Here is a 141,296-nt window from a genome sequence, read left to right as displayed (position 1 = left end):
TTTCAGGTGTATCAACACTAGCACCCAAAAACTCGGCCACCCAAAACCACTAGTCATTGTTGAAAGGGGTGGCTCACCATGTTTTTGTGTGTGGCATCTGTGTGAGCAGTGATTTGTTAACACAAACATTAACAGAAAAACAATTTTCATCCAATAGCAAAAAATCATTTCATACTTAAATGAAAGTTGGTTGAGGTGGAAGCAGAATTAGATTTTCAATCAGTGTATCTCAGAAAAGACAGTGGAGTGTTTACAGCCAGTCGCCCCAGCAGGCATCTGCCAAATTGTATTGATAAAGCTATGCTGGGGGTGCCCAGATCAGCACCCACCCCCGGCATCTGCAATGAACCTTTTTTTGTGTCACCACTCCCCCCTCAACTATTACCTCTCTCAGCCTTCTGGGATTTAATGTCTGTAGGACAAAAAAGCACATATATTGGTGCAATATTGCCAAATGTCTTTGTTTTTCCAGCCTAATTGTATGTTAATATAGAAAAAGGCTGGAACTGATATGGTAGTAAATAGAATGACTCATTTATTTCTATTACTTTAAAATCTGTACTGCAGTGCCCCCTGGAGGAATAAGGATTCTCTTGATAAAGCTAAGCTAACTGTAAAAGCAGCAGAATCCTGTGGCACCTTATAGACTAACAGACGTTTTGGAGCATGAGCTTTCGTGGGTGAATACCCACTTCGTTGGATGCATGGCTAAGCTAACTGTGATTTTTGCTATTATTTCATGTGGATCAATGACTAATGTGACAGAGGGAATTATATTCAGGTACATAGTAGGCATCGTTTAATCAATAAAACTGAGGAGGGGGAAATACCAGATTCTCATAGTCATTGAAATCACAGAAATTAAAGCTGGAAAAGACTTCCAGGATTATGTTATTGTTCTGGTCAGTCAAAGAACATCATCATCAGGCTATCTGGACATTCACTTAGGCCCAGGTCTTCAAATGTATTTAGGCTCCTAACTTCCACTGATTTCAGTAGAATATAGGAGCCTAAACACCTTTGAGGATCAGGGCCTCAGTGTTGATGCAGTAAAGTTTCCTTCCTCTCCTGGCAGCTAAATAAGAACACTATTTATTTATCCAAGTTTTTATACTGTACCCGTGATCTTAGTGTTATGCAGGAGGTCAGATTAGATGATCATATGGTCCATGGTGGTTTTAAAAAGCTGTTAAATTATATCTGAGCACCTATTAAGGTACAAACTAAGGACAGTTCTTAAAAAGGTATTAAATAAACAACAGAAGACTCACTAATAGACCTGGGATATCTGTCCCCAAGGTACCATCAGAGCCAAATAATGCTCTGCTAGGGAGTCCTGGAGGACAATGCTGTTGGATCTTAGGAAAAAGGAATTCAGGTGGAACAGAGATGCACAGCAATCATCAGCCATTGATAACACTGATGCCAAAGTCATCGAACGTGATATGTTAAGACTGAAAGGAGAATCAGCTCTGATACGCCCATCACTTAACCTGAAGTACACTGCAATACAGGTGTTGGGGAGGAAAGTAGTGCTACTTTTCCCATAGCTTGACACACTTGAGTTGCCAAAATGAGCTGCTGCTCACAGTAGATTTTGCAGATATTCAAAATATGCACATGTTGCACTGGGCTCCCCCTCACTGGGCTTTGAACATGCTCCGGGGCTTTTGCGCTCCTGGGGTTTGGCTCTTTCTTGACTGGGGGAAAAATATAAATAGAATCATAGAATATCAGGGTTAGAAAGGACCTCAGGAGGTCATCTAGTCCAACCCCCTGCTCAAAGCAGGACCAACACCAACTAAATCATCCCAGCCAGGGCTTTGTCAAGCCTGACCTTAAAAACCTCTAAGGAAGGAGATTCCACCACCTCCCTAGGTAACCCATTCCAGTGCTTCACCACCCTACTAGTGAAAAAGTTTTTCCTAATATCCAACCTAAACCTCCCCCACTGCAACTTGAGACCATTGTTCTTTGATCTGTCATCTGGTACCACTGATCCATCCTCTTTGGAACCTCCATTCAGGTAGTTGCAAGCAACTATCAAATCCCCCCTCATTCTTCTCTTCTGCAGACTAAACAATCCCAGTTCCTTCAGCCTCTCCTCATAAGTCATGTGCTCCAGCCCCCTAATCATTTTTGTTGCCCTCCGCTGGACTCTTTCCAATTTTTCCACATCCTTCTTGTAGTGTGGGGCCCAAAACTGGACACAGTACTCCAAATGAGGCCTCACCAGTGCTGAATAGAGGGGAATGATCACGTCCCTCGATCTGCTGGCAATGCCCCAACTTATACAACCCAAAATGCCATTAGCCTTCTTGTCAACAAGGGCACACGGTTGACTCATATCCAGCTTCTCGTCCACCGTAACCCCTAGGTCCTTTTCTGCAGAACTGCTTCCTAGCCATTCGGTCCCTAGTCTGTAACAGTGCATGGGATTCTTCTGTCCTAAGTGCAAGACTCTGCACTTGTCCTTGTTGAACCTCATCAGGTTTCTCTTGGCCCAGTCCTCTAATTTGTCTAGGTCCCTCTGTATACTATCCCTACCCTCCAACGTATCTACCACTCCTCCCAGTTTAGTGTCATCTGCAAACTTGCTGAGGGTGCAGTCCATGCCATCCTCTGCATCATTAATGAAGATATTGAACAAAACTGGCCCCAGGACCGACCCTTGGGGCACTCTGCTTGATACCGGCTGCCAACTAGACATGGAGCCATTGATCACTACCCGTTGAGCCCGACCATCTAGCCAGTTTTCTATCCACCTTACCGTCCATTCATCCAGCCCATACTTCTTTAACTTGCTGGTAGCTCCCACATGTTGCTACCCTGTGGCACCAAACTGGGGCACTGCTCACAGTGACCTGTGTGGATCTGAGCGCCAGCCTCTCTTTTCTTACAGGAAGGATGAAATAATTAATGTGTACGTCATTGGGCATCTGTCTTGGCTGCTCACTCAGCTGAATGGGGCAGTTTGCACTCTCTGAGCTATTGTTCCATCTATTGTTCTGAGCTACTGTTCTCATCTCTGCATTGGTTACACGCATTCAGATTGCAGAGGTTTTCTTCACACCAGTAACAACTAGTGATATATTTTTTCTTTTTAAATGCAAGCCAATAATAAGATGGTAGCTTCAGAATGGTGCTGGGACAGTGTATGGGCACATACCAGCTGTTTCTGCGCCCTAGTGCAATAGTTATGAGATGAGAGGGAGCTGATGTTCCCCATCATTCAATTACTCTGCTTTTCCTTCCACAGTATGGGTCATTCCACTACTTTACTCATCTAGACGCCTGCTGGTTTACAGGTCCTGCAGATTTTAAAAAGGATTCAGTTCAATTAAGCTGTTTGTCCCCTGGCCTAACTCCATGGTGCTTGCCCAAGCCAGAGTCATGCCAAATGGGGCCACGTCTATTTACAGGTGCTTGCACATAACCACAGGGTCTCCTGAACCAGAACTAGGACTAGGGGCCAAGCAGAACTTTGAACTAAGCAAGAGGTGGGCTTCCTTGGACAATGGGATGGACTTATTACAAAGTAATAATATAACAGTTCCTGTTCACTGGGGGACTCCGAGATGGCAGTAATATAAAGCACTAGACCTCTGCCTGCCAGAATTAGGCAGAGACATAAGCAAGGAGAAAATGATTCCCACCCACCCCCACACCACACTCACAGCGGGATCAGCTCTGTCTCTGAGGAATGAAGTGAAAATAGAGTTGCTGAGCTAACCTACCTGGTCACATGGGCTAGATCCAACCAATCAGAGACCCTGGCTGGAGAGATTCCATGTGGCTTCCCACCATTGACTTTGTCCGATCATATGAGCTGTCACAGCAAACCCAACCTGATCTCAAAGACACACTTCAAAAAGTTCCTGCCTATCTCTGATGGGGGCAGGGGCGGCTCTAGGATTTGCGCTGCCCTAAGCAGGGCAGCACGCCGCGGGGGGCGCTCTGGCGGTCGCCGGTCCCGCGGCTCCCGTGGACCTCCTGCAGACGTGCCTGCGGAGGGTTCGCCGGTCCCGCGGCTCCCGTGGACCTCCTGCAGACGTGCCTGCGGAGGGTCCGCTGGTCCCGCGGCTCCAGTGCCTCCCGCAGGCATGCCTGCGGATGCTCCACCGGTCCCGCGGGACCAGCGGCCCCTCCACAGGCACGTCTGTGGGAGGTCCACCGGAACCGCCTGCCGCCCTCCCGCGGGACGTCGCCCCAAGCGCGCGCTTGGCGTGCTGGGATCTGGAGCTGGCCCTGGATGGGGAGGATGGATAGCTCAGTGGTTTGAGCATTGGCCTGCTAAACCCAGGGTTGTGAGCTCAATCCTTGAGGGGGCCATTTAGGGATCTGGGGCAAAAATCTGTCTAGGGATTGGTCCTGCTTTGAGCGGGAGGTTGGACTAGATACCTCCTGAGATCCCTTCCAACCCTGATATTCTATGATCTCAGTAAACAGAAATGTTAGGTGTGGGGCACCCACTCTAAGGCACAGCTCACTTCCTTCTCATGGGCAGGCGTTTGCTGCTCACAACACCTGTGTGGACCAGCAAGTACGGGCTGGAGCCTAAGGTCTGCCCATTCCCTACGCACATGCTCTGGGTTGACAGCAAGCATGCAGCACCTAATTACTAGAGTGCACCTGGACTGAATATCCACCTCGCCCTCCCACCCCCTGCCCAAAGAGAAATGGGAGCAGGTGTTCTTAGTCCTCCTTACTCCCTTCTCTCTTTTCTCACCCACACATTCATACACAGACTAGCCCAGGACTGTAAAATCTGCCTTCCACACGCTTTTTTAAATAAAATACATTTTCCTCTTGCAAATGTGCAGCACACACCACTTAAAGTTGAAAGAGAATTCAGTCTCTCTAGACTGCAGCCAAACGGAGAACAAAGCACAGCGTTACTGCCCTCACTAAAGGTATCATTAGCTTTTATTTCCCCCAAATTTATGATGAAATTTTTGTCTCGTGCTGTATGTAACACATTTTAATGCACATCGTAAACCTTTGGTCACACACAGAAACTGACATTAAACAACTGCTGAAGCTTGACACAGGCTGATGAAAGCCAGTAAATGTATGTTTAATGGGGCATTGTTCAGACCATATGGCCTCCAATACTGAAACAAATGCAGTCCATTAAAACCCAGTTATGATGGGGGGTGTCAAGGGCTGGCTGGGTCACAGCTGTGCTCTGCTTAAGAAGGGCTGCCTGGCTCAGCTGAGTGGGTCTGAAATGGGCACTGCGGTTCAGATTGTGCCCCTCCCCTGTAGCTCACTGAAAGGATGTCGCGCGCTTGAGTCCCAGAAGCCCAGCCCCTGAGAGGTGTAGAAGCGTAGAATTCCCATTGAAATCAATGGGCGCTAGGCAGCTATGTCCTTTTGGGCTTCTGGGCCAAAGTGCCCACTGCTCCACACAAACTTGGTGTCCCTGTTTTTACTGAATAATGATTCTTTATTTTTGCTGTCAATAGAGGCTAGATTAAGGGGAGTTGCTTACACGGGGGGGGGGGGGGGGTGGAAAACCCACAGCATTTTAACCTCCCTGTGAGACAAAAATGGGACTTTTCTGTATCAATGGGTTGTTCAGGATTAGCTCGAACCAACCCATCTCAGTGGCGGATCCAGAAAGCCAATGGGGCCACAAACCAGACGTCAAGAATTGTAACATTCAAAACCCAGTCGGAGACACTTCAACCTCCCTGGACACTCAATTCCAGACCCAATTCTTCAACAAAACTTCAAAAACAGACTCCAATGAGAAACTGCAGAACTGGAATTAATTTGCAAACTGGACACCATTAAACTGGGCTTGAATAAAGACGGAGTAGATGGGTCATTACACAAAGTAAAACCTCTTTCCCCATGCTAATTTCCCCTACTGTTACTCACACTTTCTTGTCAACTGTTGGGAATGGGCCATCCTGATTATCACTACAAAAGTTTTTTTGTCCTGCTGATAATAGCCCACCTTAACTGATTAGTCTCGTTAGAGTTGGTATGGCAACCCCCATTTTTTCATGTTCCCTATGTGTGTATATATCTTTCTAATATATTTTCCACTGCATGCATCTGATGAAGTGGGTTTTAGCCCACGAAAGCTTATGCTCAGATAAATGTGTTAGTCTCTAAGGTGCCACAAGGACTCCTCATTCTTTTTCCTGATACAGACTAACACGGCTTCCACTCTGAAACCTGACAGCGGGACGCTCCAGCAGGCAGAGCATGTGAACTCAGCAAGGCTGTGCAGCACAAAAGGGTGGCTGGCAGGTGTCTATGTTAAGAGCTGAGCTCACAGAGAACAGGAAGCTCTCACCTGAGACTGACAAGGGGACAGAGCCAGAAAACCAAGCTGGTTCCCACAGTGCCTTGGCTTATGGGAGACCAGGCACTGGCCAGTAGGGACTATGTCTTAACTTTGCTTCTCTCTGTTAACTTAAGGCCTTCCCGGAGCTGTATTCCAATTGACTCAGAAATCCTGCTCTGACTTGAGGAAACTGGCTGGTGTCACTGCAAATACTCGCTGAGGTGTGTGGATCTCTGGAGAGGGGGAAACCCTTTGAATAGGAGTCAGTCTCAGTGGGGCTCACCAGGAAGAGCTCGTGTGAGAAGCAGGAATGCTGAAGCTTGGGAGGCATGGAGATTGTGTGGCCTGTCCTTGGGGCAAAGTGCAACCCTTTGGCAGGTCGGGTACCTCCATAGGACTGTTTAAAAGCTGGGGCATAGCACAAAGCCTGTGCGTCTGTGACAGTCCTTGCATGAGAGACCTTCAGGTGTCCTTAACTTGGGGTCTGTGTGGGATGGGTTGGGTCACAGAGACCCCCTTGGGACTGTCTCCTGATGGGCTGGGACTACCTCTGAGCCCGTTTTCCCTGCCAGCTTGGGACGCCAGAACCCTGCCTTGTTGAGCCAGACACTCTAGCCCAGGGGTCCCCAATGCGGTGCCTGTGGGCGACATGGCGTCCGCGGGGGCATCTAAATGCGCCCGCGTCCTGGCCGGCAGTGGAGCATCCGCCGAAATGCCGCCAAATTTCTGCAGCGTTTTGGCGGTGACACTTCTCAATGACGTCACTTGTCAGCGGCAAGTGACGTCCTCGAGAGGCGTTGCCGCCAAAATGCTGCAGAAATTAGGCGGCGATGCCTCTCGATGACGCCACTTGCCGCCAACAAGCGACGTCCTCGAGAGGCGTCGCCGCCGAAATGCTGCAGAAATTCGGCAGCATTTTGGCGGGTGCTGCACCGCCGTCACGGTCCTTCGTCTGGCGCCCGCCAGACGAAAAGGTTGGGGACCACTGCTCTAGCCTGCTGCAACACAGACCCAGGGTCTGAACCACATCCCCAAAGCTGCAGACTTAACTGAAAACAGCTTAGCAAATACTCCTGTCTCCAGCACCCAGTTCCCAATGGGATCCAAACCCCAAATAAAACCGTTTTGCTCTGTATAAAGCTTATACAGGGTAAACTCATAAATTGTCCACCCTCTATAACACTGGCAGAGAGCTATGCACGCCTGTTTGCTCCCCCAGTATTAATACTTACTCTGGGTTAATTAATAAACAAAAGTGATTTTTTTAAGTATTAAAAGTAGGATTTAAGGGGTTCCACGTAATAACAGACAGAACAAAGTAAACTACCAAGCAAAATAAAACAACACACACAAGTCTAAGCCTAATGCATGAAGAAACTGGTTACAGGTAAATCTCACCCTCAGAGATGTGCCAATAAGCTTCGTTCACAGACTAGACTCCTTCCCACTCTGGGCCCAATCCTGTCCCTGGTATGGACCTTGTTAGTTCCAGCAGCATCTTGGGTGAAAAGCAGGGGATTCCACATGACTGCACCCCCCTTTGTTCTCTTGCCCCCCCTGTTATAGCTTTGGCCCAAGGCGGGAATCCTTTGTCTCCCTCTTCGTTCCCACCCCTCCTTCTCAAAGGAAAAGCACCACGTTTGATGGATTCCAGTATCATGTGACATGGTCACATGTCCTGTGAGACCCCTAGTCTCCATTCTTCCAAGATTGGCCAGCACATATGCAGTGGAGGCTTGCAGTAAACAGCCATCTACGTCAATTGTCCTAGTCAATGGGAGCCATCAAGGTTCTAAACCACCATTAACAGCCCACACGTTGTATTATTACAATAGACCCTCAGAGCAATACTTCATATTTCTAGTTTTAGATACAAGAATGATACATACATACAAATGGGATGAACACACTCAGTAGATCATAAGCTTTGTAATGATACCTTACAGGAGACTTTTAGCATAAAGCATATTCCAGTTACATCATGGTCACACTTATAAACATATTTTTATAAAGCATATGGAATGCAACATCACACTGTCACACACTGTGTCCCAAATCTGGGCCTTGGCAAGTCTCAGAATATTTTCAACTGTGCTGTTGTAAAGTCATTCAGCTCCAAAAGGGAGCCCCTTCATTGCTTCAGTATTAAAGATCTTGCTTGTTTGTGGTCTGAGCTCAGGCCTGACAGCCCGGTACTTTGGCAGTTCCGTCCCCTGTCCTGCTATTTGTGTAGTAAGAAAGTAGGCAAACAAAAGTATACACAAAATGGGCACACAGGTCACCCTGCATGGTCGCAGAAAGTTTGGTGTTACCAGTGGGTAAATTCACTGTCTGGACACTATTGTAGTTACATACCATTTGGTGTACAGAATTGGTGCATTATTGTTATATCCAGGGAGACCCATGTGGCACAATTATAATAATTACAGTAGCACCTGCAAGCCTCAACTTAGACTGGGGTTCCACTGTGGTAGGCACAGTTACAAAGCCCCTGCCTCAAACAGCTTACAAATTAAATAGACAAGACAGACAACGGGTGGGAGGAGAAACAGAGGTGAAGTGATGTGCCTGAGGTCACGTGGCAGGTCTGCGGCAGAGCTGGGAACAGAAGCCTGCTCACCTGATCCCGGTTCAGTACCTTATTCTTTAGACCACGCTGACTTCTTACAGCTGGAGAAGTCAAGCAAAACATGTGCTATGAATATGCCTTTGCATTTATAAATGACTTTGCTTCACCCATTATCCTTTTGTACATGTTTCCATGTACTTTTCAAGATTTTGATTCAGCATTTGGATCTAAAGTGGAGCCAAACTGCCTTCAGGGATCACCTATAAACCAGAATGCCTCATTTTTAAATCAGACAGGACCCGTATTTGATTTGGCTCCAAACCCCTCCCCCTGGGTCCATTTAGAGTGGGCAGCTGAGTCATAACAGATCTCAATATGGTATTTAATATATGGCAAAAACACAGGTCAGGCGTCTTGTAACACTTAGCTGAACTTGGTAATTAGCATGTATGAATGTGAAAAACTGCTCCATCATTAAATACTGCAAACATTCATAGAACATTGGTCTCCTATTATTATTATTATCATCATAATGTAGGGGCTGACAGACTGTTATTTAACCAGCATGAGGTGGAGGATAATATGCATGCAGACACAAATGTGTGTGTGTGCATGGATATACATAAACACAGAGAAATAAATGGTAAACAATGAGTGGTGCAAACTTGCTATCTTTCTCTCTATTCCATTATAATTCACATACTGATTAAGTAGTAGCATGCATAAATCACTGTGCACAGAATTTTAAATATATGTAAATAAACAGTATTGAAATTATATTAATTGCTTTAATCTTTTTAATAATCAGACCCCACTTTGCCTCTGATTCATGTTTGAATAGGGCAGCTTGAGGGGAGGAACGATTAATTCATAGAATCAAAGAATATCAGGGACCTCAGGAGGTCATCTAGTCCAACCCCCTGCTCAAAGCAGGACCAATCCCAACTAAATCATCCCAGCCAGGGCTTTGTCAAGCCTGACCTTAAAAACCTCTAAGGAAGGAGATTTCACCACCTCCCTAGGTAACCCATTCCAGTGCTTCACCACCCTCCTAGTGAAAAAGTTTTTTCCTAATATCCAACCTAGATCTCCCCCACTGCAACTTGAGACCATTACTCCTTGTTCTGTCATCTGCTACCACTGAAAACAATCTAGATCCATCCTCTTTGGATTCCCCTTTCAGGTAGTTGAAAGCAGCTATCAAATCCCCACTCTCTTCTCGTCTGCAGATGAACAATCCCAGTTCCCTCAGCCTCTCCTCCTAAGTCATGTGCTCCAGCCTCCTAATCATTTTTGTTGCCCTCAGCTGGACTCTTTCCAATTTTTCCACATCCTTCTTGTAGTGTGGGGCCCAAAACTGGACACAGTACTCCAGATGAGGCCTCAGCAATGCAGATTAGAGGGGAATGATCACGTCCCTCGATCTGCTGGAAATGCCCCTAATTATACAGCCCAAAATGCCATTAGCCTTCTTGGCAACAAGGGCACACTGTTGACTCAGATCCAGCTTCTCGTCCGCTGTAACCCCTAGGTCCTTTTCTGCAGAACTGCTGCCTAGCCATTCGGTCCCTAGTCTGTAGCAGTGCATGGGATTCTTCCATCCTAAGTGCAGGACTCTGCACTTGTCTTTGTTGAATCTCATCAGGTTTCTTTTGGCCCAATCCTCTATTTTGTCTAGGTTCCTCTGTATCCTATCCCTACCCTCCAGCGTATCAACCACTCCTCCCAGTTTACTTGCTGAGGGTCTAGTCCACACCATCCTCCAGATCATAAATGAAGATATTGAACAAAACCGGCCGCAGGACTGACCCTTGGGGCACTCCGCTTGAAACCAGCTGCCAACTAGACATGGAGCCATTGATCACTGCCCATTGAGCCCGATGATCTAGCCAGCTTTCTATCCACCTTATAGTCCATTCATCCAGCCCAGACTTCTTTAACTTGCTGGTAAGAATACTGTGGGAGACCATATCAAAAGCTTTGCTAAAGTCAAGGAATAACACATCCACTGCTTTCCCCTCATCCACAGACCCAGTTATCTCATCATAGAAGGCAATTAGGTTAGTCAGGCATGATTTGCCCTTGGTGAATCTATGCTGACTGTTCCTGATCACTTTCCTCTCCTCTTAGTGCTTCAGAATTGATTCCTTGAGGACCTGCTCCATGATTTTTCCAGGGACTGAGGTGAGGCTGACTGGCCTGTAATTCCCTGGATCCTCCTTCTTCCCTTTTTCAGTGGTTCTCAAACTATTTATCATTGTTGGCCGCACCCAATACTACCTGTATGGCCCTGAGAATGTCACATGGGCTGCAGCTGTGTGCTGACTGGGCCACAGGTTGAAAGCCACTGCATTAATTGTATGCTTTACTACTGTTTTAATACATTGGGTCAAAATCCTGAGGTCCTCAGGGTGGGCTCCATTCCCCTCCCACTCCTAGATCCACACATGGAGGAAAACCCTCTCCAAGCTCCGTGGCGGATGTTCTGCAGATCCATGGGCCACGTGGGTAGAGGGGACTTGAAGGGCCAATGGGAGGAAGGAGGATGCATCTTGTTCTCCTCTGTCCCCAGGGAGCTCAGGCCTGGGCCTTTATTATTTTTTCCATTGAGATCACTTCTCCCAGCAGATTCCAGGAGCTGCTGCTGCTGCCAGGAGGAGATAGGCTGTCCCGGACTGAGGGAAACACAAAGGGCAAAGGCACTGCAGAGGCACAGGCCCTCCATCTAGCCTTGGCTTCCCCGGAATCTCTGGAAACATACGGGACTTGTGAGGGCAGGGCCCACAGCCTGTTCATGAGGTCAGGGAACACACCCCACCTTCTGGAGGAACAAACTCGGTGTCCTCATGGACAATTCCTTCTTCAGAGCCCCAAGCCATAGGATTTTTGTGGGAGGGGTTTGTCCAGCAGCACTTCTCATCCAGGCCTTGCATTAACTTTATAGCTGAGCTGGCCTGAAAACAAAACTAAAGGGGCGGGGGAGAGATCTGACATTTCTGACAGAAGAATTTTCATTTAACTTCATAGCTCTGGTTAAATATTTCAACTTCTCTGCAGGAACCATGCCACCGTGTTGTATTTGCCACAGTATTGTTCCCAAAATGTTGGAGTGTTGTTATTTCCTATTTGTATTATCATCGCCATTAGAAGCCTCAACCAAGCTCAGGGTCCCATTGTGCTCGGTGCTGTACATACATACAGCAGGAGACAGTTCCTGCCCTGGACACTAAGGGTCAAATTCAGACGAGCACTTACGTACATAGGTATATCATCCAGCTTCAGGCCAGCACTCAAGTACACGCTTAGAGCTTGGAGTTTACCGATAAAACTCCCCCAATTAAAAAAAAGGGTGTTTATTCAACAAATACTGGGAAAACACCCAAAATGGTTACTTGTGTGTATGAGCTCGTCAGTGATGTGGTGGGGGGGGGGGTGAGTTCTAATGTGCTGCGTGTTAATTGGTCTGTGTAATCCCTGCTGGTGCACATGCACTTTAGCTAATGTTGGTTATACCAGTACTATGTTAAAGGGCACGGCCCAAGGAGATTACTCATTACTGTACACACTACTGGAACGAGTCATGTATGGACTATACATTATTTATGACAGTGTGTACAAAGCGAAAGCACCGAAAGAGCCCCAGATTTTGGACATCTACATAAAACTCAAAAACAAGTCCCCCCAAATTAATACACCCCCGAACCAGAAGCCCTACACACGCTTTACTTACGTGTCTGCTTAAGGTCAGTGGATTTCAATGGGACTTACGCATACACCTAAAGCTCAGCACGTGCTGAAGTGGTGTCCTGAGTAGGGAGCCTTTCTGAATCGGGGCCTCAGTAGATCAGAGACAGAACGGGAAGGAGAAACAAAGTATGGCAGCCCCGTTTTACAGCTGGGGACTGTGTGAAAGGCCTAACTCTGACCCAACAGCAGCCAATGGCTCCCATGATTTCAGTGGCAAGTGCTTTAGCAAATCCCACCATCTGTGACTTGCTCAAGGTCCAACAGAAAAACCTTTGGCCAGGCTGGCAATCACGCGCAGATCTCCTGTATCTCAGGCTAATGGCTTAATCCTAAAACCACCACCCTGCTTCTCCTGCTAAGGGTAAACTGTAGGTGCAAGACATCCTTTCACTAGGGCATGGAGAGTCCTCCATATGCTTCCTACCCACACTGGAAAGATGCCTTGATTTATTTGAGCAGCAAAGAGTCCTGTGGCACCTTATAGACTAATAGACGACGAAGTGGGTATTCACCCACAAAAGCTCATGCTCCAAAACGTCTGTTAGTCTATAAGGTGCCACAGGACTCTGCTGCTTTTACAGATCCAGACTAACACGGCTCCCCCTCTGAAACCTATTCATAGAGGCTGCTTCTTCCTAACCCCCAACAATCAGTCTGGCTTGTAACACAAAGCATGAAAGTTTACATCCCGGTCATATTTCTATGGGGCTTGGGGGTATTTTTTATAAACAAATCTAATGTAACTGTGGATGTCTTGTTATCTATATGAATGGCCAGTGCATATATGAATCTTACTAAATTCTTGGCCTTGATATCTTGTGGCAGTGAGTCCCACAGGTTAATTATGTAGTGTGAGAGGCAGAGGGTGTATTTGTAGCAATTGTAAATTCAGTGCCTCCTAGCCCCCTACTGTAACAACTCAATCACACTTACTCCCCTTAAAAGTTCTTTAAGGAGGATAAAATACAGGGTACTAAAGGGCTTTTCAGTATAGCAGCAAAGCATAACAAGCACACATGGCTGACGGCTAACGTCAGACACGTTCAGATTAGAAATAAGATACACATTTTTAATGTGGAGGGTGATTAACCATTGAAACAAACTACTAAGGGAAGTTGTGGATTCTCCATCCCTTGAGGTCTTCAAATCAAGACTAGATACCTTTCAGGAAGAGATGCTTTAGTCAAACACAAGTTACTGGGCTCAGTACCAGGGAAACTTTTGTGATAGACAGAAGGTCAGACTAGAGGATCTAATGGTTCCTCCGGCCTTAACATTTATGAAGCTATAACAAGAGGATCCATGTTAATTGCACATAAGCTCCCTCACCCCGAATGCTAAATCTATGGCCTTGCATAGACTGTATACAGACACTACAGCTTTTCTACCTACCTGGCACCACTTACGCTGCATTTCCTTGGAGGACACAAACAGGAGAAGCTGAATGTCCAGGCCTCAGGCCAGTCTGTGTGCTCGTGCGGGTCTCGGGTGTTGGAAATCGTTACAGTCGGCTTACACATAGCACATAAAACCACTGCTGTCCAGTCGAGGCACCCAACCTTAGATGGAAAGGTAGGACGTGTTTTAAGTTACCCTTTGGCAGCTCTGTGCTACAAAGCAAGTGTTTAAAAACATTACCAGCCTCAGAAGAATTTATTTGGGGTGAACTCTCAGCAATAACATAATGGAACGAAAAAAATATTTAAGTAGAGCTGACGTCCCTTTGCCCCTCAAATTAAATCAAACCCAGGAAGATGGTTATTGAGTTTTCCAGATGTGGTCAGTGGCATGTGGTTTGACCTTTTGGGGCCAAAATATCTGCAGGTGTAAATGTGCACAACTCCACTAACATCAATGGAGTTTCATGTATTTGCACCAACAGGGAATTTGGCCCGTTGACATCGTTTTTGCTTTTCACTGCACCAGCACTTCATTTGCTTGCGATCTCCACACTAGGAAATAAGCAGCTTTCCCTTCTCTGTAGCTTCTCAGCAATCCCTAATCTAGCTTAACTTCAAATTGGCGGCAAACACAGGGCTGGTTAACCTTTCGTGGGCCTGGCGCCAAACGTATTTGTGGGCCCCCATGGGTGCAAAGGAGCCTGGCGCGGGGAGGTCGGTCCCCAGAGCGAGGGGCCAGCCAGGGCATTGGGGCGGAGCATGGCGGGGCTGGCTCTGCTCCTCCCAACCCAGGGCAGGGCACTGTATACAAACCGGCAGTTGCCAGACACACACTGGCCCACCCAGCCCTGTGCTGCCAGCATGTCCCTTCCCCTCGGGGGTGGGCCCATGTCCTGCCACACAGCCCCTGACTCCCTATGCCCAGCGTCCCCCGGAACTGCTATGCCCAGCAGCCCCCCCCAAACTCTCCACCACAAATGCACAGCAGCCTGCACCCCCCCCAGTCCCTGCCCAGCACCCCTCATGCAGCCCCACCACTACTGCCCAATGCACTTCCCCACAGCCCAGCACAACTACGCAGCACCTCACTCAGACCCCCCACTGTGCAGCATCCCAACACACAGCCCTCCCCCAAGAGACCCCCCACTGGCCAGTGCCCCCCCCCCCCACACCTCCAGAGACCCACTCCCTCGCACCCTGCCCCCTGACCACACTCACCAGCCCTGCTGGGAGGTGACTGCGTCTGCCAGGTGGAGCTGGGAGGGGCGCTATCAGCCAGGCCAGGGTCTGCACCTGCCCTGGCCTGGCTCCCTCAGGGCCCACCTGCCTGGAGATAGGGGGACCATACGTCCCCGTTTGGCCAGGACAGGTCTTTTTTTAAGCTCTGTCCCGGCCGTCCCAACTTTTTTGACAAAAACAGGCATTTAGCCCATTTGCTCTTGCCAGCTGATCAGTTTGCAAGAGGAAATGAACAACTGCCCAGTTTAGCAAAATATCCGGTGCACCCCCGTAGTGGGGCATGGAAGAACGTGTGAAGGAGGGTGGCAACACAAGGTGTCAGGCAGCAGGTAGAATGGAGCTCGGGGGGGTTAGGGGCCAGCCCCAGCTCCTGGCAGTGGTGTGGGGAGCTGGGGCGGGAGAGGGGTCAGCCCCGGTCCTTGTAGCGGCATGCAGAGCTCGAGGGGAAGGGTCAGCCCCTGGCTGTGACTTGGGGAGCTATGGGGGAGGGGTCAACCCCTGGCCGCAGCATCGGGAGCTTGGGGAGAGGAGGAGGGGTCAGCCCTGGCAGTGTTATTAACAGTTATTAACAGCCCCGGTGCTTGTGACCAAACATGTTCCTGCTCAGCAGCATTTGCGATGGCCAGTAATAATGGCAACGTGCACCAGGTGGCTTTTTAGCCCACTGTGGAAAGCAGCTTATTGGCCGCAGACTAGCATTGCGTTCCTTCCTTACTCATTCGGCTTGCTACCACTGATCAAGGAAAGATGGGCATCACAGCCAGAAGCAGCACACTGCTGAACTAAAATACTTGCCTTCTCTCCTGGCTGGTGGGGAAGCTTGTTTGCTGGGGTTCCTTAACCAAAGCCCATTCTGAAACATGCCTGAAAAGATATGCTAAATAAAATCAGCAATACATTTTAAAAGGAGGTAAGAATGGTCATGTGGTTGAGCATCCAGGAGATGAGAGTTCATTTCCTGACTTTGCTGTGACACCTCAGGCAAGTCACTTAATCTCTCTGGACCTCAATTCCCCATCTGCATAACGGGAACCACCATACTTCCTTTCTCCCACCCTTTGTCTGTCTTGTGCGTTTGCATTGTAAGCTCTTGGAGGCTGAGACTCTCTCTCACTGTGTGTTTGTACAGCACCTAGCACAGTGCCCTAATCTTGGCTGAGCCTCTAGATGCTGCTATCATAGAAATAATAATAGTAGCAATGTGCTAATTCTGAGTGCAGTGACTGCATCTAGCTGACCTGATTCTAATGTCTCTATTTAGAGACATAAGAACATTCAGATTAACAGTAATGCATTTTATTCTGGGAACTGGGATAAGCTGGTGTTAGATTTACAGACAGCATGTGAAAGATGCAACATTTAATTGCCTTCCAGCTTTTGGATTGTCACAGAAGCAAGATTCAAGCTATCATCCCTGAGACTAACCTGCCAGACATTCTTCAGATAACACCCCCCCGTTTCTAGCTTTAGCAAACATTTGCAGAACACAGTAGAAATGCCCTCATATTGTTTCCAAATCTGATTTATTGCTTGAGTGTGTGAAATGGTGCTTTGAACATTGCAAATTAATAGGTAAAGGTGTCGTACCAAAGCAATGGCAAAATATTTTGAGTGTGAGAGAACAAATTGACAGAGAAGCAAATCTCAAGCTAATGTATCAGATAACAATACACAGGCCATAATAGACCCTTTATATACTGCATCATCAAGGCCAAGAGCTTAGCAGGGTTTTTAAAAAGTCAGATAATGAGAACGTCCAGAGTTATAATAGGAAGGATTCCAAAATATTCTGAGTTTTGGAAGAGCGATGTAGCGGGGTGGTGACCCGCTCCAGCCCTGACAGGGTTAAAACCAGCCCTGGGAGAGGGCTGGAGGGCTGGGAGAACAGCCCAGGCTGAGTGGGAAGCAGGATAAGCTGGGGCCACGCCCCAATCAGGGCCCAGCTGGCCCTATAAAGGCTTGAGCCAGGAACTCAAGCAAACAGTCTCTCTCTGGCTGTAGAGGGAGCAGGGCCTGGCTGCAGGGAGCTGGACACAGGGTACCTGAGTGAAGCAGGGCTGGGGAAAGGCTGAGGAGCTGGGGAGCTCCAGCCTGGAAAGCCCCAGGCTGTGGCCTAGCAGTGGGCTAACAGGTCCTGGGGGTTGCAGGGGGCAGCCCAGGGGTAGGCCAAGGTAGCAGGTCCAAACCCTCCTTGCCAGTGATGAGTGGCTGATACTGCAGCCTGCCCCAGGGCGTGGGGCTAAATGGAGACTGGGCAGTAGCCAAGACTGAGGCGAAGTGGGGATAGTGGGGGGGGTTCCCTTGGGAGGGGGAGACCCAGAGCTGTGGGGTACTGCCAGGGGGCAGCACCCAGTTAAAGAGGCACCGGGGTCCTGGGAGGGCGCTCCAAGGCTGGAAACAGAGGGTGCTCCAAGGCTGGAAATGAGCTAATTCCCAGAAGAGACCAGCGGGAGGCGCTGCAGGGGTGGGACCACTCACTTACAGGCTATAAACCCTTGTGCATCAAGGAATCAGACATTTTCCCTGGGAGCAGGTTATCCAATCACTGCCTGCTGCAGGGGTTCTTGTATCTTCCTCTGAAGCAACTGGCACTGCCCTCTTTTGGAGGCAGGATGCGGGACAATACAGACCCCTGCTCTGCCCTAGTCTGACAATTCCTGTGTATACCACATGCCTACCGCTATGGTCTGAGAGATGCTAGGGGCCAGAGACTTGATGGAGAAAGTCATATTACCACCATATCATAACTGTCACTTCATAAACAGTTTCAAACAGCAAGTTAGTAACAGGCTTGAGAACAGAAAACACTCAGGTCTCCTAATGCCTCATCTCTTCCCTAACTATAGAAGATGTTGCTGATCTGTGGTTTTATGCATGAGAGCAGATTCTTACTTTCAGTCACACGAGTGTATCCATACTTACAGTGGTGTAACTGAGAAGAAACTAGTCTCCCCCTAGAATAAGAATATTTCCATCATAAAAATCATCTTCCATGGTAAGCATCCCAAGTAAGAGATCCCTTCTGATGTCTGCGCGTTACACCACAGTCTCAGGTAAGTGACTTGGCGTTTGAACACCTAGCAGGAGCGCTCCTGTCTCAGCCCTGGCATAATTCCAACACTGCTGTCACAGTGTGAGTAAAGGTGTGGAGTGTTTACTGAATAACTAACTTTCAGAGTAATCCTTGAATTTAAATTACACCAACTGTATGCTGTAGTAGTAGTATTTATCCTGAGGTAACACACAAGCCCCAGTAATGGACCTCCATCGGTGCTGTACAAACAGAACATATGGTCCCTGCTCCAAAGAGCTCACTACATATATTTTTTCTGTACAGCAGAACTTGTTTCAATGAAGGCTGGAAACGTTGGTTCAGGTTATGGTTTCACCTATTTCAATTGTGCATATTGAGAAGAGGCTCCACATACTTTAACCTATTTTGTGATATGTGAGAGGTTTAATATGTTGGTTATCATAGGTATTTCTAAGGCACCAATTACCGTAAGCCAACGTTTTCAAAGACGAGTGAGCCCCTGATTAAGGCAGTTCCTATTTGCAGCAGCGACTAATAATCAATTGATAATTTCTTCAGAATTGTGATTATTCTCAAGATTTTGACATTGCCAGGGGCTTAGCTGAAATTTAAGGCTGGGATTTCGCAAAGCACTCAGTGTTGGCCTAACTCTGCTCCCACTCAAGACAATGGTAAAGCGCCCATCGAGACGTCAACGTGAGTAGTGCGGGGCCAGTAATAAGCACGTTTGAAAAAAACCCATCTAAAAGATTATCTACACCAGAGAGAAGCAGAACAAAGACGATAACAGAAGCAGCAGCATACATGAGGTTGGAGCTTTAGATCAGGGACTCATCCATGAACAGAACAGTCTCTTCTGACCGTGAATCGACCCATCTGTGAATGATTCAACTTGAATGCTATGTTGGGATCAGATCTGATACACGGGTCCACGTTCTCCTTTCAGATACACTGATGTAACTCCATTGAAGTCAATGGGAGAGCACCAACATTGTGAGAGAAGAGCTTGGTGCATCCTTAAACTAAAGGCTAGATTCTGATCTCAGCTGAAGATTAGAAGTCATAGACGTTTCTCCAGAATTATACCAGTATAACTGAATTGGGTCTAGGCCTTGAACTGTTCCCTTAAATAATATTATTTATTATTGTAGCACCTAGAAATCCCAGGCGGGGACCAGGACCCCCTTGTGCTACGCACTGTACAAACACAAAACAAAGAGACAGCTCCTGCCCCAAACAGCTTCCAGACTAAGTCTTTGAATTACTTGGGTCTATGTGTCTGTTTCCCAATGTATTCTTGACTGCAGGAAATATTGCTAGTAAGGAATTCTGTAGACAGCGTTATCTTACATTATGCATAATCTTCCCTCTGTAGTTTGTCTTATTCTGTGCATGGTACTTACATATAGTAGGGGATGAGTGACATTTAACTATTTTTATTCCATTTTAGAAGGAAAATGTGAATACTAGTCTGAGAAGAAACAGAAAATAATAGTAATCAACATTTTTACCATATGCATTCAAAATCTGCATTTCCAAGGCTGCTTTAAAACCTGGTGGCATCTGCAGTGTCTAGGCAGCACAAACTAACACAACGGTGAGAACCTCCTGCAATTCTTCATAATTATGTGCTGATTCTTCAACTTTATCCTAAAATTACCCACACTACCCTGCAAGCCATCCCCAGGACCCAGAGTGGAGCACTTCCAAGCTGTGGAATGTTTAAGTGATGATCTTAAAAAAGGAGGAACTCCCTTTCACAGAAGTGGAACAACCAAGGAACACGCTTAAGGAACAGCTGATGGTGTATCTGAATGAATCCCCTTCATTGGAATCTCCCACTGTGCTGCTGGATTAACAGAGGGACTAGCTTTAGTAGTTGATTCGAGGACACTTGCAACAGAAGGGATATCCTGGCAGAAGGGTATGTGTGTCTGCAAGGGATTTACAAACATTTTCTACTCATGGCAGGATTTTCAGACAGCCAGCATGTGAAGAAGTGCTGTGTCATTCGCTGTGCATTTGAGATTCAGACTCCAATACCCAAGTAACAGGTGTTTTCTCTCAGTGCCTGGTAGTTTCCACCGCTTACAACTGTTCAGCATAATTAAGATCTTTGTAGCAGGGTCTGAGCTATTGGAAAATTCACAGCAGGCCTAGGGAAATAAGAAATAAATTAAAGCCCTCCCCCCCCCCAACAAAAAAACCTCTAATGCCAAAATTTCAGTGATTTTCTCCATATTTATTGAAATAAAAGTTACAAAACAAAACCCAGAAATTACAGTCACAATGAGAATGAATCGCGGGTACAAAAGGAAGCCACCCAAACCCTCCCACCCCAGACTCTATCCTGAAAACTAGAAGGCCAATACAGTATCTTAGGCCCCCGTGTTACACCCCATTCTGCCAAATTAATTTGTTTTTTCTCCACCATTGCCAGCAATCAATAACTGCACAAATAGCATCAACTAGAGTTTCAGGTTTCTTGTTGTGTGCTGGAACCAGGCCAAGCAGTGGCACTGCCAGAGGTAGTATAAAACCACTCCATTAACAACTGCCAAAGTCTCAAAACATAACAAAAATAAATGGCAAACGTTTGTCCTTCCTTAGGGAGGCAGATGATGAGTCCTCTGGTGTCTGCCAAAGTCAATTGTCCATAGGTCTCACCACGTAACAGTAATAAGAGCAATAAAAAGTGTTTCATAGTATCGTCTGATTCAGAGCAGGTTTCTTGGGGACAGCCTTTATCTACTCTATGCTTCCTTTACAGGTTACCTCCAACATACAGTTTACCATGAAATACTCACCACCGTCTACCTCTGTACTTAAAGGAAATTCTGTGATGTCTATGGTACAGCAATGCCCCAATGAGACAATCTTCTGAGCAATTCAGTACTGCTAAAGGGTGTTCTGAAAAATATTCCTTAAGCACCCTCTGGTGACGCGCTCTCAAACTGTGAGCCACCTTGCCGGACTGCTGCTGTTTGAATTTGCCCCTGGGAAATGCAATGTAAAGCAAGTTGTATGCAAGCAGGAGATGCTAGGCCGTCGGAGGGAAAAAAAATACCTTTTTAGGGGTTACATTCCCACCAGTTACTCCATTTTTCCCCTGTGATATTTCCCAGTAATATTGGGAAATGACTGGCCATCCCCTGCCCCAAGCTGTGCAAACACTATGAAAATTAAAAACAAAACCATCACCATTAGAATCGCTCCCAAGCATGCCAGCCCTAAAGCCCCTTCATTAACCGGCATAGAGACTATGATTCTCTTCACAAGGTTACATTTAATGCCCCAGAGCCCCTGAAAAAATAACCCTGTCACTTTGACCAATAGTTTTCCAGGGCAATGATACTCCTTTGCATTATGTGGCAAGTGTAACAGGAATGTTTTAATTGACACCACGTTTCTGCCAACATCAGGGTCCATCTCTTCCGCCTCATGACCTTAATCTGACAGGAGGCAAACTGCTTCTCCCAGTTCAGCTCGGCTACTGAATCACCGCCAAAGGTGAGTCCCAACAGACTCTAACCCCGGGGGGCGGGGGCACATTAGAATCCGCATCTCTTCTGGAAGAGCAAAAGAGCGCCCCCAAAGGACCCACCCACAAAGCCTTGATCTTCATGTTAATTACGGCTCTGGCTGCAGCTGAATAATTAAACAAATACGTCCCTATCCTCTGTGCAGCCCAGAAATCACACGCCTGGGTGAAAACCTTCACTGACAACGTGAAATTCCCCTGCAAGCCCCTGTTACCCTACACTAACCACAGTAAAGGGTCCAAAGGAAAACAATACAGCAATGGACTCCAGGGAAAACTCTGTCTTACCCCAGAATGCATCTGTACAGCCTCTCCCCTCCACTCATTTATTAGAGGAATGAATACTGAATGAACGTACAAAAGCTGCAGCCAGCTAATGAACTCTGGAGAAATACCATACTGAGACAAGACCAACCATAAGTAAAGCAGGTTCATTCTATCAAAAGTTTGGGCCTGGTCCAATGCTACAACATAACCCTCCCGATTTGCCCCATTGCAAATATTTCCTGCAAACTACACAAAGTGTCTGTCCTTTAAATGCATTAGATTGACTGGGACGCAATCATTTCCCTGTTATTTTCTCCAATCTCTTGGCTAAAATGGAAGCCAACATTTGTAATCTGTGTTCCAAAGGGCAATTCACCTCCAACTCCTGATAGCTTACAAATCCTCCACTAGTCAAAGCATCATTGAAAGAACATGAGAGCCCCACAGAGACAGGATCTACCAACCTCTAATAAAATGCTGCTGTCAAGCCACCTGCCCCCAGGGAAGTTCCCTCCTTCAGTGATAAGATAGTTCAGGGGTTGGCACCTTTCAGGAATGCTGGGCCGAGTCTTCATTTATTCACTCTCAAATAAGGTTTCACGTGCCAGTAATAGGTTTTAATGTTTTTAGAAGGTCTCTTTCTATAAGTCTATAATATACAACTAAACTATTGTTGTATGTAAAGTAAATAGGGTTTATAAAATGTTTAAGAAGTTTCATTTAAAATTAAATTAAAACACAGAGCCCCCCCAGACTGGTGGCCAGGATCCGGGCAGTGTGAGTGCCATTGAAAATCAGCTTGTGTGCCGCCCTCAGGGGTGGGCCCATGCCGTGCCATACCTGAGATAGTTGCACAAACCTCCATCTCTTCTATTGACCTCATCACAACCAACTCCTGTCTGTGCTGGAAAACCTGCAGTACTACCCAAAAACTGCAGCTGCTGCTGGAAAGGAAGAATGATTTGTCCCTTAAAGCACTCACTATAATATTCCTGAACTATCCTCAACCTACCAGCAAGGTCCCTGTGGACCAGGCCTGTGTTAGGATCCCATAATCCCACTGCAGTGTCTTTTCCTTACATCTTGCAAATATATCAGAGGCAGCTGTCCCACCTTTTGTCTTAAAGTCCATTGCAAATGTAGCTGTTTCCAGCTTTCCCTTTTGGTGCTGAACCATTTGCTTCTTAACATCTTCTAAGGCCTGGTCTACACTAGGACTTTAATTCGAATTTAGCAGCGTTAATTCGAATTAACCGTGCACCCGTCCACACCAGGAAGCCATTTAATTCGACATAGAGGGCTCTTTAGTTCGAATTCTGTACTCCTCCCCGACGAGGGGAGTAGCGCTAAATTCGGCATGGCTATGTCGAATTAGGCTAGGTGTGGACGGAAATCGACCTTAGTAGCTCCGGGAGCTATCCCACAGTGCACCACTCTGTTGACGCTCTGGACAGCAGTCCGAGCTTGGATGCTCTGACCAGCCACACAGGAATTGCCCCATGAGGGAGAACCTCTCCCAGCACCAGCGCTCACACAGCGAACGGGAGGACAGGTGGCGGCAGGAGGACCAGCAGGCGACTCAAACGCTGCTTGGACTAATGAGGGAGCAAACGGACACGCTCCGGCGCCTTGTGGATGTTCTGCAGGACCTCAGGCAGGAGGACAGAGCCCCCCTGCAGTGTATCTGCAACCGCCCTCCCCCGCCACAAAGTCCCAAACCCCCCTCACCCAAAATAACCAGAAGGAGGGGCGACAGGGACCGTGAAAACTGTCACTGCACCCCAGCAGAGTGCTCAATTACCCGAAAGCTCTCATTCCCTAAATGTTGAGAAGTCCTTCCCTTCCTGGCTCACCCAAGCCCCAATCCCAGTTTCATCCCCTAACTGTGTAGTTGATTATTAAAAAGAGTTTGCTGTTAATTACTGTTTCCGTCATGTTTTTTTAAAGAAGACTTTGTGTGAAGGGGTGGGGGGAAGGGGGTTGGTAATTGCATAGGACAGTCACCATTACCAGGGCACAGACACGGGGGCAGGATCAACAGCAGGTCTCACACACAGTGCAGTCAGTTAGGCACCCTGGTCGGTCAGGGAGGTGTTTTCCATGTTCTGTGTGGGTGGGGGGTACGTGCCTTTGTGGCATGGGAGGGCGGTTACAGAACTTATGCAGCGGTCCTTGTCCCGGACCACAGAGCCACGCAGCAGGGGAATCTGTAACCGTCCTTCCCCGCCACAAGGTCATGTAGCCCCCGCACACAGAGTCCCGAAAAGGAGGGGTGGCAGGCTCCATTGAAACAACCAGTCCGGCACTGCAGACCGCTCTAGGAGCAGGAGCCTGTCATTCCTCGAGTGTAGAAGCGGTGTTAACATCACTGCACACCCTACCCACCACAGTCTGCGTCCCTGTTTCAACCCTTTAACGCGAAGTCATTAATAAGGAAAACGTTGTTCATTAACAATGTTCCATGTATTTTATTTTTAAACGTGTGTTGGAAGGGGGGAAACGTGGTGAACGGGGTATGTAACCGCAGAAGAAAGTCAACAGTAACTGAAGCAGGGGCAGGTTCAGCTTCTCTGTAAAGAAACTGAACAGTCACAGGTTTCCCTGCTCCCTGAGGAACCTAGCTTTCAAAGCCTCCCGGATGCACAGCGCTTCCCGCTGGGCTCTTCTAATCGCACGGGTGTCTGGCTGAGCGTAATCAGCAGCCAGGTGATTTGCCTCAACCTCCCATCCCGCCATAAAGGTCTCCCCCTTGCTCTCACAGAGATTGTGGAGCACACAGCAAGCTGCAATAACAATGGGGATATTGGTTTCGCTGAGATCCGAGCGAGTCAGTAAGCTCCTCCATCTCCCCTTGAGACGTCCGAAAGCACGTTGAATGACAGTTACCCAAGACCACCCTCAACACATTTCCCCCCCCCAGCATGCATTGTGGGGAAATCCCAGAATTCAAATGGGCAGCGGGGACTGCGGGAACTGTGGGATAGCTTCCCACAGTGCACCGCTTCCAATGTCGACGCTTGCCCCGTTAGTGTGGACTCACAAAGTCGAATTAGTGTCCTTAGTGTGGACACACAAATTCGACTTTGTAAGGTCGATTTCAAAAATTCGAATGAACTTAAATCGAACTAATCTGGTAGTGTAGACATACCCTAAGACCCTTATTTCTCTATGTCCCCCAGTTTGCAGTCGACCGTAAAGCTCTCTCAAACAGCTCTGCAATGCTATAGAACACTTTTAATCAGATGTATACAGACGTCCTGAAAAGGTACATAAAGCAGCCACCAAACTCCTCTTTTTCGGTTCTCTCCATTCCATCTGGGATGCATAAAACTCCAGAAGTGTTTCTCATGCCATAAACATGCCTTTAAACTTTCTAATTGCTACTGCATTATTAAGTGAACGAGTATTTAATTTCCAATAACTGCAGCCAAAGGTCACTGTTCCATACTCCCCACGCTAAACTGAGCAATGGTCAGAAAACTGCAGGCAGCACTCCATATATCGGCCAATCACTGATGTAGCTCTCATACACACCCTGTCCCAACAACTATCCAATTCCCCTCCAAAAACAGAACAGCAAACATCTCCTCCTTCCTTAAATCAGGATGGCCAAAAATATCTTTTAACCCAGGAGCATCACGCACTGCTTGTAAGTTTCATCAGCTCATAACCATTGAGGTTTCTTTGCTCTGTCATCCCTCAACTACACAATTAAAATCCCCCATAGAAAACAACTGCAATAAAAAAGGAGCAATCTCCATAAAAAAAACCTTTTCTTGGCTTCTTGAGGCTTTGAGCCATAGCTGGTGACAAAACAATACCTCACCACCAAATAACAGATATCAGCCAACAAACCCCTTCCTGACTGCAGTTCTGCCACCCTCCGCACTGATACCACACAAGTATGAACCGTACCCCCATAAACACCAGGCCCCCTCTGTCAGTCCCTCACTGTCACGCCTAGAACCTAGTCCTGTTTCCTGGATTCCTGCTAGATCCAAATCCCGCCTTAAACGAAGAGACCCTCTGCCTCCAGCACATGCTCAGGGTGGAACGCACGTTCCACGCTGCAGTGTGTAGAACCTTCTAGACAAAGACTCAGGCCCACACAGGAACTAACGAACACCATCTGGTTACCTGCTTTGTCGCTATGGCTAAACTGATTGACTTATCCTGCTCTCCATTTTTCCTTTTCTTTAGCCACTTTTTCTGTGTTGATTGGTTCATTACTCACAGCTGGGGGCCACCTGAGTCCTCAGCTCCCAATCCCAACTCTCATCGCTCTCTCTGAAGTTGTTCCAGCCCGCTAACCCCTGTGCCTCTTTCCCCAAAGAACATGCTTCTAACCATCCAAAGGGTCCTCCCTCTGCTCTCCCTTGTCTGCCACAGCTCCTAACACGGAAAACCTATTACCATTTGAACTGTGAAAATGCTGTGTGCTTCGGAGAGCGACTCTACCCTCAGTTGTTATAACCCCAGCAGGCTTCTTGGCTCCTCTCTTCCTCTGTCCAATCTCAAGAAACATTTCTCCTCTTATCAGAGGGGTAGCCGTGTTAGTCTGGTCCTGTAGAAGCAGCAAAGAATCCTGTGGCACCTTATAGACTAACAGACGTTTTGCAGCATGAGCTTTCGTGGGTGAATACCCACTTCTTCAGATGCAAATACCCACTTCTTCAGATGCAAGTGCACTTGCATCTGAAGAAGTGGGTATTCACCCACGAAAGCTCATGCTGCAAAACGTCTGTTAGTCTATAAGGTGCCACAGGATTCTTTGCTATTTCTCCTCTTGGGGTTAAACAAACCAAAACCTGCTCCCCCATGACAGGGTCTGCCATAACCCAGCCTGCCAATTCCAAGCTGATGATTGGGATTCCTGCATAACTAAGTGTGCTTGCAGATGTTCCTTCCCCAGTTTCTCTTTTCCCTCCTCCCCATCTCCGATAGTCTCCCCCACATTACCAGAGATCACGTCCCTATCTGCATCATCCTCGCTCTCATTGGTTCCCACTCCCTCCCCCTGACACCTTCCCAATCCTGTATCAGTTAAGGCCAAGCTCTGTCCTTCCCTCGGAAGGAGAGAGGCCCTACCACTCAAAATGTGGCTTCCATCAATCCTTGCATGGCTGCTTGGAATTACCCGGCCCACTGGCTCTCAGCAAGAGAAAGGGTTCCGGCGAGGCTGGGAATGATGTCCTTCCCTACTGTGCCGCTGCCTATAATAAATATGTCACTTTCCCCACACGTTGTGCCAATGAACTCCCTGCAGTCCTCAGGCTTGTGAGCATTTGTACTTCCTCACACCACAGCGCACAGTAAAATGTTCTTGAGTCACAGATAAAACAAGTGTGTGGCTGGCCAGGCTACCTACAATAACCCCACGCAGAACCTAAATACAATATATTGGGGAGATGTTACACCGCATTATTTACCTGGAAGAGTTCACTGGTGCCTTTGAAGTCACCATTCCAAACCCTAAATCGATCACAAACTTTAACTGGAGGCTGCGACACTTTAGCGTAACGTGAAACCCAACACAGAACATCCACTTCGGGTATGTTTTCATTGCGGAAGGAAATAGCCAGATGGAGTAAAGAAATGGCTACTCCCCAATCACTAGTCCCCTTCCTAAATCCCAACCACTGCCAGAAAAATTCCACTTCACCATGAAAGCTGACACTGAACTCCCTGCTGCCTGGCAGATGCATCACAGCTTCCAGCTGAGCAGGAGAGAATCCTAAAGATTTTAACAGAAGAGTCCCAACAACATAACCCCTAGTGCAGTGGGACATTTGTTCATGTCCCCTGGGCCATGCAGTCGAATCACATCTCTCTGCTGAGGCATCCTAAGGCAATGCTTCCATTGTGGGGAGACTTGCCCAGCAGCCTGATCCTGACCAGCTGTGGCTGCTACTAGGATTTCTTCTTAGGCAGCTCCTCAGGAGACCCATGGCTGGAAACAGACACCTCAGGGCAGTGGTCCCCAACCTTTTTGTGGCCAGTAGCACATTCATGTTTTCAGAAGAGTGTGGCGGGTGCCAACAATTACTCGCATACAGGGCTGGCTCCAGGCACCAGTGGAGCAAGCACGTGCCTGGGGCAGCACAGGCTATGGGGCGGCATTCCGTCCATTCTGCAGAGTTGGAGCGTTTTTGTTTTTGGCGCCAGTTCTGGGCAGTGCGGAGAGAAGCCGGGAGGACAGAGAACGCAGGTGTCCACAGCCTGCAGCCCTGGAGTTCTCTGTCCCCGGCAGGCGCGGGGCCGCGGCTTCTCTCCCCTGCTGGGCACTAGGCGGGCACCATGGCGCCCACGGGCACCACGTTGGGGACCACTGCCTCAGGGCCTTCCTTATTGCCACTGTTCCTCAGCTGCTCACTCATGACAGCCCTTTGTGCTCCCTCCACAGCACTGGGTCAGTCGTCCCTTTGTGCTGCTGGGATCCTCAGGGGCAAAAGAATCAAAAGACCCCACTTTGGATTCTAAAAAATGCCTCTTTGGGGCCACTTCTCCTTCTGGTCAAATCCTGCCCTGAGGGGAGTCCCTTAAAGTGACTGGAGCCCCTGCCACAGAGGAGAGCCCAGTACTACCACAGGGCTGGCTGCTAACCTGCCCTTTCCCCCTACCTTATTGAGCACCACAGTGGTCCTGCCCCTCCTTGAGGCTCCATGCTAAGCCTGAACCGGGGGACAGGCCCTGCAAAGCATTTCCCAGTGTGAGGGGGCCTAGCTCCATGCCCTCCACACCAGGGGCTCCCTCTGGCACAGGGGTGGGCGAACTTTTTGGCCCAAGGGCCACATCGGGGTTGCGCAACTGTATGGCAGGCCGGGTAGGGAAGGCTGTGCCTCCCCAAACAGCCCTATCTGCCCCCGACTGCCCCCCTCAGAACCCACAACCCATCCAACCCCCCTGCTCCCTGTCCCCTGACCGATCCCTCACAGGACCCCCTGCCCCCTATCCACCCTCCCTGCTCCTTGTCCCCTGACTGCCCTCCCAACCCCATCCACATCCTCACCCCCTGACAGGCCCCCTGGGACTCCCACTCCCAATCCTCCCTGTTCCCCATCCCCTGACCGCCCCCCCAGAACCTCCACCCCCTCCTCCCTGATTACCCCCCCAGAACTCCCCGCCCCCTTACCAGCAGCAGGAGCTTGCAGCCGTGACACCTGGCCAGAGCCAGCTGCGCTCCCCACAGGAGAGGAGGGGCCAGGGACTGGGCTCCTCAGGGAGCTCAGGGGCTGGGCAGGATGGTCCCGTGGGCCAGATGTGGCCTGCAGGCCGTAGTTTGCCCACGTCTGCTCCAGCAGCTGCCGGAGGGAAAGGAAACTCTTTTTCCTTTCCTTTGCTTTCTCCTTTCCTCTCGGCCTATCCCTTCCCCCCAAATCCACCCCCCATCTCCAGTAGAGTTCCCAAGTCACTTCCCCACAGGTGCCTTTTTCTCCAACCCACCACAGGAATAAGGCTCATCAACTCAGTGGACAGTGCCACAGGATCTACCAGCCCGTGCACCATTCACCAAACAAACAGACTCTTCCACCGTCACATCCAAAGACCTTACTGGAGGGAAAAGCTTCCCTCAGCCCCACCATCTGAGGGTGCAGCCAGCGTGGCAGAAAGGGGAAGTGAGAACAAAATAATTCAGTTAAATTTGGGCTTTATGTGGAATAACTGTCTCTAACCCCTTCCTAAATCCCAAAACCAGCCCTGAGCACAGTTGTGTGACAATGTTGCAAAGCAATTGGCTAGGAGGTGGGAAAGGATTTGCCAGCTGATCCCAGATAGCTCAGGCCAGCCTAGCTGTAGACATAAAGGTACCACATCATGGAGCAGTCAAGCAGTGGTCCTCGTGGAATATTGCATTCAATCCTGGAACCTGCACAACCAGAAAACACATCCCGTTTAGAGAAGAACGAGAACGGCACAGGGGCTAGAGCACTGGCCTGGGATTTCAAAGATTTTTAAGGCCAGAAGGGACCAATGTGATCATCTAGTCTGACTTCCTGAACAACACAAGCCACAGAACTTCCCCAAAATAATTCCTGGATTTACTCACTCAGAGCCAGATTTGTACAGGGATTTAGGTACCTAAAGATGCAGACAGGTGCCTAGATTCTTTTGAAAAATCCAATAGCATTAGTTTCTAAGGACTTGTCTACACTGGTGGCATGTAGGAGGGTACTGCAATGAAAAGCAGGCTGCATCCACATTGTAGAGTGTAGCTACACATAGCAGTGAGAAGCTCTGGCCGGGGGCAGGCGGTGAGGAAAGGCTCTGGCAGTGGGGAGGAAGGCAGGACACTACACTGTTAACCGGGGAGGCACTGCTGAGGAGTGTAGATACACCCCTAAGTGTTCATTCACGTCTTTACTCACCTATGTAGTGCCTCACCACCTACACTGCTATTTGTACCTGTGCTGCGGGGGAGAGGTGCTACATGCACTCTAAGTGTAGGCACAGCCTAAGAAGCAAAAGACCAAGAGGCTGATCCAACTTCCACTAAAGTCAATGGAAAGAGTCCTGTTGACTTTACTGGGAGCTGGATCAAACCAAGAGCTCAGATGTTTAGTCTGGCTAAGCAACAAATGAGGCAGATGTAAATCCATGAACATATTGGGAGGTGTTAGCACCACGAATAAAGAGGGATTATTTGGGGTGGTAAATGTGTGTGGGGGGGGGTGGGGGTGGGGGGGGAGGTGTATTAACTATAATAGGATGAATACTAACAATGGGAAATTATAGACTGAAGAAAAAAACATCCTTACAATGAAACGTATTAATGTGTGTCTTAGTCTCCCATAGGAAGTCACAGAACCCTCATCTATTTTATGGCTTTCTACAGAGCCGATTGCTGTAGAATCTAAGAGCTGAAAAGGTAAAATCGGTTACTAACCTTTCACAACTGTTCTTCGAGATGTGTTGCATAGAAAAGATGGCCAATCCAAGGTAGGAGAAAGGTGTCTGTGAGCGACCTTGAGCTATGACCCAGGAAGGAGCAAAACAGGAGACACTTCCTGTCGTGCTTCATCACGAACGGATCTACCTGGGGAGTCCTGCACTTCTGGAAAATGCCTTTCATGATATCAGGATGGATGGACCATTCATGGTGGATGCAGAAGGATCTGCTGAGATGATCCTCTAGCTTGTTCTGTGACCCCAGGAGATAGGAGGCTTTGAGGTGGATTGAGTAGGCTTTGTAGAATTCACACAAGAGAAGTACTTCCTGGCACTCCAGGTACCTCCAGCGTGCTCCACCCTGCCTGTTACAGAACTTCGCTGTTGTGTTGTCTATGAGAACTGACATGCACTTACCCACCACATGGGGTTGGAACAGCCCAGGTGAACTGCCCTGACCTCCTTGATGTTGATGTGTAGCAAGAGACCTTCCGGATACCAAAGGCTCTGAGTTCTGAGAGATCCCAGGTGAGCTCCCCAGCCCATTGCAGAAGAATCTGTGATAAGACACGCTGATGGTTGGGGTCTTGAAAAATGGGACTCCTGCACACACCAGCAGTGGGTCCAACCACCAAAGAAGGGAGATCACTGATGGGGGAAGTGTGATAACCATATCTAAGTGGTGTTGGCCTGGTGCGTAGAGACTCCTGCAACACCTGAAGAGATCTGAGCCATAGCCACTGCAAAATGTAGGTGGTTGTAGGGGGTCCAGGAGCTTTAGGCAGTTTCTTGCCGTTGTGATGGGGTGATTTCTGAGGCTCTCTCTAAGCATCCCTATTGCTTGGAACTGAGCTTCCCGGAGGAAGGCTCTGGCTTGGACCGAGTCGAGGACTGCCCCGATGAATTCTATCCTTTAAACCGAGGAGAGGGTAGACTTCTGCATATTTATTAGCAGACCCATGTCCTGGAAAGTTGATGGTATTAAATTTATATCAGACTCCACTTGGGCCTTGGTCCGACTGCTGATCAGCCAGTCATCGAGGTACGGTAGACCTGAACCCCTTGTATCCTCAGGAAAGCTGCGACGACTGCCGTGCATTTTGTGAACACGCGAGGCACCGCTGATGGGCCAAATGGGAGCACTGCGAATTGGTAGTGCGCATGGTTCATGATGAATCTGAGGAACCTTCTGCGTCCCTGAAATATGAAAGTAAGCATCCTTCAAATAGAGCGCAGCATACCAGTCCCCTGGATCCAGGGAGGGGATGATGAAGGCCAAGGAGACCATGCAGAATTTCAGCTTCTTCATGAATCTGTTGAGGTTTTGCAGGTCCAGAATCGGTCTGAGACCACCACTGGCTTTCGGGGTTAGGAAATAATGGGAGTAGAACTCCTGACCCCTTAAATCCTGTGGAATCTGCTCCCAACCCTTAGGAGCGACTGCACCTCTCGGGCTAGCAGTTGCTCGTGAGAAGGGTCTCTGAAGAGGGATGGGGAGGAGGGGAACAATTGAACTAAAGGGTGTATCCCAGTGCTATTGTGCGTAGCACTCAGCGATCTGAGGTAATCTGTCCCCGAGTGTCCCATCAAAATGCCTGCTCAGACCCTGCCAAGTGTCTGGAGGGCAGGCCTGGACACAAATGTGGATTGGGGCAGAGGTCTTCTCCTGTAGCCCCTGCTCCTCCTTTTACTATAGTCTTGCTGGGCAGGTGCCGGGAAGAAACGAGTAGCTGGTTGGGGCTTGAAGTGTTTCTTAGAAGGCCTAGGGACTTCAGGGCGGCTCTCGAGTCCTTCAGGCTGTGCAATTCGGAGTCTGCTCTGAAAAGAGCACTGTACCCTCAAAAGGGAGGCCCTGCAATGTCTGCTGCACCTTGTGAGGTAGGCATGAGGAGTGATGTCAGGAGCTTCTCTGCATTGCCACTGCTGAGACCATGGAGTTGGCTGCAGAGTCCATGCTTCCAAGGCTGCCAGCAGGGATGCCCTGACCACAGATTATCCCTTCTCTACGGGGGCTGCAAATCCACATCTGGACTCCTGTGACAATAATTCATTACATTTTACCACAGTGTCCCAGGAATTAAAATCCTAGCAGCTCAGGAGAGCTTGCTGATTTGCGCTCCTGAGCTAGAGGCCACCAGGTGAATAGATGTTTCTGCCAAAAAAGTCTAGTTTTTTGGCATCCTTGGCTTTGGGGGCTGGACCATGCAGACCTGTCGCTCCCACTCTTTGGGTGCTGATACTACCAATGAGCCCAGTGGTAGATGGGTGTACAAAAATTCAAAACCTTTAGCTGGAACAAAGTACTTTTTCTTCATCCTTTTTGCTGTTGGCTGAAGGGACGCTGGGGTCTGCCATAAGGCCTTGATGGAGTCCATAATAGCCTCATTTAAGGGCAAAGCCACTCTTGAAGGGCCACGCAGCAGCATATCCATCAGGATGTGGAAGGACGAAGAGCTGCTCCACGAGGAGGAACCTAAGCCTGGTGTCCTTGTTTTTTTGGTGCAGGGCCTGAAGTCTCGCAGAGTTTGCAGCGCTCCTGCATGTGAGCTTCCCCCACTAAAAGGAGCTGGAATGGGGGTCGTTGACAGGCATAGGCTTGTGGCACGAAGCACAAGGCTTAAAGCCCACAGACCGAGGCATGTCCTGGTGCCAGGAGAATAACTCTGTTGAGGGGGGTCGCTAATCTAAGTAACTTAACTAAAACTTCACTACTACAAATGAAGAGAACGATGTACAATTAAAGAATCAAAGTCCATTGAGAGGAGTACTTGCAGAAAACACAAGGACGAGCTGATGTTCTAGCGACCATCACAGGCAATAAGAAGGGAGCTGCAGGTCGTTGGAAACCTTTATTCCAGCACTATGAGCACACTGCTCCAGGGGGCACCGGAGCTGAGCCAACAGATACCACTGAGGGGAAAACTTTCCAGCGGCAGTGTCAGGGGTGAGCACACACCTGCTTTGGAATGGACACGGGCAAGCCCTTGAAGAAGCAATTAAATTACTTGGACTTTTAAATGGAGACTATACAAAGTGCTAGGCAACATACTGGAGAGAACAATCCTACACTAGCAGCAAGATAGCCCGGATGAACTGTGTCTTTTCCAGCTCAAATATCTATGACTTATGACTGGCTGGAAGGACACATTGTCCTGAAGATGCAGCCAAAAACTATTAACTCCAACCATTCCTTAATCCTCAGGAAATGCCCCATACGAAAGTCTATTACAAACTGAAAAAAAAGGATGTTTATTAGCGGATGATGCAATTTTACACTTGGAAGATGCAGGTCATGTCTGGTGAATTAAAGCCTTTTTTTTTTTTTTTTTTTTTTTTAAGTAGGCACCTGAAATTACAGGCTACGACTCCAATCCAGCAAACAGGCTCCTGCTTAATGTTGCATAGGTGAGTAACCCCTTTGAAGTCAGTAGGCCTACTCACATGCACAAAGTTAAGCACACGTTGGTAACACATGTTGGTAGGATCAAGGCCCTAATTTGAAGATGCAGTTATCATAATTACACACACAAAGCAACTAACTGCAGAGACAAATGACCACTTACATATTTAACTGGTCCATTTGCATGCATAATTACCCCTATTTGCATGTGCAATCACTGTAATTCCATGTGAAAATTAGCCACATAATGTGCATACCTAATTTTTAAAACCAGGCCTATAATGCCTTGTATTTACCCAAGTAGATGCTTTAATGTTTTAATTCTCTGTGCTGATCTGATGCCACAAAATTCAAGTGAAGGTTTCAGAGCTAGAGCCTCAGCTGGTAAGAAATCAGTGGAGTTATGTCCATTTACACCAGTTGAGGGTTGAGCTGGGCTCTTTCAATGACCTTCACTGGCCTGTCATGAAAGGAAAATTAGTGGCTCCATACATACATGAGCGATCCACTCTGAGTCTCATTTACACTAAGGCCCCTTTACATCACTCAGAAAACATAAAGGTGCCTTAAACATGTACAGTATCAGGACTCTTTACATGCTCACAGTGGGGTAAAGGGATCATAATGTAAATGAGAAGCTGGCTCCACTGTCTGAAGTGTTTGCACTAAGCAGGAAGCTAAGTGCACCCTGAGCAGCGGAATCTCCAAAGTCTTTTTGCCTTTCTGTTTATTTTTCTCATGTTCTGAGGAGAATCTGGAAAAAATCAAGAGTGTCTGGAATGCTTGCAGCATCCAGCATTCCATTGTGAAGAATATTGGAACAGATGTAACAGAGATTTTATAGTCTGCTAAGAAAAGCTCTGGAAAAGTGAATGTGAGATCTGGAAAAATGAAAAAAATTAATTACACTACCCAGGTCTTTCCATGCTTTCTCTTGGAAGGCACTGGATCGCTTTAGCAAACACTTTAAAAAATACATTTAAAATGTAAAGCTTTTAAAATATTTGGATGGCAGACTGGGAGCTCTCTCTCAGGTACACATTGCCAGCATGTCTCATTAGTGCCTACCTGGCAGAAAGATAGGTCTGAGCAGGTCAGCTTGTGGGGATCAGTTAATTGTTGAAATACTAACAAACAGTAAGCGATGGAAATGGATTCAGTTCTCAGCCAGAGGGCTGGTGAGTTATGTTTGTTTTTAAGTCATAGCACCCAGCTATTTCTACACCTTGACACTTTATTTCAGCTAATACTTGCATCTTATCAATTCAGTGAGAAAGAGGCTACCAGGGCTAGTCCGGTATCCTGTCTGCAGCATGTGTCAGAGGAAGGTGTAAGAACCACACAGTAGCCAGTTGTAGGATAATCTGCCTGAGCCAGTAACACTCTAACTACGCCCTTTCCATAACCATTGTTATCATTACTTAGGTTGTGAGCTCTCAGGGCAGGGACTGGCTTCTCGTCCTGGGTTTGTGCAGTGCCTAGCACAATCGACTGCTGGTCCATGACTAGGTACTATGGTAATACAAAGAATAAAAAATAAATGAAGTAAGAACAACTCTGGATATTCTTGATATGCCTATGCAGGGATGTGTGACGGACCCCAGCTCCAGCGACTCAGGATTAGACATGCTTCGGGGTGAATTGCAAAGGCATAAATGGCAGGTAGGTGTCCAATTGCCACTGAAAGCAATGGGAGCTGGGCCCCTTAACTGTGTTAGTGCCTTTGAAAATCTCCCCCTTATTCTTTTAGAAAGAGTCTGAGCGGGGCCAGCGCAGCTGCCCCAGGAGCAGCACTGGGAAAGAATTAGAACTGTGACACACCAGGGCACAATCTAGCCCTTGTGAATGAATTCTTACTCCAGCAAGCATTCCCGCAGGAGGGGAAGGGGTGTTTCTTGCTAGAGCCTTAAGTAAACCCAATAGCACCCTAAACTAATGGTCAGGGACACTGTCCTAATATTAGAGTAAGCAGTAGTGTTTGGGTCCATTACTATAGCACAGAAAAGTATTTTGAAATGAGCTAATAAGGTAAACTGATAGAAATCAACAATTTATTCTTACACATCTCAGACTTTTTCTTAGGGTACAACTTAACCAAGAGATTGTCTCCTGGGCACCTCATTCATGGAACCTCCCCTCTCATTCATGAGCATATTACATCCATGGAGCAACTTCAGCAATTGTTGGAAATGGGCCATCCTAATTATCACTACTAAAGTTTTTTTTCTCCTGCTGATAATAGCCCACCTTAATTGATTACTCTCGTTATAGTTAGTATGGCAACACTCATTGTTTCATGGGGGGTGGGGTGGGGTGTGTGTGTGTGTGTTCCTATTGTATTTTCCATTGCATGCAGCCTTGAAGTGGGTTTTAGCCCATGAAAGCTTATGCTCAAATAAATGTATTGGTCTCTAAGGTGCCACAAGTACTCCTGTTCTTTTTACAGCAATTACGTAGGTGGAAAAGCAGTATTGGGTCTCCAAAGACCTAGGTTCAATCCCTGCTTCTGCAACTGGCTCGCTGAGTGACCTTGAGCAAGTCACTTCTTGCCCCTGCCCGTTTCCCCAAAATCTGTTAACCAGAGATAATACACCGACCTTCTTTGTAAAGTGCTTGGGCCCAGATCCTCAAGAACTGCCACTGATTTCAATGGCAAGTACCTTTGAGCATCTGGGCCTTTGGGACTGGCTGATGAAAAGTGCTATAAGAGCTAGGAAAGGAGCTAATGCATTGGTAGCTATCTGTTTATGCAATTTAGCATGGACCCCACATTTGTGTGGGTGGTAGGTAATTTTGGGACTAAAATGAGTGAGGTCCTTTGAACTGAGACACATTGGAGAGGCATGTTTCACTGTTTAATTGCTGTTTATAGTTTCTTTTGCCTTTGTGTTTGGGTCCAACATTTGGATTTTTTTCCCAGGCTGTTCTTAATTAATAGGAGATTGTCAGTTAATGTTTTGTTTCTTTAATAACTCTCTTAGAAGCTTCCAAATTAAATTCCTTTCCATACTGTCATTTTCCATTTAACAAAGATTAATTACCAAGTGCTTTAATGGTGTTGAAAAGAATGCAGTTCAGCATGTGTTTAAAGGGGCAGGACACACTAGTTAAATGTTATAGAACGTTACCAAACAACAATCACACTTCTCATCTGGTTGAGGACAGACTTTGGCTTTCTGCCTGCTAACAACCCTAAAGTATCCATAATATCCATACACTCTCTCCCAAGTCATGGGCTAGTGGCTTGCTTTTCAAAGGTGTGAAGCACCTGCATTTCTGAGTGAAGGCAGCGAGAGCTGTAGGAGATCAGCATCTCAAAGTCAGGCCATAAGGAACTAGGGAAAGGAGGTTCACGAGGGCAGGTTGTGTTGAAGGAGGGAAGCAGTCAAAGATTGCTTTAGTCTCTAAACTTAACAGCCTCAACAGGGTCACTGTTACAAGTAGAGCTGGTCAGAATTCCTTATTTCCCCCTGAACATTTTGACTTTTCAGCAAAAAAACAAACAGAAATATTTTGATTCAGAAATGTTGCTGCAGTGCTTCAGAGGACTTGTAGTATAGGTGCCTCATGATCCCAGTCTGCTCAATAGCCGAGCTCCCTGGTTGTACTACATGTCCCATGATGCATCATGGCCTCCTCTCTTCCTGAGGGGAGGGAGTGCATCATGGGAGACCCATGGCTACAGAGTATCCTGGGAAATAAAATCTGGCTGGGGGGACCCTGGCCACTGGAGGAGAGGAGAGCATGAGACACCACAGCAGAGTGTCTGAATTGAAATGTTTTCAGGCAATTTTTCCTGGAAAGCAGACACATTGCATGAACAATTTTAGTCAAAAACCCAAACTTCTGTCAAAAGGTTATAGCCTACAGCAACTGGAGCATGCTTTGTCGGGGACGGTGCATGTGCAGTCTTGTCAGTTCTAGGAACCGTGAGGGGAGGGTGCATGGTCAGAGCAGATGGAATCTTCAGCGAATGTAGCTACCTAGCTCTCTTGTGGGCATGTGTAGAGATTTTCAGAGGCTTATAACTTGGCCAAACTTGGGCAGTTGTTTAAGGGAACAGCAAAAGTCATATTCCAGCCACCAGGGTGACCCCTACCCCTCCCATTTGTCAAGCTGTTGTTCAAAACCGTGGATGTTCGAGAGCCTCTCAACAAAATCGTTATTAAAAAAATTAACTTGGAAAAGTGGATTTTTCCTTAATCTCCTTCTGAAATGGCCAAACTGTTTTAGCAGAAAATTTCCTCAAATATTCAGCCAAAGGCCAATGTTTAAATCTGCAAAGTTATAAGCCACTGAAAACAAGAATCTCATAAAGGGAAGTGTCAGGCAAATAACTATATGGGTGATGCTACCAGGGTGATGCCTATAACAATATAGTGACAAATATATTCCAAAAATCAAGCCATGCGAACGTCACTTATCACCACTTCTCATGTGAATGGAAGTTAATTAGAATTGCAGTAATATTTAGCCTGTTCAGATCTGTTGAATAACATTCATATTTCCTTTGCTCAACCTGGAAATGAAATAATCTCTTTCACCCAGATGTGAAATGCTGCATTCCCAGTTCCAGGCTGTCTCCCAGGAAATCCCATGTGGGGTTTTATTTGTACTTAGATTTATTCATATTTGGAATAACATTACACCACAAAAGAACAGTCCACACAATTACACACTAAAATTGCATTCAGACTATTTGCTCAATACAGCCAACTGCAAACATATGTAACTTTTAATAGACAATAAGGATGCAAGTCCAACTCAGATGGTTTCAAAATGTATGTACACCCACACCCCACATATGTTGAGGTAATTGCCATGTGATAAGTAAGTATGTTGTATGATTCTGCAATTTATCACCGCACCGGCACTCTTCCTACCAATCTATTTACCCTAGGACACGTGAAACATTCCAAACCCTGAGCAACTTCAAGCTGCAACTTTAAAAAACAATCAACCTGACACAAATTAATGAGCATCTTTAATTTCCTTCATTTTAAACTGAAATACACAGAGGATGGCAGTAACCCCTCCCTTGCCGCCCCCCCACCACAAGACGATGACGCACCTAGTCTTACTGTATTTGATCCTGCCCACAAGATGTTACTCATCCTGCACTCCTTCTTTCCAAAGATCCTCTTTTCTCCTAGACAGCAGCAATGCTTATTCCGCACGCTGCAAGGCAGGCAAGCAGCCGCCTCTGAGGCTAGAGCTGTGCACCATGCAGCAGCACCCAAACTTGGCCTTGTTTTGTGTATCCTCCTTGGATCATACAACTGCTTTTCCTAAACAAGGTTAGAAAATATGGGCTCATGTCCACTCAACTAGTAGCCAATGGATCTCCCATCCCCCTCATTTGCATCCTTAGCTCCCTCCCAGCCAGCCCTCCCCTCCCCTAAGTGGTGTAGGGAGCTGGCTCTTGAGAGATTTTTGATGGCAGCAGGAGAGACTCCCCTATGGGGTTTTGCACTGATCTGACTTGAACCTCTAAGCAAGCTGTCTTGCTGACCGAACCCTGGAATGTTCACCCACCCCTGCCCGACGTCAGGGCCAGCGTGTCATACACCCAAGAGGCTGCTGTCCTTCCCCCTGGAGGGTAGTCACCCCATCCTCCTCAGCTCTAGCAGTTTGGAAACAGTAACTTGCACTCTCCAAGGCTATAGGATGCAATGCAGTAACAGTCACAGCATTGGCCCACTGTAAAGGAAGTGTTTTGGGAATGCCAATCAGCTAATTTGATTTTGAACAGCAATCTAGGCCCACTACCCTATGGAATGAGACAGGTAAACAGAATAGCCAGTCTTCTCTCTATATATTGCAATCCCTTCATGCTTAAATTCCTATTTTGGGTCACATTTCCTCCAACGTGTGAGAACTCTCATGTTACTTGGGCCACTGAAAACATGTGGCATGGGGAAAAAAACTTGCGTACTGCAGCTTTCTATGCCCTCACTTAGCACTGAGTCATGTCATATACAGGGATTGCAAAAAATTAGCTTACTTAGCACCTCATTTCATGCATTTTGATAACTTCTTATCTTAACCCTGCTGCTCTTCTGAGATTAAGTACTTCCAGCAATTTCCTTAGCACTGTTCTGAAGGTCACAATTATTTAGAATTTAAGACAAGTGCCAACAGGTCATGAATTAAAGATTTGCCAGTATCCCATAATCCCGACAGAATGAACTGTCAAAATGAACTCCGCATGATCAGCCCCTCGATAGTACCCATGACCCTGTGAATTGTCAAGGGGGGGATTTAATTAAATTAGCCATAGATACAAACAAAACAAGCAATAGCATGACCATGAAATGTGCTGTTTAGCCAGGTTCTCCCTCTCCAATCAGCTCAAATAGGAAAGGGAGGAATTGTAAAGAAGCCGAAAAAGCAGCTAAAAAGACGTGTGTGGATGGAAGTACAAGTTAAAAAATGTCTGACCACTACATTCACACAACGAAAGAGAACGTTTTACCTGTCAGCTTCCTTTTCTCCAAGCCGGGTCACGCTGGCAGACAAGCAGCCCAGGCGGAATTATATTGAGTAGACCTCCGAAGAATGTGTCTGTATATAGTAACGTATGGTTTTTATCCTTCTGTGACCCTTTTACTGTTCTCTCCTTGCCACCTTTCCTCACAGATACATTTCACCCACACTCTCATTCATTAGTTGACTCCATTTGCCCCTGTACTCAAGCTTGCTAAACTGACCTGTCCCTTGGCTGACTTAGCAACTCCTCAGAGACCCTTCCCTTCACATCATTAATGCCCCAGCCCCCTCTTCCTACTTAATCTCTTTACCGCTCAGAACCAACCCCCTCAGCTCAGAAACCTCTGCCATCCAACAGATTCTGAATATCGCTCCCATCCAACTTCCCCCTCCACTCCTCAACCCTCCACACTGAGTACTCTTCTTACCAAACACCCAACCCCAGCCTAGGACCCTCCCTTTAGCGTTCATTTTCAAATGATCACACAGTAGAAAACTCAAGACAATTAGAATAATTCAACCTTTGCAACATTCCTACTTCCTGCTGGGTCTAGAAAAGCAGGAGCAGTGAGCACATGCTCTGAAATAGCTCCCCAGAACACTGTTCTCATGGCTTCATCCCTCTGCTGCATGAGCTGAAGCCCGCTAATGACAGCCCAGGGGAGCAGTAACTCTAGCTGCCCTGGCAGCAGGTGGCACTGCATACTGCAGTACATAAAAACACAGAGGGAACAAAAAAAGTTTTCAGGGGATTTCCATTCAAAGTTTTTCATTGGAAAAATCCACCACCTGAACTTGGAAAGTGATGACTAGCTCTAAAAATTCTCATCTGTATGAACTATAGATTAATTCACCCATTTTCTTATCCAAGGCTGCTGTCTTTAAAACTCAAATGAATGAACAAACAGCAATGAATCCATCACCCAGGAGGCCACAACAAATCACCTCGCTGTTTGGCTGAAAGACTTACTTGATACATGACTATCCCTCACGTATCATGCCTGAGATCCTTGTTATCTCAGATAATAGGAATTCCAAAGATGCTCCCGCACGAGGGCACTGAGGATTTGCTCACACATTACCTTTAAGTTAGAGGCTTGACGCTTTTTATGGTCTACTTCTTCTAAGCATTGCTGCACGGGCGGCAGTGCAGGAGAAACAAGGCCCTGAACATCACCACTTGCTACTGGATTTCCTAGTACCAATAACATTTGATTGTTATTCTGTACTGAAAGTGTGTCGGGGAGAACGCAGAGGGATAGGGGTGAACAGCAATAACATGACTTTAGATGGTACTATTTATTAAATTGACAACTAAAACCACTCAAGATTGAGTGATCTGCATGGAGATTGAGCCTAACAAAATTTGTGGACAACAGATTTTCCAGATACCAGTTTTACTAAAGTGCATTTTGAGTTAAAAGAAGCATTAAATTGCTTATTATTTGTGTTTTAATCTCTTGCCCAACCAATGTTCATTTCTTATTTCAGAGGAGGGGGAAGCTATTCAGAGCGAGCCTAATATTTTATCTCTAGTACAAGCTCAAGGTTGTCAGACTCAACATTCCTATTCCTGACTGACCTAGTACTAAGAAAAGACTCGTATGCATGTAGCACAGTAACTGGACAAATCAGAAACTAGCTAACAGCACTAAACTCACAGCAATTACAAAGGTAGCACCTTACTACCCATTCAAACTTTTCTTCCACTGGCCACTTCCATGCATCTTAGAAAATGGGCATCAATAGGGTGATGTGGAATAGGACCCCCCCCCTTTTTTTTTTGCACTCAGTATTCCAGCATCTCTGCAATCCACCTTTAGTAACCACTCTCCCCCTTGGCAAGTCCTCTTATTTGTCTGCTATTTAGTCTTAAGTATGAGCAACAGAGCTTGACCACGGTTGTAGCAGCTTAGTTCAGTAACCATTTGTACAGATGTCCTCTCAGGGATTATGACATGGGCTAATGAAAAAAAAAAATAGTTGTTTGGATAGTTTAATAAATTCAAAGGCATTTTCCATTATTGTGTTTCATAACAATCCAACTTTTCATTTTCCAAAGGGATGATTTCATTTCAAAACTTAGTCACACCATCTGACAGCTTCAGGAGTGACATTGGCCACACACTTGCTTACCTAAGCCCCCAAAAGGGGATGGGGGAGACCAGGTCACTCTAAACCAGGGGTGGCCAAACTTACTGACTCTGAGTCAAACTTCCGAAGTTCGAGAAGCCTGGTGCACCGGTCAGGCCCCTCCTGTCCTGCAGAGCTGAAGCCCCAGTGCCCTCCTGGGTAGAAACCAGAGGCAGTGTGAGAGGGACACATGGGGTCACATCCTCCCCAATTTTTGCCAGTGTTTGCTGGCCCAGCTCGGTCACATGGTGCTGCAAGGCCCCCTCCCTGCACAGCAGCTGCTGGAACTGGTGAGCTGTGCCTTGGGTGGAGGCAGCAGCGAACAGCTAGGAGCTGGAGGAGGAGCTGCTGCTTTTGCTGCTGCCTCTCCCCAAGGAGCTAAAGCAGAGGCCCCGCCCTGCAGCTCTCAACTGTTTGCCACTGCAGCAGCTGTGTGGAGGGGGCCCCACAAACCTTTCCATTGTGCCCCCCTCCCCCCAGCAGGCACCAGTTGTCTGTCAGAAGCCCCTAGCCCCACCACTCCCGGTGGGCAGAGAATGGGGGCGGGGGGGAAGGCGTGCATCACACAAGCCACAGTTTGGCCACCCCCGCTCTAAACTCTTTGGCTACAGTTAGGTCCATGAGAGGATGTGCGATTGGGACAAGAATAACCACCCCTGCTATTTGAAAGGGGAAGCAGAGAGGACTAGGGACATCTTTAACCATAACTAGCAGAGCTGAGACTGAGTGAACCTTTTTCATTGGAGATGTCCAGCACACCTATTAATCTGCAAAGGCAGAACAGCAGTTATCCACATAAACAGTTCCTGGCCCTAGGACGTTTACTTCAAGGAAAACAGGAGATAATATAAGGCTGACTTGTTTACATCATATTGCTACCTACTTAAAAACTTGACTTATACGAGATGTGCCTTTCTTCCAGCTGCGGCTAAGGAGTGGCTGGGATTTGTCTCAGCCTGCATCCACAGTAGAAGTTTTACTCATTTTTCCAGCACTAGTTCAGGTGCATAGTATTACCAGTCTATATTGACTAGATCTAGCAGTAATGCTTATTTTCAAGATGATAATGTTCTACAGGTAAAAGGAGCTAAGCTTGACTAACTTTTTATGAAACCCTGTTATACTTAAATTATCTGAAGCGTATTGAAGTTTTTTGTTTATTTGTTTTGGTTTCTGAAGTCCTGAAGTTAAATTTTGTAAATTTGCAAAGGTTAAAGTTCATTCTGGAACTATTTACAGGTCTATACAGCTGCCCATGATACCACTGCCATATTGTTGCATTAGCACTCATGGATATTATGAAAGACACTAAGGAGTTGCAATGAAAGTTGAATGAATAAGAAACATCAGAAAACTGAAGACCCTCAACATGATTGAAGGCTACAGCAGAGCTCTGTTGAGTTAAACCCCAGGCATCCCGAAGCTCATTATTCTAGGCACTGAAAGGTTTAGTACAGTGTAACTAGTCAATCCAAAGATAAAATCCCAGGCTGGGAGCTTTGTTTTACTCTTCCCCATCTCATCCTCTTTCCAAGGTCCATGACTCATTGTAGACAGTGAACAATGAGGTCAGTCAGCATACTGACTACCCATTCCATACCCAATCCCTCCTCTGGTCAGAATTGTACCATTAAAGATAGAGATGAATAAGGATGAAGAGCTCAAAGGTTAAACACAGAGTTTAGACAGTTAAAATATAATTGCTTTATGGCCAAAAAGTGATGACTTATCTTCAACCATGTTCAGAAAGTGTTGTACAAGAGATTTTTGGAGAAAGTAAAATTAATTTTCCTCCTCAGCACTGCAGCAGAGTTAAAGTTGTCTCTACCAAGCCAAAATGTACTTAAGAAGGAAGCTCACTGAATTAGCCGCTCAGCACTCAAAATAACTGACAACGAGGCACCAAGAAATAAGACTCAGAACTCTACAATTGGAGCTTACTTTTAATAGAAGGAAAAGTAGGTGTGCATAATGTTTTGGGATGCAATAACTTGATTGTTCGCCTAATTCTCAGGTTCTGAATTCCCTCACACAGCAATTTATAGACACAATGTCCTTCCTGAAGAGAAGTTCCTGGAACATTACAATCCTTTCAAGAGCAATACAACGCCAATAGCTTTAGAGTGGTCCTACGTTGTCACAGAAGATGAAAAAAATAAAGCAAAGGTATTACAACATTAGATACCTGGTTTTGAAATACTTCCAGCTGTACTGGTGAAACAACTTTAATAAAACAGGAAGTACAGTGGAATCTGATTTGTTAATAAATAAATATTTCACTACAATGGAGAGAAGTGAAGTTTACATTTTTTTTTTGCTGACCAAAAAGTGCTCAATTCACAAAAAGGGATACATCAAAACCAAACATGCAACGGTTGTTTTTAAAACCTTTACTGCAACGTAACATTGAAGTAAACAGTAATTAGATAGCTATCATTTTTTCCCCAAAAAGAAAAGACGTAAACAGGAAAATAAGTTTGCCTGTATGTGTACAGCTTCTCAGATCATGTTAGAAGGGAGTCTAATTCAATGATCAACAAATTTTAACATAACAAAAATGAGTTTTCATTTGAAGGCATTTTTTCTTAAATCCAGCATTTAACATGAAATCATGGGCTTCTTGCACTAAATTTAATACATCTGAAGCAGCAAAATAACCCCCTATATTTTGGCATGTATGTTTACAGTTGCTCAATTCTTTTAGATTTCACAAAGCCATTATCCAGTGTTGCCATGAAATACAGATTGTAGATTCTAGGTAGCAAAAGCTATTTTCCAATACCAATGTTAAGTAAAAAGAAACATGAAGCAGGGCATTACACTAAGTTTCTGGAACTAGTACAGAAAAAGTGAAAACCTAGAAAAAAAGTTAACCTACAGTTTATAGAAGGAACTAAATACCTGCAGAAGCTGATTTTTGGTTGTATAGTATTTTACACTGTGTGATTTGCTGCGTCTGCCAATTTAAAGCAGACATGCTTTATTTATCCTTGCTTTGTTTCCTATGTTTTCTTCTCCCTCCCCCCATACCATACACCAAGTATTGTGGATATGAGCCCAAATACCCCCAAACAATCCAGTGAACAAAGTTAGTGTAATGCACTGGTGTGAAGCGTGAGATAAAAAAGTCTCTCCCTTTCAATCTTCATCAAAGTTCTGTTGTAGAAGAAAGTTGGCAGCCAAGTTTTCATTCTTCTCGCAAGCAAAATATGCTTGTATCACAAGTCCTTCAGGAAATCCTAATGCCTTTAACTAAAGAAGAGAGGTGCATTTAGAAACTAATACGTTTATTAAAACTCCTTGAATGTTTACTATATTAGGATTTCACCATTTAAGTCATTTGTTCAAATAAACGTTGTGACCACAGTTAGGCTTCTCTTCCCATCCCTTATTTACTAGAGATTTTGAATTGAATTGATTTCTTGTAGTAACCTCAAATTAAGTTCTCATTTAAAAAGTGGTTATGTCAGTTTGACTGAGTACATTAAGTCACATCACTATGCTTTCACTGCTGTAATAAGTTAAAAACAGGCACCAGGAAATAGCGGCTGAATGCTGCACTGCTGTAGCTAAAATTCATTCAACACAAAACATTTGAAATATGAATAGTATGATAGTTCAGTGCCTTTAGCAATAAGTATAGATAGTAGCAAAGAGGGTCTAGAATGCAAGGACACTGTGGAACCTGACTATAGCAAAAAGAGTGATTTTAACTGAGCGAGCGCAATTGCTGCTGTGAAGACTATTAACCTCTGACTACTTCATTAGGTTTGGATCGACAAGACTGCGTGCTGGATTTATCCACTTTACACTTCTGTTTAGGTCTTCATTTTAGCTAGCTATAAGTCAGTCAGGTTAAGGAATTTGTGTTTTCCGTCACAAGATTTTCTGCACATATTCTAAATTAATACCAGACCAGCACTTGGTCTGAGACACTGGGTGCTCTTAACCAGGGGAGGATATCAATCCCTAATTAAATCTAGAGACTTATCATAGTGTACCTCTATGGAGCACGTCAGCGGTAACACCACATAAGGCATTTGAGCTCTGGAGTGTGCTGAGCATCTGACAGGAGAAAAATGTTACACTCTTTATGAGGTTTTGAAGCTATTCTAGAGTTAATCCTTTGCTGCATAAAAATGAATTTAAAAATGCTTCAGCCACCATTCCAGAGGACATACTTCCATGCTGATGATGCCCATTTAAAAAATGTGTTAATTACATTTGTAACTCAACTCCTTGGAGGAAAATTGTATGTCTCCTGCTCCGTTTTACCCACATTCTGCTATATATTTCATGTTATAGCAGTCTCGAATGATGACCCAGCAAGTTGTTCATTTTAAGAACACTTTCACTGCAAATCTGACCAAATGCAAAGAAGATACCAATATGAAATTTCTAAAGAGAGCTACAGCACTCGACCCAAAATTTAAGAATCTGAAGTGTCTTCCAAAATCTGAGAGGGACGAGGCGTGGAGCAGATTTCAGAAGTCTTAAAAGAGCAACACTCCAATGCGGAAACTACAGAACCCAAACCACCAAAAAAGAAAATTAACCTTCTGCTGGTGGCATCTGACTCAGATGATAAAAATGAACATGCGCCGGTCCACGCTGCTTTGAATCGTTATCGAGCAGAACCCGTTAGCAGCATGGACACGTCCTCTGGAATAGAGGTTGAAGCATCAAGGGACATATGAATCTTTAGCGCACCTGCCATGTAAATATCTTGTGATGTTGGCTACAGCAGTGCCATGCAAACACCTGTTCTCACTTTCAAGTGACATTGTAAACAAGAAGCAGGTAGCATTATCTTCTGCAAACAAACAAACTTGTTTGAGCATTTGGCTGAACAAGGAATTGTAGGCTCTAAAGTTATACATTGTTTTATTTTTGAATGCAGGTTGTATTGTACATAATTCTATTATTGTACAATAATTATGTATTATTGGCCTATAAGGTAGATAGAAAGCTGGCTACATCGTTGGGCTCAACGGGTAGTGATCAATGGCTCCATGTCTAGCTGGCAGTCGGTATCAAGCGGTGTGCCCCAAGGGTCGGTCCTGGGACCGGTTTTGTTCAATATCTTCATTAACGATCTGGAGGATGGCGTGGACTGCACTCTAAGCAAGTTTGCAGATGACGCTAAACTGGGAGGAGTGGTAGATACGCTGGAGGGTAGGGATAAGATACAGAAGAACCTAGACAAATTAGGAGGATTAGGCCAAAAGAAATATGATGAGGTTGAACAAGGACAAGTGCAGAATCCTGCACTTAGGATGGAAGAATCCCATGCACTGCTACAGACTAGGGACTGGGTGGCTAGGCAGCAGTTCTACAGAAAAGGACCGAAGGGTTACAGTAGATGAGAAGCTGGGTATGAGTCAACAGTGTGCTCTTGTTGCCAACAAGGCTAACGGCATTTTGGTCTGTATAAGTAGGGGCATCACCAACAGATGGAGGGACGTGATCATTCCCCTCTATTCAGCATTGGTGAGGCCTCATCTGGAATACTGTGTCCAGTTTTGGGCCCCACACTACAAGAAGGATGTGGAAAAATTGGAGAGAGTCCAGCGGAGAGCAACAAAAATGATTAGGGGGCTGGAGCATATGACTTACGAGGAGAGGCTGAGGGAACTGGGATTGTTTAGTCTGCAGAAGAGAAGAGTGAGGGGGGATTTCAACTACCTGAAATAGGGATCCAAAGAGGATGGATCTAGACTGTTCTCAGTGGTACCAGATGACAGAACAAGGAGTAACGGCCTCAAGTTGCAGTGGGGGAGGTTTAGGTTTGAGATTAGGAAAAAAACTTTCACTAGGAGGGTGGTGAAGCACTGGAATGGGTTACCTAGGGAGGTGGTGGAATCTCCTTCCTTAGAGGTTTTTAAGGTCAGGCTTGACGAAGCCCTGGCTGGGATGATTTAGTTGGGGTTGGTCCTGCTTTGAGCAGGGGGTTGGACTAGATACCTCCTGAGGTCCCTTCCAACCCTGATATTCTATGATGATTTGTAAGTTCAACTTTCATGATAAAGGGATTGCACTACAATACTTGTAGTAGGTGAATTGAAAAATACTATTTCTTTTGTTTACAATGCAAATATTTGTAGTAAAAAATATAAAGCGAGCACTGTACACTTTGTATTCTGAGTTGTAATTGAAATCAATATATTTGAAAATGTAGAAAACATCAAAAAATATTTAAATAAATGGTATTCTATTAATTTTTTTTAATCGCTTGACAGGTCTAGGAATTATTCCTTTGCAACTATTTATAGAAAAAAACCTGTGTTTTAAAAGAACTGCATGGAAGCACCCCCTTGACATACAAATCCAGATTTAGATATTTAACTATTTCCTTAGTGCTGATAGGTAGAGGTAAAAATTATTGTGCATTTTACACTTTAATGCTCCAATCTAGTGACTACTGCAAAATTCCACAGCTACGCTTCTAATTAGCAAAATAATGCAACCGCAGTCTATTCTACAAATTTTAGTCTGAACTGTTCAAGTTTCATTTTGTTCCAAATTACTACATGTGTATGTGTTTCACCTTTACTGAGCAGCAAGTGGAATTTAATGCATTCACTGCATTACGTTTCCAGGCCTTGCAGATCTGCAAGTTTATTTAGATGTTTACTAGTATTTTTAGCAACCTACAGAGCAAAAATTCAAACAGTCAGCTAACTGGGTTAAGCAGTGACTTTCGTCTACTTCCTGTGAAAATTCAGAGCCAGTCTGAATACTTTAGGAATCAATTTTAAGGTACAAAAAAAGCACTCCCCCTGCACATTACCAAAGCACTATTATACTTCCAGCATTGGTATCTGAAGCTTTTGCAAAAAAGAATGGCTACTCACCTTCTTGTAACTGTTGTTCTTTGAGATGTGTTGCTCCTATCCGTTCCAATCAGGTGTGTGCACGCTGCGTACACAGTCATTGGAAAGTTTTTTCCCCTAACAGCATACGTCAGGTCGTCTGAGCCCCCTGGAGTGGTGCTGCTGTAATGCTCTACATATGACCCCCTCAGTTCCTTCTTGACGGCTACTCTGACAGGGGGAAGGCAGGTGGGTTTGGAATGGGTATGAGCAACACATCTCAGAGAACAGTTATGAGAAGGCGAGTAACCGTTCTTTCTTCAAGTGATTACTCATATCGATTCCAATTAGGTGACTCCCAAGCCTTACCTAGGCGGTGGGGTCCGAGTTATGGAATTGCTGACTGAAACACTGCTCTGCCAAATACTGCGTCATCTGTAGCTTGCTGGACGATGGCATAATCAGAGGTGAACATATGCACCGAGGACCAAGTCACTGTCCTGCGGATTTCTTGGATTGGGACTTGAGCCAGGAATGCCGACGATGAGGCCTGTGCCCTTGTAGAGTGTGCCGTAAGTGCTGGAGCTGGGATTTTGGCTAACTCATAGTACGTGCAGATGCCATGACTATGAATAGCTGGTTTGACTTTCTGAACGGCTTAGTGGAAGACCGTGTAAGGTGGGTCAACTCAGACACCCTTTGTGCTGAGGTAACGGCGATCAGAAAAGCTACCTTGTAGGATAGAGGAGGAAGCAAGTTGCCACCAGTTCAAACGAGGGCCCCATTAGATAGGAGACCACCAAGTTATGGTCCCACACAGGAACTGGCCATCTAATCTGCAGATGGAGGCATTCCAGGCCCTTGAGAAAACGTCCCCCTGTGGGGTTGGCAAATATGGAGTGTCCAGATACTCCTGGGTGGAAGGCTGAAATAGCAGCGAGGTGTACCTTAATGGACGACGTTGCCAGGCCTTGTTGTTTTAGGTGTAGGAGGTACTCTAGGATGAGTGGTATAGGCACCTGGATTGGAGGGGTGTGATGCTGGGCACACCAGCAGGTGAACCTTTTCCACTTATCTAGCTAAGTGGATGATTTCCTGCTGCCAAGTAGGACCTCTGTTACCGGTTCCAAGCATAGAAGTTCCATGGGGTTTAACCTTGAAGCTTCCAAGCTGTGAGATGGAGAGACCTGAGGTCTGGGTGGAGTAAGCGACTGTGATCTTGAGTGATTAGGTCAGGGTCGAGTGGCAACACAATCGGGGTGTCCACTGACAGTTCCAAGAGCGTGATGTATCAGCGTTGTCAAGGCCATGCCAGGGCCACCAGGATTACCTCCCCTCAAGGTCCCTGCGGACCTTGAGAAGTACCGTGTGCACCAGAGGGAATGGGGAAAAACCATACAACAGGCAGCCTCCCCTGGATAGAAGAAACACATCCGTGACCGAGCCCGGGCTGTGATTCTGGAAGGAGCAGAACATCGGGCACTTCCTGTTGCTGCAGGTGGAAAACTGGTTGACCTAGGGAAACCCCCACCTTTGGAAGATGGCGTGTATGACTTCCGGATGGACGGACCATTTGTGATTGTGGAACAATCTGCTGAGATGGACTGCCAGGTCGTTCTGAGCCCCTGGGAGATAGCCCACTCCGTTCACCTGGAAGCGTCCTATGCAGAACTCTCAGAGCCTGAGGGCTTCTCGATACGGGGGGGGGAAGGAATGGGTTCCACCCTGTGTGTTCATGTAAAACATGGCAGTGGTGTTGGTTCATCCTCACTGCCATGCACTGGCCTTGCGGCCAGGCGCAAAAAGTTTGGCATGCTAGGTGTACCGCCCTGAGGTCATTGATGTAGATATGAAGAGAGAGATCGTCCCGAGACCATAGGCCCTGCGTTTGTAGATCCCCCAAATGCGCACCCCAACCCAGAGCCGAACGTCCATTACTAGGGACAAGGAGGGCTGTGGATGGGGACTCCTTCGCACACCATCAAGCCACCACTGGAGGGACTCAAGTATGTGCTCTGGTACCATCACTACTAAGACCAGGTTGCCGTGTCCCAGGCGATAGGCCGACGCAAGCCACGCTTGCAGGGGTCTGAGCCTCAGCCTGGCACGCTGGACTACCTACGTGCAGGCTGTTATGTGGCCAAGGAGATGTAGGCAACCTCTTGCAGTAGTGGTTGGGAATTGCCTGAGGCCTTGAACAATGTTTGACATGGCTTGGAATTGTGTCTCCAGCAGAAATGCTCTTGCCTGCACCAAGTCCAGCACTGCTCCGATGAACTCTATTCTCTGGGTCAGAGACAAGGTTGACTTGTTCACATTGAGGAGGCCCAGTCTCTCGAAAGTGGATCTGATGAACCAGGCCTGAGATTCCACCTGCTCCCTAGTGTGCCTCCTGAGCAGCCACTCGAGGTAGGGGTATACCTGCACCTGTCTCTTGAGAAGGAAGGCTGCTACGACTGACATGCAGTTGGTGAAAACTCAGGGGGCTGGCAACAGACTGAATGGGAGGACCATGAACTGACAGTGTTTGTGGTTGACAACAAACCTTAGAAATCACCTGTGCATGGGGTGAATGGCTGTGTGAAAGTACGTCTCATGTTGAGGGCAGCATACCGGTCTCCTGAATCCAGGGAAGAGGTAATCATGCTCAGGGAGACAATATGGAACTTCAACTTCACCACGAATTTGTTGAGTCCTTGCAGGTCTAGAATGGGTCAGAGACCCGCCCCCCCTTTGCCTTGGGGATTAGGACTCTGAGCAGTGCTGGGATTCCAAGTGGTACCCCGTCCCTGGCGGCGCTGAGGGGTGGAGCATTGCAGGCTCTCTCGGGACAGTGTCGCACGCTGTGGCATTGGGGGCTTGGTGCGAAGGGCCTCTCATATCTATGATGTCTCTCGCAGCCTCAAATGCGTCTGGGGTGGAAGGCAGTTGTACCTCCTCCACCACCTGACACGGTGAGTCCAATTGCACCAGACTCAATGATCCCTCTTCCAGGACTGAATTTGATGGTGCTGGCTCCAAAGTTTTCGGCACTGGGGGCTCCTCCCTGGGACACACCCCACTGGCCGGTTCCGAGGGGTTGGGTCCCAAAGTCAGGGAACCACTCCTCCTTTGTCTCCGGTGCCACTTCTGACCCAGGTAATGGGACCAATGCCAAGTCATCTCTGACTGTTTCCACACTGGAGGGCGGCGGTGATGCGGGTCTCTTCTGTCCTTCCACAGTGCCATCTCCACCGCTGACAGGGCACTATGCACCGATGCACTCAGTGCCGGATCCTGCCGTGCCAAGGCTGGTTGCAGTCTAAATGCTGACTCCATGAGGGGCTGCTTCAGCCTAAAGTCCTGCTCCTCCTTTCTTGGGTGAAACCCTTTGCAAATCCTGCACTTATCCACCTGATATATTTCCCCGAGACACTTCAAGCAATTGTCATGGGGGTCGCCCGTTGGCATAGGCTTGTTGCAGGACTTGAAGGGTTTGAACCCCTGGGACAGAAGCATGCCCTGAGTCCCCAGCGAGAGCACGGTCGGGCTGAAGGAGAACCCCCTCACTTTCGACAGTGAACTATTAACACTACACTAACAACTAACTAAGGAAAACAAACACTAAGTAAACAGCTCTAGGGAAACGTACAAGCCTGCTGAGCAAGACACCACAGTTCCAACGACTGTCACTGGCAGTAAAGAAGGAACTGAGGAGGTGCCAGGTCAGCAGGGTCTATATAGAGTGCTATGGAGGCACCACTCCAGGGGACTCCACAGCCGACCCGATGGGTGCTGCTAGGGGAAAAACCTTTCCGACGACTGTGCACGTGGCATGTGCACACCTAATTGGAATCGATATGAGCTATCATTCAAAGGAACTCGTTTTATCCTCTTCCTGAATAGGACTCTATTCTTCTCATTCAGTTATGCATGTGCACAGTGGACCCATGGCCACTTCAAACTGTAGTGTTGTGATTGCAACTGCATGGCCTTTTAAGCTTGTCTTCTAAAAAGGCAGGTTCCAGAAGAGGTTGGGAAGCAATGGCCTTACAGCAAGGACATGATTTCCACCAGGCAAAGACTACAACAGCTTGTAAATCTTATACTGGAAAATTAAGATGATTCACAGCAGTAAGATATCAACTTCACATACAGCTTCAGTGCAGGTTTTCACCTGCACAATGCCTAATCTTGGGAGAGAAAAAAAAAAAAAGATAGCAAGAGCACGTAAAGTATTTTAAACCTAAAAAGGTGGCTTACCCTCTCTATAGCTTCTTTCTCCTGAGGTGTTACTTGAATGTAGTTCATCTGACCACTTCCAGCTTCTGCTACTCCTCCACTGCCACCACCGCCACCTCCTCCTTGACCACCAGACTCCTGAACTGGCTCATTTAACATCTGAATAAAATGCTCCTGATGTTGGCTGATTTGCTGTGGTGCATGGGAGAACAAAAGGAAGCAATACACTGAAATAAAGCATGTTCAGTCCTGCCAACCGGCAACTAAAAGTTTCTAGTTGCAGTGAACTTTGTGGTCTAGAGAAATATTACAGAAGCCTGGTTAATTTTGAGAATAATGCTTGGCAGGTTCTGACTGAGAAGAGACGCCATTATCGTTACCAGAGTCAAGTTGCAGCTACCTCCTTACTCCCTTACAAACTCTGCATCCCGTATAAAGGAAATAATCTGTCCTGCATTCTGTGCAGGAACTAAGGCTGTTTCTCCATTATTCTCACTGGCCAAAAAGACAGCTACTGAGGAAGCTTAACTTGTCACAGATACGACTATAGGAATACCTACCGTCTATTTCTAACATATGATCCTAATTCAGTTGAGTCTCAATAGCTCCCCTTCTCTAAAAAAGTTTGATTTCTTCCTTCCCACTCCACTCACCACACTTATAATTTGAGAGATGGTAAAGAAAATGAAAACTAGCAGAATTTGCAAGCATATCTTAAGGATTTAAGGACAGTGACTCAGCATCTTGGGCTGCATTAGTAGGAGCATTGCCAGCAGATAGAGGGAAGTGATTATTCCCCTCTATTTGGCGCTGGTGAGGCAACATCTCTAGTATTGCATCCAGTTTTGGGCCTCCCACTACAGAAAGGATATGGACAAATTGGAGACAGTCCAGCGGAGGGCAACAAAAATGATCAGGGGCTGGGGCATATGACTTACGAGGAGAGGCTGAGGGAACTGGGATTGTTTAGTCTGCAGAAGAGAAGAGTGAGGGGGGATTTGATAGCAGCCTTCAACTACCTGAAGGGGGTTCTAAAGAGGATGGAGCTCGGCTGTTCTCAGTGGTGGCAGATGACAGAACAAGGAGCAATGGTCTCAAGTTGCAGTGGGGGAGGTCTAGGTTGGATATTAGGAAACACTATTTCACTAGGAGGGTGGTGAATGGGTTACCTAGGGAGATGAGGTCTTTAAGGCCCAGCTTGACAGAGCCCTGGCTGGGATGATTCAGTTGGTGTTGGTCCTGCTTTGAGCAGGAGGTTGGACTAGATGACCTCCAGAAGTCTCTTCCAAGCCTAATCTTCTATGATTCTATGAACTCTGAGACAGTATCTAGTACGTTGGTTTGTGGCCAAATTGGGCGAGGTGCAGAAGGAAAGCCTCCATCCTAGTACTTTCCAGTCATAAAATTGTTTCACACACCCCAAAAATAAGAGGGCACATTGCTAGTATTGATACATTAAAGCGCCCTTGCCTGATCTAGACACGTTATCCCATGGTGCTTAAGTCACCTGCAGTAGCTGGGGGTTTTCCCGTCCTATCTGCTGTAGCAATGCTGGCAGCAGATTAGGATTCTGCTGAATAATTTGTCTCATCTGCTGGAACTGAGGTTGATTTCGTAAAAATTCAAGTGGATGTCCTGCAATATAAAGAGTTATACACTTAAGAAAAAAAGCAAAGAAGTTACTACAGTGGCTTCTGTAAATGAGACCAACAATATATATTAGAAGGAAAAAAACTGGATTAGCTGAAGTTTCACAATTGGAGGGTAATGTGAAATTCCTTTCAAGGTGACTCAAGTCTTCGAAGTGTACAATATTCATAATGGCCTTATTACGGACAGGCTCAGACAAAGGAGTGGGCTTGGCAGCAGGACCTGTCTCACCCATAGAAGTGGCCCCTCTCTTAGGGAGGAGGTGCACCAGTGAAACGGTAGCAAAGCTTGCCTCACCAATAATCACACGGCTCCTGCTCTGTGGCTCTACACAGAAAACTTCAGTTTAAGAGAATGTCAAGCAACATTGCGCAAGAATTTAGAACATGACTTTAAACAAAAATAAAAGCAGACTTTGGTCTCTTAAGGCCTAAGGTGGTGCTTGTTGGGGACTAATTTCACAGTGTTACAGTTTAAAAAGTAAAATGTAATACAAAAGGATAAAGCAAAATATACAAGTTCAAAGGATCTTGTGGCTTTACAAGCGGTGTCTCAAACCCCAATGAGATGGTGACTGAAGAGCTAATGTGAAGACCACTGCAGCTGAATTGCTGAGATCAAGTAAAAGCGGACAAAATGTTCAGCCTCTTTGGGACCAGCCTCTTAAAGTCTTTTAAGAGGCTTCCCCACCCCTTCACAGATTGAACTGTTACTTTCCAACCACCCATGAACAGTAATGAAAATGTATCACCTCAAATAAAGACTAACATCTAACCTTTTAAAGAGCAGAACATAAGATTCCAAGGGTCGTTTTCCATTCTGTATAATTCGTAGCAGAATTAATTTTAACAAGCATACAACACTTTATTTTGCTTTTTAGATAAAGGGCAGGATGATTCACACTGGGAAAACAGATGTTTCTGCTAACCTAGGGGAGGTCAAAAAATTGGTGTCTGTGAACCATATAACTCCCTCCCAAATATCCACATCTGAAAGATAAAAATGCAAAGCAGCAGCAAAAGCCTTTGTAATATGCAGCACGGGTGTAGTTTTATTCTGGTACACACAAAAAAGGCAGAATTTAAAGCAAACTTGTCATTACAATGACAAAAATGTAGCAGACAATTTAGTTTATTTTTAGCATTCACTGAAGTATGAAGGACAAGCAATAGCAATGAGCTGACACACTTACTGACACTCTCCACCTCCTCACACTAGATTTCATTTTGGGAGTGCCAATTCCAAGTGTTACTCCTTTTGCCACCTTCCCGATGAAGCATGTGCACTCCCTTAAGTGTCTCCAAACAGCTCAAACTTTTCAAAAGTATGCAGAAGAAACTATAGGGGCTCCTTTGAAAAGTAATGTTTGAAGCTTTATACTTGACAGTGTAACTTTGCAACCACATTGCATTTAATGAACATGATAGGTACTTGTTAAATGCTTATGTTAAGGCAAGTTTGAGTCCTCTGAACTTAGTAGCTGGACTGGTGGGTCCCCTGCAGAAAACTCCAAAGCTTTCTGCTGCTGTGAGGTAGTATATCTGAGGGGGGTACAATGATATTCATCAACAGGTCCTCTTCCCATGCACCCTCAAAGGCTTACCCAAAAGAGTGGTCTGTGTACAGCAGAGCCCAAACTGAGATGGCCCACAGAGCATTTCATGGCAGCTGATTAAGAGCTGGGTGAACATGTAGTGCTGGCTTTGTTTCCAGCTACTTCTATAGGCCTCTTTGAAAACAGCTGGAGGCATGGAGAAGCCAGAAATAGTGGAGCCAGTCTAGCTGCTTCTATTAGGGTTGGGTACTGCACAGGAGGACAAACTGGAGTCACTAGCTAGAAAGGCACATCACTGGAAGCAAAGCAACCGAGGATCAAGTAACATATGCAGAACAGGTGGAGAGGGGACAATAAAAAGGAAAACACCGTGATGAAGATTGAAAATTGAGTTGCACTGAGAAGACATTTACTACATTAAAAAAAAGGAAATATACCATTTTATTTTCTCAACACTGATTTTCCATGTACCACTGTTGTGGGTGCAAGAGAGGGGAGGCTCTCACAGATCACCTACTTAAGAGTATTTGCCACATTTTGAGTTTGAGGACCCTGATTATTATTTCTATTACAGTAGTGCCTAGGAGCCCTGGTCATGGACCAGGCCCCCGTTGTGCTAGGCACTGTACAAACAGAAAGAGCCCCAAAGAGCTTACTAATAAGTTTAAAAATTTCAGGTGGCCACAAGCAGGGTTGCCTATTATAGTAGGCAATACAAAAATGGACCCCTTTATAAATTAAAGGTAATACTCTGGGGTTACAAGTGAGGAAGTTTTGAAGTGATGTACTGCTACAACTCTAATTCTAGACAGTAAGAAGCCAGAGGTGAGGTTGGGGAAATATGAAGTTGTCCATAGCTGTGATCTCAGAAACTTAAAACCACACATATTGGATCAGAGTGGGTATAAAACCAACAGTGGTGTTTGGGAATTTGTGGAGAGGGGACAATAAAAAGGAACATTACAGATCTACCCACCCACAAGTGTTTCCTCCAAGCAAGTTCTGCTGCTCTTTTGTGTCTCACTTTGAAAAGCCTCATGAATTTAAACCCACTATTTAAACATCTAGTACAGAGAGATTGCTTAACAGCTACCCATAAACACAAGACCATCTTACCTCCTGAAGAACTAGTAGTCGTAGTTGTGGTTGCTGCCGCTGCTGCCACTGCTGAAGATTGAGAAGCACCGGTGCTTGCTGCCTGAGGGGGATCAGCTGCAGCTTGAGTCTCTCTATCTCCAGGGATACCCTAAATCCAGGGATCATGTTACAACTTACAGCATTTTCATGGGTAGAGATCAAAGTTAATGGTTTCACTGCACTTGTTTTGCCCACAAAGTAAGACTCAATACTTTCGTTGCAAATATAAACCAATTAACACACTACAAATTGCAGGCACTATTGCTAACAAACCTACAAACAGCTCCAAATCATTCAATATAGCATTGAGTAAACTGAAAAGGGAGAAAGGTCTCAACAATTTAGTGCTCAACATCTTGAATTGCACTAGGAAGTTTACTGGCACTTAATCCAGAGAAGCGCAGTGTTCCAATATGTTTTTTGCATGATGAATGCTTCGTTGTATGACTTTAATAGAGGTAATCGATACATAATTGTCATAAGGGCCACATCCAAATGGGAGGATTGCACTTGTTGCCAGCCACTGATGGTTAAGAGCACTCTTGCCTACAGCACTCGATAGTTCAGAAGTGGACCAGGATTTAAGACCCTTAAACATCAAGTCTGTATTACAATGGGCTCTGTCAGAGGTACAGATCTAGTTCCTTAATTGCTCCCCTCAATATTCTTATTTGGGTTGAGCAGTTCTTGGAACATTTCCTGGAGGATAAAAAATTGGAGGAAATAACCATGGGACACCCATTTTAGACCTGATTTTGACTAACACAGGAATTGGTTGTGAATCTGACAGTGAAAGGCAATTTCGCTGAAAGTGAATCATGAAATCAACCATTTCATGACTAAGGAAAGAAAAGAGTGATCAGCTGAATAAGGACAATGGACTTTTAAAAAAGCAGACAAAACTTGACAGCAAGTTAAAGAAGTATGGGCTGGATGAATGGACGATAAGGTGGATAGAAAGCTGGCTATATTGTTGGGCTCAACCGGTAGTGATCAATGGCTCCATGTCTAGCTGGCAGCCGGTATCAAGTGGCGTGCCCCAAGGGCCAGTCCTGGGGCCGGTTTTGTTCAATATCTTCATTAATGATCTGGAGGATGGCATGGACTGCACCCTCAGCAAGTTTGCAGATGACATTAAACTTAGAGGAGTGGTAGATATGCTGGAGGGTAGGGACAGGATAGAGTGACCTAGACAAATTAGAGGATTGGGCCAAAGGAAATCTGATGAGGTTCAACAAGGACAAGTGCAGAGTCCCGCACTTAGGATGGAAGAATCCCATGCACTGCTACAGACTAGGGACCGAATGGCTGGGCAGCAGTTCTGCAGAAAAGGACCTACAGTGGACAAGAAGCTGGATATGAGGCAACAGTGTGCCCTTGTTGCCAAGGCTAACGACATTTTGGGCTGTATAAGTAGGGGCATTGCCAGCAGATCGAGGGACGTGATCATTCCCCTCTACTCGACATTGGTGAGGCCTCATCTGGAGCACTGTGTCCAGTTTTGGGCCCCACACTAAAAGAAGGATGTGGAAAAATTGGAGAGAGTCCAGTGGAGGGCAACAAAAACTATTAGGGGGCTGGAGCACGACTTATGAGGAGAGGCTGAGGGAACTGGGATTGTTTAGTCTGCAGAAGAGAAGAATGAGGGAGGATTTGATAGCTGCTTTCAACTACACCTCTACCTCGATATAATGCTGTCCTCAGGAGCCAAAAAATCTTACTGCTTTATAGGTGAAACTGCGTTATATCCATCTTGCTTTGATCCACCGGACTGCGCAGCCCCGCCCCACTGGAGCACTGCTTTACCGTGTTATATCGGGTCACGTTATATCGAGGTAGAGGTGTGTCTGAAAGGGGATTCCAAAGAGGATGGATCTTGACTGTTCTCAGTGGTACCAGATGACAGAATGAGGAGTAATGGTCTCAAGTTGCAGTGGGGGAGGTTTAGGTTGGATATTAGGAAAAACTTCTTCACTAGTAGAGTGGTGAAGCACTGGAATGGGCTACCTAGGGAGGTGGTGGAATCTCCTTCCTTAGGAAGTTTTTAAGGTCAGGCTTGACAAAGCCCTGGCTGGGACGATTTAGTGCGAACTGGTCCTGCTTTGAGCAGGGGGTTGGACTAGATGACCTCCTGAGGTCCGTTCCAACCCTGATACATGACAAACCCAGAACTGGTAGATAGGGTCCCATGGGAAGAAAATCTACGGGTTTGGGAGAGGAGAGCTGGCAGTTTCTCAAAGAGACAACATTAAAGGCTCAACAGAAAACTATTCTGATCCAAAGCAAAGTAGGAAGAACAGTAAGAGGCCAATATAGCTGCATTAGGAGTTCTTTAGTAACTTGAAAAATGAGAAAGAAATCCTACAAAAAATGGAAACATGGGCAAATTGTTACAGGTGAGTACAAAAGAACAGCACAAGCATGTTGGGACAAAATCTGAAAGGCGAAAGGCACAAAATGAGTTGCAACTAGCAAGGGATACAGAGGCAATAAGAGGAGATTCTATAAATCCTCTCTCTTGCTTCTAATGTAAAGTGTAGGTCCACTACTTAAGCAGGGAAGGAGAGCTAATAACTGATGACACCAAGGCAGCTGAGGTGTTTAATGCCTAATTTGCTTCAGTCTTCACTAAAAGGGTTAATTGTGACCAGAAGGGTTAATTGTTACCATAATTAATATTTATAACAAGGAAGAAGGAACATAAGCCAGAATAAGGAAAGAACATGTTAAAGAACATTCAAATAAGTTAAATGTATTCAAGGCAGCAGGGCCTAACAAAATTCATGCTAGTGTATTTAAGGAACTTGCTGAAGCAATCTTGGAACCATTGGCAATTGTCTTTGAGAATTCATAGAAGACCGATGTGGTACAAGAGGGAGAAGGGAAACTACAGTACCTAGCTTTAAAAGGGGAACATAGGACCTGGGGAATTAGAGACCTGTCAGCCTAACTTTTATACCTGGAAAAATACTGGAATAAAATTATTAAAACAATTTGTAAGCATCTAGAGGATAATAAGTAATACCCAACATGAATTTATCAATAACAAATCATGCCAAACCAACCCTAATTTCCTTCTTTTACAGGCTTACTGGTCTACTGGATTGTGGGGGAGAGAAACAGACTTGACATTTTGATTTTAGTAAGCCTTTTGATGGTTTGGCATCAAACTGGAAAGACAGATCTAGTGGGCTCCCAACAGGGTTCTGTCCTGGGTCTGGTATTAGTCAACATTTTCATTAATGACTCAGACAATGGAGTGGAGAGTGTGCTAATAAAGTCTGTGGATGACACCAAGCTGCGAAGGGTTGCAAGCATTTTGGAGGACAGAACTAAAATTCAAAACTACCTTGACAAACTGAAGAATTGGTCTGAAATCAACAAGATGAAATTTAATAAGGACAAGTGCAAAGTACTACATTTAGGAAGGAAAAAAATCAAATGCACAAACACAAAATAAGGAATAAATGGTTAGGTGGTAGTACTGCAGAAAAGGATTTGGGGGTTACAGTGGATCACAAATTGAATATAAGTCAATTATGATGGTAGTTGTAAAAAAAGCTAATATTTTGGGGTGTATTAATGGGAGCATTATACGTGAAACATAGGAAGTAGATGTCCTATTTTGGGTGCCACCATTTAAGAACAATGTGGATAAATTGGAGTGAACACACAGGAGAGCAACAAAGATTGTAAAAGGTTTAGAAAACCTGATCTACAAAGAAAGATTACAAAACTGGGCATGTTTAGTCTTGAGAAAAGATGACCATAAATCAATGGTGATCAACTGTACTCCATATTCACTAAAGGCAGGACAAACAAGTAATCAGCTTAATCTGCAGCTAGGTAGATTTAGGTTGGAAACTCAGGAAAATTTCTAACTATAAGGCTAGTTAAGCATTGGTATAGGTTACCGAGGGAGGTTGTGCAATCCCCATCGCTGGAGTTTAGACAAACACCTGTCTAGGTACAGTTAGTTGATTCTGCCTCAGCAGTGGCACAGGGTGAGGGGGATTGGATTAGATTAGTGTTTCTCAACGACTTGCAACCTCCTTACCAGTCCCTGAAATTTCTCTGACACAGTTTAGGAAGGCAGCAAGCCAGTCCCTGGTATCAAAAAGGTTGAGAAACACTGGAGATGATGAAGTCTCAAGGTCCCTTCCAGCCCTACATTTCTATGATTAGCTAGCTATCCCTCATCAAGCCCCAATCCCAGACACACAGGAACTATGCAGAAGTTTATATCGTTAAAAAAGTTATCTTACTGCTGGCTTATTAAACAGCTATGTAAAGAAATTTCTCTATTATTAGACCAACATTGTGAAACCTATAACATTAATGGGGAGGATTGAGGTCACTTTACATCTGTTCTGTAGTGCAATGTTTAGTCCTTGCAGTTTAAAGTTTGAAATCATTTTCAGAAGCTTATTAAATGCAATTTATTTTGAAAATGAGTCATAAGCAGGGCTTTGGAGCAGAGCCCGGAGCTGGAGCGCAGAGCAGCAGGTTTTTGTCTGGAGCTGGAGTGAAGCCGGAACACAGCTCCAAAGCTCTGGTCATAAGTAACAAGTGCAGCTCTGGCTTAAAACTGTAAGTAGTAACCTGAAGGATTAACATACGAATGATGCCTATGGAAAACAGTTACCAATTCAAAGGCTTCCTCCTAGGAAGTTCAAACCAGTTTTTTTCCTTCCTTGGTCTATAGAAAGCCCCATTCACACATGATCTGTATATCTCAGCCTCAAAATAAACCAGAAATTAAGTTCATTAAGTGTGAATGGGGAATAGCAAAGGGAATCTGATGTCGGGGGAAAAAGTGACCGTTTCAAATGAACCCAAAAGGTAGCCAAAACTAGAGACACTGGAAATATGCATTAAATATCCATCTGCCCCACTGAGCTTCCATATCCATTTTCATATTTTTCTTCATTTCTAGAGCTGCTTGTAACCTATCGGGCTGAGAAACAGAACTGAACGTAACCCAATACAAAAATGGAATGAGCAAGATTTCAACATATGAAGTAACTTAACAAGATTCACTTGGACTTGTAGCCATTTTCCATTTCCTCTCAAGCAAATAGAAGTGCACTGCATTTTTAAAGCCAGTCTTACTACGGACAGGTTTTATCTTGTTCAGCATATTGATCAATCAACTCCTCTCCAAGTTTTACTACTATTTAAAGAGAACACTGAAGTCCAGACCCTAAGTTAATATTATGCATACATGATATGCTCTCTAGGTTCTATAGCATGATTCATACCAAGGATGAACCAATAGCTTTAAGGGCTTGGTCTGTTTTGTGATACTATAGCTGCCAATACAAAAAACAGTGACTATTATCCTCAACTGGTCACAATAAGAGAATCATTTTTAGTTCATTGATACAGGCAGTATCCCATTGAGATAGAGCATAGCTAATTAAACCACATCACGGCAGCTTCAAAATTTTTAGCCACACCTTGCATACACAGCCAAATAAATGAGTACAAAATATGGCAATCACAAAATTTAGACACCAATATCACCCTTAAGGCAGTAGGCTCTTTAAAATCCATTTATCAACCTCCCAGTCTCTCTGCTTAAAGCTGCTGTTCCTTTGTGGACTTTTATTCATCTCTTACAAACTGTATCTTTTTCAAAGATGAATTCTTCCAAAAAGATGAGGAGAAAGTGAAAACATGAAAAAATAGCTCACCATTAGAAGGTACTCCACTGCTCTGTCAGGATTGTTGAAGCTGGCTCTCAGTGCTGCAATTACTTGCTCTCGCTCATAGCCCATTGACATGATCTCAGTCACCATATTCTCATAAGACTGACCTGTCACTAGAGGGGCAAAAATAGCAGTTTTAAATGCGGTAAAAGGGTGCAAGCAGACTGAGAAATGCCAAAACTGAGACATTCACTCCAGAGGAAGTGAGGGAAAGTCAGACAGAAATTGGCAAATTTAGTGTATTTCATTTTTCAGTATGTTCAAGTTTTGTATTAAGGACTCAACAGGATGGCAGAGTTCCCAGGGACAGAGCACAATGCAGGCTTCTATGGAAGATTCAATGTGTTTGTGACACTCCTTGTACCAATAATTCCTCTTCCCCACTCTTCACTAAGGTCAAGGGCATTTTCACAGCTATCTAATATTCAGTTCCTGGCTTAATTAAAAAAGCTTCCTGCAGTTTAAGGCTGGATATTAATCCCACTAAACCGAAATCTGTGCCAGATTGCTTTGGAAAGCCAAATGACAACTTAACACAACAGCTGGAATGGTCACCAATGGTAAGTGTGGACCAACTGACAGTTCTGCACCACTGCAGCATGGTAAGGAGAGACAGTGAAGGCCACCAGGACAGCGCAGTAAAGCATTGGATGGATCAACCCAAGATGGCAGAGAAGGGAAGTTCTGAAAAGTAACAGAAGGCTTGAAGTGCTGTTTAGTGATGCAAATTTTTTTTTTTTTTTAAAGTTAGTGGATAGTGAATTGGGTCCAACAAAATTGAGAGTGTTACATATTTATGGCCCCACCAACTGACACCCTCCTAACTTAAAGATTCTAAGTTACCAAGGCAGTCTGATCTTATCTGTCCTCCTGTACGATATGGGCTACAGGACTTCTTGGATGAACTAGAATATCTTTTAGAAAAATATCTAATCTTGATTTAAAAATTGCAGAGATGGGGAAACCACCACAAGTCTTGGTAAACTGTTCCAGTGGTTAAGTATCCTATTAAAATATTGCACTTCATTTCTTGTCTGAGTTTGTCTAGCTTCAAACTTCCAGCCATTGGATCTTGTTTTACCTGAGAGATTAGAGAGCAGAGATAAGATTAGTGCCCTTTATCAAATGTCTGTTTCCCATGTAGGTACATACAGACTGATCAAGTTATCCATTAATCTTCTCTTCATTAAAAACTGAGTGAGCTCCTGGGGTATCACAGACAACATAGGCAGCAGCTTGGTATACAGCCCTCCTAGGCAGGACTTTCTACACTAGGCTGTTGCCTCCATCCTTAGATACATATGAAGATGCTCCAGAGGTCCCAACACTAAGGTGAAGGGGAAAAGGTGCACACGTGCCCTGCCTCATCATATGTAGCATACTTAAGGATTTTTTTAAAGGAAAAAATTCAGTGTAAGAGCCTAGAAAGTACATTCAGACACATTACTATTAAATGCAAAAAATCAGTCATTTTACTCTAAATGCTTTGCTGCCTCTCTTTAAAAAAGGAGCACATTACACAAGTCAAGTCAAGGGCTATTCTATCTTGAACTGTAACCTGACAACTTTCATGATGTGGTGAGGGGCTAAAAGTGTGGCAGACCTGATCAGCACTAACTGACTCAACGGAGCTGTACATCACTGTTCTAGATACCAGTGACAGACAGGTCACTTGAGCAAGGTTGTGAAAACCATTCATAATTGCAATTACAGCAACTAACAGTTTTCTTTTCCTGTTACTTACCCATATTCTAAATTTGCTAATTGTACTCTGCTAGGAGTACTAAGTAACAATGGAAAAGACACTCATATTTTGGGGCTGGCTCCCAGTTGCCTCCCTCACCAAGCACACAGCCTGGCCACCCCTGCACAGGCAGCCCAAAGGAGGGCAGGAGTGGCCTGGGAGCAGGACAGAGCAGAGTGGGACCAAGCAGCTCCCAGGCAGGGGTGAGAGCGGCAGAGCTCCCAGCTCAGCACAGCTGGGGAAGGGATGACCCCCACCATCCAGGCAGCCGGGAGCTGCTAGGCTGGGCTGTGTGCGTTTTTCCTCTGAAACCTGTATTTTGTATCTAACTTCAAAACAGACAAAAATAAAAGCCAACCAAAAACACCTTCATTGAACATCTCATTTTAAAAATTAAGAATTGCAAAGTTTCATGCTAATAGTTTGACAGCCCTGGAGACTGATGTCCTAATTATCTCAGCCTAGAGCTGGAAAGCCCAATTCTCAGAGTATATGGTAGTTCAGCATCAACCTTCTCAAACTGCAGTCATTCTACTGCAACAGTCACGAAAGGAGTTAATTATTCAGATTACGTACTCACGTGCCCCTTATGGGCACTAGAGTGCCATCAATAGCACCACCACAGTTAGGAAACAAGGTGGGCAGCAGAGTTTCCCTGCAATGCATTATGTTACTAGGGCTAGAGTGTCGACAGCTGCAGGGTCAGGCGCGCTAGGCACTTTGGGATAGGGTTTCTTTGACTCAGATCTGTGCACAGCAGTGTGGATGCCAGAGTCCCAGTTTGAGCATGGGTCAGAAAACTCTTAACCTAGGGTTAAAATGCAATGTAGATGCACAATTCCAGGGTTCTCTGACATGCATCAGCTGACTGGAATCCCAACCACCCTAGGCTTACACCGCTGTGTAGACACACTCTATTATCTACAATGAATTTAGGGGGTAAGTGGAAATAACATATATAAGCCATTGGCTTAGCCAAAATAACCCGGTAAACCAAGTATAGAGCTGGACTCCCCATGGCATTAGTAATGTCAATTCAATATTAAACAAAAAACAGTTCAATTCTGAGTGAGTAGCACCTAGACTAAAACTGTCAATGCAGGGTCAATAACTTTGGCTCAGGTTTAAAGAAGTGCATGCACAAGGTACTGTGGTTGTGTGTGCATCTGCAGTAAGGGATTAACCATTGTCTCTCCTTGGCCTTCCAAGTTTACAGAAAGAAACGTCTTAAAATACAAACTTGTAAAGTAATAGATTTGTGTTTTGAGAAACAGTGGCAGAAAACCAGTACAAGTACAATCATCTTAGGTGAGGTGATCTTAACTTACAAGATCAGCAATTCTTTCTACTGCCACATTTACTCATATTACAAATCACAAACTAAGACTGGCAAAAATATGATTCATAGTGCAAGTGAAGAGCACCATCACGTCTGGTCCCTAACCACATTAAACTGGTCACTTTTTTCAAGTGCCTTTTGGGACCAGCAGTGTTATCCAGGTATAAACTAGAACACTAGATGAATGGGGAAAACTAAAGGAAATCTGAAAGGATAAAGGTCAATTTATTCTAGCCTACTGCAGTACGCATTGACTAAGATGAAGGAGAAGAGACGGTTACTCACTGTAGTAACTGTTGTTCTTCGAGATGTGTTGCTCCTATCCATTCCAGTCAGGTGTGCGCGCCGCGTGTGCACGGCTCTTCGGAACTTTTTTACCCTAGCAACTCCGGCGGGCCGGCTGGCGCCCCCTGGAGTGGCGCCGCTATGGCGCCTGTTATATACCGCAGCCGGCCCGTCCGCTCCTCAGTTCCTTCTTGCCGGCTACTCCGACAGTGGGGAAGGAGGGCGGGTCTGGAATGGATAGGAGCAACACATCTCGAAGAACAACAGTTACTACGGTGAGTAACCGTCTCTTCTTCTTCGAGTGATTGCTCCTATGCATTCCAGTCAGGTGATTCCCAAGCCTTACCTAGGCGGTGGGGTCGGAGTGAGACGTGGCAGAGTAATACCGCGGAGCCGAAGGCTGCGTCGTCTCGAGACTGCTGCACCAACGCGTAGTGGGAGGCGAAGGTGTGGACCGAAGACCAGGTGGCCGCTCGACAGATGTCCTGGATGGGAACATGGGCCAGGAAGGCGGCGGACGAGGCGTGCGCTCTCGTCGAGTGAGCAGTGAGGCGGCATGCGAGCAAGCTCGTAGCATGTCCGAATGCATGCTGTAACCCATGAGGAAATCCGCTGCGAGGAGACCGGCTCGCCCTTCATGCGGTCGGCGACTGCTATAAACAGCTGGGTCGAACGCCGGAAGGGCTTCGTCCGCTCGATGTAAAAAGCAAGGGCCCTGCGGACGTCCAGGGTGTGAAGCTGTTGCTCCCGAGGGGAGGCGTGCGGCTTCGGGAAGAAGACCGGGAGGAAGATCTCCTGGTTCAGGTGGAAGGCCGAGACCACCTTAGGGAGGAAGGCCGGATGCGGTCGAAGCTGCACCTTGTCTCCGTGGAAGACAGTGTAGGGTGGACCCACTGTTATAGCACGGAGCTCAGACACTCGTCTCGCCGATGTAATGGCGACGAGGAAGGCTGTCTTCCAGGAGAGGTAGAGCAGGGAGCACGTGGCCATAGGCTCGAAGGGCGGTCCCATGAGTTTGGTCAGGACGAGGTTCAAATCCCAGGTCGGGGCAGGACGCCGCACCGGCGGGTACAGGTGGTCGAGGCCTTTAAGGAAGCGGGAAACCATCTGGTTGGAGAAGATGGAGCGACCTTCCGCAGATGGGCGAAAGGCAGACACTGCTGCCAGGTGCACCCTCAAGGAGGAGACCGCAAGACCTTGCTCCTTAAGGTACCAGAGGTAGTCCAGGATAGCAGGGACAGGTACTACGAATGGATTGAGTTCTCGGCTATCACACCAGAGTGCGAATCGCTTCCACTTCGCAAGGTAGGTGGAGCGAGTGGAAGGCTTTCTGCTCTCAAGCAGGACTTGCTGCACCGCCGCCGAACAGTCCCTCTCTGTGTGGGTCAACCACGCAGGTACCAGGCTGTAAGATGGAGGGACTGCAGGTTCGGATGGCGGAGTCTGCCGAAGTCCTGGGTGATGAGGTCCGGCCATAACGGAAGGGGGAGAGGATCCCGAACGGAGAGCTCGAGCAGCAGGGTGTACCAATGTTGCCTCGGCCAGGCTGGAGCCACGAGTATGATGGTGGCTCTGTCCCTCCGAAGCTTCTGTGCACGAGCGGGAACGGAGGGAAGGTGTAGAGGAGGTGAGTCTTCCAGGAATACAGGAAGGCATCCGACAGGGACCCCGGCGAGTGACCCCGGAACGAGCAGAACAGGTGGCACTTTCTGTTCGCCTTGGAGGCGAATAGGTCTATCCGGGGAAACCCCCACCTGCGGAAGATTGTGTGCACGACGTCGGGACGGAGAGACCACTCGTGGGAGAGGAACGACCTGCTGAGATGGTCGGCCAGCGTGTTCTGCACTCCCGGAAGAAAGGACGCTTCCAGGTGAATGGAGTGGGTCACGCAGAAGTCCCACAGGAGCATCGCTTCCTTGCAGAGGAGGGGGCTCCGCCCTGCTTGTTCACGTAGAACATTGCTGTTGTATTGTCCGTGAACACTGTCACACAGCGGCCTTGCAGGTGGGTGCGGAAGGTGTGACAGGCCAAACGGATCGCTCGCAGCTCGCGGACATTGATGTGCAGAGCGAGCTCCTGGGGCGACCACAGGCCCTGGGTGTGAAGGTCGCCCAGGTGAGCTCCCCAACCGAGCGCTGAGGCATCCGTGGTCAGAGTGGCGGACGGGCGAGGAGGGTGGAACGGGACTCCCGCACAGACGACCTCCGGGTCTAGCCACCAGTTGAGGGACTCGAGGGTTGGCCTGGAGACTGTGACCACCATATCGATAGGATCTCGATGCGGCCGATACATTGTCGCCAGCCAGGCCTGGAACGTGCGCAGGTGGAGCCGCGCGTACGCGGTGACATACGTACAGGATGCCATGTGGCCCAGGAGGTGGAGGCAGGATCGCACCGTCGTGGGCGGGAAGGTGACGAGGTCCCGGATGATGGAGATCATTGTCTGGTGTCGAGAACGCGGCAGGCAGGCGCGGGCCAATGAGGAGTCGAGGACCGCTCCAATGAACTCCACCCGCTGCGACAGAATCAAGGTGGACTTCTCGGCGTTGATGAGAAGACCGCGTCGCCGGAAGAGGGACAGGATTTCTGTCAACTGGCCCATTACCAGCCATCGAGACTGTCCGCGAACCAGGCAGTCGTCGAGATACAGGTAGACATGTATCTGACGACGGTGGAGGGCTGCGGCAACCACTGCCATGCATTTGGTTAACACCCTCGGTGCGGTGGAGAGCCCGAATGGTAACACGGCGAACTGGTAGTGGGCGTTGTTGACCACAAAACGGAGGTAACGTCGATGAGGAGGATAGATTGCGACATGGAAGTAGGTGTCCTTCATGTCGAGGGCGGCAAACCAGTCTCCCGGATCCAGAGAGGGAATGATGGTCCCCAGGGTGACCATGCGAAACTTGGGCTTGAGCAGGTATTTGTTCAGCTCTCGAAGGTCCAGGATAGGACGTAGCCCTCCTTTCGCTTTGGGGATGAGAAAATATCGGGAATAGAATCCCCTGCCCCGCCTGTCTTGAGGCACTGCTTCTATGGCACCCACGCTCAACAGAGTCTGGACCTCTTGTAAGAGGACTTGCTCGTGAGAAGGGTCCCTGAAGAGGGACAGGGAGGGTGGGTGGGAAGGTGGGGGCGAAACAAATTGAAGGCGGTATCCCGACTGGACTGTTTGAAGCACCCAGTTGTCCATTGTTATTTGGGACCACGCCGAAAAGAAATAGGAGAGGCGGTTGTGGAAGAGAAGAGTAGGATCCGGTAGGGAGAGTGATGGGCCGTCCTCGTGCGTCCCATCAAAAGGCCTGCTTGGACCCCTGAGGGGCCTTGGAAGAGGCCTGGCCCTGGTTACGCCTGTTGCCGGAAGGACGACAGCGATTTGGGCCCGGTCGCCTGCTATTGTACGGGCGGTAGCGTTGTTGATGGAAGGACCGGGGGAGTTGCTGCCGGAAGGACCTGCGCTGTGGAGCCGGCATGTGCATCCCGAGGGTGCGGATGGCAATGCGACCGTCCTTCAGGGTCTGAATCCGGGAATCAGTTTTCTCAGAGAAGAGACCTTGGGTGTCAAACGGCAGGTCCTGTAACGTATACTGCACCTCCGGCGGCAGGGTGGAGGACTGCAGCCAGGAGATGCGCCGCATCGTCACGCCGGAGGCTAAGGTCCGAGCTCCCGAGTCCGCGGCGTCGAGAGCGGCCGTGATGGAGGACCTGCAAGATTTCTTCCCCTCGTCCAACATCGCCGAGAACTCCTGGCGGGAGGCTGTTGGCAGGAGCTCTGTAAACTTCGCCAGGGACGCCATGATGTCATAGACGTACCTGGCGAGGAGGACCATCTGGTTGGCGATGTGCATTTGCAGGCCGCCAGCCGAGTAGACCTTGCGGCCTAACAGGTCCATTCGCCGCGCGTCCTTCGACTTAGGCGCAGGGGCAGGTTGACCATGCCTCTCCCTGTCGTTGACCGACTGAACGACCAACGAGTCTGGGGTTCGGTGAGTATAGAGATACTCGTAGCCCGTGGGGGGGACTGAATATTTGCGCTCGACCCCACGAGCCGTAGGAGGGATGGACGCCGGTGTCTGCCAGAGTGTGGTGGCGTTCTTTTGTATTGTCCGTACGAACGGTAACGCCACCCGCACTGGAGCCTCCGCTCCGACGACATTTGTGATAGGGTCCTCGTCCTCCTGAACCTCCGCCACGGGAAGATCCATGGCCGTCGCCACGCGGCGAAGCAGGTCTTGGTGAGCCTTCAGGTCTATTGGCAGAGGCTCCTTGGTAGAAGCTCCGGCCACCGCCTCGTCCGGTGAGGACGACGAGGACAAGCCCTGGACGACGACCTCCGTCGAAGGACCTGCGGACTGTTCGTCGGCTGGGTCGGGCTGCATGGTCCCCTCGCGGTCAGGCTCACGGAGGAGAAGGGGGCGGTCAGCTAACCGTCGCCTCTGGTACCCTGCGCTCGGAGGCAGGGGCTCTTGGGGGCAACGGCACCCCCTGAGACTCATACTGGGCCCATGGCACCCAGAATCCCCACTGCTGTGCCCCCTGAGGTTGACCGTGTGGGGTAGGCGGTAGGTGTCCATTGCTGTCCGCCGCGGAGGCGACCGACGCAGGGCGGGATGGCCATGGCGGTGCCGAGGCGCTGATGGATTGCGCCGTCGATTGAGGCAGTCCGGCCCCGGACGGTGCCGAGGATCGGTGCCGGTCTTCACGGTACCAGGATGGTGACCGAGACCAACGTCTGCCGCGGTGCTGGGAGCTCGACCGGGATCCGGGCCTGCGGTGCCGGGAGCGGCTGCGCGAGTCGCGGTGCTGGGAACGGTGCCAGGACGGAGACCTCCATCGGTGCCGACACGACGGCGATCGGGACCTGGTGCGACGCCGGGAGTGCGACCGGTACCGCGATGGCGAGCGGTGCCGAGATCGCGAGCGACGGGACGGTGACCTGCGGTGGGACCGGGAACGTGACCGGGACCGGGAGCGTCGTCCGTGCCGTCTGTCCGGAGAGGGCGGCCGGATCATCATGGCCGGCTTTCCTGCCGACACGACAGCCCGCACCGGCGGTGCCGGGGGCTCGGTGCCTCTATGAGCTGTATAAGCTCGCGCGCCGAGGAGAATGTCTCCGGCGTAGATGGCAGCCGGGGCTCGACCACGGTCGGTGCCGGGGAGCGTTGTGGTGCCGGACTCGACGGCCCTTGCGGCGCCGGAGTCAACGGCCCGGTGCACGTCTTGTGCACGGCCACCGCGGGGGCCGCAGGTGGCGCAATCGTCTTCGCTGCTGAGTCCTCAGCGCGGGACTTAGCAATCGCCTTCGCCAGCTTGCGCTTCTTAGAAGGCGAGAGCGAGCGGTGCCGGGTCTTCGGAGCCGCTGGCTGAGGCTGCGGAGCCGTGGTGCCGGAGCGGCTCGGGGCCGCCGGTGCGCTCTGCACTGATGAAGTTCTCGGTGCCGGCGCGGACGGTGCCGGGGGCTGGAGCGACGCCTCCATTAGGAACTGTTTTAATCTAATGTCCCGCTCCTTACGAGTTCGCAGCTTAAAGGCAGAACAGATAGAACACTTATCTGTTCGGTGACCTTCTCCAAGGCAACGGAGGCAGGCGTTGTGCGGGTCCCCGATTGGCATAGGCCTCTGGCAAGATGCGCAGGGCTTAAAGCCCGGTGCCTTGGGCATGAGCCCGCACCGGGGGAGGAAAGGGAGGGGATACCCCCCTTAACCTTATCCTAAAACCTAACTAACTATCAAAAACTATCTACACTAAGTACTAAACGAACTATATACAGAGAACAATAGCGAGAGCTAGGGTGGTGGAGGACAGAGAGCACTCCACAGTTCCAACTGGCCGTCACGGGCGGTAAGAAGGAACTGAGGAGCGGACGGGCCGGCTGGGGTATATATCTAGCGCTATAGCGGCACCACTCCAGGGGGCGCCAGCCGGCCCGCCGGAGTTGCTAGGGTAAAAAAGTTCCGAAGAGCCGTGCACGCGCGGCGCGCACACCTGACTGGAATGCATAGGAGCAATCACTCGAAGAAGAAATCTGAATACTGGTAATTTATGCATCTATAGTCAACAGCAATCCATGCACTCAAATTTGATTTCTCCAGTCACTCCTAAATCGTGTTAAAGCAGGCTTGTGACTGGTACTCTAGGATCCACCTTTTTGTTTTGCCAATCCTTCAGTACCTCATTCATATTCAGTTGTGGATACTGTAACCTCCAGTTAAACCTGGCCTGCTCCAATGAAAAAGGAGTAAACAGTCAGCTAATTTACACTGAGAAACACTGACAGATGTGCCATCCATCCTTGTAGCACATGAAGGGGGAGCAGCAGGTTTATTCAAGTGGAGAGAGAAGGACCTCTCCATAGAAAGTAATCGTTTTACTGGACAGACTGTGCCACTAAAATGTCCTTCCATAAAATCCTCTCTGGGATGTAATATGGCCCAGAGGCCAAGTTAAAGATCAGACTGAGCGCTGGTGCTTTGACTACACTTAGCGCTTTGAAGTGTAAGTGTAGCCAAAGCCTGAGTCAGGATACCTGGGTTCTAGATCCAACTCTGCTAACGTGATGCCTGATCTTGGGCAATTCATTTCTTTTCTAAGTCCATTTGCACATTTAAAAAAATGTGAGTTTATGCCCACTCACCTCTGTGAAGAGTTATGAGTTAAGGATAATAAGCACTGCATGTGCTATAAATTAAAACCAGCAACTCACTTCACAGGTCACTGCACTGTATCTAGAAATAATTACTGCAGAGACCATTTGTGACCAGGACTGCATTCAAACTAGTGACCCTAAATTCACTAGGTGCACATGCTATATAGTACTGTCAAAGTTGGAACGGTTCTTTCAATATTGTGAACATAATGACAGAGAGTGCAAGTCATTGGTTGTGTTTAATGGCCATAACATAAAACAAAAACACACCACACTCAGTACTCCATTCAACCACTTCAAGTTGAATCACTGGGAAAGAGAGTATAAGAAATCTGGAAAAACCAGAAGGGCTGTCATAAGTTTGTTTTCCTGTCTTTATACAACACATCTTTGTATATAAGTTGAAACAACCTCTGTACTAAAGTGAGAAGAATGTTTACATGAGGTTGATTTTACTACATTTACTTCTGTTCTTTGGGAACAGTGCTTTGATTATAATCTTGAGGATAAAAAGGTATAGTAGAGGAGAGAATGCAAACAACTTATCTGTTAACCCACCATTTATTTCAGCTGCAGTGAAACAAGGTTTAAGTGCAAGCTAAAGTTTAGATAAATACTTACCAAGTGCACTTGTAGCATCCTCAAAAAGGTTTGATCGAGAAGTATCACCTGATGTACTGCAAGACAAAACAAGATCTCAAATATACAAGTTTGGAATACATAATTGGTAAGTAGAAGCAGCATCTGTAACTAAAGGAGTTAAGGGTATCTACGACCTGGTATGAAGCCAGAATTTACATACTTCTGTGCTCTAAGTTAATGCTACTGTTTTTAACCCTTACTGTTGCTGACTCCCATCAAGAATATCTACATTTGGAATACCGCTTATCCATTCAAGTGCTGACACCTGCTTACCTAAATATTGCCTTTAGGGCTGCGAGAAAAGTAAGGGTAGGATGGGATTTTTGTAAGTGCTCAGTGTTTGCCTAACTGCTCCCATAGAAGTCAACAGTAAAACTCACATTGAATTCAGCGGGAGCCGAGTTAGGCCAGTGCAGAGCACTTTTTAAAATCTCTCAGTATCGCCCCTTGAAGGACAACTGATCAAAATTTATCCATTCCCTTTAAAATTCCTGCAACATATGAAGACCTCTGTTCCCAGGGGCGGCTCCAGGCTCCAGCACGCCAAGCGTGTGCTTGGGGCAGCACGCCGCGGGGGGCGCTCTGCCGGTCGCCGGGAGGGCGGCAGACGGCTCCAGTGGACCTCCCGCAGGCACGCCTGCGGCGGGTCCGCTGGTCCCGCAGCTCCGGTGGCGCATCCGCAGGCATGCCTGCGGGAGGTCCACCGGAGCCGCGGGACCAGCGACCCTCCACAAGCACATCTGCGGGAGGTCCACCGGAGCCGCGGGACCGGCGACCGGCAGAGCGCCCCCCGCGGCATGCCACCGTGCTTGGGGCGGCAAAATGGCTAGAGCCGCCCCTGTCTGTTCCCACAGTTTGTCTGAATCCACTTCCAAAAAGACAACCATTCAGAAGACACTGTTTAAATGAATGTGAATTTTTCTACAGATAAAGAAAAATATTCTGGAAAGAGTACCATGCTATCATTTGACAATGACAAGATTTACCAGAGCTAGAAATGCTACGGAGTGAGGGAAGATCTGTTTTTACTAGCCAATGCCAGGGAAATCCACAGCCATACTCCAGAGGACAGTTATTTAAGCAACAGTTTGAGCAAGTGGGTTTATGGTAAAACCTCCTGCCACAATCTAGCAAGATTTTAAAAAGAAGATTCTATTTCCATTACTACACTCTTCCTATCTCTAATTCAGAGTTGGGCATTTACACAAAGACTTATTTCATATTCAGCCTGAAGTTTTATTTGTGGCCTTCCTCTTTTCTCTCACACCAGTTTCTGTGCCATCTTTGAATCTCCTGCTGCCCCTCCAGTCCACACCATCACTTGAGTGAATTTTAATATTTACAATCCAGAAGACAAAAAGTGTATTTAACTAAGAAGTGCTTGCATAAGTGAGTATCCACATTTTACTCACTTATATCAGTCCATATATGAAGTCATTCAATAACCAAGAACTCTCTCTCTTCAGACCCTTTCATGTGTTTGAGGTATTTGTCAACTACCATCTTCAAAATGAATAGGGAAGGGCAAACAAGATCTAGACAAGAGGTTCTCATCCTCTGAACTCCCCAGGACGCAAATGTCAAATGCAATTTGTCACAACCCACCCAACTCCCACAGACCTTTGCAGCTGGGTCAAGGATTGCTTTTATTCTGGATATTTTCCAATAGTGGCAAGATGGAATAAGTCAATCTTTTGGAATCTGTTTAGCAATGGTCAGTACGATAGATTCCTTATAAAATTATTCTTTCCAGAAACTAAGTGAGATTCTGGTCAGAATAAGAACTTTAACAATGTGTCTAGTGCATCTAACTAAGATGTTTCAAGACATTGCTTCTGGACGGCAATCCATTTAAGTCCGGAAGGGCTTTACAGACATTAATTCACTATGGATCACAATACCCCAGGAAACAGGAAAGTATACTGAACTTAGATGGGAAAACAGAGTCACAGTAATTCTGTGACACACCCAAGGTCAGATATGTCTGTGAGAAAGCCAGAAATAGAACCTAGATTTCTCAAACCCACAGGGCTGGGATTCAATCGTAAGACCGTCCTTTCCCTGAAAAAAGGTAGTGCACTCTACAAAGCTTCACACCGGCCAGACAGCCATATAAAAATTATTGTAATGGAGAAAAATAATTAGCCATCTTTTCACTCCATGTCCCACTTTAATGGCAGATTTAATTTAAATCAAAGCTAAACGAAAGAATAATGGCCAATTTCACATGGAATGGTTTCAACAATTTCCAAGTGGCCCATACATACCTGTCAGTTGATGTTGGGCTGACAGCAGCTGTTGCCTCAATGGGCTTCTCTGCTGGTTTCTCTTCTTTAGTGGCACTTACAGGTGCAGGTTCACAAGCCACTGCAGCTGGTGTTGGAGGGGTAGGGGCTGGGGCAGGAGAAGGGACTGGTAGAGCAGCTGGTGCAGGGGCTGCAGCAGCTGTTGTAGTAGAACTAACAGTAGTAGCAGCAGCAGCATTTGATTGCTGCGTTGTAGCTGGTGATGGTGCTGGAGCAGCTGCTGCTTTGGGCTGCAAAAACAATGAAATAGAATTAAGATATCACATTCTTGCCCTAAGTATGCTCTGCAAGGACCGGTTATGCTTCAGATAGTAACTTGCAAACTCAAACTCTCCATTTAGTGGATTTTATAAAAAAGACATTTAAAAAATATGAAGGTGTATAGTTGAAAAACCTAAATTTACAACATCTTAAGTATCTAAAGATACACATTTTTAAAGGCCATCATTTTGCAATCAGAACTGAGGTATTTATTTAATACATAATTACAACATCCAGTACTGTTAGAGGCTTCATGTTTTGCTTCATAACCAAGTACATTCAAATCCAAATACTGTACATTAAAAGAATGCCTACACCTTTTTATAAAATGTACATTTCATAAATATTCTATAAGCAACAATGTTTATAGAGGAAATTCTTTAAGATAATCAGCAGATTTTTGACGAGTGTAGAGAGTTTGAAAAAAATTTGAAATAAGCTGATAAAATGAAAATTTGACATTTAGCTGTTAATATGTTGGAAGGTAAAGTACCAAGAGTTAAGATTAGAAGTAAATCCTTAATATTAAGCTTAACCCACTACCAGTATGCCTAGGTACTAGAGTAGAGGTGGGCAAACTACGGCCCACAGGCCACATCTTGCCCGCAGGACCCTCCTGCCTGGCCTCTGAGCTCCTGGCCCAGGAGGCTGGCCCCGGCCCCTCCCCTGCTGTTCCCCCTCCCCCGCAGCCTCAACTTGCTCCCGCCCACCAGCAGCAAGGCTGCAAGCTCCTGGGGCGGCCTGACCTGGTGCTCTGTGCTGCCGGGTGGCGTGGCTGCCTGTCCTGGTGCTCTGGGCAGCACGGTTGTAGCGCCGCCAGACATCAGTGCTCCAAGCAGCGTGGTAAGGAGGCGGGGGAGGGGAGTTGAATGGAGGGCAGGGGCCCCCAGGGAGCAGTCAGGGAGAAGGGGTGGTTGGATGGGGTGGCAGAGGTCGGGAGGGGGCAGTCAGGAATAAGAGGAGGGGTTGGATGGGGTGGCGGGGGCAGTCAGGGGCGGAGGTTCCGGGGGCCGTCAGGGGGATTGGATGGGGCAGGAGTCCCTGGGGGGGCTGTCAGGGGGCGAGAAGCAGGAGGGGTTGGATAGGGGGTGGGGCCATGCCTGGCTCTTTGGAAACCCAATGCTGCCTCAGGCCAAAAAGGTTTGCCCGCCCCTGTACTAGAGCACCATTTTCAAAATACTGCAGAGCATTTTAGCTATATAGTTACCACCAAAGTCCACAGAAGTCATGCAGTGTCTTTAATATAAATTAGTTAGCAATATGTGACAGGTTTGCTATTACAAACATGATGATTTCTACAATTCTCTCTTCCCTACCACTCACCACTTGAAACATGTAAAACTTATTTACATTCAATATTAAGTCCTCATATATGGTCCCCTCTAATTTGCCACAGCTGTCAAAATTCACAGGTCCACTTCCTTGAACAAATCATGTTTTTTCCTGCTTTAAACTGTTGAAGTTGACAAAGGACCACAGTCATGAGTTTTGAAAGGCAGCCACTAGAAACTTTGGAAGTTCTGAGCCTGAGGATTTAATACTGGTCTTCCTTCTTTAGTAAATGAACTCATGAACAGGAGGACAAGAATGTAATCCAAGTAGGTAAAATGAAACATGGGGAGATTGTAAGAAAGGATGGACTGTAAAATTCAGACTCCACTTATCACCCAGGAGCCATCAAAATTTTGTTGGAGATTTTTGCATTCTAGTATTGGTGTTCATTATTACATGCTGCAACATTTATGCACAGAGGAGTGGATAAAGGACAAAGTTTCAACGCAATCTCCCCTACACACACACTTCATGAATAACGTAACTCTCAGATAACTTAAATAGACTTTAGTGGTTCTGTAGGTATACACTTACATGTGTAATAATGAGAACCACAGTAAGAACTCTTTACAAAATGGATGCGACTTTGATGAGAAAATTGCAACTTACTTTTGTCACCATAACCACCACAAAGTTCTTCTCATCGATTTTGTATTCTTTAAGAGCAGTATCATCATTAAGGATTTTACCTAGCAAGTTCAATATGAAAGTTATTGAGAAGTCATTTAACAGTTTGTTAGCTCATCTTAATATCCCATTAGTGCAAACGATATCAAGTACCTAAAAATAGCTATATGCAGACACCTGAATATGCATAAGCCAAAGAAGGTTTACCCCTAAACTCTGGCTGCAGAGCTCCCAAATAAAATTTTCCTGCTGTGCCCTTCTATAGCACAAGTTATTTGAAGCCAGTTCTGACTATTCTGACATATTCAACACTACACCAACAGTGTCAAATATGTTCCGTAATATTGAAAATAGGATTGTCATCTCAAGGAAAAGGTTTTGTTCAGCGCTGATCTTTTCAAACTAGAAAAAATACTTCAATGTATCAAATAATTTAAAATTTGCCTAGTGCTTAAGATAAAGAAAAAAAAATCGATATCCTCCATGCTTTATATCTCTACTGCCTTATTGTGACTTTGTTAGCCTCTCTTAGCCAGCAACTGATCAGCATAAATGCATCTGCATGAGGCAAGCTTGCAACTCTGCAATTTTACCAATTTAAACTTAGGAGATTCAAATACTGGCTTTATGTGAAACAGGCTTAACCTTTCTTTTATCCTGTCTTGCAAAAAGATTAAGGTAGAGACAAGACAAAAAAGAAAAAAACAGTGGTGCCTTTCTAATTTGCAACACCATTGTTGATTAGCATCTTTTGTTATTAAGCAGAAAATGGTCAAGTTCACTTATACCAGTTTGGTTTAAAACTTCATTACACTACATAAATATCCGGTAAAAGTAGTCTCAGCTTTAGCATCACCTCAGAACTCTAGTCTTTGAGAAATTAGTTGAGATAAGGTTAGAGAATACTATCCTACTATAAAACTGAGCAATAGTCTCAGTTCTAACAGACAGGTTTCCTGCAGAGGCAGCAAGTCTTGAGGAAGGATTGGGACTAACATACATATGCACTTTTACAACTGATCCCATCCCCACATTAGTGGGGTTTAAAAACAATATACTGCCTCAGCTGCAGTTAACAGGATATTTCCTTGGCCTGTGGTGTAGAAAGTCTGGGCAAGGGAGGATATGAATAGAACAGTCTCTCACTCATGTGGCTCCACCTGGGAGTTGAAGGTACACTTGAGTCCTACATGGTTTGGTCATTTGAACACCAAAGGTGAAATGCGGATGCAGTGTCTGAATGGCCAATGTTTGCATTGGTCTATTTGCCCACTGAGGACCCCTTATATCTTGTAAGCTGTGTGGGAAAGGAACTACCACCTGTGTATGCACAGGACTCTGCACCACACCCCCAAAAATTCTCAAGCCTCCAGGGACTACTGTAATATAAATATGAGACTACAACAAAGTTATCCTCACCTTTGAGCAGTTTATTGTTTTTTAAAGCAAACCACCACAATTCAACCAGGTTGAACCAAAGCTTAGCACAGTGCTTTAAAAAAACAAAAAAAAAAACCACCACCACAGAATGCCAAAACTAGCCCTCCCCACTCACCTTCCTAAGAAAGGATTTTATGCCATAACCAATGACACCACCAATACCTTGCTTCTAAATTTAAAAAAAAAAATTGGTGCAAGCTAGGATTGTGGAAACATGAGTCTTGACTCCTTAGTTTAGACTTTAATTCTGTATCTTATTCCCTATCGTCCCTATACAATTTTCTTTGGATTAAACAATTTGCACAGTGCTGCCAAAGAGGCATAAGAATTTGAGAAACTCAAAAGTGCAGCTACTTGCATTAAGTTTAACTTGTGTTAAATCCTGCGCCCTGCTGTGTCAGGATTTTTCAGCCCCATAACCAACAGAAGTTTCAGAATTTCATGCAATTTTAAATACATGCACAAGACATTTTATGAAGAAAGTTTTCTAGTTAATATATTTAGAAATCCATCTTTATGTACTGAAGTCAATAAGAACAAATCAGACAAGACAAGTCCATTTCACTATCCTGGGGACTTTCCTGCCTGTTATTGTTCTCCCTGACTTAAAACCTCCAGGACCAGAGATGTGAAGAGAATCCAAAACAGCTGCCTTTACTGTCTTTCCCCTTATTTCAAATGTGGGGTTTCCAAGTTTAATCTTAATTTTCTATTTCCTTTTTTATTTATGCTAAATGTGCCTAGGTGTTTTTTCTCTTAAGTTACTGACATGTGCACTCAGCCTTAACTCCAGTTTAAGGACTTTTTTGCCTCTGAAGGAGAGCAAACAGTTGTTCTGAGTTCCAGAAATCCCGCCTTGCTGTGTTGGGGAGAGGTCAAGGCAGCTGCTTCCAATATGTTAAGGATATTAACAAGGCTTTTTTGGGAGAAGAAGGAATCTGAGAGAGTATTTTGGTCCTTGAGATAAGTGTTCTCTGAACTCAGAAATGAAGCTATGAGAAGGAAGGAGAGTGGATTCAGACATTTTAAAGCCAAAAGGGACCATTATGCAAGAGGTCAGACTAGATGGTTGCTACATAGCCACTGGATTTCACCAAGCGATTCAGGAATCAAGTATTAAGAATATGATTTTAAGCCCTAATGTCTATCTTCCATGGCCAGTTTCTCATTGGTATATACCAGTGGTCCCCAACCTTTTTCGTCTGGCAGGTGCCAGACGAAGGACCGTGGCGACGGTCGAGCATCCGCTGAAATGCTGCCAAAATTCAGCAGCGACGCCTCTGGATGACACCCCTCGTCAGCAGCAAGTGGCATCATCCAGAGGCATCGCCACTGAAATGCCGCTGAATTTCGGTGACATTTCAGCGGATGCTCAACCGCCAGCCAGGACGCGGGCGCATTTAGATGCCCCCGCGGGCACTGCATTGGGGACCCCTGGTATATACTGTATGTTTCTAGGTGATTATCACAATCACCTGGAAAACTACTACTGAGAGCTGATCCCAAAATACCAAGAACTCCCTCTGCTGCTGAGACAGCTTGTTTTGGTTTTTAGTACTTCTAAAGGCTAAACAAAATCCTAATCCTTGGAACAGGGGGATATTGAGTAAGAAGTCAGTGGAAAGCAGAAAATTTGTCAGTTTCAGATGTAATCTTTACTTTTAGAAGATATTACCTGCATAAATTAGTTTTTGGCCAGCTACTGGAAAAGCATCTTTCCCCTTTTCTGATTCGATCTTCTCTTTCAGCGCCTTCACCTAAAGCACATAGTTCTTGTTAGAGGAAAGTAGATTCACACACTTCAAATCCCGCTAACACTGTGTGTATTTCAACAGAACAGCAGATACAAATAGACAAAGTGTATTTCAATCCCAGGTTTGGAACATTATGTCACAAAAGTCAAACTGCCAAAGAGCTTTCCTTCCAGCCTCCTCTTGGAGCAATATTGTTCAAGGAATTTTCTACTAAAACAAATTAGAGTTACAATCCAGTGTCACATTACAATCACTCCCCTGACAAATATGAAATACAGATCTAGAATTCAGTGAAAAGTGAAGATGAGATTTGATGCAGAAAGTGCTTCTTAAAGAAATGAGGTATCACGCCTAGTGGCCCTTCCCTAGAGCACTTGCTCAGAATACAGAGTAGATAAGAGATTTAAAAATAAATAAATAAATATTCCCTCCCCCCCAACTGAATGATGATCTCTATCCATAAATTCAGTTGCACTTTTTTTTAATCACTGCAGTCACCAAGTGATCTGCTAGATCAGGGGTTCTCAAACTTCACTGCACCGCAACCCCCTTCTGACAACACAAATTACTGCATGACCCCAAGAGGAGGTACCAAAGCCTGAGCCCACCCAAGCCCTGCCGCGCCAGGATGGTGGGCCAAAGCCCAAGCCCAAGGGCTTAGCCCCAGTTGGGGGACTCGTAAGCCGAGCACCATTGCCCTGGGCAGTGGGGCTTGGGCGCAGTGTGGTAGGGTTCGGGCCTGGGCCCCAGCAAGTCTAATGCCAGCTCTGGCGACCCCACTAAAATGGGGTTGCAACCCACTTTGGGGTCCTGACCCACAGTTTGAGAACCGCTGTGCTAGACCACTGTGAGGGGCAAGCTGCCCAGTTCATAGAATCATAGAACTTAAGATCAGAAGGGACCATTATGATCAGTTTTGCTGCTAAAGTTAGAGGACTCCTATCCAAAGGGACTATATTCTGGTAGTAACGTGCAAAAGGATCACTAGAGACTCTTCAGTATACATGATTAAAGAAATGCTTTTATACTAATGCACTTGAACGTTAAATATAAACACTCAAATGTAGTGTACCCGGAAGCATTCTACATTTGTTGCATTTATCCCTTGACAGTTCACAAGAACCGTGACAGCTTTCAAACAGGCAATCTGAAAGTCACACCCGGGCATCCACAAACTAACCTATCTTCTAAAGGATTTCCATACTTGTCTTTCAAAAGTATACAAACACAAGCTGGTGCATGATCAGTAAAAGAGACATTGGGATTGAAAAGTGCACAACACGCTTAACTCAGAGGACTATGCTTACTGACCAAGGCAAAAGATAAATTGTGATATTAGGATACAAGTAAGTCAATACTACTTGTGCCCTATGTAGCTGCTACATGATCAATATGGTTTAATTTTCAAATGCAGCTTGCTATTAAGGCTAGCCCAATGGCCAAAATATACTCAAATGCTTTCTATTCAATAGCTGATAGAGTTCTTAACGTAGGTATTACAAAAAGCTGTCAAGTTATGTCACTTAACACTGGTGAAATGTCAAACATTTGCCCTTACATGTTTCCTGTATATTTCCTGGCATCACTTTGTTATGTAGTTCTTCCTTCTGCCTCTCCTCTCCAGTTCCCTAGCCCCCCACCCCTCAACTTTGCTTCTTCCATTTTTTTTCTGCTACATTACACATTTTACACACTTACAGTATTTTAACTTTCTCCCAGCAGCCTCTCACCACAGGGCTTCGAAATGAGAGCCCACTGTCCAAGGGAAACTCACATGAGGAGTCACGCCTTCCTCTTTTTCCAGCAGCTGGGGAGAAGACTGCGCTGATACTCCCATTAGACATGCTGCCCTGGGATCGATCAGAAGCTCTCTCATATCAGCCTCCCAGCTAACCAGTTGTATTTCTATTGGAAAACTAGCCAGGCTCTTGACTTTGGATCTGTTACAACTCCATGACCTCTACATGGCTTTACCATGGACAGGATTTTCTTTGTTTATAAAAGGCACTCTATTCCCCTCTGAATTTTTCCTGCAATACTATTGACTTGTTGGCAAGCTGCATTATATTTACTTTAAATAATAAAATGCCAGTTTTTATCCAGTGTTTACTCCAAAAAGGCTTTACATGGAGTCCACAAAACCATGACTGTTCAGATGTAAATTCTTCCTAGACTACTTCTTGAGATTGAAGGACATTAACCTTGTTTTTGAAATGTTAACCTAGGCTGTCTCTACACTGCCACTTTCAGCACTAAAACTTTAGTCATTCAGGGGTGTGAAAAAACACCCCCCTGTGCAACGAAAGTTTTAGTGCTGAAAAGCGCCAGTATAGACAACACTTTATTGCCAGGAGATAAAGCTACCACTCCTTGTTCGGGGCGGTTATTTTTTTTATCGCCAGGAGAGCTCTCCCCCGGTCATAAAGTGTGACTACACTGACCATGTCGCAGAGCTGCTGCAGCCGTGCTGTAATGTGGGCAGTTTAGTCAGACCCTAAGTCTGTATCATTTGTTACCATAATAAACAAACCTGTAAATGTGATTTGTAAGCAAGTTTGATAAAAGTTTTAGGGACTTTACTGGCTAAGACTAAAAGCTGCCATTAGCAGCTGAACTAATTAGAACTTGGCTGATCATTGTCACACTCAAACTCAGCCACCACATTCAGTTGCCCTGCCCTTTGACCATGCTATTTCATCTTCCACTTAAATGTTTAACACCCATTTTGTAAGGATATTGTAGATTTTGTTCTGTTGTAGGGCTTGGCTACACTTACAAGTTGCAGCGCTGGGAGTTACAGCGCTGGTCTTGCAGCTGTGTAGGGCCAGCGCTGGAGTGTGGCCACACTGACAGCTACCAGCGCTGCAGTGTGGCCACACTTGCAGCACTTTCCAGCGCTGTATTGAGAGGTGCATTGTGGGCAGCTATCCCACAGAGCACCTCGTCCCGTTTTGGCGCTGAGTATTGTGGGAAGGGGAAGGAAGTGTGTGGGTCATTCCGCTTCCTGTTCCAACGCCCCGTGGTGCATCGCTTCACATCCCAGCATTCTGTCTTTCTGGCAACGTTTGGCGCCATTGTGAGTGTCTTTCTGCTCTGTGTGTGAATCGCGATTTCTGTGGGAAATGGAGCCCGAGCTGCTGAGGACTGTGCTGATGAGTGTCACTAGCACAACACGTTTGGCAGTCGAGCTATTCCTTCAGCTCCAAAGTGACAGTGAGGAGTCTGACGATGATATCGATATCGATTCTCCTGCCGCGTGTGACACCAAAGTGCTTGTGGCATTCACAGAAATGCTCAGCACCGTTGAACGCCGCTTTTGGGCTCAGGAAACAAGCACTGAGTGGTGGGATCACATCGTCATGGAAGTCTGGGATGACGAGCAGTGGCTGCAGAACTTTCGTATGAGAAAAGCCACTTTCATGGGACTGTGTGCTGAGCTCGCCCCCACTCTGCGGCGCAAGGGCACAAGATTGAGAGCTGCCCTGACGGTGGAAAAGCGGGTGGCTATTGTAATCTGGAAGCTGGCAACTCCAGACAGCTACCGGTCGGTCGGGAACCAGTTTGGTGTGGGAAAGTCGACCGTGGGAATCGTTTTGATGCAAGTTTGCAAGGCAATTAATCGCATCCTGCTAAGAAAGACCGTGACTCTGGGGAGCGTGCAGGACATTGTGGATGGCTTTGCACAAATGGGTTTCCCTAACTGTGGAGGGGCGATAGATGGGACGCATATTCCTATTCTGCCCCCCCCCCCCACCTGGCATCAGAGTACGTTAATCGTAAGGGGTATTTCTCTATGGTTCTCCAGGCGCTTGGGGATCACCGCGGGCGTTTCATTGACATTTACACAGGCTGGCCTGGAAAGGTGCATGATGCACGCATCTTTCGGAACAGTGGCCTGTTCAGGAAGATGCAGGCAGGGACTTTTTTCCCAGACAGGAAGATCACAGTAGGTGATGTCGAAATGCCCACTGTGATCCTTGGAGACCCCGCGTACCCGTTACTGCCTTGGCTCATGAAACCCTATACAGGGAAGCTTGACAGGAGCAAGGACCGGTTCAACTACAGGCTGAGCCGGTGCAGAATGACTGTGGAGTGTGCTTTTGGGCGTTTAAAAGCCCGCTGGAGATGTCTGTATGGGAAGCTAGACTTGGGGGAAAGCAGCATCCCCGCGGTTATATGCGCTTGCTGTACCCTCCATAATATTTGTGAAGGGAAGGGTGAAACATTCAGTCAGGCATGGACCACCGAGGTTCAAGTCCTGGAGGCTGAATATGCACAGCCAGAGAGCAGGGCTAATAGAGAGGCCCAGCACAGGGCTACAAGGATTAGGGATGCCTTGAGGGAAGAATTTGAGGCTGAAAGCCAACAGTAATGTTTGCTGCCTTGCATGGGAGTGAATTGCACTGTTTACACTGTTATTCTATTATCCCTAATAATAATATGATTTGCAGTGCCTCTTTCTTTACTGGGCTAAGGTATCTTTAACTATCTGCTATAATAAAGACTGTTTTCAAAGCCAAGAATTGTTTTATTGAAAAGAAAAAAACTTCCTTGACAGACAGACAGACAGACACACAACATTTCATGAAAACAAGAGGGCAGGGGTGTGGGTTGGTGAACTGTACAGTCACAAGTTTGCATATGTCCTGTCTGGAGTGCTGTTTAACGAATCCTGCACTTCAGGGTGCATATACTGCATGGTGATGGGGGTTGAGTGCAGAGGGTAAGGGTGGTGGTAGGTATCAGGGCTGGTTGGTGAACGTACAGGTGTTGGAGGCAGCTGGTGGTGGTAAGAACCTGAATGCTGGGGAAAGGCGGTTTGAGCTGACATTGGGGCACAAGGCAAAAAGCTTTGGGACGGGGGGGGGGGAGGGGGCTGTGGGGCAGCACGGGACTGCTCTGCCTGCATGGCTACGATAGCCTGGAGAGAGTCCGCTTGGCGCGACAGGATGTCTAGCAGCTGGTTTGTGCTTTTCCTCTTTGCCACAGCGTTTCTACGCCAATGTCTCTGGCGGATCATGCTTTCCTTCTCTCTCCACTCCTTCAATTCCTTTCTCTCTGCAGCAGAGTGATGAAGAACAGTTTTCAGCATGTCCTCTTTGCTCTTTCGGGGATTTTTTCTCAAATTTTGAAGCCTCTGTGCAGTGGAACATCTGCTCAGTCCAGTAGTCAAGGTCACTGTAGAAACCCAGAAATGACAACATTTAACAGGGGCAGCATTGTATCCACTATCTCCAGACATGAATTGTTACATTGAGGGAGTTCTCACTTTAGCATTCTTTTACCACACGCATAACACGACAGAAGCCACGAAATGGTGAGTGAGGGGTGCTTATAGAGGGAGAAGTGGGGCTTGATTGATAGAGGGGAGCTGGTTGCTTCGGGTAATCTGGAGTGATAGAGGGGTTGAGTGAAGATGCAGCTGCAGGGGTGATCTTCACTATCTCCCTATCTCTTCACTAAAGAGTCTCCCAACATTTTTCACAGGAGTTAATCCTGCAAGATGTCTCCCTGCTGCGAGTCACTAGGGAACAGCGGGAGGCTCTTTTACAGCAATGTGGATTCCGCCCGGGACCCTACGCGGCTTGCCTGTGTTCAGAAATGGTCCCCCCCCCCACTCGCAGCACAGTGGCGCGGACGCGTCAGCGTGACTGGGACAAGGAACACAGTGGCTCTGCCTATAAACCTGCGCAGGCATATTGCCCACGCTCTGGCTGAAACTTTTGCTGAGATAACTGAAGCAGATTACCGCGACGTGATAGACCACATCAACGGGCTATTCTAGTCTGGCATGCATGCAGCCATAACCCCCCTTCCTCTCCAGAAACATTTCCACCCAGAAAATAAAAGCCGCTTACCATTAACCCACTCCTCTGCTTGTCCTTCTGCAACTGCTGGCTGCTGCGATTGGGTACTTTCCTCCTGGCTTGAGAAGAGCTCCTGGCTGCATGCCCACTCTGGGGTGTCTTCCCCCATCCCAGTAGCTTCACTCGCGGTTTCCTCCCCCCCCCCCCCCGCCTCCACCTCCGCCTCCTCCTCCTGTCCCCCAGCCTGCTCAGAAGTGTCCATCGTTGTCCTGGGATTGGCAGTGGGGTCACCCCCAAGTATCTCGTCCATCTCCCTGTAAAAACGGCAGGTCGTGGGGGCAGCTCCGGATCGGCGATTCCCCTCGCGGGCTTTGTAATAGGCACTCCGCAGCTCTTTAACTTTCACCCTGCATTGTAGTGCGTCCCGATCATGGCCCCTATCCAGCATGGCCCTTGATATCTGCTCAAAGGTATCGTAATTCCTACGGCCGGAGCGCAGCTGTGCCTGCACAGATTCCTCCCCCCAAACACTGATGAGGTCCATCAGCTCGCCATTGCTCCATGCTGGGGCTCGTTTGCCACGTGGAGGCATGGTCACCTGGAAAGATTAACTGATTGCACTCCACACACACCTGGCTGCAGCAAACAGGAAGGAGATTTTTAAAATTCCCAGGTCATTTAAAGGGCGGGTCACCTGAGGCAAGAGCAGTAGAGTGCAAACTGATGAGCAGAGTGGCTGAACAGGAATTCTGGGATACCTCCTTATTCCCTGGAGGACAATTAAAGCGCTGGTGAGTGTCCACACCTGCTGAGCAGCGCTGGATCACCAGCGCTGCACTCCTTATACCCCTGCCGGGATGGGTTTTCAGCCAGCGCTGCAACCAGGGAGTTGCAGCGCTGGTTGTGCCCTGCAAGTGTGGACGGGGTGTAATTGCAGCGCTGGAAAGCCTCCACCAGCGCTGCAACTTGTAAGTGTAGCCAAGCCCGTAGGGTGCACAATGTAGCTGCTCTGTCACTGGGCAAGCTCTCCCAGTGACAAAATAAAACCACCTCCACCGAGGGGCAGTTGCTTTGTCCACAGGAGAAAGGCAGGAGCTGATGAAGCACTATCCACACCTGCACTTTTCATTCTTAAAACTTTTGTCATTCGGAGAGAAGGGGGGTTTCCACACCCCTGCGCAACAAAAGTTTTAACAATGAAAGTGCAACTGTAAACAAAGCTAAGATCAATGTGCTAATTATGGTCACCTATAAGAGCAATAGATAGGGTTGTTTTCCTACTAAAATTTCAGCTAATGACTTGAACAATGAGTTGAAAACAATCTACTTGAGTTCAAAAAGGTGGTGTTTACAAAAAAAATACTGGAGATATCTAAAAAACAACAACAACGAGTCCAGTGGCACCTTAAAGACTAACAGATTTATTTGTGCATAAGCTTTCATGGGTAAAATACCCACTTCTTCAAATGCATCAAAAAAAACTACCTACCTAACAAAAGCATATGCAGGGCCAAACCACTCTTCTACACCAGATCACTGATATACTTTTGACTAGACTGAGCCATAAGATATAAAATTAAAAAGTGTTCCAGAATTGTTTAACAAGAAGTAAATCGACAGTAAATTGAAAAAAGCTATAAGAGATGTGTCTTTCAAACTATCTCAAACTTAGGACTTGTCTACACTGGGACATCTAGGAAAAAGTTCATCCAAATTAACTAAAAGTGTGAATTTGAAGCGGATTAAAACTACATTAAAACCATGTGAACACCCTCATTCAGAATAAAAGTGGCCTTAATTTGGTTTGGTGAATTTACTTCTGAAGACAAATTAAGGCCACTAATTCTGAAGTATTTAATGCATTTTAACTAATCCACTTCAAATTCACACCTTCAAATTCAGATTAATCTTCCTGAACATCCCTGTGTAGATAAACCTACAGGTGTCCATCACTTTAAAAACAAGGCATTAATTTCTGACACTGTGGACCAGATTATCCTCAATCATGCTTGTGCAACTCCACTGACGTCAATGAGGATGCATGGGTGTAACTGAAGGTTAAATTAAGTCATAAATTAAGAGAATTTCTATTGACCAGCTGAATTTATTACCATTTTATGCAATACTCAAATTGCTTCCAAAACAGCAATTTCTAAAAATACACATACTTATTTCGATAAACCTAAAGGACCTCAATCACACTCTTAAAAAAACACATTTACTTAAGTTTAAAGTGGTTGTTTCTCTCAGAAAAATAACCAGAATGAGAAGTTTTTCTGCTGTTACCAAGTCAGTACAGGTGTAATCTGTCACAAAATGTATTCAGTACAGAAACCAACAGACTTCTGCTACTAGAAACAGAAGTAAATTCCTTAAGACATTCCAGCTATAATTAGTTTCGGCAACTGTAAACTCTTCTGGTCTTTTGAACTATCCAGCCAAGACTCTCCTCACCTACAGAGGGCTTATGAGTAATGCTAGACCGGTGTCATGGTTGCCACTGATTCTATAATCATGTTTAATTATTTATGACTCAATTTTATTTTAAGCCATTTGATCACAGAAATATTAAGCAACTCAAGTTTCTCTAAGAGTTAAGTTAAATCTTTGAGTAGAGATGAGACAAACAGACCAGTTGCTCAGCAGTACCACCAGATTAGTGGACGAAGTGAAAACTTAAACTGACTTAAAAGCAAGCAATGTTAAAGAGGCAGAAGGACAACTAAAGAAACATCCATAACCTTATGACCACTGTTCTCAAAGCACACACCAACCAGGCAGACATCCAGCCTGCTGAGTAAGCATTCAATATAACCCCTTTTCAAAGAGCAAAGCTTGACTTGACCCAATTTGGCAGCCAAATACAGCTATCTACTCTTGAGGACTGAAGTGTTTCTCCACTGCTCAGAGTTCCATCTTTTTAATACTTAGGCCATGTCTATATTACAGCTGCTACAGCAGCACAATATACCACTGTAGTGCTGTAGCGTAGGCACCTCCTACAGCAAAGGAAGGGGCTTTTCCATCGCTATAGGTAATTTACCTCACTGAGCAGTGATAGCTAGGTCAACTGAAGAATTCTTCCGTCAACCTAGCCACATCTACACTGAGGGTTAGCTTACTATACACAAGAAGGATGTGGATAAATTGGAGAGAGTCCAGCGGAGGGCAACAAAAATGATTAGGGGGCTGGAGCACATGACTTATGAGGAGAGGCTGAGGGAACTGGGATTGTTTAGTCTGCAGAAGAGAAGAATGAGGTGGGATTTGATAGCTGCTTTCAACTACCTGAAAGGGGGTTCCAAAGAGGATGGATCTACACTGTTCTCAGTGGTAGAAGATGACAGAACAAGGAGTAATGGTCTCAAGTTGCAGAGGGGGAGGTTTAGGTTGGATATTAGGAAAAACTTTTTCACTAGTAGGGTGGTGAAGAACTGGAATGGGTTACCTAGGGAGGTAGTGGAATCTCCTTCCTTAGAGGTTTTTAAGGTCAGGCTTGACAAAGCCCTGGCTGGGATGATTTAGTTGGGTTTGGTCCTGCTTTGAGCAGGGGGTTGGACTAGATGACCTCCTGAGGTCCCTTCCAACCCTGAGATTCTATGATTCTATAGCTACAGCTTTGGGGAGTGGGGTGACTTTTTCACATCCATGAATGCAATAGCTATGTCAATCTAGCTTTTAAGTGAAGGGTAGGCCTTACACAAATTATTTCATAGTGAACTGATTTCATTCAACTAGGGAAGTTTAGAGGGACTGTAGCAAGGTAGCTACTGGCCTCTTCCACAGCTGACAGCTCTTATGATTAGACAGAAGAGTCATGCAGACTGAGGGGATGCCCCTCACACATACCACTGATTAAGGTAGAATCTATAGCATGCAACAGCCCTTGAATCCTTCAAGTCCCCAACTGGAGATGAAGTAACAGTATGGGAATTCTTCTAATCAGCAAATTTAAACATCCTGAAAAACTGGATTTTGATGCTTTTGAAAGAAGCGCTTCACCCACTTACCACTGTAATAGTTTGCAACAAATCTAGTTCTTATATTTAATGCAAGACTTCACTAGAGAGTAAGCAAAGGATTCTCCCCATTAGCTCCACAGCCTCCAAAACCCTCAGGGATCCTCATTTATCATCTGCACCTAGTTGCTCTGAAGATATAGAAGTTGAACTTTGTATACAAGATAAAAATGCTGTTAATGCAAAGTAGAAAGTCAGGAAATGCAAGAGTTAAGGTTTCTAAAGCAACACTACAGTAACTCACAGTAAACATGTCCTTTTTATTCTTGTTTTCTTCTTAAGAATTAAATGTATAATACACAGGTTGTGCAAAATGGTCACATTACTGCTTTACCTTTTGCATTCTGGCTTTCACCCCGCAACCTTAAAAATGGCATTATGAAGTTTGGTTTATTTTTTAAGAGAAATTGCCCATGCTTAATGCAGTTGGCATTTAAGTAGTCCCAATACACTGTACCCATGACAGCAAGCTTAATGAAGGTGGTAGAGCCAAGTTCATACCTTTCTATGTATTGTTTGGCTGGACACCGTTTCTACAAAGCTAGTGGGGCAGAAACATCTTTTGCTTATGATGGCTCTCTTGGCACTTGATGGCGAGGAACTCATATCTTTTCAAAAGAAAGCCTGTACTGCACAGACGAATCAAGCAAAGATTTTGAAGACCCTAAAAATCCACGATTCACAATTCCCTCATGTCGAGGATGAGACAGTTTACAGACGGCTGTGTTTCAATAGACACAGGCATCAGCATACAAACACTACACCCAGCGGATGCCTAAGAACAGCAGTGTCTTGACTGTCAGTCTAGGCAGAGAAAATGGACATTGTGATTTTTGAGGGGGAGCACTGTATCATTAGGATCCAATAAAATCTTAGATGCCTATATACAAAGCATGCTTATTTATTTAAAAAACAATTTGTAAACTGGTTGTGCACGTCAAACGAGCACTATTTACAAACCAAATTTCAAAGTTCAGTTAGCTATTCAAGTTGTAGGAAAGTGCAGCAGTAACTGGAGTTGTGAAAGGCAGAAAGCTGGAGTGCATGAACAGATTTTCCCCCCTCAAACTTTTTTTTGTTGTTTTTAAAGTCAGCTTTCAGCTGAAGCCTTTCAACCTACAGGGATTTCTTCTTGCAAGCCATAAGCAGTGTTCCCTCTAATTTTTCCCACCCACGGGCAGAATGAATTTTGTTATGTGCATTAATATGGAGGTGATGTGTGACACATCACCTTCATATCGGTGCACAAAACAAAATTCATGGGGTGGGGTTGGGGCCAAGGGGTTCGGAGTGTAGGAGGGGGTTCAGGGCTGGGGCAGAGGATTGGGATGCAGGCGTGTGAGGGCTCCGGGGTGGGGACAAGGATGAGGGGTTTGGGGTGTAGGAGGGTGCTCTGGGGCTACAGCGTGCAGAGAGAACTCCCCACAGCCCTCTCTCCTCACAGCAGCACCTGGGCTGAGAGGGAGAGGCACCTCTCCTACCACGGCAGCTCCAGGGCTGGGGCCACAGGATAGGTGCCCTCCCCCAGCCCTTGTAGATCCAGCCAGGGCTAGGTTCAGGGAGAGGTACTCCAGCCGTGACAGGTCTGGGCTGGGGCTGGGTTTGGAGAGGGGTGCCCCACAATAGGGCTGGGCAGGGCCGCCCGGGTTCGGGCCAAGTCGCCACGGCTGGGGCTGGGCTGGGCCGGGCCGCCCACCTCCCAGGATTTCCAATAAGGCCCCAGCAGCAGCTGGGTCCAGGCCACGGCACCCTAGCCAGATCGGGGTAGGGGCGCCTCATCCACAGCAGGTGTGGGCTGCAGCATAGTTGGGGCTGCGGGGGCCACCCCAGCCACAGCAGGTTGGGGCTGGTGGAGGAGTGTCCCTCCCCTGGCCATTCCCCAGGTGGGTTCCCTGAGCACCTGTGCATCACTAAATAGGCTGCTGCACAGCTGTGCAGCTTACAGGGAACTTAGGTCATAAGTGAGGGACAGTACAGAATAACAAACTGCTTTGCAGATGTTAGTTTGCAAACCATGCTTTAATAGATTTTTTGCTCTCCCCTATTTAGAACACCATTTTAGAAACTTAAAATAAGTTTCCTACTAGCCAACCCACTGTTTGTTTCTGCACTACCACTAAACTGAACTGTCACCATTCCCAGAGGTTTGGTGATGACTATGCAGCAGTAAAGTGACCTCAAATTGTTCACAGGTCTCACAGAAGTAGTGGTTGCTTGTTTTTTTTGTAATCTAACTTGTGATTTTTTTAAAAGCAAAAAGTTTTAATCTGGTGGGAACTGTCATGTTCCTTGTCACAAATAAAAATACCTAGCACACATCCAAGAGCTTCCTAGGATGAATCCTTGGTAAATAATACTACTGATTTAAAAATTGCATTTTACAGTGCTGCTAACAAAGTTCAGCGAGAGTCCCAGGCAACCATCTATAGTCAAACTAAGATTTTGATTACACCGAGTTTTTACCTAGCAACTAAATCAGTGCAAGATACTCAGTGTGGACAAAAATTACGTTAATGGCCTGTCTGACTCTAGCTCTTAAGTGGGGCTGGTAGACTGTTTTGAAGTAATCACCACTTTTGTTATTACAAATGTTAAATATTTAAAAGGGATGTCTGGTTTTATTTTATTCCATATGCTGGGAACATTCACTTCATTTGTTTTTTCTACCACCATTTGATCCGCAGTTACTGCAGTGGGGGGAGGGAGGGATCAGCATTTACGGCACACTGCCCCATCAGTACCCGGCCCAGCCCAGCTAATGATCAACCAGCAGACCAAACTTGGTGGTGAATCCTGGTCACAGTACTACCTGAGGAACATTGCACACATGCTAAGATGATGACGACTGAAGCAGCAGCTTCCAGTTCAAATGGATTGTTAAGTACAGTATCAGTGGATTCAAAGCATATACGAAGTTCTTACCCATCTTATAAGTTCTATAGGTTGCTCACAAAACATTTAAACCAAAGCATTTTATACTTTTTTTGTATTTCACTTTGAACACAACCTAGTGGACTAGTGTCCACATTTTGGTTCTCAAGCATTGCCGTCTAGCCTTTGAAAAGGATATTTGCACTGTGATGATTGCTATATAGTGTGTGTTCAAAGTCAGCCCATGACATCGCTGCTAGATCAAGAAACAAACCAACTGAGCCTGAAGTGGTAAACTGACCGATATAACAGGTTTTATTCCCCTCCACCCTCCTCCAAGAATACTAAGAGACAAAGGACCAACATCTCACTGATTACTAAAATAATCAGTGTATTAGTGTAAGGCCAGGTCTACACTAAAAAGTTAAGTCGATCCAGCTACATCGCTCAAGGGTGTGAAAAATCTATGCTCCTGAGAAACACGGTCAAGCCAACCTTTCCCCTAGTGTAGACAGCGTTAGGTTGATGAAAGAATTCTTCAGACAACCTAGCTACTGCCTCTTGGGGAGGGGCGTTAACTACAAAAATGGGAGAACCCCTCTCGTCACTGTAACAAGCACTACAGAGGAGCAGCTGCAACATTTCTAGTGAAGACAATCTAACACAAACTTCACTGATAAGGGGATACTTCTACTAAAAGCTGGAGCTAGGTATCAAAAACTGTCTTGGTTGACATAAGCCTACTTTACAGTGAGGCTTTTTACATGGGATGCCAGGTTTTATTTATCCTCAATTTATATAATACCTCTGGACCAGGAGCAGAATAGCAAACTGTCTTGACAGTTGCATGTAGAGACATGGCAATTTAGTGAGAAAGAGAACAAAGTTCTATTAACCCAACCTGGTTCACTAGTTTTGATGTTTCTGCCATCCTCTCATACTAGTAATACTGAGACAATACTAGGACTTTAAAGTCCATTTGCCAGTAGGAAATAGGATTCTGTCCCTGATAAGCATATAGGGGGTGGGGGAGGGAGGACTAACCCAAATCATTTTCTTTAAAAAGCTTCTAGACTTCTGTTTGTGAAGCTATGTTTTTGCAGGTGTACCAAATTTAAACTAATGCCATTCTTCCCTCAGTTTGCAGAGACTCAGAAGGGTAGCCGTGTTAGTCTGTATCCACAAAAACAACGAGGAGTCCAGTGGCACCTTAAAGACTAACAGATTTATTTGGGCATAAACTTTTGGGGATTAAAAAAACGCTTCTTCAGATGCAGAGAGGCAGCTGCAGTGATATTGTTATCCATAGATTTCTCAAGCAATATCAAGGGGAAATTAACAGTTAAGTTTCAATTCTCATTTTCAAAAACCCCTATGGATAGGAATGAAGCCACACAAGTAAGAGTCACATCAACTTCACTCTGCTGATGACAGGAAAAAGCTCTGAGCATTACAGGCAAGCACTAAAGTTATTTGAGAGAGAAAAGGCTTTTTAAAAAAAAATCCCAACACAGAACCCAGGAAAGGGGGCAGAACAGAGGTCTATTTGCCCAGTAGTCAAGACTAAGGCAGATGTAAGATTTCTTCTTTCAGCAGAAAGAAGCAGGGGTAGATTTGAGATTTCAGATACCTGCTAGCCAAAAGCTGATACACGAGATAGAGTCCTGTCAAAATTCTATTTGCCTTCCCAATACCTGAAAGTTTTGAGGGGGACTGGCACTGCAGGACAGAAGAAAAGAGAAATGCAATTGGATTTTTCACTGCTAGACCTTGAGCGTGTCTGGGCAAACGGTTTAGACCTCACAGGTAGGTCTGGTAAATTTTTCAAAGCACTTGTCTACAATCCCAAAATTTCCACCTTAGCAAAATCAACAGTAATGGGTCAGCAAGCTCCTCAGCCAACTCTTCTAAACTCTTGGATGCAAATTATCTGGACCTGCTGATTTAAATATCTAACTTTAGTAGCAGCTGTTTAACATCCTCATGAATTACTACTGGAATAGAAAGCGTCATTATATGATACAACTATATCACCTGGACTTTTCCCCAAATAACGAACAGAAATATTCATTGAACATTTCTGTGTTATTTGTTAGCACATAGCCCCAAAAGTCTGTAGTAAAGTTAGCCTGATAGTTAATTGCCCATACTCTGAACTTCATCTAAGGAAAGGTAGCAAAGAATCCTGTGGCACCTTATAGACTAACAGACGTTTTGCAGCATGAGCTCATGCTGCAAAACGTCTGTTAGTCTATAAGGTGCCACAGGATTCTTTGCTGCTTCTACAGAACCAGACTAACACGGCTACCCCTCTGATACTAAGGAAAGGTGTGATCATTGAAAGGAGTATAATATGAAATACAAAAATTAAAAAAAAATCCACATGTATAGTTTAAGAAGTTAGAATAGGCATACAAAATTATTAGAGAGGGTGTGAACATGTATGGTTATAAAATAGCTGAGAGTCCCCAGTACTTCAGAGATAAATAATCATCCTATAAGGCCACATTGTAATGTATCTGAACAAAATTAGTTGTGAGCATACTCTGGCATTTCATGCAGTCTTTACATTCCTTTAATGAAGATTTACGGAATATAATATATTTATATTAAGAAATACCACACAATACTGAGGAGGATTAGAAAACCAAAGAGAACTGGATTTTACCCTTCCCTAGCCTGAGAACTCAAACTGTGGCTATAAGACTGGAAGCAAACAGAATTGCCCAAGAAAAGCAAAATGTGTTTTACAGAAAAATACAAGTTGACTTCTCAAAAGGATGTCTCACTTTGCCCACAGATCTTAATTTGGAGGAAAGAATGACAAATTATGAAGCAAAAAAATTACACTACTGTTTATTCTGACAGTGTAGAATTTTGAAGTTACTATTTTTGCAGAGTCATCCACTAAGAATCAAGAAGCAAAGTAAAAAGAATGAGGAGTACTTGTGGCACCTTAGAGACTAACAAATTTATTTGAGCATAAGCTTTCGTGGGCTAAAACCCACTTCATCGGATGCATGCAGTGGAAAATACAGTAAGAAGATATATATACACCGAGGACATGAAAAAATGGGTGTTGCCATACTAACTATAACAAGAGTAATCAATTAAGGTGGGCTATTATCAGCAGGAGGAAAAAAACATTTTTTAGTGATAACCAGGATGGCCCATTTCCAACAGTTGACAAGGTGAGTAACAGTGGGGGGGTGGGGGGGGAATTTAGGATGGGGAAATAGGTTTTACTTTGTGTAATGACCCATCCACGCCCAGTCTTTATCCAAGCCTAATTTAATGGTGTCCAGTTTGCAAATTAATTCCAATTCTGCAGTTTCTCATTGGAGTCTGTTTTTCAAGTTCTTTTGTTGGAGTAGTGTGACTCTGAGGTCAGTAATCAAGTGACCAGGGAGGCTGAAGTGTTCTCCGACTGGTTTTTGAATGTTGTAAGTAAGGCCCTTACACTTCACAGCTTCCCCAACTATTTGTGCAGTAGCAGTTAAAGGAGCAATGTAACTAGCCTTTAGAGGGGAAACAAGATGCCATATATCGACTGAAAAGTGATACATGTCCTTCATCCCTGATGACTTTTAAGTACATCTTCTTGCCTAGAAAAGGAAAATAGACAGGTTTGAATTCTGCACAGCTTCATGAGAACATTTTTCCTCCAACCAATGTGAACATTATTCCCCTCATAGGCAGGTCATTCTTGTGTTTCTGCTAGCATGTCAGGAGAAGAAACTTGTGAATGAACCACATATTTGGAGTGGAGAAAGCCACAAAGGACAAAAATAGGGGTATAGAGGGAAGGATGCCTTTCAACTGTTCTTCACAATTATGAATCTAAAATTAAACTTCCATATCTACTTCTAAACAAAGGGATCTTCTCTTTCGCTACTGTAAAGTTGTGAGAGGTTTGACATGTGAAATAGTGGTGATAGAAATCTAAGAGAGCAAACACAGCAACTCCACATTATAGAGTGTTCAGCACTTTTATTCTTGTGCCCATTTTTAGGCCTGACAGTTTGAGATGTTTGAAGGAAGCTGATCTTGCACTTTTTCCTCCTGTCTATAAATAACAAATACTTCTTATCCTAACCCACACTTGAAATCCATTAATCCTCACACTTCAGTTATATGAGGCTACTAGAGCAGTAGGTGTTTTCCTGGCACAACCCCCTACCTCACCTAACAAGATTTAATTGAGTCCTGAAGAAATATGTACCTTCTTCTTCAATGTAGCTAAAGGGGGTGGAGAGAAGAGGAGGGGGAAATATTTACTACAGCAACAGAAAAATCCCTTCTGTTCCTGTAGTATGTAAACTACAACAGCATAGCAGCAGCTGTGCTGCTGTAGTGCTTGTAGTGTAGACATACCCTTATTGTTTAGAGTTAACAAGACCTTCATGACAATTTTTAGAGACCGTTTCAAGCAATTAGTTTAGTGACTATATCACAAGAATTTTGCACCATGGGCTCTATATAATGAGATCCCAGGATTATCACTCTGAAGCCTAGAAAGTCTGTTGATACTGTATTAAATGATGGAAACAGATACAAGCATGATGGAAAAGTTTTTTGTTTAGAATAATGCCATGCCAAGAATCCTAGACCATTGTGGTATCAGAGGTAGGTAACTCAACCAACCTTTACTCCACAGCTAATTTGGATGCAACAATTTCATTGCTTGTAAGAGAGGCTGAATAGATGGTGGATTACTTGGCCCAACTACCACACTTCTGCAACAGCACACACACACACGTCGAAGGGGAAGAAACAACGATTAAGAGGATGAGGTGCTGGTCCAGTGGTCTAATAGGAACACTTCAAAGTTCAGGACCAAATTCTCATTTCAGGTACTACAGAAGGATGTGCAGCAACGCAGGCTACCAGTGCAAATACACACCCAGGGGTTGGGCAGGCTTATGAAGCCTGCGCCATCAGGTCCTTACTGCCATACGTTTAGTGAGCTGCTAAGTTTAAAGCTGGTGCAAGTATATCTACGCAAGCTGCAAATCACACTTATGACTTCAGTGTAGACAGAGTATCCACCGCTAATCTTCCTCAGCTAGAGGGGAAATTGCAGCAACAGAGAAAAAGGAAAGAAGGATCTCAAAAAGGACACTGACAAAACCAAACAGGTAATGAAAAAACACCTACCTTGGTAGCCAATGCCTCAATTGTTTATTGAATGGTATTTGGAACTTCAGCTCCAATATCTTACTCAACCCCTTCCCCCACTCCCCTCACCAGCTCACTGCTAGTTTCTAAAGAGAAGTTAAATCCCAAAGCAGTAAAGTTAAAACAACATAGGTCTTAAAACTAATGACTAGTCTGCCAACCCATATGAATTTATATTACCTAAAAATAAAGAAGTTAGGTGACTTTGGGCCTAGTGGTTCCTGCTGGTACTAGAAAATGAAATTAAGTCATTGAAACTAGAAGGTATGTTGCAGACTTAGTTGTACGATCCACTTACATGAGAACAGCTACACTGGGTCAGACCAATGGTCCATGTAGCCCAGTATCCCATCTTCCACGGACAGTGAACAGAGCGAGATGCTTCAAAGGAAATTAATAGAACAGGGAAATCATGGAGTGATCCATGCCCTGTCCTCAGCTTCTGGCAGTCTCAGGTTATGGGACACCCAGGACAGGGGTTTGCATCCCTATGGCTAATAGCCATTGATAGACCTACCTTCCGTGAACTCATTTAATTTTTTTTAACCCAGCTATAATTTTGGCCTTCACGAGTTTCACAGGTTGTCTGTGTGTTGTGTGAAATAGTACTTCCTTATATTTGTTTTAAATCTGTTGCATATGAATTTCATTGGTGACCCCTGGTTCTTGTGCTATATGAAGGGATCAATAACACTTTCTTATTCACTTTTTCTACACTGTTTGTGATTTTATAGACCTCTTATTTCCCTCCTTAGTCTTCTCTTTTCTAAGATGAAGAGTCCCAGTCTTTTTAATCTCTCCTCTTACGGAAGCTGTTCCATACTCTTAATAATCTTCATTGCCCTTCTCTGTACCTTTTCCAATTCTAAAATCTTTTCTGAGATGGGATGATCAGAACTGCATACAGCATGCAGATATTTTCTGTCTGATTATCTATCCCTTTTCTAATGGTTTCTAACCTTATTTTTTGACTGACATTACACATTGAGCAGATGTTTTCAGAGAACTATCCACGATGACTCCAAGATCTCTTTCTTGAGTGGTAACAGCTAATTTAGATATTACCATTTTGTATGTATAGCTGGGATGTTTTTCAATATGCATTCTTTTACATATATCAACATTGAATTTTATCTGTCATTTTGTCGTCCGGTCACCCAGTTTAGTGAGATCCCTTTGTAACTCTCTGCAGTCAGCTCTGGATCTATCTTGAGTAATTTTGTATCAACTGAAAATTTGCCATCTGTTTACCCACTTTTCAAGATTATTGTTGAATAGCACAGGTCCCTGTCCAGCTCTTTGGAGGACCCCGCTATTTAACTCTCTCCATTGTTTAAACTGACCATTTATTCCTACCCTTTGATTACCATCTTTTTAATCAGTTACTGAGCTATGACTGGACCTTCCCTCTTATCCTATAACTGATTACTTTGCTTAAGTTTTTGGTGTGGGACCCTGTCAAAGGCTTTCTGAAAGTCCAGGTACACTATATCCACAAGCTTGTTGATGCCCTCAAAGAATTCCAATAGACTGGTGAGGCATGATTTCCCTTTGCAAAAAGCCATGCTGACTTTTCCCCAATGCATCGTGTCCATCTATGTGCCTCATAATTTTGTTCTCTACTATAGTTTCAACCAATTTACCTGGTAATGAAGTTAGGCTTCTTAGTCTGTAATTGCCAAGATAGCCTCTGAAGTCTTTTTTTAAAATTGGCATTACATTCGATCGGTTACGTAAGAGGCTCTATTCAGCAGAACAGCTTCAGTTTCAGCATGCCACATTATATTCCATTTTGGTTTAAAATTTCCAACTTTTCCCTTTGAAGATTTATTGGAATGGAAAGAAAATGCTTGACTTTTCTACCACATCATAAGAAATGAAAGTAGCAGAACTGCAGTATTTACTTTTATGTCATAACACCACAACTTGGCTGTTGAGTCAAGAAGTGTGCCCTTCCACGCTAGCAAGTGTAAAGCATACTATGGCACTGGCAGCTGGTGACAATGTTTAGAAAAGAGAAAATGACAAGTTAAGGTACATGAACAGGGATACTTCCGAACCTTAGGCTTGGCCTAAACCTAACATTTAGATCAACCTAGCTAACACCTTCTGTCACTAAGTGTCTACACAGTGGTGATCTGTGCCACTGTAGTGCTTCTAGTGTAGATCTGCTCACAAGGTGATCTGTTAAAACTATGGGCAAGTCTAAAATTTAGACAATTCAAGCAGATTATTTTTGGAAAAATTACATTTATCACTCACTTTATTCTTGAATACTGAGCAAATGTCAAGTTCTATCTGCCACAAAAATCAAGTGTTTAGGGCTTGATGCCACTCCTGTTGATTTCAATGACAAAACTGCCACTGACTTCAGTTAGGGCAGAATTGTGCTTTTAAGCGCTGTGGTCTTCCCACTTCATTAACTGCTTTTAAACAGTCTTTAGCAAAACTTCTGAAGTACTGAAGAGATTAGAAACTGATGGGACCAATATGTCTTTCAGTCTCAAACCTGCATATAAATCCACTTATAAGTTTCAACCACCCAAAAGATTATTTGGTTTAGTAACATTATCTGATTCACAAATTTGACATTACCACTACAAGCAAGACATCAGAAAAGAACCAGAGTTACATTTTGGGATTCCACCCATATATATGTTTGCGATTACATCACCAGAAAAAGCATTTCAGATTTGTCAGATTTTACCTAGGCTCTGTGCTCCTCTGACTAACAGGTTTTTACCCACATCCTTCACTGTAAGCCTGCCGCCTTACTCCCCCCATCCCTCAAAATCTCCCTTACCTTCCCTGCTAGAGTAGTAATTTCTTCCTATCATCCTCCAAGAGCTGTATATCATCCTTGATGGAGCACTACAGATGTCGACTCAATGAAGCCCTACATGCAACACCATCATCCCCACTGTAGCTTTTTCCCCTTCCTCCTAGCATTGCAGCTTCAATGGAACCTGCTTCATGTCCAGGATTCCTTCTTTGTTAGAATCTACCCTCCAAGCAGATACCGTAATGCTAAAATTTGAAAGGCTGAAGCTATGTGCTATCTAAAATACAGCTTTCGACATCACCACAGATATCTGTTATGAACAGGGCTTTTTGAGGTGTACATACTACCGTCTATATTCGTTCATAATCCAAATATTTTTAGTAAAAAAGGGAAGCACCAGAGAAGGGGGTCAGCTTATGTACGGGTATAGAGAGGAAGAGGTGGGAGACAGCCCCTCCCCCCAACAGAGGGAGCAAGGAAAGGCAGCAGAGCCAGAAGGGAAGAGGCGGGGCCAGTCTCTCTCTGCTTCTGGCCACGCTGCTCTCCCCACAGCCTCCAAAGCAGCTGCAGCCCCGCCCCGTGCTACTCAGCCCCGCCCCCCAGAGCAGGCTGTGGCCACACCGCCCGGCCCGCCGGAGCACACTGCAGCTGTGCCTCCCGACCCAGCCCACTGGAACATACTGCAGCCATGGCACCCGGTCTGGCCCGCTGCAGCCGCGCTGCCCAGACTGTGGGAGCAGCTCCAGCCAGACCAGAGACATCTTCCCCTGGCCCTCTCCAGATAAGGTGGGATGGGATGGGGAAAGTGTGGGGGTCCCGGGTTAGGGGTGGGGTCATGTGGGGGGTGGTCACAGGGGTTACTCCCCTGACCTCCAGCTTCTCCCCCCCCCCAAAAAAAATTCCCCCACCAGTTGCTGTCCCAGCCCGTCAGGGTGAGCAGCTGGCATGCTGGGACACTTTGTTTACTTAGGTTTATCTCTGTGACTGCAGATGCTGGAAGTAAACAAACCATCTCAGCCTGCCAGGGGTTTATGCTGATGGCCCAGGAGCCAAAGTTTGCTGACCCCTGAATTATAGGATCAGCTTATAAACGAATCAGCTTATGATCGAGTATATACAGCAGTTATATTTATATTTTACTGTTAAAATTAACATGAACACCAAATTTGTCCAAAAGTTGTTTAAATAGCTTTCACAACTTTTTTTAAAAAGACGTTTCTTAAACAAACAGGCATTCCTTGAAGAATGCTAGCACAGAAGAACGCAGACAATGTTAACTAGACACTGTTGGAAAAATAGTGACATTTTTGGCATTTCTCTAAGCTTGGAACAAGAGATTTAGTTCAATAGCCTAGTAAAATATGAGCTAAAATTAATTTAACTAGGCTGAATTATTGAGACCAGCATTCAACATATTAGGGAAACTTAAGAACATTTTACCCAACACTGCTGTATATTTAGAAGCATGCTATTCCTGGGTGACATCAACTGCACCTTGGTCTAGGCATTCCCAACATCATAACACCTTTCAAAGTCTACAACTCTGGATTGTCATGACTGTCTTTCAGCCACAGGCAAGAACTCCTTTGCTAGACAGTACTGCAAAAGTCTCAGATAGTGGGAATTATTTCAGCCTGTGGTCCTCTAGTGCATTCACCATTTCAATCAAAGGTTGTCAGTAAACAGGAGTACCAACTACTATATAAACAGGTGCTTTTGTTCACCCTGAACCAGCCAGAATGCATTACAAGTATTCAGCCAGCAAAACTTAGAACACTCCAACTGGCAAAACAATTTTCCATAGAGAATGAGGGGTATAAATATGATCTTTACACATCTGTTCCAGAAGTTGACTGCCCAAAATTCAGAGGCCAGAACAAAGTGTGGCAAGTATTTCCCCTCAACGCAGACCCTACAGAACTTCTCCAACCATGAGGCCTTTAGCCAAAATTTTCTTAAACCAAGTATTATACCAGATGAGATTTTCTATAGTTTCTACCTGATAAATTCAGAAGTGTACCTCCACGGACACAAGACAGGTCCTAGTCTAGTAATTTAGAAAGTACAAGTTCAGACCATGCTAATACTTAATAAATAAATATAAATAAAAAACACACACACACCGACATCTAAGTCAGGACCATAGCAACAACACTCAATCACTTGGTTATGGAAGCCTGTTCTTTTATAAGGGAAATACTGTCAGTATTTTATGCAAAATGCTGAAATTGTTACTGAATTTGGGGTTATTTTAGTATCAAATGTAAATTAAGCGGGTTGTTTCATGTTTTCAGTAGAAAGTATACTTAAATGGTTGAATACTTCTAATGACAATCTGTAGTGTTTCTTACTTTGCACTCAACATCAGTTTTTGTTTGGTTGGTTTTTTAAGCTTTACTTATATAAAGAAAGTTAAAGAAGTAGCCATAAATTGCTAGACTAGTAGGAGGTTTAAAACAGAAGTTTCCTGAGCCTATCTTAACTAGATAATTTTGGCCATGTCACAGTACAGGGCAGTTCTCCAAGTAATCAAACCTACCTTTAGCACTGAGCACATGGAAACAGTGAATTGACTAAATGTAACGTTTCAAAAGCTCCCAGGAGTTAACACATTTTGATTCAACACAAGTCTAACATTTGGTTTGGGCACTAGTATACTTAGTGCTATAAAGGGCCATTTTCAAAATTAGACTGAAAAGGAACATCCAACCAATAAAACAGCTTTGAAACCAAAATTATTAACAAGGCTGTTTTAAAGGATTTGGTGATTTTAACTGACTTTGGTTTTTAACACAGGCCTCATGAGCATGTTTGTTTGTTTTTTTATAAAGTTGGCATTACAAGTGTACCATCAACTGTTCTAATGTTTGGCACACTTTTTCCAACAAGTTTCTACTGAATGCGCTAGTTTTAAATACTCCAACCCTATTGCCGCAAAGTTACCAAGATCATGGTTTCACTACACTCAGGGCTTGGCTACACTTACAGTTTGCAGCGCTGGTAGTTTGCAGCGCAGGTCATCCAGCTGTGTAGGAGCAGCGCTGGTGTGTGGCCACACTCACAGCTACCAGCGCTGGTGTGTGGCCACATTTGCAGCATTTCCAGCGCTGTTGGGAGTGATGCATTATGGGCAGCTATCCCAGCATTCAAGTGGCCGCAACGTGCTTTTCAAAAGAGGGGGGTGGAGTGGGGTCTAGTGTGACAGGGAGCGGGGGGAAAGAGAGAGTGGATTTTTGGAGCCAACACTGTGTGTTAGCTTCCTGACTTGAAAAATCAGAACATTTTTCCGACCCCTTAGTCTTAACTCTTAATTGCAAACAGCATGCAGGCATCACGACTCCCCGCTGTTTCCCTGCCTGCCTCTCATTTGATTGTTTACAGCCAGGTACAGATGATCACAGCAAACAGGAGCTGTGTTTGTTTTTTAGATAGCAGCAGCAACGGAGGAGCTCCACAGAGCTCATTCACAACAGGGAGGAGGATCTCATTTGATTGTTCACAGATTGATCACAGCAAACAGGAGCTGATAAGCAGCTCCGGTAGAAACGGGGAGCTCCGGAGGTTCACAACAAAACAAAGAGAGGCTGCATAACAAAACAAAGGGAGTAATTTAGTTTAAAGCATTCTGGGATATCTCCTTATTCCCTGGAGGCCAATAAAAGCGCTGGTGTGTGTCCACACTTGATGAGCAGCGCTGGATCACCAGCGCTGCAATCGCTACACCCCAACCTGGCCAGGTGTACAGCCAGCGCTGCAGCCAGGGAGTTGCAGCGCTGGATGTGCCTTGCAGGTGTGGACAGTTACTAATTGCAGCGCTGGAAAGCCTCTACCAGCGCTGCAACTTGCAAGTGTAGCCAAGCCCATAATGTGACAAAGTTCCTCCTCTACCTTGGTGGGTCCTGCGCTTATTGGCAGATTTGCTCACCTCAGTGATCTTCCCCACAGTCTGGATCAACTCCTCCTGTGTCTGATCAGGAATTGGGAGGTTTGGGGGGAACCCGGGCCCACCGTCTACTCTGGGTTCCAGCCCAGGGCCCTGTGGATTGCAGCTGTCTATAGTGCTTCCTGTAACAGCTGCATGACAGCTACAACTCCCTGGGCTACTTCCCCATGGCCTCCTCCCAACACCTTCTTTATCCTCACCACAGGACCTTCCTCCTGGTGTCTGATAACGCTTGTACTCCTCAGTCTTCCAGCAGCACACCCTCTCCCTCTCAGCTCCTTGTGCCTCTTGCTCCCAGCTCCTCTCACACACTTCCTCTCCTCTGGCTCCTCCTCACCTGACTGGCATGAGCTCCTTTTTAAACCCAGGTGCCCTGATTAGCCTGCCTTGATTGGCTGCAGGTGATCTAATCAGCCTGTCTTAATTGGTTCTAGCAGGTTCCTGATTACTCTAGTGCTCTGGTCACTCAGGGAACAGAAAACTTCTCATCCAGTGACCAGTATATTTGCCCTCTACCAGACTCCTGTACCCCACTGGCCTGGGTCTGTCACAATAATTTGACATAGGATACCCAAAAAAATCTTGTCATATTTTTAGCCATAATTCTACTGTATCATTGTGTGTATTCAAAGCCCCATATCTACTGGAGCAAGTTCTTTGCTCAGTTACACTTACGCAGCCATCCAATGTTTGTTAATTGGAGAAACCATTCTACTTCCCCATCCTCCAACACCTAGCCCAGGGGTGGGGAACCTATAGCATGTGGGCTGGATCCAGTCCACTGCTTCATTTTAACTGGCCCATGGCAACTTTCTGCGCAACAGGCCAGAAGCCCTGAGCCTCGGCGCCACCCCCCATCCCATGGGGCTAGAGCCGCAAGCGCCAGCTCACCCCACTGCGGGGCGGAAGCTGGGGTTGTCAGGCCGTTAAAAGTCTGGTCAGCTCTGCACAGCTCCCAGAAGCTACCAGCATGTCCCCGCTGCCCCTGCTCCTAGGGGCCATCAGGGAAGCGCCGCACGCTGTCCCTGCACCCAGCACCAGAGCTCCCATTGGCCAGGAACGATGGCCAATGGGAGCTGCAGGGGCAACGCCTGTGGGCAGCGCGCACAGCCACCTGGCTGGGCCTCTCTCCAACGGTCGGACATGGTGGCCACTTCTGGGAGCAGCACAGCGCCTACTTTAGCCTTGCTATGCCACCAACTGGGCGTCACCTGAGGTAAGCACCATCTGGCTGGAGCCCACACCCTGAACTCCCTGCCCTAGGTTGGAACCCCCTCCCACACACTAACTCCCTTCCAGACCCTGCACCCTCATCCCTTGCCCCAGGTCAAAACCACCTCCCACAGCCTAACGCCTTCCTGGAGCCTTCACTCCGAACCTCCTCCTGCACCCCAACCCACTGCCCCAGCCCTGAGCCCCATCCCACAACCCACACTCCAACCCCCTGCCCCAGCCCTGAGCCTGCTCCCGCACTCCAAATCCCTTGGCCCCAGCCCAGAGCCCCCTCCTACACCCCAAACCCCTCATCCCCAGCCCCACCCCAGAGCCTGCACCCGCCAGTTGAAGCCCTCACCCCCTCCCACACCCAAACCCCCGCCCGAGCCTGGAGCCCTGTCCTGCACCATTAAACCCTCCTATCTGGTCCTAATCTGGAGCCTAGGGGAAGCCCTGTACCGATGTGCCCCCCTGCAGGGTTATGTGTGACCCGCGACTGATTTTTTTTATGTGGGTCAGTGCCCCGATGATAGAAAAAAAAGTTCCCCACCCTGACCTAGCCAATACCTTTTGCAGACTCACATGCACAGTTTGTGTGGCTAGCAAACCTCCCCCTCTAATCCTCTCCTTTTGCTGAGGTTTCCTAGGACCTCAGAACTGCTCCAATTCACTCAATATGACGAGAAGGGAAATAAAAAGAGAGAAAGCGGCTCCCTGGGTAGGAATTAATTATAAAGGCTAGTGTTTTACGCCTGTGAAGGACTCTGCTGTGTACATTTCAATTAGACATTCACAATCTCTCTCAGCCAACTTGTCTAGACCCAAGCACCCCTGTGAGCAAGCTGCAGCTACCCTTCACAACACTCAATTATCTTCTTTTTTGTGGGGAGGGAGGGAGGGGTGTTTAAAGAATCAGACCTAGGGAAATACAGAGGTCTTTCCATGGTTTCATTGCCCAACCCTAATGGGCAAGGCCTGGGGAAGATCCACTGAAATCCCAGTGGGGTGTTAGAAGATGGCAGCAGGTATGGGTGTAACATGGGGAAACTAGCTGTAAGAGGTTGCATCCACACTCCTCTCCGAGTTTAAAGGGCACTGTAGTGCACCTCCAAGGTTGGAGACAGTTTAAGAACCTAACCCTCATTTTAGTTACACACAACACCCCCACTTCCCTTAATATCAATGGGCCTACATCAGGCTCACTGGACTTTGCAGTAATACCCGTCCCCCAGCACTCACTGGGACTGTCAACAGTCACCCCACGCATGCACCCCCACTACAGAGCAGTCACTGCAACTGAAACACTAAAGGAACTCCTAGAATCATCTCCCCACAAGCTTCTGCTACAGGAAGCAGGGTCTCTCAATTCACACCCAGTGCCCCCCCCACACACACCCATACTTCCCAGAAGAGAAGTCCAGCCACTACAACCCGCCCCCCCAGGGCCGGCAATGAAGTCTCCCCACATACACCAACCTCAGGCCTCACCCAGGAGAGATGCACCAGTCACCCCACACAGGCACCCTAACGCCACCCAGACTGCAAAAAGGTCACCCCTACTCACAAAGTGGGGCAGCTGTTAGCCACCATCCCGGCCTCCCCACCCCCACGCCACTCCCCCAACACCCACACCTCCCATTCCCCACAGCCTCCCACCTCTTCCCCAAAGTGCCTATTCTCCTGCCTGCCCGCCCGCCCCCTCTCCCTCCCCCCGCCGTGAGGGGCCTACTCTCCTGCCCCCTCCCCCCGCCGTGAGGGGCCTACTCTCCTGCCCCCCTCCCCCTCCTTCCCCTCGCCCTGAGGGGCCTGCCCCCCCCGCCGTGAGGGGCCTACTCTCCTGCCCCCTCCTTCCCCTCGCCCTGAGGGGCCTACTCTCCTGCCCCCTCCCCCCGCCGTTAGGGGCCTTCTCTCCTTCCCCCTCCCCCTCCTTCCCCTCGCCCTGAGGGGCCTGCCCCCCTCGCCCTGAGGGGCCTACTCTCCTGCCCCCTCCTTCCCCTCGCCCTGAGGGGCCTACTCTCCTGCCCCCTCCCCCCCGTGAGGGGCCTGGCGCCCGGACACCGGGAGCGCCGCCGCCGCCGCCTCCCCCCCGGCCCGCCGCGCACCGTCTCCTCGGGGTCGATGTCGATCTTGAAGGTCTGCTGCTGCAGGGTTTTCAGGGTGATCTGCATGGCGAGGGCGCCGCCCCGGAGCTCGGCCGCCCCGCGCTCGCGGCCTGCGCCTCCCGGACCCGCTCCCGCCGCCGCCTCGGCCCCCGGGGCCGCTCACTCCGCTCGGCGCGCGTGGGAGGGGGAGGGGAGTCGGGCGGGGGCGCGCGCGGGCGGGCGGGGGAAAGGCTCTCGCGGCTCACAGCCTGGCCGCCGCCATCATGACTCGCGTCCGCAGCCCCCTGCACAAGATAGGGGGAGGGGAGAGGGCAGGGACGCTCCGTGCGCAGGCGCGGGCGGGGAAAGGCGGGGGTGGCCTCTGCGCATGTGCAAGGAGCGTTTCGGTTGGCGGGGAAGAAGCTGCTGGGTAGGAAGGGGATTGACAGAGGGGGCGGGGTTAAATTGCGTTGGGGAGGGCAGCGTCTACCCGGGGGGAGGGGCTGCTGGGGGGCAGGGGTTGGGGGGAGGGGCTGCCGGGGGGCAGGGTTAGAGGTGGGACTGTGGGGGGCTGGGGTTGGGGGGAGGGGCTGCTGGGGGGCAGGGTTAGAGGTGGGACTGTGGGGGGCTGGCGTTGGGGGGAGGGGCTGCTGGGGGGCAGGGTTAGGGGTGGGACTGTGGGGGACTGGGGTTGGGGGGAGGGGCTGCTGGGGGGCAGGGTTAGAGGTGGGACTGTGGGGGCTGGGGTTGGGGGGAGGGGCTGCTGGGGGGCAGGGTTAGGGGTGGGACTTTGGGGGGCTGGGGGGAGGGGCTGCTGGGGGGCAGAGTTGGGGTGGGACTGTGGGGGGCTGGGGTTGGGGGAAAGGGGCTGCTGGGGGGCAGGGTTAGGGGTGGGACTGTGGGGGGCTGGGGGGAGGGGCTGCTGGGGGGCAGAGTTGGGGTGGGACTGTGGGGGGCTGGGGTTGGGGGAAGGGGCTGCTGGGGGGCAGAGTTAGAGGTGGGACTGTGGGGGGCTGGGGTTGGGGGAAGGGGCTGCTGGGGGGCTGGGTTAGGGGTGGGACTGTGGGGGGTTGGGGGAAGGGGCTGCTGGGGGGCTGGGTTAGGGGTGGGACTGGGGGGGTTGGGGGAAGGGGCTGCTGGGGGGCTGGGTTAGGGGTGGGACTGGGGGGGGTTGGGGGAAGGGGCTGCTGGGGGGCTGGGTTAGGGGTGGGACTGGGGGGGGCTGGGGGAAGGGGCTGCTGGAAGGATGTAGGATTGAGGAGGGAAGCGGCAGGTCCGGGGCTCTCCGGGGTTGGGTGTGAATGAAGAGCAGTTGAGACTGGAGGAGGAGCTGGGATCCAGGGTCCTCTGCCTGGCTGCTACTACTGTAGAGTGTTATACAATATAATACACAGGAGCGTGAGCACATGGGGGTTTGCGATGAGCATTACACATGGAGGGCATCTGTCCCCCGTATTTTAGCAAAAGTGTTACCATGCTCTTTTTATGATGCCCCCATAAAAAAAATCCTCTGTCTGAGTATACTTCACTGGAGCTTAAAGGTGTCTGTCTCGCTCTCTGTAACCCATTAACCCCCACCCTTTTCTTTAATGGGCCACTTCACCTTCAGTGTTCAATGTTAATGGGCCACTTCACCTTCAATGGTCTCTTAGTGCATGTGCTATCTGTTGGATCTCCTATTTAGCTTTGACACTCTAAGGGTAGGTCTACACTGGGGGGAGTCGACCTAAGAAACGCAATTTCAGCTACACGAATAGTGTAGCTGAAGTCGGCGTATCTTAGGTCGATTTACTTGGCCGTGAGGATGGTGGCGAGTCAACCGCTGCCGCTCCCCTGTGCTGCGGTGAAGTTCCGGAGTCAACGGCAGAGCGATCGGGGATCGATTTTATTGCATCTACACTAGACACAATAAATCAATCCCCAATAAATTGATCATGTAGACATACCCTAAGTCTATGTCTACACTGGCAATTGAATGACAAAACTTGTCTTTCAGAGGTGTTAGCCCCCCCCCACCCCCAGAGACAAAAGTTTTGCAGCAACAAGCCTCTTGCCAACAACGCAAACACTGCTTGCTCTTTGGGGGTGGAAGTTTTTTGTCAGCAGGTGAGCAGACAAACATTGGCTACACTGCACGACTTTTAGTAGCATGGCTTTAGCGACACAGCTGTGTAGTGTAGACAAGCCCTAAGGCCAGGTTTGCACTACAGACCTATGTTGTGGGTGTGACAAATCCACACACCTAAGGCTTTGGCTACACTTGCATTTCAAAGCGCTGCCGCGGCTTTGAAGCGCTAAGTGTAATCAAAGCGCCAGCGCTGGGAGAAAACTCTCCCAGCGCTGTCCGTACTCCACTTCCCTGTGGGGAATAACGGACAGCGCTGGGAGCGCGGCTCCCAGCGCTGGGGCTTTGACTACACTGGCGCTTTGTAGCGCCGCAATTTGCAGCGCTGCAGAGGGTGTGTTTTCACACCCTGCTGCAGCGCTGCAAATTTGTAAGTGTAGCCAAGCCCTAAGTGACCTACTTATACCAGCCTAATCCCCCCGCTTCCCATGTAAACAATGCTATGTTGATGGGTTCTCCCATCAACATAGCTACTGCTTCTTGGGGAAGTGGATTAACTAACGACGCAGTGGCACAGCTGAACCGGTACAGCTACCCCGCTGTAGGTGAAGACGAGCCCAAAGTACCTTTCTCAGACCTGATGAAGAGCTCTGAGTAGCTTGAAAGCTTGTCTCACCAACAGAAGTTGTTCCAATAAAATCTATTACCTCACCCACCTTGTCTCTCTCACGCACAGACACATATAAAATCCTCATTAAATATCAATGTTAGTGTAATTTAGATGTCAACATATATGAATGTTCCAATTACTATGCTATAAATAATAATAAAATCCCCCATCCTTCTTATCCCAGGACACTTTGCAAAGTTCTATTCACCCTCTTTATGCAGGGTGAGTAGAACTTTGTAATGAACAAGTAAAATATTTGGATCATTATCATCATTAGCATGGTAAATTGGAGGATTAGATTTTGTGCTTAAACTGATGAATGTCTCTGATAATTTTGCAAGGTTTCCCAAGCAGCACTGAGGATCAGAAATTGGTGGATTTCTCTGCAGTCCAGCGGAGACTTAGGAGGAGCCTCATAGTGAGAATGAATGTGTGTGGCATTGCTGTCTGCATCCACTGCACCTTGGGCTCTGGCACTCACTTTTACCAGACAGCCAAAGAAACTTCTGACTGTTGCTAATAGGAATCCTGCATTCTTGACAGCAGAGAATAACTTGGTTGCATTGTATTCAGGGTAATTCAAAAAGAGAGTGATGTTCAAGCACATCTAATATCACTTGTTGTTCTTGTACTGGTTGTTTGTTTACAAGTTAAAACATCATTTGCCCTCTTTTACTACTACTGCGTGCTACTGTATCTAATTTTTTGTCTTGCAGCTAAAACCTTTAATTGTACTTCAGCGTTTCATTTAGCAGTGTTTGAATTTAAAGCAATCAAACCTCCTTAAATGCTGCTTTCTACATGTAAATATAACTACAAACCAGCTAATAGGTCAGTACAAATGTAGATGTTTTGTAGTGAATAGTTCAATTTCCCTCAGTTGTACTACCCTTCACCACTGAAATCAAATAGAATCAGTTAAACATAAACAATCCCTTTTATCATTTGTGTATGGTTACAATTTATACATTGCAAACTTCTCCTCCCAAATATAGGATCTGATCTTCATTTATGCTGAGGCTGTTTTGGACCTCTCTGCCAGCATACAGGGGCTTTAAAGATGGCTTAAATAAAACCAATACCCACTTTAAGGCCCTTTTAACTTGGCAGAGTGGTGTAAAATGGCATCAGCGTAAATGAGAATCAAGTCCAAAGCTAATTTCCTAGACCTGAAGAAGCTTTGTGTAAGCCCCAAAGTTTGTCTCTCTCTCCTACAGAAGTTGGTCCAATAAAAGATATCGCCTCACCCACCTTGTCTCCATTGAATCCAAAGACATTTCATTTCTTAGGATGAAATTCTCAAAGCCTGTTTCTTGGGCTTTAAGTGAGGAATCGATAGGGGATGAAAAAAAGTATAATCTTCCCCTAGTGTATAGGGCAAGGCCCCTGGGGCAACTCTACCATCTGCTTCTCCATTGCAGAGTTTGGAACCAGTGGATCTGAGCAGGCCAGAAACGCAGTATAGGCAATCCTATGGCCAATACATAACCTCTTCATTTCCATAAAGCAGGTCACTGCAGATGTTGGCTGTTGGAGATGTGGTATCCCCACCACACCACACCCTGCATGCTCTTTCTGCAGCTCGGTTCCTACAGATAGTAGCTTTGTGGTGCTTCCACTGTATTTGGTCCTTCAACAGCAGAGAGTATTTTCTGCGATGGAATATGATTGTTTATTTTCTTCTCTTTTCATTCTACAACATTTGGAACAATTATTGCTTTGTGATCATAACAAGGCTCACAACTATACATTTTGGTAACTTTTTTTTTTTTTTTACTATGTAAGGGCACAACACTGCTTCCATTCAAAGTCAATGGCAAAATTCCTGTTTGCTTCACTGACAGTAAAGTTGAACCTAAGATTTCACTACTTTCAGTTAAGTTAAGGTCTAGATTGCAAACCTATATGGCCACAGTGATTGTTATCTATTGTTCAAAAGACATGAGCTTTCTTTTCTAAATATTTGATCATTCAAAATAGATGCAGTCAGTCCAACTTAATGTCACTATCAATTCGCCCAAGTCTTTTCCCCATTATCCAAGACTCTTCAGTAGCTGATCTGACATTTCTTAGTTTAAAATCAAATCACCCAAACAGAGGTGTTTGTTTTCATTTCCTTACTATTACAAAGTGAAATTATTAATTACAGAGCTGAAGGAAAACAAGCTGAAACAAAAAATATACAGTGCTGTTAACTGAAAAGATGAAAAATTTCTTGGGCCTCAGGGAATAGTGAATAGTAGTAAGGACCCAACCCTGAAATTAGATCTGTGTGTGTGGACCTCTGTGACCATGGAGGGTTTCCCTGGGCACACTGATACACTCACATGGGGCTAGCTGCAAGATCCTAAATATGTTTGGACAACAGTGATTTTCATTTGACAATTGATATTAAATGGGCATCAGTTGTACCAAATTAGTACCATGTATTTTGGCCCAGTGGTTGCCCCCCACCCATTGGGGTGACATTTTCCACTGAGTCGATATTAAATGATCTATGCCATACTTGCTTATAAGCTCTGATTTCTATGTTGCTGTTACATCCACAAGTACAATATTGCAATGGACCTTTCTGGAATGTGTTACAGCAAAATCAGTGAAACCCGCTGCAAACACAGCTCCAGAATAGGTGACTTTGTAACTTACTTCCAGTTTGAAAGACAAATCACTTCTGTGTAAATGGTTTATATTTGTCAGTACTTAGCCTAATTTTAAATATTCACAGCTTTATTCATCTTTCAACAATAAAAGTATTCTTTTCTTTTTATTGAAGGAACGTTGTCAAGGTTGACAGGCCTGTTCTTTAATGTACATTAAAACTGCCATTTAAAAATAAAATTTCCTCCTGATCATGAAAAATCTATCAGCTTTGAATAATCCCACTGAAGGCAATGGTGCTATTTACACAACTAAAGTTCCTTGGGTGTAAGTATTTGCATGGTCACACCCAAAAGTGAGGAAATTCACAGTCAAATCTCCAACCCCAAATTACAACAGACTGTCAGACCTGATTCTGATCTACCTCATGCAAGTGCAAATCAAGAGTTATTCTACTGTAGTTAATACATTTGCAATAGTTAATCAAACTAGTAGGAGATCAGAATCAGACCCAGCCTTCCTTCCACAGCTGCATTCTTAGTGAGTGCTACAGTGCCTGAGGGCCCAATTCTGCTAACACATATACGGGCCTAACTTTATTCACCTAAGACTTTACTCCACAGGACCTTTCATGTGAGTAGTGATGTCAAACCCACCAGAATTCTTCAAGATGTAACAAACATTTCCCAGTCAAAACCTTTTTAATTTATAGTGGCGGATATTTTCCTGCACCAAGATGCCCTGTGATGCAGGAGGGTTTGGGAAGGTGGTTCCAGGTCCCTAATTCTGTAGGACCAATCTGCACCAACCCTGGTCCTGAACTGAGCATGAATCTGAGCAGCCTAGGGGCTCCTCTAACTTAAACCAGTGCTGCCCCCGACACACTCTCTACACCAGGGTATGTGACAGGGGCAGCTGGTGAAAGAGGCAACTATCATGTCTTTACTGCAGTTAAGAATTTCCACATACATTGGAGGGGAGAAGGGGAATTTCTCAGGTGACCAGCTATGGCCAGATTCTATGGGAGAAGTTCCCAAACTTGTGATTCAGAGACCATTGGTGGCCTGTGGAGAGCTGGCTGATGAGGTGGAAGGGGAGATGAGATGAAAAGCAAAAGCAGACAGCGGATTTATCTACCCTTGGAAAACCAGTGTTGTTTTAAAACACATCAACTAAAATTTTCTTTAACCTGTTTTTAAAAACCAGTTAGCACCTAGTGTAGATGCAGGCACTAAAATCTAAGAACGTATTAGCTTATCATGGCTAGCCCTATGGTTAGTCAGCACCATGCGACCAAACAGTTCTCCTTGGGCCACGGGTTCTCCATGAGTCTGGCTATCTCTGGCTTATCCAAAGTGTCTCTGCTTTGCTGTGAATTGCAGTGTGGGGCATGACTGGAACCTTGTGTAGCTTACTCAGTGGGAATTTTGTCTGAATAAGGACAGTGGAATTGGGCCCGTAAAAGGTTTATATATTTATATAATTCCCAAAGTGGTCACTACATCGTGGCCCTGAGTCAGCAAAGCACTTAAGCGCCTGATTAGCTTTAGTCCTATTACATCATCCACAATTTAATGGGACATAAGCACATGCTGAAAGTTGAATGTGCTTAAGAGTTTTTCTGAATTGGGGCCTAAGTGAATTTGTCTAGTCCAGTTTATGCAAGGAGGAATAAAGGGAGCAATTGTGACTTGAGAAGTGTTTGAGACACACTTCCTCCTGGCGCTACTACTGGGGTGGTGCAGCCTACTCCCCTCTCCTTGCATGGCGGCTGTACCTCAAGTTATAATATACACAAGGCTAGTTTCTATTTGTTTTTATAATTTGGTCATGAGTCTCTCCTCAAGTCATATCAGTGTCCCTGCCACTTCTGGAGGTGAGGCTTGCCAAGAAAGGGCATCTGGGAGTTTGTAACTGAACATCACACTGCACACTACATGATTCCCCAGACATTTAAAAGTGAAGATCATTTTCCAAGCTTGTAATGATCATGACTGACAGTTCTGGAAGCTTAGGCTCTCATTATGCATGCCCACTAGAGAGTATTGATTGTAAGTTTTTGTATGCATAAAGATTAGTTATTTTTAAGAGGGCCAGTGTATTGAATTCAATATGACAAGAAATTCTCCAAGTGAAATAAACAAAAATCCAGAAAATCTTTGGTTTCGGTAATACTGTAGTAGTTTGGTCATTTAATCAGAGGCTTTCTTTTAAGTGTAAGTGATTTATGAGGGGAGGAGGCAAAAAATAATTTTTGAGTTTGGATAGTGATCATCAGCTGAATCTCCATGGCTCATTTTTTTTTCAGTGCATCAGGATTGCCCATCTGTGTAATATTTATGCTTTGTCTGGGCTTCTCTCTTGCCTTTGTCCCTGTGAAATAATGGCAGGAGCAACCGGAAGCTGGAGATGAGCAAAGCTGTGATAGAGGAGGCCACACATCTGAACAGCTCCATGGCAATACTGAGTACCATGATGGTCATCAAAAGCACAGAGGGTGTGTGATCAATTTATATTTGTGTGATTGGATAGTATCACCATCAAGGAATGTACTGCTGACCACACTACAAGGAACTCTGAGAGGGAATTTACCTCAGCTATTGGCTGTGATTAATCTGGAACATTGATTCCAAGCATGCCTGTCATATTAATAAAATTGTGAGACAAATCCTGCAGGACTAACTTGGGAAAAACTCCCTTTATTTGGCCTATTATGAAAAAGTTAGAACAGTTTATTATCATATGATTTATTAGTAACGTATTACAGCTATCATTGTCATTATCAGGAAGGATTTTAATTTAATCAAAATGCAGTTAAAATTAATTTAAACAATTGTCAGCCCAAATTGCACTGTTCCATCCACAGACCAAACTTTTCAAAGCTGGGTGTTTAAAGTTAGGCCCCAGGTGTCCATATTTAGGAGCACACACTTTTCAACATTTTGCTTTTAATGCCGGTAGAATAAAGAAGAACAATATGGTAAGGCCTGGGGGTTTGGTCACACTATTAGTAGTCTGTATAGACCATCTGTTGTGCAGCAATACAGCTGCTAGAATACATAGCTCTCCTACAATATGGGTAGTCTGACAGCTGGAGTGTGTGGTTCCTCTGGACTTGTCAGGGGATTGCTCATATGTATAGCTACTCTAGTTACTCAAGTACTTTTTGTAAAACAATCCTAACTTTTAGGTCTTGGTGACCATCAAGCCTTCTAAGTGACAGAGTGTCATCAAAGTTCCTACCCCATTCTATAGCCAATGCAACTGGAGAGCAATTGCAAAAACTTATATTATGGCTCATAATCAAACTGATCTCTGCAGAGCATAGTCAATGGAACTGCCAAGCTCCATCTGCTATTTCCATTTCCTGACACTGCCCACCCTGCTTCCTTTCCTCCTCATGTAAACCCTTTTCCTGACTGAAACAAGACAGGTGGTTTTACTGCATCACTGTAACGGTCCTCTTACATCAGCCGGAGTCAAATTTGAGTGTAGACACATGCATACGATAGGACTATGCAAAGCAACTTGTATCTGCCTAACTTGTAGCGTAGACCCCAGGCCCCTGTTTCCAACTTGCATGACTCTTCCCTTCTTAGCTCTGGACTCTTCCCCAGCTCTGCTATTGAGCAGGGGTTTGTATACATTTAACTGGCTCTGGCGAGCATAGGCAGCAGGCAGCCAACAAGTCCGTTGACCTACCGATTGATTGTTCTCCTTTCTGCAGCTAGCCATCAGCCTGGGAGGCAGTGTGATCCAGTGGATCGGGCATCAGACTGAGAGTATAGACCTGGCTTCTAATCTTGCCTCAGTTATTAAAAAGCTAAGTAACTTAAATTACTTCACCACTCTGTTCCTCAGCTTTCCTTTCTCCCTCCACCTGTGGGGATGAAAAGGTGTCTTTCAAAATGTTGACTACCAGTTAATTTTAAACTTACCCGAAAGAAAAACAATCCAAATTATGAAAATTAAAAACTGGGAGAAACAGCAATCAATTAGATGGAACTATTAACTAATTGTTTCTCATATGACTAGTTCAAGAAAAAACAACATCAACAGATAGAATGTGGGATCCACTCCCTGGACCAGTCTCAAACAACAATTATCAATAATTCATGTCCCAAACTTAACAAAACAAACTTGACTTTGAAATAAAAGCAATTGTTTATTAAAGTACACAAAGACAATAAAAAACCTAACAAAACAAAACTTCAACTAATAAAGAGTGTGCAAATGAGTTACACAGTATGAGAAGAAAGGTAAATAAATGGAGTGATGCAAGGCATTAGTAATGCTTAAAAAATCAAATAGGAAATTCTAGCATATAAAATAAAATTTAAAAGATGACAGTTTGATTAACTCTGTCTAAAGGACTTGAATAATGGGAGTATACATTTCAACAAGCAATGAGAATCAACAATAATGGTTACTCAGAACACTAATAGCATTGAAAGGATATTATCCAGTTGAGGGAGGCTAAGTATCAAGCATCATTTACATCAATAACCGTACTTAAAATAAATAGTATCATATAATCAAATGTAAATTAAAATTAAACTGACCTATATTGCATAACACTTCTATATTTAAACTTAATATAACAAATCTCTGAAGCTAAAAGAATCAAAATGCCAGTAAGGTCTCAGAAGTACTTATGGTACTTTTAGAGGTTAGTTTTAGTAGGTCAATGGAACAAGCATAACCATCAGCAATGAGCTCTCAAAAAAAATGATGACACAAATCAGTGCAATCTGAAGAGGCACATGCATAGACAGCACAACAATTATAAGCTCACTAGTCTTTTCTAGGCAGTGGCAAAGATAATTTTTGTAAGCTGGGCAATAGTTAAATCAGCCTTAACATACAGAAAATGCAAACATTAAGGTTCTAGTGTTCTCTATTTGCAAACGGGCAATTCAATCAGGCACCAAAGCAACTTGTTTTCAGTGTTTCAGAAGTGAACCCTATAACCCAGTCTAATTATTATTTGTAGGAGAAAGATTTCAAACTCTTAATGCTATTTCAGTGCAACACCTTTCCCTCTTGTTCCAAAATTGATCTTTCCTTCTACTATTTGAAATCAGGATTTCTCAGTAATAACTACGTAAGTTGTCAAGCTTATTAGTTTTGCATATCTCCCAAAGTTGATTCTTACCAGCACAATAGATCTTTGTTCTATAAGTCCAGACTAAGTTCCAAGTCTTTCAATTATCTAGTAAAGCAGTATTTTCACTCTTTCAGACCAAGTTCAAAGTACAGAAATTCCCGGTGGAATCTTTGAGTGATAAATATTGATTTTTCCAGTCCCTCTGCTCTTTAAACAGATTAGGTTGGTCTCACCCTTAACCTCAGTGGTCACTGAAGTCTTTTCATGTGATGGTGGTTTCTTCTTTGTTGAGGTCTCTAATCTTCAGGAAAGCTTCCTCTTTCCCAAGATGATAAAGGGTGGGGTGGAACCGTGTCTCCATTTCCTTCTCTACCACCAATCAAAAGATGATCTGAAGCAGAGGAGAAAGAGGGTGGGTAGTGGAAAACAGATGAGGACCACACATTTCAAAGAACCTCCAGTTACGAAAGTAAGTAACTGGGTAGGCCTTGGGGCAGGGAAGGGTTACTTACAAGTAACCCTTCCCAGAGTGGGAGGTATCCTGTCTGCTTGAACCAATGGGGCCAGAGCAGTGACAGTCTGTGCCACAGTCAAACAAGTCAGAGTTGAAACCATTGGTAGTGATGCTCTCGATGGTTATCCTTTATTGGTGCCATCAGAGTCCAGATTTTATGCTTGAATGGTACCAGAGGCAAGGTTTTGCTGAATTGTGGTCTGATTCCGATGGAGCCCTCGATTTGCGGGCTTTGTCATCATGCCCGTTACCAGATTTGCCCATTATTTTAGGGTATGCTCATTTATTAGGGTTACTCTTCTGTAGGGGTGGGGGTTCTGTAATTCTATCAATCTACTGCTTGTGTCACTTGTGTTCTCATACGGAGCTCTACTTCTGCAAGTTCCCTCCCAATGGAGCTATTCTGCAGGACCCAGGCTGGTTTCTTCCAGCCCCAGAATCAGACGAACACACACACACACACACACATTAACAGAGCGCATCTGAGAGGACCAGGTTAATCAGCACTCCCAAGCTGACCCCTTATATGTCCCTGGACTTAGCAGGCTGGGTCAAACAGCACTTCCAAGCTGTCACCCTCATATCATAGAATCATAGAATCTCAGGGTTGGAAGGGACCTCAAAGCAGGATCAAACCCAACTAAATCATCCCAGCCAGGGCTTTATCAAGCCTGACCTTAAAAACCTCTAAGGAAGGAGATTCCACCACCTCCCTAGGTAACCCATTCCAGTGCTTCACCACCCTCCTAGTGAAAAAGTTTTTCCTAATGTCCAACCTAAACCTCCCCCTCTGCAACTTGAGACCATTACTCCTTGTTCTGTCATCTTCTACCACTGAGAACAGTCTAGATCCATTCTCTTTGGAACCCCCTTTCAGGTAGTTGAAAGCAGCTATCAAATCCCCCCTCATTCTTCTCTTCTGCAGGCTAAACAATCTCAGTTCCCTCAGCCTCGCCTCGTAAGTCATGTGCTCCAGCCCCCTAATCATTTTTGTTGCCCTCCGCTGGACTCTCTCCAATTTATCCACATCCCAAAACTGGACACAGTACTCCAAATGAGGCCTCACCAGTGCTGAATGGAGGGGAATGATCACATCCCTCGATCTGCTGGAAATGCCCCTACTTATACAACCCAAAATGCCATTAGCCTTCTTGGCAACAAGGGCACACTGTTGACTCATATTCAGCTTTTCGTCCACTGTAACCCCTAGGTCCCTTTCTGCAGAACTGCTGCCCAGCCATTCGGTCCCTAGTCTGTAGCAGTGCATGGGATTCTTCCGTCCTAAATACAGGACTCTGCACTTGTCCTTGTTGAACCTCATCATATTTCTTTTGGCCCAATCCTCTAATTTGTCTAGGTCCCTCTGTATCCTATCCCTACCCTCCAGCGTATCAACCATTCCTCCCAGTTTAGTGTCATCTGCAAACTTGCTAAGGGTGCAGTCCACACCATCCTCCAGATCATTAATGAAGATATTGAACAAAACCGGCCCCAGCACCGACCCTTGGGGCACTCCACTTGATACCGGCTGCCAACTAGACATGGAACCATTGATCACTACCCGTTGAGCCCGACCATCTAGCCAGTTTTCCATCCACCTTACCGTCCATTCATCCAGCCCATACTTCTTTAACTTGCTGGCAAGAATACTGTGGGAGACTGTATCAAAAGCTTTGCTAAAGTCCAGAAATAGCACATCCACTGCTTTTCCCTCATCCACAGAGCCGGTTATCTCATCATAGAAGGCAATTAGCCCAGGGGCGGCAGCTTATATGGGCTCGAGGTGCTTAAGCACCAGGAATATTCAAGGCTGGGGGCTGTGCTCCACCAATATTTGGAGCTGGGTTTCTCCCCTGCCCCTGCCCCCGCCTCGGAGCTTCCCTGCCTGAAAGAAAACAGCCAGTGCCTCTCTCCCTTGTTTGTGGTGCTTTTGCCTAAGGCTATAGAGATCAGCGGCTGGCAGCCTCTTGGACCACTGGGTGAGGGGAAGAGGGAGAGAGGAGGAGGAAGGAGGCACACAGGTGCTTGGGAGCTCTCTCCCCCGCCCCCACCCCCGGCACCCAGGGGCAGCAGCAGGGGTGGGGAGGCCACACATGATGGCAACCCCCCGCCCCGGTACCCACCATAGGGGAGGCGAGTGGGCTTTCTGGACCTGAGAGAGGCCCTAGGAGCATGTGCAGTGACTGTGGTTCAGAGTGAATGTGCTGGGGGTGGGGAGAGGAGGGGTCCCTCCCCTGGAGCTTGCTGCTGCCGGTAAGTGTGGGGGGGGAAGTCACTCTGGCCCTAGCCCTAGGGTAGCCTGTCTGCATCCCAAGTTCCTTATCCCCTGCCCCACCCCAGAGCCTGCGCCCCCAGCACCCCAACCCTGAGCACTCTCCTGCACTGTGAACCCCTCATCCCACCCCAGAGCCTTCAACTGAGGGGAAAAACGTGCAACTTAAATTTGATGGTCAGTTTGGAGTATCATTGTGTTTAGCACAATACTTGATTATTTTACACCCTTTAAAGTATATAGCTAGTCGTATACAGGTGTTACAAAGTGGGAATGTTCTTAATGTTTTCTCTGACTACTGTGTGGGTGCCTCAGTTTCCCCTATGCATTTCTCAGGGATCTAGATGGTGGGATAAGGGGGTGTGATTGTTGTAGAGCCCAGAGGGCCAGTGTGATGCCGTCTGCACAGAGAATGGCCAAAACCCTGTCTCCTGGTAACTGATGGCCTGGGCTGCTCTCCTGCAAGGTGCCAACTGACGGTGTTGGAGAACAAAGAGATCAGGTGGCCTCCTAATGCCTGGAAAAGAGACAAAGGCCAGAGGAGGGAGTGTCAGTGCCTGTGCAGACTTCCGGGAAGCGCATGGTGTGGAAGGGGATGCTGGGATGTTCTGGAACTACTCCATACAAAGCCAGTCAGGACTCTGGGGGAGCCTCCTCTCTCTGAGCAGACTGTCTCCAGGGCAAGAAGCTTACACCTTCCTGGGTCTGACCTCGGAGCATTCAGCATGCCCTTCCACACCGTGCGCTTTCTGCAGCGAGTCTGCCCAGGCAGGTCCTGGGGCAACCAGAGGTCCCTGCACCCCAACTCTGCAGTCAGATGTGACTCTCAGCCAGCCGGTAAAACAGAAGGTTTATTAGACGACAGGATCACAGTCTAAAACAGAGCTTGTAGGTACAGAAAACAGGACCCCTCAGTCAGGTCCATCTTGGAGGGTGGGGAGCCTAGACCCAAGTTCTGGGCCTCTCCCCATTTCCCCAGCCAGCTCCAAACTGACACTCCCTCCTCTGGCCTCTGTGTCTCTTCCGGACAAGGAGGCCACCTGATCTCTTTGTCCCCAACACCTTCAGTTGGCACCTTGCAGGGGAAACTGAGGCACCCACACAGTATTCAGAGAAAACATTAAGAACATTCCCACTTTGTCACAACAGGTGCAACAAAATGTAATACTGTATATAGAAGCAGGCAAGTGCTGCTTCTGACTTTACACTTTTAATTGACCCTTGTCATCTTGTGGTGCCGACGTGTTGTAGCTTCATTTTATATCGGCTTACAGGACGAGAGTGGGGGCGGTGGGCACAACCATTTTGGGCACCACCAAAAATTATACAAACCTGCCGCCTATGCATATGCCATGGGTACCACACTAGAATAGAGTATGCCTGAGCAGGCTGGGTTGAGCGGCACTTTCAATCTGCCACCCTCATATGCCCCAGGTTCAGCATGTCCCTATCCCCACTTTTACTCACCTGATGAGCAAACTCCACAGGATTTTTGGGCACTGCAGGGATCATTAGCATAGGTACAAGGAGCGTTGCTACAGGGCAAATGAGGGAGCCAAAAAACACCCATGAGGAAGAGAGAGAGAGAAAAGCAACCAGGGCCGGCTCCAGACCCCAGCGCGCCAAGGGCGCACTTGGGGCGGCGCGCTGCGGGAGGGCGGCAGGCGGCTCCGGTGGACCTCCCGCAGGCATGCCTGCAGAGGGTCCGTTGGTCCCGCGGCTTCGGTGGAGCATCCGCAGGCGTGTCTGCAGGAGATCTACCAGAGCCACGGGACCGGCGACCGCCAGAGCGCCCCCCGCGGCGTGCCGCCATGCTTGGGGCGGCGCAATTCCTAGAGCCGCCCCTGAAAGCAACCAGCTTAAGCATGGAAGTTATTTACTGCCAGGTAATAACCATAGGGGAGCCAAACAAACAAAAGTTATAATATTAAATCTAACTTACATTTGATTATCAAAATCAGGTTTAGAAAACTAGAACTGATCACCCAAGTCAGGGTCAGAAGGCTCCACCGAGCACCCGCGAGTGAGCTGGGTTCTCACCACTCTGTGAAGCTTACAAGTCACTGGGAAGGGTGACAATAACCCTTGATCGTTATTGTGAGATTTCCCGACTACTCCTGGGAGTCTGGCCAGAGGGTGTGTACTAGAGTCTTTGATCCAACTATTTAATTGTGAGATTACAGTCTCTAAAATTGTATCCGTTATGCCCAGAATATTTAATTTCAATTCACTTAGACCTTCCATTCTAGTGCTAAAATGCAAGCAGTGTCTTACAGTGTAAATTATCGCTCTGCTAGCCACCAAATACCATGTCAAATATGAATAAAATTCCTTTCTCTCAGCGTGAGTTAGTTATATTCCCTGTGATGGACTCGCAGGCTGGGCAGGTAGAAGAGAGTTGTGAAAGGCAGGTGGATTAGTTCTAGAATGATATTAGCCCTTTTCCCTAGAAGATGAAAAGGGATTCCTGAGTCCAATTAAGGGCTACCAGAGACTTTAAAAACCCCTCCTCTGGTGCGAGAGGAGGAAGTGAGGCAAGCTGCTGCAGGACTGGGGGCAGTAGGGAGAAAGGTTGCTCTAGGGTGGAGGGCTGATCTCTTCCCTACAGGGGAAGCTACCTACCTATCTACCTGACTGTCTGTTTAGGGGAAGGGCTGGGACCTTGAAGCCAATAACAAAGCCACAACCCTTCCGAGTGGGTGGTAGGAAGAGGTATTCCCCTTTGTTTTGTGTTGAGAACTGGTTTCCTTTTTTGTTTGGAGGCGCACTCCTTGGTCCTGTCCCGAGGCCCACCTGGAAAATAAACCCTGAGTGAGAGAATAAACACCGTCCAGAGTGGGGCTGATTTACTCTGGGCCCCCACTGCCAGAGGGGGAAGCGCTGAGCCTGCCATGGAGGAGGTGCCTTGCCACATCACAGAGTTGTCTTCTGTCTTCTTCACTGATGAGAAGACGACTTCTTAATACGAATACTTGATACATGTCTTAAATAAATAAATAAAATACGCTTCTTAAAGCTTTAACATTTCAAGTTGATTTTGCTATTAATGCTTTTGGCTTTCGTCCAGTTAGGATCACACCTGAAGTGTATCAAATACAATTATAGAAAACAGAGGGGAGGGGGGGAACGGTAGTTAGTGTTACATATGAATGTTAACTTTGTTAAGAATAGCAACTTTGATCCCTTGACGGAGACTAAATGCAGCTTGAAATCACCAAAAGTGCCAATTTCTGAACAAGTTAAATTTTGAGAGGAAGCAATATTATTGGGGCAGAGTCATGCATTAGCTATCAAGCAAAAAAGAAGTTCAAGCCATACAGTGGGTAGGGAAAATAAATGATTTTTGGGCGGCACTGTACTTAACAAGGCAAATTCTTGACACGCTTTGGAAACTAAACAATCCAGCCTTTGTCTGACTTTTCTGTTTAGACTGTAAACTCCTTGGGGCCGGGACCATCTCTTGCTATGTGTTTACATAGTACCTAGTATGATGGGGCATGGATCTCAGTTGAGGTTTTTAGCTGCTACTGTAACATATATATAATAGGTTTCAGAGCAGGTTCACCTGCAGGAGTCCTGATCTAATTAATCTGCTAATGCTCTCCTGCCCAGGGAACTGTGGGTTTGTTACACACACACTGTCTCCTCCTTGCAGAGCAGCATGCTGAGTTTGTGAGCAGAGTTTGGCTCTGTCTCCCCCTCTATTATTAGGGGCTGTGAAACGGCTGGAAAGGTCAGGCAGAGGTGAGACTTGCAGCCAATTCTACTAACATTCCCAGCTTCCTCCCCCATGAAGGAGGAGGGCCAAAGCTCCTATGGTTTGGAGCTCTTAGCCACTAATTGTAATTTACATTGGAAGGACTCCGTACGTTCCTCTATTTGACTGTTTCGGATTCTGGGGTCTCCAGCTTGCCTGCATTCATTTTAATATTTCTCTCATCCCTGGTACATTACTTACACTGGTGCAAAGTCCAGGGCATTCATTCACATCCAGGGCTCTGGTTCAGGTCCATGCCCCATGTGAACCACTCAGTTCTCAAAACTATCTGACTAGCTCTTTGTTCCTGCTGCTCAGCTCATTAGAGAACCAGCATTCAGACTCTGGCAGATCATTCTGCAGGCTCCATTCCAGTTCCTTTTGCTAGAACATCCCACCATCAGCAGATCGCCCCCAATGGGTCAACATAAAAAAAGACAGGGATTTGAACCCAAATCCAGGAATCTGGGATGTGTCAGCATAGCTCCTATCCTGAGACCCTAGATACAAACACAGGAAAAAACTTCAAAGGAAAAAAGCACTTCAATTTGCTCAGCTAATACCCAAGGGAGAAACATATTATGAAAAAAGGTACAGAACTAGGGTAGTTGAACCAGTTCTCATCTCTCAGGCCCCAAGTAAGGAAAGCATCCCTATTTAGGATAATCTCCAATAAGATTTAAGCAAATACTTGAAGTTAAGTATGGTGGGTATGTGTGTTCCTGAATCAGGGCCCCAAGGCTGAAAATGTTTGTCTAGTGTGTATTTGTAAATTACCAACAACAACAAAAAATCTCTAAAACCCAGATTTGTTTGGTATTAATCTATAGTTGTTAACGACAGAAAAGACCTAATTGACAATTTGGAGATATTAAAACCCAAAAGTGGTTTTTGGCTCTTGAACTGAAATTTTGCATGAGACTTTTGAATACTCTGACTCAGTGTGCATGTACAGCATCAGCAATGACGTGACGGACTGTTACAGCTCCAGAGGCAGTGGTGCGCTCTGTCAAGTCACAATGTGCATGTGAAATAGCCCCTCCAGCACTCCTGGATACTGGTGCTATGACTTATCAGATCAGAAGGCTGAATAATTATGAGCTACTAAGTTCAAAACAATGTGTTTTAAAAGAAGGAAAGAAGGCATGATTGTTATTCATTTGTATTGTGCTAACACCCACAACACGAGGTGCTGCACACACACACACACACACACACACACACACACACACACACACACACACACACACACACACAGACACACACACACACACCTTGCCCTGAAGAGCTCACAATCTAAAGGCCAGATTCTGCCACCTGTACTTATGTTGAATAGTAAGTTAGGTGAGATCCTGCAAAGTCAGTGAAGTGCATCTTAGTGGTCCATTTTCAGGCTGTAACCTTTTCATTCACAAGTTACCCCTTGAACTCAATGGGACTATTTGTAGAGTCAGGTACTACTCAGGGCAGAATAAGACTGTAAGAGGATAAGCAATGTATGTAGGGTAAGGGATAAAACACAGTCAAAATACGTACTTTAAAAATGAGTGGATAGTTGTGGGACATGTCTGCCTTGTATCACCCCCTGCTGAGCTAGTGTGGCACTGCAGGCACTCCCTGACTCACTTTCCCCTCTCAGGGCCCCTTAAAAATTCCACCAAGTCCAAATTTGCGATACAAAATCCTCCTGCTGGGGTCCTACTTTACAAAATCAAAAATAAACCTGAACTAAGGTCTCAACCCATGGCTTAGGGGTAGCATAGCCCTCCACCTCGGGGCCAGTGCCCTCTGGGAGTTCCTCTCTCTTAAGAGAGCCTTTCTCTCTGAGCACATCCCTGCACCTAAGCCCTGAAAGCCTTTTATCAGGCTCATTGTTCATTATTCAATTAATTGCCTAGACAGGCTTGTTCCCTTTAGATTAGCTCATGGTACCCTGGGCCCATGCTCCCCTTAAAGGGGCCAGCAGCCCTCTGACATAGATACAAACAAATACTAACTCAAACTTACCTTAAAGGAGGAGAAAGGTAAATTATCAAACGTAGTGCAATGGGTGAACTCGTAAAAATCCATGCGTTTTCACGGCATCCACAAACGCCTTTATGTGCATGCAAATAATTTAAATGCAGATGCAAACAGGCAGAGGTGAAATGACCAGTTATATCCGTAAAGATGCTGCTTTGTGGATTCCAGAGGTATGCACTGATTTTTTATGCAGCCGTTTGTTCCACTTACATTTAAAAAGGTGGTCCCAAGTCCACATCTGCATAGCAATCACGATTTGCATTATAAATATTTTTTGCATACATTTCAACTTGGAGTCAATTTCTGTTCCTAGTCTTCTTTCATTATTATTCTCATTGGCACTGGAGACTTTCATCAGTCCAGTGGGAAGGGCATTGCACTGGGAATCAGAAGACTTAGATTCTGATCCCCATTCTGCCACTGACCTGGTGTGTGACCTTGAGCAAGTCACTTTACCTCTCTGTGCCTCAGTTTCCCCTCCAAAACTTTGACTGTCTCATCTCTTTCAATCAGCCCAGAGACTGTCTCTCACTCTGTTTGTACATGGCCTTCATCTCTGTCGGGGCCTTTATGGGCTATGGTATTACTGATAATAACAACATTAGTGTAGTTCCATTTTAGGTTCAATTCTGAGCAATAAGAAGAATGTAAAACTCTGGGCATTATAAATAAACTTAAATTATAACACGTGCTATAGTAATGATTAGAGAAAATTACATTTTTTTCATAATTACAGAAAAGCATGGGTCAAAGATAAATTAAAGAGTTCATATACCTGATTCAAACAATGCCCTGCTTTCCTTTCTTCCATCCAGTGTAATGAAACCAACTGAAAAGTCTGGCAAAAGTATGCCATTTGCCAGAATCCACAAAACATGCTACTATTTTTCTGTATGGGCTTTTCCTGGATTTTTTTCACCACAGCATTTGAGATTCTCACAAACATTAATGGATTTAATCTCACACCACCATTATGAGATAGATAAACATTATTATTATCCCTATTTTATTCATGGAAAACTGAGGCACAGAGAGGTCAAGCGACTTACAGAATCACACGGGAAGCATGTTATCAGAGCTAGGAATTGAACTTCTAAGTCCCTATCTAATGCCTTACCCTTTTCTCATGTAAGCAGGGTCTGAATGAATGCTTCCCAGATAGCTAGCTGGGAGAGACTTGGGTGTGTTTATGTAAATACAGTTTGCTTCTGCTCCACTTACATATTCAGCAAAAATTGATCAACTTTGGCTGGTGTTGGGTACAAATCACCTTAGTACTGAATGCAGGGGTAGTGAAATATGGTTACCAGTGTTGTAATTATTGCAGGAATACAGGAAAGCAGGACTGTGCTTAACCTGTTCCAAATGACTGTGAGTAACCTGTCACCCTCAATAGAAAGAGACTCGTTAAGTCAAATGCTCAAATGTCAGCCACTTGTGACAGTGAAAAGGGTGGGGATAAGTATTCTCAGGCAGAAAGCTAGCCACCTGCAAGGCTTCTTATTATAGTGGTTTAATTTGTTTTTCCTGCTGTTCAAAAAGTAGTGCTAAACAGATTTTATTAGGAGCCTCTTTAACATGGGAGAGGTCTAGGTTGGATATTAGGAAACACTATTTCACTGGGAGGGTGGTGAAGCACTGGAATGGGTTCCCTAGGGAGGTGGTGGAATCTCCTTCCTTAGAGGTTTTTAAGGTCAGGCTTGACAAAGCCCTGGCTGGGATGATTTAGTTGGGTTTGGTCCTGCTTTGAGCAGGGGGTTGGACTAGATACCTCCTGAGGTCCCTTCCAACCCTGCTATTCTATAATTCTACTGTATGTTAAATGCCCAATCAGAGCTGAAATCAGTTTGTGGTAGGACTGTGTTTCTGCCCAGCCTGCTAAGAGTTAACAGTCACTGAGCGCTGCAATCACTTAAGATGGGGTGGTGTTTCTGTCCAGCCTGCAAAGAGCTGAAAATGACTAAGAGACTGATGTGCAGAGATCACAGCAGAGAGGCAGTGACAGCAGAAGGTGACTCACAGTCAGCTGATGAATGAGTGGCCAGCAGGGCGGCTGGTGGAGAGGCGCAGCGAGAGCAGTGAGCCGGCAGTTGGCGTGAGCGGCCAGCAGAGAGGGGCAGCAAGCAAGTGCCCGAGCAGTGGCGCAAGTAAGATGCCTCTTTACCCCACCTGAGGGGAGGTGAACTCTGCAGATGCACCTCTGAACTTGGTCTGCATTGACCAAGGACAGCGCCTGAGAGTGGGGTGCAGAGAAGGGCCAGGCATGGGAAAGGGACTTTTGGGTTGCTGGACTTAAGAACCTGAGGGAAAAAGGACACTGCCCACCTTACTTGGGAGTGGGTCTTTTGCTCATGGTTTATGTTTATGAGCCCTGTTTGTGGTGTTTTCCCAACTTAATGCTGAGTTTCTTCTTTCATTAAAAGTTTCTTTTCTACACTCAGATTCTGTGCTTGCAAGAGAGGAAGTGTTGCCTCTCAGCGGCGCCCAGGGGTGGTATGTAATTTTCTCAGGTTACTGGATGGGGGCTCGAGCCGGTTCTGTGTTGTATCAATGGAAAGGAACCCCTAAATATTGAACCCAGCCCTGGTTGCTGCCGGCTGCGCCTGGCAGAAGGATTACACTTACTCTATATCGTTTTATTGTGAACCCTGCATAAATTCTCATAACACAACTGTCTCATCAGTATATGGAAACTATACAAGTGGTGCAATTACTGCTCAGAGCAATATTTTAAAAAGTTTGCAAAAGACTTGTTGCTTCAATTTAATTAATGGATCTGTGTCTGGTGTTCACCTACTTTGTTTCTCTTTGTGTGGGCAACAGGCAGGCTTTGAGAAAGTATAGTTTCTTCTATAATATTCGTTTATTTCCCCTACCAACACTGCTTCTTGATAGATAAAAGCAGAGATACAAGACAGGCAGAATGATTGCTACACGCTAGATTAGCTCTGTCTCTTTATAGGATAACAGCTGCAACATCATCACAGGCTCGAAGAAGACAGAAATATGTGTTTGGCCATTGTTCAGACTTGGCAAGCAACTGTGGTGATTTTGTGCTGGTAGCCATTGATACCAAGGGTAAGTCTCACTGCTTTTGTGCGAATTCACTTCACATTACCCATGGTACTCTGCAGTTTTGCTTTTGAAGCATGCACTACTGACAAGTCATCTTAACCTAGATAAAGACAGCAGAGCCTACTATGCTGAACAGCATTTCCAAAGGTAGTCACCAATGTGCCAGTGCACGAATTGTGCATTGAGTTACTTCCTAGATAGGAGTCTCTGTTTTAGAAATAGTTTTGCCAATGAGGATAGAAATCCAGAAGCCGGGGTTTGAAAGTGAAATTCTATAGGAATCTAGCATGAAACTTTGCTAGCAACATTCCTGCTGAAGAAGTAAGAAAAAAATAACTGGCTCTAATCCTTCCTCCTTATGTATTTTGGCAGTTTTCTTCCATTTAGAAAGAAATATAAACAAAAATGCATCCTGCTCCCTTTTTGGAAGGAGTCCAAGTTACACAAATTGTCAGCATGAAAATTGGTGTTTAAAGTCCTCCGACTCTTTTCTCCAGATCTTAGATCATTCAGAAAAATACAGTTTATTTTCCCCCTGTACCATCCTGAAACAAAAAGTAGCACTTAAAAGTGTGACTGTAGGATATTTTGGTGTGCAAAGGTAGTGATTAAAGCATTCTGGAAAACTGAGCATAAAACAACAAAGATTTTTATGCCCATGATTCCGACTTCACTCACATCAGTTTATACCAGTGTAGCTCCATTGATTTCAATGGAGATTAAAACTGATGTGAGATCAAAATCAAGGCCTGTATTTTTTCTAGTTCTACATTTTCCCCACATATAATGGAACCGCAAACAATTTTTGAAGGGGCTTTTAAAAGCGCAAAGGTTTGAGGCTTTGATTTATACACCTAAGTACAAACACACACACTTTTAAAGTTGTACATGCTGTATTTTAGCACTTGCCATAATGAGATTTGCAAATAAAAGCATGGGGAAAATATGATTTGAGATACATGGAAAACTTTTTTTTCATAAAAAATATTCATTTGCTGTAAAACTAAACAAAACAAAAGTGTTCGGTTCACTGGTTCCAACAAATCCCAATTACTCTTTCAGTTAATAGTTCCTCCTTGCAATTGCAAGAATCACTATGGAAAAGATTAGATTAAGAATTCTTACCGATTTATGAGGTTGTTTATTTCTATGCAAATGGAGGGCCTTCAGACTGGAACTCTCCTACTTGGAGAGTGAAAAACAATATGATTTGGGCACAAACTGCTTCATATTTTCAACTTGGATATAATTTTCTGCATTTCCCAATTTTATGTCTCTCGGGCAATGTAACCATGAACAATGGAATTTTTTTACCTAGCTGTCTACAAATAACTCTGCCTCCTCTACCCCCAAACCATGACAGCAGTAGTAATAGTAGTAACATTTCTTAGTTACATTGCAGTAGTACCTACAGGCCCCTGTCAGGATCAGGTCCCCACTGTGCTAGGTGTGTACAAACTCCTAGAGAGACATGGTCTTTGTCTCTAATTTACAGTCTGAGGCACGAATCCTGCAAAGACTTGAACTGTGTCTATACTAGAAATGCTACAGCAGCACAGGTGCAGTGCTGCAGCTACAGCACCGTAGTGAAGACACTACAACAATGGAAGGGGTTCTTCTGTCACTATACTAAATCCATCTCTCCAACAGGTGGTAGCTTGGCCACCGGTAGAGTTCTTCCATTGACCTCTATGCTATCCACACTGGGACTTAGGTCTGCTTAACTACATCTCTCAGGGGAGTGGATTTTCACACTCCTGAGCAACATAGATGGGTCAACATAACTTTCTAGTGTTGTCTAATCATTGTTCGTGGGTTTAACCTTAAGCATCTGAGCAGTTCCATAACGATTCACGCACTTAAAGTTAAATCTGTGCATAAGTATTGGCAGGACTATGGCCTAATATAATATAACTAATCCCACCATCCCAGCTGGAATTTCTTGTGGCTACAGGTTAGCATCCTTTGCAGATCAGTACAGCAGTACAGCACCTTGGAAGATAAGGCCCTAAATCAATAGTGGTTTGTGTTCTTCCTAACAGCTATATAGAAAATGTGCGGCAATATGTAATTTGAGAAATTTAAACAGTGGTTTTACAGCCGTTATACAGTAAAGGTTTGAAAGTGTCTCTGTCCCCGTTACCCACTTCCTAATTCAGTAATTATCATTCACTTTCACAGTCAATTCACGATTAAAGCATTCGTGCTTTCCTCATGCATGGTTTTGGGGGGCTTGCCCCCTTTCACACAGCCAGCCTCTGAGTGTGGCCTCCCTTATAAATTAAAAACAGGCAGGCTTAATTTAATATAATGGAGACTCAGGAGCTGACAGCTCATGACCCCCATGTAACCATCTTGCAGCCCCCTGAGGAGTCACGACCCCAGTTTGAGAACTGTTGTTGTAGTCTATAATTTGATTGCAGTACTAACACCTGGTGAGTAACAGTTTCAGTAGTGCTTAAGGCCCAGATTTTCAAAGGCATTTGGTGTCTTACTCCTATTCAATGAGAGCTAGGTGCTTAAATACCTTTAAGGCTTTGGGCCATTAGCGTTCAATGAGACTTAGGCTCCTAAACCACGTAGGCACTTAAAATGCTAATGTCAGATCCCATCAGTTAAAAACTGCAGTGGTTAAGAAGGGCTGCGCAATGCACTGAATTGACAGACTAGCATTTCAGCCCTGGGAGTCTTAGTTCACACATGAGCACAACCTAATGCTTAAAGAGCATTTCTTCACCTTGCTATACCACCCTACTATTTTGCACAATCGTCCCTCTCTACTGAGTGCAAAACGGGAACTGAAGAGCAGGAATTCTGCAAGTCAGAGCTGAGTTTCTGGCAAAATCTGCCCGGTTCTCACTGGTGCTAAGATTATCTTCCTTTCATGGAGTCCAAGGCCACATGTGACCATTGTGATCATCTAGTCTGACCTGTATAATACAGGTGTAGGACTTCCCCAATAAATTCCCAGAGCAGATCTTTTAGAAAATCATCCAATCTCGATTTAAAAATTGCCAACGTTGGAGAATCCACCATGAGCCTTTGTAAATTGTTCCAATGGTTAATTACTCTTACAGTTAGACATTTACACCTTATTCCCAGTCTGAATCTGTCTAGTTTCAACTTCCAGCCATTGGATTGTTTGTCTGCTAGATTGAAGAGCCATTATCAAATATCTGTTCCCCATGTTGTTCCTTATAAACTCTGTCTTTTGCAATTTTACTTTCAGTATTAATGCGCCAGAGTACAGCTATTTGTCAGGATAATAATTTGTACATGAATAACAAATGACACAGTTTATTGGTTGAAATTACAATTAAGCACATGAGTAATCTCATTGAACTCAAGGTATTACTCACATGCTTAAAGTTAAGCACATTCTTAAGTATTCTGCTGGGCCCAGGGCTGGAGCATCCATGGAGTCAGCGCAGTCCCTTGTCCAGTTACCAGCAGATCTGACTCCAAGTGCAGGCTGGGGGATTGAACTTGACACCCTTTCAAAGGATGGCACAATAGCTGTATGCCTCCTACCCTTAAGGGAGCCGTGATCACAATACTTCATGATGCTCCTACTGGCACACTCCCTACCCCACTGCTGAAGTGTTCTGCTGTGGGTTGTGGCTTAGAACAACCTGAAGGTTCCAGCAGCTTCATACACTTACCCTAAACATGCAGGTTTCCTTTCTTGATGTCTCCTTCCTCAGTTACATTTTCCTTCCTCCAGTTTTGATTAAGTTGTGCATGTTTCCTTTAGTTGTTTTCTCGGTGGGAGTTATTGCATTAAAGGGGGTTCGCACATCACTGATGGTAAACTGATTCTACTTAGAGCAAGCGTCCCCCCGCAACGCTTCTTTTCTCTGACTCATCATGGTTGAACTCATCTGAAATGGTCACTGACGCCTCTGGCTAATGGCTCCGATGCCCTCAGTAGATCAGTGATTGAACAGTTGAGCATGTCAAATTGACGATGGTTTGAATGAGTCAAGCTGTAACCACAGTTTCTTTGAGCTTCCACTGGGACTAAGTAAAAAAGTTGATTCTAAGATTTTCAGACCAAGAGACAGCGAGAGTCTGTTTATATTCCAGCAGGTGTCTAGGCAAGTTGTAAATGAAATGAACTCTGTTCATGACATTTTGATTCAGCACGAGAGTAGCCAATCTTTGAGCAGGGGGTTGGACTAGATGACCTCCTGAGGTCCCTTCCAACCCTGAGATTCTATGAATCTTCAATCTCTGTGCATGCTGTGCAGTTTGGAGATGGTAGAAGAGGAATGACTGAAATGGCCCACCAAATTCTGTATGACCATAATCATATTCCACATGGAGGGTTATTCTGATAAGGCCTGGTTCAAAATCTGTTGACATCACCATATGCATCTCTGACGAAGTGGGAATGTTCTTAATGTGTTCTTTGAATACTGAGTGGGGAGTATTGACCTGAGAAGGTTGCAGGGGAGTTTTGCTGGGACTGGCTGCATTGGGGATGGGAGACTTTCCTTGAGGGAGGATACCTGAGCACGTAACATGAGAACCCAGGATGGGGGTTGGAGGCCAGGTAACACCCTGTGCCCAGGAAACTGGACAAAGGCGGGGAGGAGCCGGGGGGAAGCTGAGTGAGACGGCTGGAGGGAGTTTCAGTTTGGAGCTGGCTGGGAAAAGGGAGGGGAGCCCAGATGAGGCTCTGGCCTCCCAACGGGGCTCTGGCCTCCCTGGCCTCCTAAGATGGACCTGACTGAGGGGGTCCTGTTGTCTGTACCTACAAGCTCTGTTTTAGACTGTGTTCCTGTCGCCTAAATAAACCTTTTGTTTTACTGGCTGGCTGAGAGTCTTGGTGAATCGCAGGAAGCCGGGGGTGCAGGGCCTTGTCTCCCCCACACTCCGTGACAGCATCCTTGCCTTGAAAAAATACTACACCATTCCACAGTGGCAGCCCAAAACACTGCAGTGCTACAGCAGTTAAGTTGCAGGGCCTGTTTCTCCTCTCATCCCATATTTGCTATTTTTTGGCAATCTGCTTATAGTGGCTTAGGGTATGTCTACACTACCAGATTAGTTCGATTTAACTTAATTCAAATTTGTGGAATTGACCTCAGAAAGTCGAATTTGTGTGTCCACACTAAGGACACTAATTCGACTTTGTGAGTCCACACTAACGGGGCAAGCGTCGACATTGGAAGCGGTGCACTGTGGGAAGCTATCCCACAGTTCCCGCAGTCCCCGCTGCCCATTTGAATTCTGGGATTTCCCCACAATGCATGCTGGGGGGAAAAATGTGTCGAGGGTGGTCTTGGGTAACTGTCATCATTCAACGTGCTTTCGGACGTCTCAAGGGAGATGGAGGAGCTTACTGACTCGCTCGGATCTCAGCGAAACCAATATCCCCATTGTTATTGCAGCTTGCTGTGTGCTCCACAATCTCTGTGAGAGCAAGGGGGAGACCTTTATGGCGGGATGGGAGGTTGAGGCAAATCGCCTGGCTGCTGATTACGCTCAGCCAGACAGCCGTGCAATTAGAAGAGCCCAGCGGGAAGCGCTGTGCATCCGGGAGGCTTTGAAAGCTAGGTTCCTCAGGGAGCAGGGTAACCTGTGACTGTTCAGTTTCTTTACAGAGAAGCTGAACCTGCCCCTGCTTCAGTTACTGTTGACTTTCTTCTGTGGTTACATACCCCGTTCACCACGTTTCCCCCCTTCCAACACATGTTTAAAAATAAAGTTAATGGAACATTGTTAATTAACGTTTTCTTTATTAATGAATTCGTGTTAAAGGGTTGAAACAGGGATGCAGACTGTGGTGGGTAGGGTGTGCAGTGATGTTAACACCGCTTCTACACTCGAGGAATGACAGGCTCCTGCTCCTAGAGCGGTCTGCAGTGCCGGACTGATTGTTTCAACGGAGCCTGCCATCCCTCCTTTTCGGGACTCTGTGTGCGGGGGCTACGTGACCTTGTGGCGGGGGAGGACGGTTACAGATTCCCCTGCTGCATGGCTCTGTGGTCTGGGACAAGGACCGCTGCATAAGTTCTGTAACCGCCCTCCCATGCCACAAAGTCACGTACCCCCCACCCACACAGAACATGGAAAACACCTCCCAGACCGACCAGGGTGCCTACTGACTGCACTGTGTGTGTGACCTGCTGTTGATCCTGCCCCCGTGTCTGTACCCTGGTAAAGGTGACTGTCCTATGCAATTAACAACCCCCTTCCTCCTCCCCTTCACAGACAGTCTTCTGTAGAAAAACTTGACGGAAATAGTAATTAACAGCAAACTACTTTTAATAATCAAGTACACAGTTAGGGGATGAAACTGGGATTGGGGCTTCGGTGAGCCAGGAAGGGAAGGACTTCTCAACATTTAGGGAATGAGAGCCTTCTTGTATTTGTGCACTCTGCAGGGGTGCAGTGACAGTTTTCACGGCCCCTGTCGCCTCTCCTTCTTGTTACTTTGGGTGAGGGGGGTTTGGGACTTTGTGGCAGGAGAGGGCGGTTGCAGATACACTGCAGGGGGGCTCTGTCCTCCTGCCTGCGGTCCTGCAGAACATCCACAAGGCGCCGGAGCGTGTCAAATTTTCCCTGGGCATTTCCTGTGTGGCTGGTCAGAACATCCAAGCTCGGACTGCTGTCCAGAGCGTCAACAGAGTGGTGCACTGTGGGATAGCTCCCGGAGCTACTAAGGTCGATTTCCGTCCACACATAGCCTAATTCGACATAGCCATGTCGAATTTAGCGCTACTCCCCTCGTCGGGGAGGAGTACAGAATTCGAACTAAAGAGCCCTCTAGGTCGAACTAATTAGCTTCCTGGTGTGGACGGGTGCACGGTTAAGTCGAATTAACGCTGCTAAATTCGACATAAACTCCTAGTGTAGACCAGGCCTTAGAGTGGTTCCTCCCTGTCCGCCTCGTTGCACCACTTAGTTGCTGATACCATGCTAATCCCCTGTCAATTGGCTAAGTGACAGCAAAGAGTCTAGGGCCCTTGGGGCAGGGCAGGGCAATCGGCAGTCTTTAGCCCAGCTTCCTGACTGGGGTAGACAGCAAACACAATCGGGCTCAAGCCCCCAGGTTGGGCAGGGCAGGAGCAGTGTATAGCCCAGCTTTCTGGCTGGAGCAGTCAGCAAACAAACGCAGGCCATCCGGCCTAAGGTGAGGCTGGCAGCAGGGGGATCTGAACCAACCCTACTCCACTGGGCCCCAGCCCAGGACGCTAACAGTGACGAGTGTCCCATCATGAAACAGCGGGGATCTGACTGCAACACACTGACTCTGGTTTCAGCAGCACAACCTGACTAATGTCTGGTTTCCCAGGGCTACTTTCTACCCCTACCTGTTTGTAGGGCTCTGTTGCTCATGGGTCCTCAATCTCCTCAGGGTACTCGGCATCCGACAGTCCCAGTGGCTCCTCGGGGTAGTCGTCCAGCGGCAGTCCCACCGGCTCCTCGGGGTAGTCGTCCAGCGGCAGTCCCAGCGGCTCCTCGGGATAGTCGTCCAGCGGCAGTCCCAGCGGCTCCTCGGGGTAGTCGTCCAGCGGCAGTCCCAGCGGCTCCTCGGGGTAGTCGTCCAGCGGCAGTCCCAGCGGCTCCTCGGGGTAGTCGTCCAGCGGCAGTCCCAGCGGCTCCTCGGGGTAGTCGTCCAGCGGCAGTCCCAGCGGCTCCTCGGGGTATTCAGTTGATGGCAGCCTCAGCAGATTCCCTCCCTTAGGAGCCTCCTCCAGAGTCAGGGATTGGCACAGCTCGGTCCCTGGCCCAGGGCTCAGCAGCAAGGCAGAGGTGTCCGACTCCTTCCCTGGCTCTGGCCCAACTGAGCTGAGGGCCCTGCCTCTTATACTTCCTGTTCCAGCCCTCCACTTCCAGCATGAGAGGCAGGGCTGGCCTGGCCCCGCTCCCCAGCGGGCAGGGAGTGGTTCCTTCTTGTCAGCTTCAGAGGGAGGCCACTCCAACTCACTGCACTGCCATTTTAACAAAAATGGTCAGAATGCACTGAAGTAGTGGTTTCAGTGTGTTTGCTGCTGAAAGTCTCACAGGGCAGCATAATTATTCCTGTGAACTCCTTGGACCAAACTCTGCTTTCAGTTCCACAGCTGCAACTCTGGAAAGTTGCACCTATCTAGCTGAGAACAAAATTTGGCCCCATAGCTATCCAAGATGCCCCAGCATAGACTGTGTGGCACTGCTTTGCAATCACAGGTCTATGGTAAATGAGTAGCATTTCATGGATTTTATCAGAATTATCACTTGCAGCAAAAATATTTCATAAATCTCAGGGATTACACCAGTGGTCACCAACCAGTGGATCGCGATCAACTAATTGATCCTGGAGCCTCTGACAGTCGATTGCCATTTCCAGCCGCTAAAAGTTCAGCGGCACAGTGGGGTAAGGCAGGCTCCTTGCCTGCCCTGGCCCCACACCACTCCTGGAAGCGGCCAGCATGCCCCTGAGGCCCCGGGGGAAGGGGGTGCAGGGGTCTCCATGCGCTGCTCCTACCTGCAAGCACCGCCCCCAGAGAGCCTGCCTTAGCCCTGCTGTGCCATTGCTCGGGAGATGCCTGAGGTAAGTGCCGCCTAGCGGGACCCCAAATCCCCTCCTGTACCCCAACCCCCAGCCCTGAGCCCCTTCCTGGAGCCAGCACCCCGTACCCCCGCCTGCACCCCCAAACCCTCCGGAACCCCAAGCCCCTGCCCCAGCCCTGAGCCCTCTCCCAGAGCTAGCATCTGGTACCCCCTCCTGCACCCCAACCCTCAGCCCTGACCCCCTCCCGGAGCCAGCACCCCATCCCCCTTCCTGCACCCCAACCCCCAGCCCTGAGCCCCCTCCCGGAGCCAGCACCCCATCCCCCCTCCTGCACCCTGAACCTTCTC

The 141,296-nt window shown here is 46.3% G+C and overlaps 1 protein-coding gene and 1 long non-coding RNA gene across 4 annotated transcripts; one reads left to right on the top strand and one right to left on the bottom strand.

Moving 5' to 3' along the window:
- Positions 1–44,931: 44,931 nt before the first annotated feature.
- RAD23B (RAD23 homolog B, nucleotide excision repair protein) lies at positions 44,932–110,711 on the bottom strand. Of its 3 annotated transcripts, none has more exons than XM_045020817.1 (10): positions 110,385–110,711; positions 82,389–82,470; positions 79,256–79,335; positions 77,015–77,283; positions 74,727–74,782; positions 64,078–64,205; positions 58,361–58,490; positions 55,547–55,674; positions 54,061–54,249; positions 44,932–46,258 (listed from the first exon to the last, which is right to left on the bottom strand). In XM_045020817.1, exons 1-10 carry the CDS (start codon positions 110,448–110,450, stop codon positions 46,145–46,147), a joined length of 1,242 nt encoding a protein of 413 aa, XP_044876752.1. In that variant the 5' UTR covers positions 110,451–110,711; the 3' UTR covers positions 44,932–46,144. The 3 variants fall into 3 exon arrangements, with proteins under 3 accessions (XP_044876752.1, XP_044876754.1, XP_044876753.1); XM_045020819.1 differs by having other exon boundaries at positions 54,061–54,231; positions 110,385–110,705; XM_045020818.1 differs by lacking the exon at positions 110,385–110,711 and adding an exon at positions 98,683–98,754.
- Positions 110,712–110,742: 31 nt separating this feature from the next.
- On the top strand, positions 110,743–119,482 carry LOC123372604. The gene is made up of 3 exons (XR_006580366.1): positions 110,743–110,793; positions 118,005–118,193; positions 119,424–119,482. It is a non-coding gene; the product is annotated as an uncharacterized LOC123372604 (long non-coding RNA).
- Positions 119,483–141,296: the final 21,814 nt, after the last annotated feature.

The sequence above is a fragment of the Mauremys mutica genome, chromosome 6 (genome assembly GCF_020497125.1).
Source record: "Mauremys mutica isolate MM-2020 ecotype Southern chromosome 6, ASM2049712v1, whole genome shotgun sequence".
NCBI lineage: Eukaryota > Metazoa > Chordata > Testudines > Geoemydidae > Mauremys > Mauremys mutica.
The sequence above is the reverse complement of the archived record's forward strand: the minus strand, read 5'-3'. Positions and strand labels throughout refer to the sequence as shown.

What these genes read in the sequence shown, in the direction of transcription:
- RAD23B (XM_045020817.1), bottom strand. Translation starts at nt 110,450, where the DNA reads ATGCAGATCACCCTGAAAACCCTGCAGCAGCAGACCTTCAAGATCGAC. An exon ending in ACATCGACCCCGAGGAGACG is followed by an intron (nt 82,471 to 110,384) that starts GTGCGCGGCGGG and finishes TATGTGCTTTAG; the next exon opens with GTGAAGGCGCTGAAAGAGAA. An exon ending in AGCCCAACATCAACTGACAG is followed by an intron (nt 74,783 to 77,014) that starts GTATGTATGGGC and finishes TTTGTCTTGCAG; the next exon opens with TACATCAGGTGATACTTCTC.